Here is a 144,179-nt window from a genome sequence, read left to right on the forward strand (position 1 = left end):
TGCTTGCATTCACTGAACTGAATTTTGGAGGTACTTTCTTTATACATTCTTCCTCTGTTGCCCCATTTTGGTGTGCTCATAATGTTAACTTTGAGTTAGCATCTCAAGAATGAGAGCCCTGAGAAGGAAAAGGATGTATACAGACCCAATATTTATAGCAGCTCTCTTTGTGGTGGCTGAGAGTTGGAAATTGAGGGGATGTCCATCAGTTGGTGCTGAAAAACTGTTGTGCTATAAGAAGTGATAGGGGGAGGGTTCAGGAAAAAAACATGAAAGACATATATGAACCGCTGCGACATGAAACTAGAAGAACTAGAAGATCATTGTGCACTGTAGCGGCAACATTGTGGACAGCCAACTGTGAAAGCCTTGACTGCTCTGATCAACACAATAATCCAAGACAATTCCGAAGGACTCATGATGAAGAAATTCTCTCTACCTCCAGGGAGACCTAACTGCTGATCTGAGTGCAAATTGAAATATAATTTTCTTGCTTTCTTTATTTTGTTTTTTGCTTTTTTTGCATTATGGTTAATACGGAAATATGTTTCGCATGATTTTGCATGTATAATAAATATCGTTTTGCTGGCCTTCTCAGTGAGTGGGGGAGGGATGAGAGGAAAAGAGAGAACGTTAAAAAGTAAAAAATCTTTTTAAAGAGTGAGGGTCCCAGGGCAGCTAGATGGTGCAGTGGACAGAGCACCAGTCCTAGATTCAGGAAGACTTGAGTTCAAATCTGGCCTCAAACACTTGACATTTACTAGCTATGTGACCCTGGGCAAATCTCTTCACCCCACTGCCTAGCAAAAAACAAAAAACAAAAACAAAGAGTGAGGACCCTGAAAGGTAGTGTCAAGTACGACACCATGATGTGCACCAGCAGAGGGGCCATGACACTGAGGACTCCTGGCTCCTGGGAGGGCTTTTTTTAGAAACCAGTCAGTATTGACTCTATGTCTTAGGCCCCTTTATGTGCCTGAGGAGATCCTCTGCTTTCTGGAATAATTTATTTTAAAGGGACATTAGTACCCTGCTCTATAAAGCGAAGACTTGACCTAGATTCAGAACCAAGGCTAAGTTCATGATCACATGAAACCCTGCAGAGTGGGGTTTTACTGAACCCATCACGCCCATAAGGGCCACTTTGCTGAGTGGCCTTTTTCCCAAGAGCTTGCCCACAAAGCTGCTGTCCTACAGGAGCTCAAAGGGTGAGCAGAAGCTATCAGAGAGGGATGAGGATTCAGTGATGTGGGAAATCACACAAAACTAGAGGGCAGAGTAGTTATCCCATGCTGCACTGAACCTCATTGTGTTCTGTTAATGGGTTAGAAGTAATTGGATCCCAGAACCAGGTCAAAAAGTTCTCAGTGCTGGGTCCAGTGAAAACTTGGCTGACCACAGCAAAGAGACATGCCACACATCTTAATCCAGTCTCCCCATCCAGGAGTCATGCCATGAAGGCCATTCCATGCTCCTCTGGGAGCACATCCTCAGCCCTGAACTCTGAAGACAGAATGTCAGGGCTTGAAAGGATCTCAGAAGTCATTTAGGCAATCAACCAGTTCACAAACACTTATTAAACACTCCTTCCTATGTCATTGGTATTTGTTATTATTCAGTTGTGTCCAACTCTCCGTGACCCCATTTAGGGTTTTCTTGGCAAAGGTGCCGGAGTGATTGCCATTTCCTTCTCCTGCTCATTTTACAGATGAGGAAACTGAGGCAAACAGGGTTAAGTGACTTACCCAGGGTCACAGAGCTAGTAAATGTCTGAGGCTGGAATTGACTTCAGGTCTTCCTGACTCTAGGCTCCGTGCTCTATCCACTGTGCCACCTGGCTACCCAATAGGTCCTAGGAATGCAAAATCAAAACCAAAACTGTTCTTGCCTTCAAGGAACTATAATCCAAGCCACAGTTCAACAAACACCCCCTCTACGAAATAATTGACAATTGTTGATCTAACCTTTGATCAAGACCTCCAATGACAGGGAATCCACTACCTCCAGAGCAGCCCATTCCATTTCTGCCTGGCTCTGTTAGAAAGTTTCTGCATCTAGCAAGGTTGAGTTTGCCCTCATCACCTTCCTCCCATTGCTTCTAGTTCTTACTTTTCCATCTCTATGTCTTCTCAGTCTACCATAGAATCTGGCACATAGTAAGTCTTTATAAGTATGTGTTGAATTAGGATGAATCTATAAAAATAAGGAGTTAGAGGACACAGATCTCCAGGTTCCTCACAATTCTAATGTCAATTAACTTATGAATGGAATGGAATGGAATCTGGTGGGTCCTAAGGTCCCTCCCAACTTGAAATCTCAGATTCTATGAATGGTACAGTGGGTTGGAGTGGAGGAGAGTAGCACAGAACCAGGCAAAAATCCAAATGTTAGAGATAGAAGAAGCCTCACAGATGAGTGAGTCTAATTCTTTCATTTTGCAGATAAGGAAACTGAGGGAGTCTCAGAGATGGGACATAATGTGCCACAAAAATCACATAGTTATTGACAGAACCAGGCCTCAAATCCAATGTCATCTGTACTCTTTGATAGGCTTGAACTTGTATGACCTGTTGGTAAATATGGACTTTCACCTGTGTACACATTATTTATCAAACATCACAGTGTCGACCTTTTGTCTATCTGGAAAATTGGACCTCACATCAAGAGATTGAGGATTTGCTGTATTCTTGAGGCATTACCAATTCTTGTGTGAGTTTACAGGAAACCTAGTGGGTTTCTTTATTTGCATTGTTTAACATACATAAACCATTTCTCTTTCTCTCTTAAAATATCATTATCCAAATTATTGCCCAGTTTCAATAATGTGTATTCAAGTCAATTTGGGAAGAGGTCTGTAGTGGAGTGCCCAAGGAATCTGTGCTGTATTCCATACTATTTAGCAGTGTTTTCAATTAGTTTGATTGATTGATTAGTTCAATTAATTGGAGATGAGATGCTTATCAAATTTTCAGATGACATAAAACTGAAAAAGATAACTAATATATTGGACAATGAAGTCATGATCCAAAAAGATCTTTACAATGAGGCAAACTGAGATTAAATTTAATATGGATAAATTTAATATGGATAAAATGCATAAATTTAATATTGATACATATGGATTAAAAAAATCAAATTCACAACTACTTTCTCCAATGTTACCAATGAACTCCTAATTGCCAAATCTAACGTGTTCTTCTCAAACTTCAGCTTTATTGATGTCTCAGAACCCTTTAACACTGTCAATCATGCAAAATGGAGGATTTTGATTACATTAAATTAAAAATCTTTTGCACAAGGCCAATGAAACCAAGATTAGAAGGGAAGCAGAAAGTTGGGAAACAATTTTTACAGCCAGTGTCTCTGACAAAGGCCTCGTTTCTAAAATATAGAGAGAACTGAGTTGAATTTATAAGAATATAAGTCATTCCCCAATTGATAAATGGTCAAAGGATATGAATAGGCAGTTTTCAGAGGAAGAAATTAAAGCTATCTATAATAATAAGAAAAAATACTCAAAATCACTATTGATTAGAGAAATGCAAATCAAAATGACTCTGAGGTACCGTGTCACACCTATCAGATTGGCTAATATGACAAAACAGAAAAATAATAAATGTTGGAGAAAGTGTGGGAAAATTGGAACACTAATGCATTGTTGGTGGAGTTGTGAGCTGATCCAGCCATTCTGGAGAGCAATTTAGAATTATGCCTAAAGGGCTATAAAATTTTGCATACTCTTTGACCCAGCAATACCACTTGTAAGTCTGTATCCCAAAGAGATCATAAAAACAGGAAAAGGACCCACATGTACAAAAATATTTATAGCAGCTTTTTTGTGGTGGCAAAGAATTGGAAATTGAGGGGATGCCCATCAATTGGGGAACTGCTGAACAAGTTGTGGCATATTAATGGAATGGAATGCTATTGTGCTATAAGAAATGATGTAGAAGGAGTCTTGTCTAGGTATAGGATGGCTCATTTCTAATGTTTTATGATTCCACATCAGCACAGTTAGCCATCTTTACAAAACATTCAGAAATGACTTTTACATTTTTCTAGCCATTTTATTAGCATATACGCCTGTCACAAATTGACTAATGCCCAATATTTCCATTTTCCCAATATTTTCCATCCTTTTGGATCCCCATTTCTGCCCCAGGAAGTGCTTTCCCTCCCACTCTTATTCATCTTCATGACCCAAGTCTTGGTAGAGTTGAAAGACAAACCAGGCCTGGAAGCATGGGGCTCCTCTATAGAGTTGTGCCAAGGCAACAAAAGCAGTACCTAGGACTGAAGAATAACATTGTTTGTCAGACAGTCACCGGTTATTTAAGATTTTCTTGATTTTGATGCTAAAGAGCCCTGAATGAAGCAGCAGAAGGCATGTTTGATCTCTTTACCTCTTCCAAGTATACAGACACACATCACTCCTCTCTTTTCTTCCCCTGTCTCTCGATGATTGCTTTGCTAGCATCCAACTATGATGTTGCTCTCATTACAATCATGTGTCATTAACGTATGACTAAAAAGAAGTAATGATTCCCAACATGCACATGGGAAGGAGAGATGATGGAAAAATGAGAGGGGTGGTTTTAGGGTAGTAGAGGAGGTCAGGAAAATACTAAGGATCAGAGAATTTGGCGAGACTTTCAAATGATTATAGGACAACTATCTTTTTCATAGCTTAATGTAGATTTCAAAGCATGAGAGATTTGGAGTCAAAAGAGACCCAATAGACTATTTAATCCATTCTATTTATTTTACAGATGAGTAAACTGAGGCCTAGAAAGGTGAAAGATAGCCACACTGCTAGTAAATAGAGAGTTGAGCCTAGAATCACTGCCTCCAAATCTGTTACATTTCCCATGCTGCCTATGTCTTAAGCCATACATTTTTTCCAGTTTTTCTAGATAGAGTCATAAGTGGGAACAAATCAAGTTTAGTCTCTTGGGATGTAAATTCCACTTTAAGCTTGCAATTGGTTGACAGGCTTCCAAAGTGAACAATGATTCAAAAGAAATCTTCTTCCCATTTAGAATAATTGGATTTCTTAGCAGGCCTGAAACCTATTTTCATTAGCCTTCTTTTGTTTGGGAAATTGATACTAACATTAGATTGACAATTCAGTTTTGGATTCAACAAGAATGAGCTTGGGTGCCACCTCAAACATGAGACCTTTCAGGATCTCTCCAATCATTAGTGTCTTCTCCTTTTTGAAAAATCCTTGTACATACTCTAAACTTAACTGGGTACATCTTGCATATCCTCAGAAGAATATAAGCTACTTGAAGGCAGGGACTATTTTAGGTTGCGTCTTTGTATTTCCAGGGTCTAACACAGTGCCTGGCACATAGAACACTTAATAAATGCTTCTTGGAATAGACTGAAGATTTACCAACCATTCAGAAAAGAGTTATGGTGTTCTGTGTCTTCTGTAGCCTTCCAACCCAGAGAAGAATCAAGAGAAATGGATGTCTGTGGGGCCGTAGCACGGTGTAGCTGATGTAGGACAGAGTTGTAGGGCTGGAAACTTGTGTTTGAACCCTGGCTTAGCCACTAACTGTCTCTAGGCTCCTGGGCCTAGATGTCATATTAAAAGTGAGAAGCATGAAAAGACAGCATGAACTGATGCAAGATGAGGTAAGCAGAGCCAGGAACACAATAAATGCAATAACATTTTACACAAAATGAGCAATCACAACACAGTCAAAAAGAGCTATCACAACACAAAACACAAAATTGTAAAGAAAAAGTTTGGCCCCAGAGAAGAGATAAGTGAGTAACATGGGGGACTGGGGTAAGAAATGTGGTGAGGAGATCCACAGGTGGGGAATGTTGCTTATAACATCAGGACTTTTTTCCTTGCCCTTGTTATATCACTAGCCCATTTTTTTTCCATTCCTACATCTTTTTGACATGATGAATGTAAGCACCAGTACAGTAAAATCCTTGAGAACAGATGCTATTTCACAGTTCTCTTCACTACTGTATCACCAGCTTGTGGCACATACCTTGGTACATAGGAAGTGCTTAATAAACACTTGTTGAATGGATGAATGATGTCTTTCACACCACTTCTCCTATACAATTCTTCACATATAATGTGTTGTATACTAGACACACCCTGTATGGACCTCTCCATTATATGGCGGCAAGGTTGCTCAGTGGATAGTGCACTGGACCTAAAGTCAGGAAGGTAAGTTCAAATTCAGCCTCACATACTTACTAGCTGTGTGATCTTGGGCAAGGCACTTAAATTTGGTTTGTCTCAGTTTCCTCAACTGTAAAATGTGGACAATAACAGCACCTGCCTCCCAGGTTTGTTGTAAGGATCAAAGGAGATAATATTTGTAAGCTCCAAGCCCAGTTGTTTGGCATTTAGTAATAAATGCTTATTCCCTTCCTATTGACCTTTGGGTAACTCTCAACTTGAGCTTTCTGTAGGCTGAAATATAGAAGTGAGAAAATAATTTCTTTTAAAAAAGCAACTGTGGCAGTGTAGGAAAAACACAGGACTTGGCTTCATAAAACCTGGGTTTGAATCTTAGTCAGAACAGACAGAAAAATCAACTGAGAATATACTAAAATTAGAAGGGAAGATGAGTAATATGGAGTCTAAAAGATCACAAATATCTCTAAATAAAGGTAGTAAGAAAAAGGAAATTATGTCAACACCTGATGAAACACACAATCTTGTGGATTCTCAAGACAACATGAAACTATAGCAGGATGTTCCAGAATAGTTAAAGAAACAAATGAATCTTGAGAGAAGAATTTACATGTGAACATGTGGCAAAATGTATGGCCTGCACAAATGAGATAATTAGCAAAAAATAAATTGTGGCAAGTCTTTCAAAAGAAGCAAAAGGGAGAGCTTTAGCTATGGAATATAAATATACTGAACAAAAAACAATCTAGAAGGAAAGAAGTTAAAAAAAGTAATAATATTAAAAAAACATCATCTCTATATATGCAAAACATACTACTCTTAAAGGTAGTATATGAAGAGACAACTTAAGAATCATAGGCCTCCTACTAGAACACAATTCAAAAAGCCCAAGCCCTCTAATTCGATAAATCATGCAGGAAAGCTGCCCAGAACTTCTGAGAAAAGAAAACAAAGCACAGATCAAAAGAATCTACGCATAAGCTCCAGAAAAAAAAATCCTACGTAACAAATTCCAAGATGCAGTCATTAAATTTAACAATTCCAAAGACCAACAACAAATTCTGCAGGTAATCAGCAAAAAAAAAGGAAAAGCAAGTCTAATGATACAATAGTACTCTGAACCCAACTGAAACTGTAAAAAAAGGAATGTAATAACATGAACTGAAAATCAAAGAAACTCACTATGCAAACCAAAATTATATATCTTACCAATGTGAACCTAATCATCCATGAAGATAGATGAACGTTCAATAAAAAAGAGGCATTTAAAGAATTCTTATAAAATGATACCAAGATATGAGCTCTGAGTCTGGAGTGCATCATATTTTCAGATGACAGGAAGCTGGGCAGGATAGGTAACACAGTGGATGACCAACGGAGTCAAGATCTCAAGGGTCTGCATATTGGATTGAATCTAATGAGATGAAATTCACTAGCAATAAGTATGAAGTCTGGCCTTTGGCAAGCAAGAAGTCAGCTTTATGGATAGAACGGGGAGGAGGTATGGATAGATAGCAGTTATTCTGAAAAAGAGCTGTGGGTTTTAGTGGACTCAATATGAACCCTCAGTATGATGCAGTAACCAAAACTCTAATGCAATCTTGTGCTGCGTTAACAGGGCATAACTTCTAGAAGCAGACAAGTGATTATCTCCCTTTATCCTGACTTTGTCAGATCTCTTCTAAAGTAAAGTATTCAATTCTTGGCACCACAGCTAAAAAATGGCATTGATTAAACTGGAGAATGTCTAGAAGGCAACCAGAATAATGCAGTGCCTTAGGTCCGTGATAATATGAGGTTGAAGAAATTGTGCATATGAACACAGAGAAGAAAAGATTCAAGGGCCATATAGTAGATATCTTTACCGTAGTGGATGAAAGATGAAATGACTGAGGGAATAAAGGTCTGAGCTTCTGAGAATTTTGATTTATTAAGCAATGCATGCCAATTGCCAAACAAATCAGGACCAGGCTTTCCTCAGCTAATCCTGGACCCTGAATACAGGGGGAGACAGACTTTTGTACATTAAAAACAATTAAGCAAATAAGACCAATTAATTAAAAGGAAACAATACATCAGATAATCTGATTTCTAACTGGGTGAAAGATTAGGGACTTTCCAAGTTGGGAGGGGTAGAGTGAACAGGTGCAATTCCCTGAAATCAGAAAGAGAGGTGTCCCACTCCCCCCAAGTGTCTGTGAACAATCAAAGGAACACGGAAACAATCTCTGATTGATCAACATGAGGCCAGTTTTCTGATAAGACACACGGATGGTATGAGATTTATAATTGTGAGAAAATTAACATCAATCTTTGCATCTGACTGAATTTCTGGTCAACATAACCTATGAAGTAGAGGTGGTTCTGCTCCCCAGCCACCCAGGGATAAGTTCAAACAATGCAATAGTTTTCTCACAATTCCCATAATTGAATAAAGTTATGGGTCTAGTCCAATTTCTGACTTGTGAGAAAACTTTATTCAACAGGTGAGAATAGGGTGGATCAGGTGGACCCCAGATGTGGATAAGCAGCCCTGAAAAGGGCTCAGCAAGCCCTCACACCCAAGGTGCTCATCCTCTCTGAACACCCCACATTCACCTTTGGTGTCTACCTGCTACCCAACTCTCACTTGGGACTCCAAGAAGCTGTAGCATTCGCAGTGGTCACAACCCATTAAAAACCATCTCAGCAAATGGGCTAGACCAGGTTGAGGGTAACCAATAGGCCCCAAACCTGTCAGTGAGTTAGGGGGCATCTACCCCAAGCATGTGAAGACTTCCCACAGTGGGCTGGGCCAATGAGAACAATGTGTTCCAATGGCCATGGAAGCGGCTGAAGCAGGTGCTGTGGAAAGCTTAGAGCTTGGGCAGATATCAAAGATGCCAAGGTCATCCACTGCATCCTGAACCACCAGCAGTTGTCTTGACTTTCGTCTTGTCGCTGGACTTCAATGGAACTCTCTGGAAAAGAGAGTGAAGCTGATGACTTTGTGCAGCTCTGCTCCACTTAAATCCATTTCGTCCACGATGTCAGTCCTCTTCAAAAAATGAAGGATGAACAACAACAAAAGAAGAGAATCTTTCCAGGCTGCAACCGTTTAAGTCTTTCTGGATACCGAGGAATGGTCTGGATAATCAGAGGACCTGGGTTCCAATCTTGGCTTTGCAACTCACCAGCTGCCTGACTTTGAATAAATTTACCTAACTCTTCTGGCTTTCAATTTCTTCATTTGTAAACTGAAGCAGCGTGGTACAGGCAGCAAGTTACAATGGAGTCAGGGCATCTGAGTTGCAATCCTGCCTCTGACGCTTACTATTTGTTTGACTTTTGGCAAGTCACTTAACTTCCATGGGCCTCAGTTTCTTCATTTGGAGAATGAAGAAATTGGGTTAAATGACCTTTGACATCCCTTTCAGCTCTAGATCTATGATCCTATGACTGTGACCTCTGAGGCCCCTCCCAGCTCTAGGTCCTGTCTTTTTTAAAGGGTCAATTTGGTCCTTCCACCTCTACGTATCTCTATGTGTCATTTCACGATCTCCCAAATTTCTTTGCAGCCCGTGGCAATAGTTCTCATTCTTCTTTAAGGCTACCACTCAACTCTGCCCACTTCTCCCTCTGGCATAGCCCATCCCCAGAAGCTTCTAATTGCCAATGGTTTGATTCATGGGAACGATATTCCTTTAACACAGTCACTGTGAAGGCATTCTTTCCTGTCCCCCCCCCCCCCGCCACCACTAGCTAATGTAGATGGTTGTAAAATGCAGAAATGAGTCTGAAGAAAGACTGTAAAAATGTAAAAAAATCAGGTCAAGAAAAAAAAGATAAGATGAGGTTTGAACGCAAGGAAAGAAGTGGATGACTTTTCAAGGTTTCTTCCAGCCATGGCTACCAGTGTGTGGTTTTCAAAGGGTCAAACAAGGTTACCACTAGAACCAAACCAGAACTTTTGTCTGGATATTTTGGTGGGTGTGCTTTTGTAAATCAGCCTAACACTAGATGGCTCCAGTTACAAAACCAACACATTTTTAAAGCTCAGCAAGCCCTTTCTAGTTTTGCATGTAAGCTTAGACCTGAGCCCACAGGGTCTAGTCTACGGAGTGCAAGTCTGCTGCCAGGCTGCCAGCAAGTGGTCTCTGATGGGTATGTTATTACACATAGTGCCGCCACATAATATCATCGACTTGATAAACAGTACAGGCTGAGCAAGCACATGGTAGACCCCGCAACACATCATTACAGGTAGTAAAAAATTTGCACCAACTGAATACCTCACGAAACATAAGCATGTAGCTAAAATTGTACATAAGAAGCTCATTACCTTTTATGGACTGACAGATAACAAAATCTACATACTACAAATATTTATCTCAAACATCCCAGAGTACTCAACCAATAAATCATATTGGAAGCAGGTCATTATCACAGACCTAGCTACTGCCCACAACCACCCAGATACAACATTGATTTTTTAAAACTTAAGAACATTTCTAATAAATGTTACCATAAAACTTTTTCATCTCCAACCCATATTTTCTTCCTTCCTTCTTCCCTTCTTTCTTTCTCCCTCTCCTTTTTCCTTTTTCTCCTTCTTTCTTTCCTACATGGAATGAATGGCTTTCCAAATATTGAGACCCAGTAGAAAAGCTCAGACATACATAGGAACAGGATGAGCTGCATATCTTTCCTTGTCCGCTACTGTGGTTGGACCGAGGATGCTTTCGTGAACCTTCAGAGGAAGAGCCGACATCCAAATAGTTTGATGACAAAATGTAGTCACTTTATCTGCCTGTGCAATGGTCTTAAATAGAAAAGAATAATAGTGGGATCGAGACTTGTCCTTGAACTGTTGCTGGAATGAGATGAAAAGAGATGATCACTCTGGATCACAGAGTTGGACAGTTGGAAGGGATCTCAGTGGCCATCCTCTTATATGGAGGATAAGTGCTAAATTTGAAGTCAGAGGACCTGGGTCCAAGTCCTTGCTCTTCCACTTGGTAGTAATGTGACCTTAGCTCATTCTTTCACCTCCCCAGCTGTCCTACCCAGGTCTCAGATTCTTTGTTTGTAGACTGAGAGTTTGTCGACTTAGACCAGAATGATCTCTAAGGTCCTCCACAGGTTATAGTTCTCATAATAATAGATGACATTGCCATAAGTTTTATAAAGTTCTTTACATGCATCAAATGCACATTTACCAGCTACACTGAGGCAAGACTGTGTCATTTAACTTTATTTCCACAAGTATTTATTAAGAGCTCATTAATAATAGTAGTAGCTCATATTTCATATATAATGCTTTAAGGTTTACAGAGCACTTTACATCCCATCATGATCTCCTTTGACTTTCATGTACCCCTGTGAGGAAGGGACTAGAGGTATTATATTGTCCCCATTTTAAAAAGAAAGAAAGAGCCCAGAATGGTAGTGACTTGCCCAAGGTCACACAGCTAGTGTCAGAGGCAGGATCCAAGCTCAGGTCTTTCTGACTCCAAATACAGCGCTCAATCTACCACACCAGCCTGCCTCCAGCTTGCAGGCTTCTCTCTCCTGGCTCTGCTTCTGACTCTCTGGACTTTACCATCATGCTTCAGCTGCGTCTTACCCTGAAAGATCCCTATGCCCTTGCAGTCCCCTCCTCCCATTCATGAGTTTCTCCTGGGACACCCATTTTGTAGAATGATCTCAGCCAGCAATCCTTCATTAATCTCCAGGTTCTTCTGACTCTCCATACTTTCCCACTACACCCCTGCAGAGGTGCCTTTTCCTCACCCTACCCCTGTCTATGGGTTGTCTTCTCCTGGTAGAGTGTAAGCTCCTTGAGGGGAGAGATTGTTGTTCTTTTTAAACGTATTTGTATTCCCAGCATATGGCACAGTGTCTGGTATGTAGCAAGTGCTTAATAAATGCTTTACATGTTTACCAGAAGCCTCACCAACCTCTCTTAATTCTAGTGCGTTCCCTCTGCTAATTATCTCCTATTTATCTTGTATAAAGCTTGCTTTGTAAATAATTCTTTGCATGTTGTCTCCTCCATTAGAATGTAAGCTCCTTGAGGGCAGGGACTGTCTGTCTCTTTTATCTCCCCAGCATTTAGTACAGAGCCTGGCACCCAGTAGGTGCTCAATAAATGTTTATTGATTGGTTTACTTGACTTAACTAAGGTCTCTCATCCAACTTTCATATTCTGTGCTTCTGTGAATGCTTTTGCTGGCTTAGTTGCTAAAGCCTGCCTGCTGCACAAGGACCACGTGTATGGAGGGTAGCTGAGAGACCACACTAACCACATATGTTTCCATGAGCAGTGGCTCCCATCTACATAGCACTCTTTGGCCTGGCATACATATGCCAGCCAGTGCTTTACCAAACTGCACCCTGATGGCTACCTCTGATGGGTTTTTTTAATTTATTAGGGAACTGTTTTTATCTACACACACACTGTTTCAAAAGTTATCTATCTAGGCACCACTGTGGGAGCAGAAGAAGTCACTCAGTCCTCCCTTAGCTGGAGAGCTTGTCTAGAAGTAGATAAATAAAATCAAAATGCCCATGTGCCAGGACGTCCTTGAATCTCCTTCCCATCCCTCACTCTGCCTTTCTATGAGTCCATTTGTTTCTCTGTGTACATTCAGTATTACAGCTAGCTGACTCACCCTGGGGTCTCTCTCCCCAGGGAAGAAGACTGCACTGAGGGCTGGCTTACAGAGAATGAGACTTGAAATCCTGAAATGGAAAGCCAATCAAGGCAGGACTCTAGCCCAAATGGCCAAGTCTGCAACAGAGCCCCGATTTTCAGGAGTACTGTTCAAAAAGAAATTTCCAAAGATGATAAAGGGAAAAGGAAAAGAACCTGTGTGTTCTAAAATGTTTATAGTAGCTCTCTTTGTGGTGGCTAAGAACTGGAAACTTCAGGGATGCCTATCAATTGGGGAATGACCGAACAAGTTGTGGTAGATGATTGTGATGGAATACTACTGTGCCATAAGAAACGATGAGCTCAGTGATCTTAGAAAAACATGGAAAGACCTGCACAAAATAATGAAAAGTGAAATGAGCAGAACCTAGAGAACATTGTGTACAGTTACAGCAATACTGTTCTCAGAATGACTTTGAGCAAATAAGTTATTTTACTATTATAAATACCCAAATTGACTAGAAAAGACATGAAGAAAGAAACCATCTGAATCCAGAGAATTGACAAATAAAAATATGTATAGAACAATTTTACATATATATGTACATATATATGTCTGTGTCCAGTGGTGGCCATCTCTAAGGTGGGGGAGGGGAGAGAGGAAGGGAAGAAAAAAAGAAAAAAAAGAAATTTCCACAATAGTTTTGTTGTATATTTGAAAGCAATAGCAGGTTGTGCATAGTAGATTTGCAGTTTCGTGTAAAATCACCTTTTTAATTGTACTGTGTCATGGAAATTCTTGTTTTGTTCCCTAAGTTAATAAAAAAGACATGGGCATTGTTTCCCAATGAGGCAAACTGAAGATGGGGGCTGGGGCCCAGGTATCAAGGAGTTCAGAATCCCCAGCTTCCCTCCTTGACAGGAGAATTGTTTTGTTTTGTTCTGTTTTTCACAAGAGAGCAAACTGCTCCAGCCAAAGTGGCTTGTTGGCCATACCCCTGGCTATGACATCTGATCTCCCATTTCCCACTTCTCTGCCTCGGCACAAGAAGAATGGAAGCTCTTTGAGAACAGGCTGGTTTAATCTTCTCTATGAATCTCTAATGCCCAGCTTGACGTTTAATAGATGTATTTTTGTATTGAAATGAATTGAAAGTGGGAAGTAAGATGCTCGGGTACGATGGAGGAGAGGATTGGATTTCGAGTCAGAAGACATGGGTTCAAATCCCCCTTCTATCACTAATTCATGTGAGTTACTTCTGGGCATCAGTTACATCCCCTACAAAATTAGAGGATTGGGCTAGATGGCCTGGTCCTTCCCAGCTCTAAAGCCTGTGGCCAAATGGCCCCCTCTGACTGGAGCACTCTCCTCAGCCCCAGCTCAGAGAATTTCCACCCTTCCACATGATGCATTTCCTGACTCCCTCCCCACCAATTATCAGCCCTCCTTTCTATTGACATTATTTGTATTAGTTGGTATACCCTTTATGTGATACTGTATCTCCCATGATAGAAAAGAAATTTCTTGAAGGCAGAAGCTGTTTAATTTTGTCTTTCTGCCCCCAGCGTTCAGTAGAAGGCTGTAAGGCAGTAGGCACAGATTAGGTTCTTAATAAATATTTACTGATCATAGAATCATAAAGTTAGAAGGAATCTTAGAGGTCATTTAATACAGCCCCTAATTTTACATATAAGGAAACTGAGGCAAAGAGCAATGAAATGACTTGTCTAATGTCAAGTTAAATTTTGAAGTCAACGGTTACCACAGAGGTTTTGAGCGGTGTTGAACTAGGGTCTCTGGTCTTGAATACTGACCTTTCTAGTAGGGAACCATCTACTCTGTTCACTCAGAGACTTCTCCAAAGACCTCCAATAGTCCTCTTTGTAAGAAGCCAGGGAAAAGAAACCCTTTTGCATGTTTTGATCTGGTCTAGAAGACTGTGGGGCTCACTATCATCTCTACATTTGCTATGCTGGGACTCCTGCATTCACCTACATGTCTTCCCCCATCATCTACTATGTTTAGCATACTTTATTTGGAATAGGTCTAAAAAATGGGCAGTCTGGACAAGCCAAGGGTCCTTCTCATGGTAAAATGTGTAAGAGGCCAGTGCTTGGAAGCAAGAAGGCCTGAGTTAAAATCCTATCTCTGACTCATGATGGTTGTGTGACTTTAGATAATGCTGAACTTCTAGCCTCAGTTTCCCCCTCTGTAAAATAAGGGGTTGGACTAGATGGCATTGAAAATCTCTTTCAGCTCTAAATCTTTGGTCCTATATTATTTTGTAGTAAGAAGGCTTTTTTAAAGTATTCATCCCTCAAAGTAATGATTGATTGATTCCCAATAAGAAATTAAGGGTTCCCTGTGTTGGGACAGGTGGGCTTCAAAATGATATCATTTGGGATGACTTGTTTTTCCAGCAAAATTCAGCAGCTTCTGTAAACAATTGTGGCTTCATAGCTTCTGTCTGTCTCTAGTGACCTGGTGAGCCGGTCAAAGGGCTGCTGGGCCAGGGGAGATAGGCTGAGTTAACGTTTAACTTCCTCTGATTCTAAACCAAACTCAGAGGCACTGAACCTTTGGAGTTTGATATGATGAACAGAGGATAAGCAGAGCGACACGTTGCTGCCAATTCTCCATAACCAAGGAACAAGTTTCCGGGTGGGGATCACTGGAAGGGCTCAGGTATGGTACCTGGGCTTTGCTTCTTGCCATTTGAATTCTTAGAATCTGTGCAGGGGTGAGCAGTGGGTGCTGGGTGAGGGCATCTCTGAGCCTCATTTGAACTAAAAAGGGCTGTGGACCAGCTGATCATTGAGTCTTGCTTCTCCCTGAAGGAAAGGAATCGCTGGACACATCGTGTCACTGGGTAATAGGATAGCCACCCTTCAGCTGAAAACGAAGCGCAATTCTGAGAAGGGAAAAAAGTGTTGACTTGACACTCGAGGGGTTCTGGCCCATTCATAGCAGTGGACAGCAGGCTGGGCTGCAGACCTGCTCACTTAGAAATATCAAATAGCTGAGGATCTAAGGAACTTGTCATTGTAATCCTCCCTTAGGTCCCCAGCTCCCAAACTCTGCCTCCAATTTCCAATTAATTATTGGCTCCTCAATGTTTCCCTCCTCACTCTGGGGCCATTCTTATTGATTTCACTGCCACCTCAGAGCCTAGCACATAAGGCGCTTAATTAGTGCTTGGTGGTTAACAGAGATAGTACTGGACTTGTAGCCAAAAAAATCTGGGTTCCAATCCTGCCTCTGACCCTCCTTAACTGTGCAGCCCCTGGCAAATAATTTCATCATATCTCTGAGCCCCAACTTCTCCACCTGACAAAAGGGCAGATTAAAAACTATAGCACTTACCTTATAAGGTTATTGTCAGGCATGGGCTAACGTATGTAGAGGCTTTAGAAACCCTGTGTAAGCTGCTATATGTAAGTCATCATTATTATTGTTGTGGTTGTTGTACGCCTGACAAATTACCCCTGGAGGTAAGGAGACAACAATTTTGTTAGACAATTATTATTACTCCATTTTATAGATGAGAACACTGATACATAGGTAGGTTCAGTGACTTGCCTAGAGTCACACAACTAATATGTGACCAGAATGAGGCCAGCTCTCTGGATGCCAAGTCAATTGCACCGTGCTTAGTAATTATTATTAGCAATAATTATCATTATTATCATGATTACAAAGATGTTGCTAAAATCTCCCCCTGCACAAGGGGATGGATGCCCTTAAGTGGAGCAGTTTCTACTCATGCCAAATAAATGAATGAATAAATGAAGAACTAGATAGTGGGGTATGGTGGGAGAAAGTTTGCTTTGGACTTGTTAAAGTTTCGATGAGTCAGACTAATCATTAGATGGTCCTCTTCCAGATTGACCTGGCTAGTGGTGCCATCCCAGAGAGTTTGCTTACAATATTCTCCCTTCCCAACTTTGCTCACTTGAAAAAGAAAGGCTTCATTTTATCAACCGCCTTGATGAAAGTCAGGTTACACTTTTAAAAATTGGCATTATTAGCATGAAGAATCTGAGCTGTCTACCTGAGAATATTCTTTCGGGAAGTCTCGAAGCTCCCAATTTGACAGTCACTCATTTGGACTGGTTTGGAAGCCTCGCGATTCTTAAACAGTTGATTTGACTCTGGTCTAACAGGAAATGAGTTTTGTAGTGTGGCTTCATCAAACCCAAGGGGATCTGCTAAGCATGTGGAAGGCCTTTCACTTTGAGGCTGACTGATATTTTTATGGGTGTAACTAAAGTGCTCTGGTCACCTAAGTTTTGAATACATACACTCCTTGAGACTATGAATTGTTTCATTGTTTGCATGTGTATCCCTGGAGACTTCCTCATAGTAGAAATTTAATAAATCTTCAATTGATTGATTGATTGATAACAATAATATGATGTGCTTCTCCAAGCACCCAGGCCTTCTCTTTGTAAAAAGTGTGAGACAAGCATGTAAGCTGTTGTTCTTTTATTTCAGTCATGTCCAAATCTATGTGATCCCATTTGGGGTTTTCTTGGCAAAGACACTGGAGTGGTTTGTCATTTCCTTCTCTAGTTCATACAGATGAGGAAACTGAGGCAAACAGGGTTAAGTGACTTGCCCAGGGTTACACAGCTAGTAAGTGTCTAAGGCCAGATTTGAACTCAGGTCTTCCTACTGCAGGCCCACTACTGCTCTATCCACTGTGCCACCTAGCTGCAAACCTCAGGTCTATTTTATGGGACTGTAATTTCTGGAGAGATATTGATAATGCCTGGATATTACTAATGACTTCCTCTCCCTGCTGATTATACAACAAGATGCGGAAGAAGGAAGAAGGGATGTGGCAAAGAGATAAAACAAATGGGAGCATTCGTTCTTTACAAGGCTGACTCTTCATGAGGCAGAGTGGTCTAATGGACAGAGGGCTGCTCTGGGAGTCAGGAAGAACTGAGTTCGAGTCGTGCTTCTAACAAAAACTATCTGGTTTGGTTTTGTATCTCCAAGGCCAAACACCTGGCACGTAGTGGGTCCTTAGTAAATGCTTGATTGATTGACTGATTAACTGTGTCGATAAATCAGTTTCTCAGTGACTGAATCAACTCTCTAAGGCTATGAGTTAGAAAAAGTTTCTGATCTGTATCAGTGGAAGGAGATTACAGCCCAGTTAATCTCCCAAATTCCCAGTGTGAATGAAATCACAGATCTAGATCGATCCCACTTCATCCTGGCCTCCTCAAAGGATCTTCATTTGTTTTTGTAGAAATGCTTTTGTCCTTCTTTTATTTCGTTTTGTCTTCATTTGAATACATTATGTACATTCTTACATATGGTCACATATATAGATATATGGATGGGTGTATTATTATCTCCCCCATTATAATGTAAGGCTCTTGAAGGTAGGGACTGTGTCACTTTGATCTTTGCATCCATGGCACTTAGTAGAGGGCCTGACGCATACAAAGATCTTAATAAATGTTTGTTGATTAATTGACAGATCAAATGAAATAATATATATATAATGCTTTCTAAACGTGATGAATTATACAAATGAAAGCTAGCATTATTGACACGGTGACTTTACTTCTATAAACTATCTGGATAGAAGAAAAAGTTATTTTCAAAGTGACTCAAATGTACGTATATAACATTTAAAACAAAAGGACTTTCTTACCCAGGTCTCATGCTGTAACTCAGCGTGGTGCAGTTTACTGGGTATCCAGAGAGCTGGGTTCACTCAGTTTTGGGTTTTTCACATACTAGCTGTGTGACTCTGGACAAGCCACTGAATATCCCTAAACCTCAATGTTCCCATGAAAATGGGGTAATAATATTTGCATCAAAATTTTCTTAACCTTGCCTCAAGGGGTTATTGAAAGGAAAGCATTTTGCAAACCAAACGGTACTGTAGGAATATCATCTGTTGTCCTAGTCAGCGCTTCTGAAGCAGTTTTGTCAATGTTTGTACTCCTTTCACTAAGACAGCTAGCAGCCCATTCAGAGTTGAGTAGGGTGTCTTCATAAATTGCTTCAGCTCAAAGAATTCACATTATACTTCAAAACTTCAAGAGGTTTCTTCTTTCCTTGGGACACATTGTAAACTATCTATATCTTCTCAATATATCTCTATCTTCTGATATAATTCTTAGCCATGTTCTCCCTTTGATATTCCAAAGAAGACTTCTCCAAAATGCTAGAGGTCTTCCTTTAGAACTTCTCACAGGCCATGGGGACCAGCACACTACTCAGGCTGTTCTTTCAGCATCATTCTCTCTTGCTCCATGACTGGACCACTTCCTTTTCTGGTCCATTATTTCTTCTCACAGAGTTGGTCAGCTAGTCTATTGTTAGCTCCTTATTAACAGAAATTTTTTCATTTTTTGTCATCATACCCTAAGCACTCAAGAAAGTATCAAGTGCATAGTAGATGCTTAATGAGTGCTTATTTAAGGAACTAATGAGTTAGACCATAATCATGTAGATGTGGGACAGATGGACAATAAGTTGGACCGCAATTAAATAGGAGGTAAAAAGTGCATTGGATTGAATTTGGGAACCTGACCAGTGCTTTCAATGATCCCAACCTGTTCCCTGGCACAAGGACCCATCTCTTTAACACAAATATTTTCCTGATAATGCAGCACAGCTGCAAACCTTGCAACACTATAATCACCAAAGAATCAAAGTCAAGGTGACTCAGAGAGCAATGGAGATCTCATATCATTGGCACAGGACATTTTCTATGTCTTTATGTGGTTCAGTTCACTCCTTACCTCACCCAGTATCTAATGTTTCACAAATATTCACATAAAATAATATAATTTGAAGAGAACTATTGCAAAGTATTCCATAATTATTACCAAATTTGCAACCATGGTATTTTTATGAGACTATAAGCAGAGTCCCAGATTTGGACAGATTTTGAGGAAACTCTTCACAGCCAAAATATCCTTTGCCCTGTGATCCAAAAGAACCCCTATTGATGTGGGATAGGTTAATCCCACATCTGGATGATCAAAGATGATCTCTCAAAACCTATCTAAATAAATTCAGACAGACAGCATAATGGCCTATAACAACATCATAGCACCAATAGGGAAGCATAGCCTCCCAACTTTAAACAAAAATGGTGGACTCTAGATATGGAATAACACATATACTATCAAGACACGGCCAATATGTTGACTTTTTTGTTAGCTTAACTCAGCTTCTTTGTTCCAAACATCCATTTAATATATTGTCCTCTGATGTGGGATGTGTCAGACATCATAAGCCATCTTGATACAATGGATAAGTAGCTAGTCTTAAAACCCAGAAAGACCAGGTTTCAGTACCACCTCTGACCATACTGGCTGTATGCTACTTAACATTTGTGTTCTAGGCTACTCTCTAAGACCATAAGTTGCAGGGAAAGTACTGACCTGCACTGGTGGAGGAAATTGAGTCACCTGGGAGTTCCCTATACTACTAAAATGATAGTTCCAATCTCTCTACTTTTTTGTTACAAGGAAGGTTTCTGCTAAGGCAAGAAGTTGTGAGGAAGTGACAATTACATGTGCTTTTTAAAACGTGAATAAAGCGGGTTTTTTTTTTCAAAAAAGATGAAATCAAAAAGTTTTTGAAGTCTTAAAGAAAGGGAAGAAGGTGCTGCTGTCCTCCCTGGGGATTAGCACTGTTGCCCAATTGTTCGCCTTACCTTTTATGCTTCTGAATAATGCCAACAGCTCAAACAAGGCAGTATTGATCGGAAAAGGATAAACACCATTTGTTATCTTCTTCACGGAAATAGTTACCAGGTTCCTCTAAAGAGTAGCTCCAACAGTCACAACTCTTCCCAGGGAAAGCAAGCAGAAAAGAGCATCTCACTTTCCCTTTTCTATCGTAAATCAAACTCTCATCTTCTTAAGAGATGCTATAACTCCACTACCAACTCTTCTGTCATGATGCAGAGTAGAAAAGAAAATTGCTTAATCTAGGCAGGGTCCTCATCTCCACAGGATTTGTTGGTTCCTGTGGTAATCACATAAGTGAAATTCTCTTAAAGTATGCTCTTTTCGGACGTTAGGTAATTGTATTCGGTGAATGGGAGACAAATGGCTCAGGATTTTGCTGAATTCCAAAATGGGTGACTGCTATCATTATCCAAGATTTTCTTTGTAATTTGGGATGAGGTGGGAGAGAGCCTGTAAGATTTTCATTATTCTGCCCATCTATTCCCCTAATCTGATCTAATGTTCCAAAATAAACGAAGCTATTATTATCAAATTAAGATAGATTTAGAGCTCAAAGGGACCTTAGCAACTTGTAATTTATAAATGAGGAAACTGAGGTCCAGAGTTAGGAAGCATCTTGTCCAAGGTTATAATTGGGGATTCAAACCCACAGGTTTTGATTTTTAAAAAATCATTTTGGATATTTGGGGTTTTTTTAACATTTTATCAGACCCACTACAAACTAATTTGAAACACCATTTGGCATCTTTAGCTTTTGTCATACCATAAGTCAGTGTGGTACAATGGATAGAACACTGGCCCTCCCATCAGAAATCCAGGTCCAAAACTCTGTTCACTCATTCATTTGACAAGCATTTATTTAGTGTTTATTATGTGGCAGGCATTGTGCTAAATGCTAGAAAGAAGGCCAGAGGCAGTACCTGCCCCTAAGAATCTTGTGTTCTTTTGAGAGGGGAAACCTCTTTTATAATCATACATAGTATAAATAAATAAATAAGTATACTTATAATCATACATAGCATAAATATTAAGTCATTTGTGTAGAGGACCACTAGAAATTGTGCTGTCAGGGAAGGCTTCGTGTAGGATGTGGTGCTTGAATTGAGCTTATAGGAAACAGAGGATATTAAGAGCCAGAGGTGAAGAGGACCAGGCTTGAGGGTATAGTCTTTGGAATATTTGGAGAAGAGATGGAATGCTAAGGACAGGGCACAGAGAGCTATTCAGTTTGGTTGGAATGTAAGGGGAAATAGAGAATAATGGGCAATACATCTGCCAACTTTGAAGGGCTTGAAATGTCAAACACAGACTTCTGTGCCTCATCTTTGAGGCAAAAGGGAGTGACAAGAACTTTTGAGCAGGGAAGTGACATGGCCAGACCTTTCTTTACAAATACTACTTTGGAAGTTATGGGGAAGATGGATTGAAGAAAAGAGAAACTTTAGGCATCATCAAACATTAGCAACCTATTGCAATAGTCCAGGTAAGAGGTGATGAGAGCCTGAACTAGGGTGGTGGCCATGTGAGTGAGGAGAAAGAGATGGATACAAGAGAGATTGTGGAGATGGAATTGGCAAGACTTGGATGTTGATTGGCTATTGGGAAACAAGGAAGAGTGAAGGGTCTAGTTGTCTCTGAGGTTGTGAACCCGGAAGACTGGGAGGATGATGGTACTCGTATCAGAAACTCCTTGTTTCTGCAGCTAGGTGGCACAGTGGATAGAGTCCTGGCCTTGGAGTCAGGAGGATTTGAGTTCACATCCAGGTTCAGACACATAACACTTACTGTGTGACCCTGGGCAAGTCACTTAACCCCATTGCCTAGCCAAAACAAAAACAAAAACAAAACAAAACAAAAAACTCTTTATCCATCTGTCCCACACCTATACACTGAGGGGCTAATTCATTCATTTAATAAGCATTTGTTAATCCCCTACTCTGTTACAGATACTTTCCTAATACTGAGGATGCAAATCAAAAAAAAAATTATAAGAAAAGGAAGGTGGTAAGGGGGATGAGTTGAGGGGGGAAAGATGATGTGTTCTGCTTTGGCCATATTGAAATGTCTATGGGATATATAGTTAGAAAGCTCCAAAAAGCAATAAGTCATGCAGGATCAGAGCTCAAGAGAGACTGGAGCTGGATATAAAGATGTCTGAGTCATCAGCATTAAGATGATCATTGAGCCCTTGGAAAGCAGTGAAATGAGAGGGGGAGGAAGGGAAGGAGAGAAAGAAAGGGGACTGAGGGAGGGAGAGAAGGAGACAGGAGCAGAAAGGAGAGAGAGAAAGGGAGGAAGAGTAAGGGAATGAAAGAGAAAGGAGAAGGGAAGAGAGAGGGAGGGAAAAAGAAAGGGGGAGAGAAAAAGAGGAAAGGAAGGGAGAGAGAGGAGACAGAAGGAGGGAACGGGGAAGAGTGAAAGAGAGGGAAGAAGGGAAAGGGAGGAAGAAGGAAAGGAAGAGAGAGATAGAGGAAGGAGACAAAGATGGAGGAAAGGAGAGAAGTAAGGGGAGAGAGAAATAGAGGGAGGGAAAGAGAGGAGGAGAGAGACAAAGTACAGAGCTTTAGGTAAGACTCACAATTGAGAGTGGGAAATCATCCATCAAAGGAGACCGAGATGAGATGGTCAGATACATAAAAGGAAAACCAAAAGAAAGTAGTATCATGAAAACCCATGGAGGTAAGGATTTGAGAGGAGAGTGTGGGAAAAAAATTGTCAAGTAATATAGATTGGTCAAGAAGGATGAGGACTAAGATAATACTATCAGATTTGGTGATTAAGAAATCATTGGTAATTTTGGAGAGCAATTTCAGCCAAAGGATAGTGGTAGAAACCAGAAAGTCTATTTGGATTTTATTTGGATCTCAGCTTCTTCATCTGCAAAATGGGAGAAGGGATTGGCTTGAATGATCTAGTTTTAACAGTCTTGAATGTTTTTCTTTACATCTGTTAGAAATGAAACTATTTTCCTATTCTTATGATAACTTGTTCAGAAAAAAATAAATAAGACATTGATTGCAGAGTTCTTTTAATGTAGTAAACATTACTTAAGTATGGATGGTAATTCTTGTTTTGGTCATGCAAATCGATATTCCCAATTAAACAATTCCCTGCTTTGCTCCCAGTAATAGGATGATAGCATCTGCTACCACTAAGTGAGAAATAGGTATCTGGAAGGTTATTCATGGCGTTCTGCCCCGTGCAGTGATTGTAGCAAGTGTTCCATCACCAAAAGAGAACCCTGCTGGAATGTTGTCCATTCACTGGGGCTTAATCTTTCCAACTTGAAAAAACAAAAGCAAGTACATTTCCAGGGTTCCTGACAGATTTTGAAGAGTGTGGTTTGGGATAATAAAAACTAAAGAGCTAAACATTCACATTGGAAGAGACCCCAAAAGGCATCAGGATCAACCTATGACTACTCTCAGAATATCTACAGGTTCACAGAATCTCACAGTTGGAAGAGGCCATCTAGTCTAACTAGTACTTGCCTCAGCATCTTCTCTATGATATCCTCAACAAGTGGTCATAAGCCTTTGATTGAAGACCTCAATGATGAAAAATTCACTCCCTTTGAATGCAGCTAATTCCACTTTGGGGCAACTATCATTATTTGGAAGCTTTTTCTGATATCAATCCTAAATTTGCCCCTTTGAAATATCCAATGATCAATAAACATTTTTTAAGCACCTACTATGTGCCAGGCACTGTACTAAGCATTGGGAATACAATTGGGGCAGCTATGTGGCACAGTGGATAGAGCACCAGCCATGAAGTTAGGAGGACCTAAGTTCAAATCCGGCCTCAGACCAAACACTTTACACTAACTGCATGACCCTGGACAAGTCATTTAACCCCAATTGCCTGAAAAAAAAAGGAAAAGGGAATACAATTAATTTTCAAAAACCAGTTCCTGTTCTTAAGGAGCTTACAATTGAAAGGGAGAAACAACACACAAAAGTAGGCAGCGAAGTGGGAGTTGGGCCCAGGAGGGACTTGGTATCTTGCTCGAGCAGAGAAGCAAAGTGGAGAGATCTGAGAGTTCAGTTCCTGCTCTCTCTAAAGGAAGGCCTTAGGTGGAGTTTGGTAATCTGCCCTCGAGCTCTCCAATCAAAGGGAAGAGGAGGCTGAGGGGGGTAGTGTCAATCAGGGATTGAGTTAGTAGCATAGTGGTGAGCTGAGAAATGATGAGCTGAGCCTGGGAGGGCCGTCTCCTTCCTTGGAGCTGAAACAAGGCAGAGCAGCAGCCCCAGAGTGCAACTTCTCCCCAGTCCTCCTGGTTCTGCTCTCTGGGGCCAAACTGAATAAGCCCAATCCCTCCTTCACTTAACATCACTTCAGATACTTGGAGATGACTATGGTGTGTTTCTGAGTCTCCTCTTCTTTGGGTTAAGCACACCCAGCTCCCTTAACTGACCCCCCTAGGTCAGGGACAGGAGGCCTTTCACTGTGCTTTGATATTTTAAGCTGGTCCCACAACCAGAGTGAAGAAAAAGTGGAAAGTGAGTGAATTCCAATCATTGTCTTCTGAGGAATGTGAAGTGCTTTGAAGATAACCTCTAATTACTCCTCAGAAGCACCCTCCCAAGGATCTAGAAGTGAATGCTTTTAGCCAGCAGACCACAACATTCTGAATTCCTCCACGGCATGCTTATAAATGTGCTTATCTTTCATCAGAGGTCTCTCTCCCCAGAAGACAAGAGTTTATTGGCCATTCTGGCAACATAATGTCTCTCTGTGTACATGAAATGGGAGATCGAAAGCCATCTTGCTGATTCTGTAGAAGGAAACATCTGCAATGATATTATTGGCCATAAGGACGTGGAACAAGGCTTGAATGGGCCTTTAAACTTGTCTCATTGAACTTGCCAAGCCCTGAGGGAAGGAAGCTTCCCAGGGAGGGGAAATGTCTCCCTTTCCATCTCCCTTCAAGGTTATTTTCTTGAATAACCAAGGTCCTGGCCAGAATCCAAGAATCAGCATTTTATGGCTGGTAGGGGCATTCAAAGCCATCAGATCCCACCTGTACTGGAACTTGACAATACTCTTAATAAATTGGCATCGAACCTTTGTTTGACATCCTCCGATGAGCAGAGGCAGCACAGGCCACTTTGAGGTGACTCTAAGCACTAGGAATTCTTCACTTATATCAAACCCATTTTCTTCTTTGCAGTTTCCCTCTCCTTCCTTCTAGTTCTGTCCACTGGCGTCAAGTAGAAGAAGCCTAAGCCTTTTCCCATGTGAGATGGGAATCAAATGCTGAAGACAGCTCTCATGTGCCAATAAGTCTTCTCCTCTCCAGGCCAAATCTACTCTGTTCCTTCAACTGGTTCTCATATGGTAGAATGCTGATCTAGACACCATATGATCTATCAATGACTTTCCAAAAAATGTATTGCCTAGAACCAAACACAGTGCCCTAGATGTGACCTCACCAGAGCAGGGTAAACTGGAATTCTCTAATCTTGGACACCATGCCACTCTTAACACAGCCTAAGATCATTAGCTTTTTTTACTACAGTATCATACTTTTGCATAGAGAGGGCAGATACCTGACTTAGAGTCAGGAAGACCTGTGTTCAAATCCCAACTTTGAGACCTACTGACTACATAACCTTGAGAAAGTCCCTTAGCTTCTAAGGCCCTTAAGGCTGGGGTTGCAGAAGAGCTGCTGACCTGCATTGGCAAAGAGAGATTCTTCATGCAATCCATGAAATCACAAGTCCAATCTCTGTTCCTATCATGCTATTGCCTGGTATGGAATCAACCATTTATAAAGCCCCCAGAGCTTTTCTCAGACACATTTCCACTTAACCATGACTTCCCCATCTTGTCAGATGTAGCCAGAGAGTAAGCTGACTTCTACATGAAAAGAAGTGTATTGTGTGACTCCAGACAGACTCCAGGCTCCTGAGTGTATAAAATGCACGTGAAGGCAATGGCTGTATTGAGGTGAAGTTGAGCAGTAGCTTGGGTAGCAGCAGGTATCCATCAGTCAGGGGACCTAAATTCAGAGCATGGCAGTGACTCAGTATTTAAGGGAAAGGAAATTGTTATCTCTCTGCAGAAAATCTGCTTTTCCTACAGTGGAAGGGACAATCATGCAGATGAGCTGATTTCTGTGATGTAGATACATCTGCAAAGCCAGTCCTGCTTGGAGGTGTGATTTGAGGCAAATTCAAAAGTCTACCTGGGCCCCTACTAAACTGACCCAATGGCCAGAATCCCCACCATTGGAGTTACCCCATTTGGCTAAGGAATTGTATTTCCAGAAGGCTTCTACTAAAATGCAAATACTTTGGTAATCCATTACACCATTATCACCCATTAATAGTTCAGCACAACTCAATTCATCATAGGATCATAGACATGGTGCTGTCCTAGCATGTAGTGGCCATGTCCTTCTGTCCTTTGTTCTAATTTATAGTCAGAATGTCAATATTGACATACTTTGGTTACTCCAGGAATATATTGAATAAATGGCTGTTGGGAAAAGATCTTACTTTGAGAGCACCAAATGCTAAAACAATGCTTGCAGGTAGTCTAAAAACACTATGAATCTTAGCCCCCTCTGTCACTTTTTCTAGGACTTGATCACAGTCACTACAGAAGAAGCAGGCGGCTGCCCAGAACTCAGGCCCATTTTGTATTTTTCTTTGTTGTATGGGTTGTCATGGTCAAAGAATTTATTACCACCTCACCATCCTCATGACTAAGAGCCTCCATACTTGTCTAGGCTGGACAGAAGACAGCTTATTTCTGAGACTCTGTGTAAAGCCTTTTCAGCTTGATAAGACCTGCTCAGACTTGGCCTCTGCTGGCTTGGTCTTCAAGAGTGGTCCCTGCCATACCATGAGTAGGCATCAGAAGAGAGTTTGTAGAAGGTTAATTTTATCCTTTTTATTACTCTTCTGATTTGCCTGGAGCATCTTCTCTCTTGGGAAGCCTGGTTTCCTATAAGGTTCAGAGTTTTTCATCATGAAAAAAGGAGCAGAACTAAGGGTGTGAAGCTAGGGGAACATCCTTCCCACATGATGAGGAGCACACAGTCCATAAACAGCTCCCCAGCAACTAGAAAAAATGGCAGATGTGATCAATACAGAGAAACGTAAAATGATCTACACCAACTGATGCAGAATGAAGGAAGCAAAGCCAGGAAAACAATATTCACAATGACACCAATGCAAATTTAAATCAACCACCAAAAAAAGTTTTAAAATGTAATAAAAATTATAGAGGATAAGTATGGCTTAAGAGAGAGATATAAGAAGATACCCCCACCCAAGCCTTCTGCAGAGATAAGAAGTCTACAATACAGTACATAGCACACATTTTCAGACTTGTTCAATGCATTAATTAGTCTTGCTAATTTTTTTCCTCTCTCTTTTTCTTTTAAAATTATTATTCGCTACTTGGGATTGGTCTTTATAAGAGGGTGGGAAAGGAACACTGGGAAAATTATGGCAATATAAAAAAGAAAATAATCAATAAAAACTTATTCAAAACAAAAATAATAATAATACAGCTCTTCACCATGTTCCTGCTAGCCACAGCCATGAAGGTCACAATGTGAGACTTCATGTGATATGAGGTATTTCCCCTTTCATTTTCTTGTACTCTCTGAGACCTAGCTCCCTCCTGATGCTGCAGCTTTCCTGTTCACCCTTTCCAGTATTAGTCCAGCTATCTCTTATAGCCCCAACTCACTAGTGTTGGTGAGAATTAGAAAACTTCTCATTCCCCACACCCACTTACAGGTTTTCTTTCTCCCATCATCTCTGTTAACCTCTCTTCCTTTGAGGTCCATACAATACAATTAATATTCATCAGTCAATTTAGATTCTGTTGTCTGTTGTATACTGACCTCCAGGACACTAGGTGAGGTCAGTTTTTATCCTACAGTCTTCACCTCCTCCCCAAAGCCTGCCCTCATACTAGGCAACTTCAATATGCATATTGATACTCCTTCAAACATCCTAACATCCTGGTTCCTCAACTTACTCATTTCAAATGACCTACTCCTCCAACCCACCTCAACTCTACACAGAGATGATCTTGATCTTGAAATCTCCCAAGTGTTCCATGTCCATGTTCATGATATTCCTTTATCTAATCATGAACCTCCAACTGCTGCTCTCCCCCAACCCTCTCAGATGAAAGCCTTGCCTCATATTTCACTGGGAAAAAAGAGACTATTCACATAAGGCCTCATCTTTTCTCCTGTTCCTCATCTCACATCATTCAAATACCTTCTACAACTATCTCCACCTTCACCCTTTAAGTAGTGAACTTGCCACAGCAAATCTGACTACATGCACAAGTGATCCTTTGCCATTGCATTAATGGAAGCTTGACTCTATCATACCTACTCTCTCATTAATCTCCAATTACTCCATGTCTACTGACTGCTTCCCTATTGCCACCAAACATACGCAGCACTCCCCTGTCCTCAAAAAAATCCTCATTGGGTGCATCCATCCCTTCCATCTACTCTCTTATATGGCTACTACCTTTTGTAGCTAAACTCTGCAAAGCTACTAATGGTCTCTTAGTTGCCAAATTAAATGGCCTTTTCTCAATATTCATCCTTATTGGCCTTTCTGCAGCCTCTGACACTGTCAATCACCCTTTTTTCCTTAATACTTTCTTCTCCCTAAGTTATCATGTTATCTCCTAGTTCTCCTCTTACTTGTCTAACTGTTCCTTCACTGATCCTTTGCTGAATCATTGTCCAGGTTAAGCCCCCAACTATAGGTGTCCTTCAAGGCTCTGTCCTGAGCCCTCTTCTCTTCTCCCTCTAGGGATTTCATTTAGTAATCCCATTAAGCTCCAACATGTTCAATTATCATCTCTATTCATGTGACTCTCAGATTTCCTTGACCATCCCTAAGCTCTCTCTGGATCTCTAGTCTTGCATCTCCAACTGCCTACTAGACATCTTGAAGTGGATGTCCCATAGCCATCTTAAACTCAACATCTCCAAAATTAAGCTTATTATCTTTTCCCCAGAATCTTTTCTCTTCCTGACTTTTCCATTACTGTTGAGGATACCACTATACTCCCAGTTCCCCAGGCTGACAACCTAGATGTCATCTCTGACTCCTCAATCTTTTTGAACTCCCTTCATATCCAATTAGTTATCAAGTCCTCTTATTTTTACCTTTGTGGTGTCTCTTCCATGCATCCCCTTCTCTCCTCTGACACTACCTCTACCCTAATATAAGCCCTTATCATGTCCCACTTGCACAACTGCAGTAGCCGGCTGGTTGGTCTTCCTGCCTCATTTCTCCCCACTCCAATCCAGCCTACCCTCATCTGTCAAATTGATCAGTCTAAACTGTACATCTGATTAAGTCACTCCCCCATTCAACAAACTCCAGTAGCAATAGGATCAAACATAAAGCCACTGTTTGGTTCTTAAAGCCCTTTATAAGTTGGCCACTTCCTATTTTTCCAGTCTTCCTACGCCTTACTCTCTTGCCCATACTCCATGACACTGGTCTCCTCACTTTTCCTTGCACAAGACATTCCATGTTCTGACTCCAAGCATTTTCCCAGGCTGTCTTCCATACATGGAAATCTTTCCCCTTTATCTGCCTCCTGACTTCCTTATCTTTATTAGTTCAGCTAAAATCCAACCTGTGGCCATAAGCCTTTCCTACTTCTCCTAAATTTTAGGGTCTTCTTTCTAAGACTCCAATATATCTTGTATATGTCTTATTTATACATGGTCATTTGTATACAGTACCTCCCAATAGACAGTAAAGGGCTGCTAGGTGGTGCAGTGGATAGAGTGTGGGGCCTGGAGTCAAGAAGACTCATCTTCCTGAATTCAAATCTGGCCTCAGACACTTACTAGCTGTATGACTAACAAGTCACTTAACTCTGTTCATCTGTTTCTTCATCTGTAAAATGAGTTAGAGAAGGAAATGGCAAACCACTCCTGAATCTTTGCCAAGAAAACCCCAGATGGGGTCAGGAAGAGTTAGACACGACTGAAAATGACTGAACGACAATAACAATTGGCCATGAAATCCATGAGAACCACTGTCTTTCACCTTTCTCTATACTCCCTACACTTAGCATGGTGTGTGGCACATAGTAGGCACCTAAAATGCTAATTGATCAATTAACTGGCTGATCTGAGAAGAGCAGAGAATGTCATCTATCTCTCTCTCTACTTTGTTTCTGGTGGGGAGGGGGTTTGTTTGTTTTAGACCAATGCTCTGGCATTAGAGCCAGCCTACTTCTTTCTGTGATGTCTTTAGAGGTTTAAAAGGCCTTTGAAACATGAGGCAAAGAGGCTGTCAAAGGGCTTCGAGAAAAGGCCTTCAGAAAGACTTGCATGAAGGAACTGGGGATGCCTAGCCTACCAATGAGAAGACCCAGGGGATGTGAGAGCTTTTTTCATGCATCTGAAGAGTGATCCTGTGAAGGAAAGATGAGCTTTGTTCTACTCGGACTCTGAAAGGAGAGCAAGGAGCAATTGGAGAAATTGCAAAGAGGTGAATTTGGTCTTCTTGATGTAAAGGAGAACATCTTAACAATTCAAGCTAACCCAAAGTGGAGTGGGCTATGTCAAGAGGTAGCCATTTCCCCCATACAAGAAGGCATCAAGAAAATGCTAGTTGTGGGAGAGAGGATTCTCACTGGGGTGAGAGTACACAGGCAGTCCTCTCATACCTCTCATTGATCCATAAGTGATCCTGTGCTTCTCAAGTGGCCTGGGTCCCTAAGCTCAGAAGCTTACTGGGATAGCATTAAGGGAGGGATTGCCATCTACCTGACCCAGAGGAAAGACACCCAATAAGAAAGAGGGCTAGCAAGTGGGAGGGGGATCCTACCCATAGGTTGTGGGCTTCTGGGGCACAGCTCCACCTGCTCTGGCTAAGGTGAAAAAGCTTGTGCTTGATGAGAGAATTGAGAGAAATAGCCCTGAGAACACTAGATATAACACTAAATAATGCTTTGAAGATATAGATATAATTGGAAATAAGAGAAGTAAATGTGTCCATCAGGAAATGATTGAAATATAATCCTGATAACTCATGAAATGACTCTATTCTTTGTCACTAAATAATTAGTCCCAGGGCTGTAGACAACATATTGTCCATGAACAAGCTGAGACATTTGCATCGTACGTGGCAATGCCCCCTGGGGATTGCCAGCTAATACATTTAGCATATTTGGAAAGTGTATATGCTTTCCTGTGTTGTCAGTCTAGCATTTCCTAATCCATTCCAGCTCTCTTACAGAGGTCCTTGGAGGTCAGAAGGTTGGGAAGACGGAGGAAGGATGGACTATTTGTGTGCTCACTTCATTTCATCATCTGTTTTTAAGTTCCTGGGACTACTTTGCATGGCATGCATGGGGGGGGGGGGGGCGGGGAGGTAACAAAGACTATCCTTGAACCAAGTTGCTTTTAGCCTATTTTGTGTCCGTGCAGGCATTGAGGACCTTATTACTCAATCTGAGAAAACCTAGATGTGTGCTGGAACAAAGGTCTGTTTTATTTTGAAAATTTCCTGGACTAAAACTCTGACAACAAACCAGAGAGAGAAACCAACCTCCCTGGGGTCAGGCCCTCAGGACCGAATCCAGACCATGTGAGCTCAGAATCCCTGGGAGGCTCTAGTCCTTACCTTGAAACTGATTGGTACTTAATTTGTTGGGTTTTATTTGTTTGTTTGTATTGGTTTCTCTCCTTACATGTTATTTCTCTGAGTAGATGGCAATTTCCTTGGGGACAGGAACTCTATTTTGTTTTTACAAATGCCCCCCCCCATACCAAACCCTCCTGCCTACCACACAGAATGTACTTAATAAATGGTTGTGGGATTGATAGGACAGTATTGGATTGGGTTGGGTTGGCTTATGTAAAGTGGGAGGGAGGGGTCTGGACTGGATGGAATGAGATGGGTTTGGGTTGAAGGACAATTTGACACAAACGTCCTCCAATTTGGTTGCACAGCTGCTTGTCTTATCCCACAGACACTTTTTCAATTGGACTAGCCTTACACATGTTTTCTTGTGAAAATATTGTAGTCCTTCATGATAGCTGCACAGAGTAACTTCTGGTTGATTTCAGGCTATTTGTTTCAATTAAAAATATTTATTAAGTGCTTCCTATACAGAAGGTACTGTTGTAAGCACTAGGGATACAAAGACAGAAAGGAAAATAGCCCTGCCCCTACATCTTTCCTCCTTTAGGCTAAGCATCCCATTAACTTGGTTGAAGTTAGTGTTGTCCTCTATAGTAATAAGGGAAATGGGGCTGGTGGGAAAGTTTGGGGTGGAAGATAATGAGTTCTGTTTTAGACATATTGAGTTTATGAAGTCTACTGGACATCCAGTTCAAGATGTCTGAAAGGCAGGTTGGAGGTGAGCAGAAGGATTGTGGCAAGAAGGGTAGATTTTGGAATTATTGAGATGGTAATTAAATCTATGAGAGCTGATGAGATCACCAAGCAAAGTAGTATAGAAGGAGAAGAGAAGAGGGCCCAGGACAGACTGTCAAGGGACACCTACATTCAGAGGACGTAATCTGGAACGGTCAGAGAGGTAAGAAGAGAACCAGGACAGAGGCTGCTGATGATCAGACAGGAGTTAGACATTGCTCCAAAGGACTCCCCATAACCCTTGTCAGTGACACGGAATTTCAAAAAACCAGAGAGGCAGGCTTGTCAGGAAAGGGTGCACAGGTTACTTGGAAAGTCAAAGAGAAAATGGCTACTTGAAACTCTGCATCTGATCACTCTCAGTCGATGCAGAACTGCCAGTCACTCAGGTCAGATAATCCAACAAACAGTTACTGAGCCCCATGAATGCAACTGGCACTGAGTCAGGCATCAGGCACACAAGCACAAAAATAGAAATCAGACCGTGCTCTCAAGGCCCTGAGGAAATTAGTGCTTCTGAAAAAGTCATTTTAACTAGTCCTTGAAACTCTGGGTTCAGCTCTTGGATGAAAAAAACATGTTACTGAGAACTTCCCTGCCTTTTTATCAAGGCAGCCAGATATCATAGCAAGAGCCCTGGATTTGGAGCCAGAGGGCCTGGGTTCGAATTCTGGATCAGTGTGATCCTGGAAAAAGTTAGTTCAACTCTGTGTGTGCCACCTCCTCTGTAAGATGACAGGGTTGGCCTAGAGGAGCTCTCCAGTCCCTCCAAAGTCCAAGGCTGTAGTGGCCTCCACTCTCCACTCTCTGTCATAAAGTAATGATAACTAACATCTATAGAATACATTATCGCCTTTGATCCTGACAACATCCCTGAGAGGTCATTGTATTATCTACATTTTACAGATGAAGAAACTGAGGCCCAGAGAAATAAAGTGACTTGTCCACAGTCACACAGCTAGTAAAAGCCAACGGAAATATTCATAACTAGGCCTCTGCTAATGGCATGTTCATCATATTTGACTCGACACCATAGTACCATCTCTTTCCTGGCCTCCTGGCTTTTTCTTAACCTCTTCCTCTGAGAACCTATAGTTCCCATACTGACCATAGTAGGTGAGCCAGCAGCCTGAGGGATAAAGGACAAATAGATTGAAGGAGGGAGCATGAGCCCCCATCTCCCATCCCCCCAGCACATGTTCATTCTTTCAGTCCATAAGTGTATTTAAGGGCCCACTGTATGCCCAGTGCTAGAGAGAAGGCAGGGAAGATATAGAAGGAGTATTGATAATATAAGTAACACTAACCCTAATTTTTCTAATGCTTCAAAGTTTACAAAATGCTTTCCTCACACGTGTTTCATGGATGAGCAGAATGCATGCTCCTTGAAGGCAGGAATTATTTGACTTTTGTTTGTATATCCTTAGCACCTAATTTACTGACTGGCAGTGGCTTTCAACCTTGAAGAAAACTTAGAGAGTATCTAGCCCAATTTGCCCCATTTTATAAATAAGTAAACCGAGGCTCTGGGAGGGAAAATGATTTGCCTAATGTCACCCAAGCAGTAAATGGCAGTCAGAATTCAAATCTGGGGGCTCTTGCTATAGCCCTTCTATTTTCATTGCCATGGGGCTGTAAACTGTAGAGTACCTTGCACTGGTGAACTAGCTGAAAATTGGAGCGGCACTTTCTCAGTCCTCCCATACTCCAACAGTTAGTATTCTGACAGTACAACACATTTTTCATGGAATTTTTTTTCCTGCATTGATTAACTTTTATGCCTTTTATCAACAACCCTCAAATACTGTTGACTTAGCACCATCAGGTAATGAACAAAGGTCGGCCGTAAATTCCCAACAATGTAATTAAATGCAATGATGTGACTTTTTTCCCTCAAAATTTAGAAGACACTCCTCAGAGAAAATTGTATGAAATAGCAGCTACAGTTTGTCTTCTGCAGCTCCCCAGAGGAGGCAGTCATGGGAGGCAAGCAGGGCATGCCAACTCCTCCTCTTGGCCCTATCTGTACCAGAGTAGAGGAAATGAGTTGCCATATACCAAGGAGGTGCCAAGAGATATGGCATCTTCAGAAGAAAGCAAGGTCTCTGTGAGTCAAGTCAACAAGCATTTAGATTAGAGCTACAAGGGCCTCAGAGGTCCTGGCCCTCTCTGGGCCCCATCTGGTCCAACTCCCACATTTTATGGATAAGAACATTGAGGGTTAGAGAGGTCAAGAGGATCGCTCAAGGCCGTACACGTAGTAAGAGAGGCAGGATTTGAACTCAGGTCTTCTGGCACAGAACACAGCAACTCTTTCCACTGAACTTCATTGTCCCACGTGTGTACGTGTGTGTGTGTGTGTGTGTGTGTGTGTGTGTGTGCATTCTTAGGCCTTTGTCTTGTCCCTTCATCCTTGCTCATTATAATTCATTTCCCCATACAATCCCAGCATTGTAGAGGCCCTTCCCACAGGAACCTGATCCTTCCTTCTTTCCCAATTACCATAATACACTCAGAGTGGAGCTTTGCTCTCTGCTGCCTGGGACATTGTTGGCATCTCAGAGCACCAGCCTCTCCACTGGGCTGTTCCTCTGGCAAGACGCATGGTGTCTTGATCGTGACTCTCAGGTAGTCCAACAATTCTTATATCATCTCTCTTCAATCTGTTCTCCAGATCAGTTGTCTTTCTAATGAGATATTTCAGATTCTTTTCTATTTTTTCTAGCTTTATTATTTCTTGGTCTTCTAACCTCATTCAATTCCATTTGCCCAATCGTAGTTTTCAAGGAGTTACTTTCTTCCTTATGATTTTGTACCTTTTTTCCCAATTGGTTAACTTTCTTTCCAGAATTTTCTTGGATTGCTTTTATTTTTTTTCCTAATTTTTCCTTGATCACTCTTATTTGTTTTTTTTTTTTAATTCTTTTTTAAGTTCTTCCAACAGCTCTTTTTGGACTTGTGGCCATTTGACATTACTCAATTATATTTTTATTTTGTTTTCATTTTATTTTTAGCAACTTATTATTATAATCAAGTTTTATTCCCAAGTTGTGGTAATGGTAGTCATCTCTAGGGGAAAAAAAGAAAAAAAATTTACATGATAACTTTATTATATATTTTAAAGGAATAGCAAGTTGTACATAATAGACTTGCAGTTTTGTGTGCAATCATGTTTTTATTATACTATGTTATAAAAATGCTTATTTTATTCCATAAATTAAAAATAAAATAAATAAATGTGGGAAAAAAGAGAGACATGGTGTCTTAGACTTGACCATGGCAACCCAATATTTGCAAATATACTGAGAACTGCTTATTCCAACTGGCCAAATTTGGAGTCAAGGAAAGTAAGTTTAGCTTTTAAAAAGAAATGCTTCCTTGGCAGGTGTGGAGGGTATAAGGGTAGAAGGTAGGGTAGAAGAAAGAAGACTTCATTCTCACTTGGAAGCAAAATCTGGACCTGAAGTCAGTGTTCTCATAGGATCGTAGAATTAAAACTGAAGGGGACCAGACTCCTTCTCTTATAGAAAAGGAAAATGAGGTCCAAGGAAGTTGAGAGCTGCCTCAAGTCATACAGGCAGTAAATGTTGGAGGATTTGAACCCAGGGCCTCTGACTCCCAGGGCCATGTTCTTTCTATCATATTACTCTCATGTGTGATTTTAAAAAGCTGAGCTGGGAGTGACTCAGTGTCAAAGACTTTGGCTGATGTCAAAAGACCTTCATCCTCCACCCTTGCTTCTAATGATTAACTGAAAGGAGAGGCAGATTTTGCAAGTATGAACTTGTCACTTTAGCATCATCTGCTATGACCTTATCAATAGAAAGGTGTCCTTTAGCAAAAAAAAAAAAAAAAACAATCCCCCAGGGGCACATGCTGTTACTTTTGGATCCAAACAGCCCTAAGACAAACAGTGATAATGCCCAAGGCTCCCCATCCTTTCTATCTTCATCTCACTCAACCTGGGAGGTGATCTTCTGGAGAAAGAGTTGGGCCATTATCCTCATCAACAACCCCCCATTCCTGAGGACCTTGGGGAGAAATATAAGAATTAGCTTATGTGGGACAGGTTTTCTTAGCAACTATTTCTTACGTCTTTTATAGCTTTTCTTTGCTTTAACTTTCAAAGTCTTTTATTTAATTTTGTTTTTCATTATAAACTTGAGAAATAGGAACATGTCAATATACAAAGAAGAGAAAGAGATTTGTATGTGAATATTCTATCATGGAATAACTGAACTGATATTATATAGATTTCTTTTAAAAGTCTGTGTAATATGTATGATATTTACGAGTAATGTTTGCTCTAAAACTTTTGAAAATTTAGTTGACAAAATTTTGGATCAACTGAAAAAAGCATGACTTGAAATCTCTGAATGCCTTGGTTCTCAGTATTGTCATTCTTTATTGAATTTATTTCTTATTAAAATAGGTAGTTTTAAGGGGGGAAAGTCTATGTAATAGTGATCAAACTGTCTTACTTATTTGTGACTCTTTTCACTCTTCCACTTTTTCCTATTTTAAAAAATGCTTCACTGAGCCTTTTCATTTTTTGTTTGTTTATTTTGCTCATTTCAGCTGAATCTTACTTCTATTCTCCCTCATTCCTTCAACATCCAGTCTTCTTCAAAGCCTTCCTGACTCTCTGGTTTGTTGGTGAACCCTGTTCCTGAATTGCGAATTCTCTTATTTAATGGGTCCTGAGGAAGATTAGAGCTGTCTAGTTAATCATCCCCTTCCAGAAGGGAAGGTATAGTTTTCAACACAATATCATTTTGATTCTGATTGACTATTTGGTAGAGTACCCCACGGTTCATAGATGTTGTATCTGCCCTGTAGAACATATGTTTCTTGAAGGCAAGGGCTGTTGGTGGTTTTGTCTTTGTCTACCCAAGCACTAGGTACAGGGCTCTGCATAAAGTGGTCACTTGATAGTTGTTTATAGAATGGAATGGAATGGAAGGAAATGATATGGACAATAAACTCGTTAGTGTCAGAGACACTACTCCATCTGATCCCCTTTCCTCTATACTGTGCTGCCTCTAAGCAAAGGGAGGACATGATTAAAATAGTGTTTTTGCTTAATTAGTCTGAGAGTAGCTGTGCCAAATGGATTAAAGAGATGGAGGTAGGGAGACCAGTAAAAAGGCAATTGAAGTATTTAAGAAGGAAGAAATATGAGGCTAGACTAAAATATTGGAGATAGCAATGTAGAAAAAGAGGGGTTGAAAATTGAGAAGGTCTGGGGACTAGTTTGAGATAGAGGACAAATCAAGAGGAGTGAATGAAAGGTCTAGGGCACGTGGAAGAAGCTCAGAAAATCAGAGTTGTTTGGAAGGGCCCTGCATATGAGGCAGCTAGGCAATGCAGGGGAGAGAGACCTGGTCCTAGGGTCAAGAAAGACCTCCATTCAAATTCAACTTTAAACACATATTAGCTGTGTGACCCTGGGCCAGTCACTTAATTTCTGTCAGCCTCAGTTTCCTCATCTGTAAAATGGGGAATAAAAGCACTTACCTTCCAGAGTAGTTGTGAGGATCAAATGAGATAATATGTGAAAAATACTTGGCAAACCTTAAAGCTCTATGGAAATACTATTATTGACATCACGGTCATCATCATTCTTGTTTGTTTGTTATTCACCAACAAAGTCCAATCCGCTGTCATGTAGTTTCTGTGTGAAAACCTCCCAAAAGGGAAGTCCAGTTCCACTTTGGGATTTTTTTTCTCTTCTACTTTACCTGAATTTGCCTCATTGCCACTTTGTCGGTTTGCTTCCAGCTCCAACCTTTGGGGCTACAAGCCTGATCCCTCCTCCAGATGGGAGCCCTTCAAGTATCTGCAGCCAGTTCCCATGCTCTCCCTAAGTCTTTCCTTCTCCAGGCTAAAAGCCCCAGTTCTTTTGATCTCTCCTCATGCTATGGCCTTGAAGGCCTTCACTATTTTGGTCTGCCTCCAGCCCCATAATCAATGTCCTTCCTAAAATGGCTCACTCAGAGTTGGACATAATACTCCTGATACAATCTGACCAGGGCAAAGTATAGTGGGAATATTTTTGTATCTTTTTTTCCTGGATACTATACCAAAAACTTATTGACTAAATTGCTTTCCAAACAATAGTCAGTATTGATAATGTTACTGATCACCTAGTATGTTCTGGGCTTGGTGACCAGCTTCAAAGAATTTAATGGAAAGAGTGCTAGACTGGGTATCACTTGAAGCCTGGATTCCAGTCCTGCCTTTGATACTTTTTTCTGTGAGATTATATGATGTCACTTCCCATCAGTTTCTTCACCTATCAAATGGGGATAATAATGCCACCTCCCAGGGTTGCTACAAGGTTTATATGAGATCGTAAGACTATAGGTTTAGAGTTGGAAGAGATCTCAGAGGTCAGTGAATCTGTCTCCCCCCATTAGAGATGAGGGAACTAAGGCACAGAGAGACTAAATATCTAGGGTCACACAGCTAGTAAATGTCTAAGGTGGGATTTGAACCCAGCCCTTCTTCTCTGCAAGCCCGGTGCCCAATATACTCTACCATTTTGCTTCTGAGCATGACTCTCATGGAGAGATTTGTCCAAGGTCACATAGATAGTAGACATCTGAGGTGGGATAATATATGCCAGACACTCTCTGTAACCTGAAGCACTGTATAAACATCATCACTCCTTATCTTCATAACCATGACCAATAACCCTGGGACAGAACACCAAGAATTATATGTGAAAGGAACAGGAACCCAACATCTGTACAGACCACAATTTCAGAATGTAACACCCACTCTTGGAGGGCTTTGAAGAACAGAAAACACTTTCCTGATCACAGTTCTGTGACGTCAGGGAGAAAAGTTCTTATGATTGCTTGATGTGGTCACGTTAGCCACACTGCTTTGGGACCCCTGTAGGGCCCATACCAGGACAAGCCTTTGCCTAATGGAAGCCATGGAAATCGATAAGAATATTGACTTGTTTGGAGCCTTCCAAAGTGTCCACACCACAGTGTCACCCAAATGAAATTAGTCCGACTCACAAATGGGCCCTATATTATTGCCTGAGCATCTGCAGGGCTGAGCCGCCACGTCTCCACCCCCTACGCTCTATTCTAGAGGGAAAGATACATTTTTCCTCTTTTATAATCCAAAGAGAACTTCCCTCTGTACCCCTGGAAAAAACCTTTCTATAAGAAAGGGGCTGACCTGTTCCTTTCTGGTTTTATAAATGGCATTTAAAAAATTATTTACCTAATAATTATCTTTTGGCTAGGGGTTTTTTCTTCCATTTTTTAAAAAAGTTTTTACATCTAGAAGTTTTGATTTGATGCAATTACAACCCCAATCAGAAGATTCTCCTCTGGCCCCCGCCTCTCTGAAACCAACCTGATCCAATAAAGGAGACAGAGTAGTGGCTAGAACACTAGACGGGAAATTGGACAACGGGGATTGAAATAATCACTTTGTACTTCCCTTGTGATCTTGAGTCTCACAGTGCCTCAGCTTTCTCTCTGTTAAAAGAGAGAAGCTGACCAGATGATCTCTAAGGTCCCTTATAGTTTTAGGTGCTATGAATTCTTTACCCAAGGTTTGCACATTTCCAAGAGCCTATTCAATTTGTATCTTTAAACAGCACCCCAACAGGGGTCTAGAAAGTTTCAGTAGAGAAAAAACTCAATCATAATACTTTTCTGTCATTTCATGGTGGCATCTGGGTGACTTGGCATTCTTAATGGTTGTGCCATGTGGAATGTAAACTCTGGCAGGTTCTATCAGTCCAATAAAATCCAGTGAATAATTATCAAGCACCTATTATGTGTAGAAATCTATGCTGGGTGCTGTGACATGAATACTGAAAAATGCAAAATAGTCTCCAACCTCAGTAAGGTTATATACTATCCAAAGAATAAAACACATTAAAAGATAATCAGCAAAGGCTTCCTGTGGGAGCTGGTACCTAATCTGACTTTTGAAAGGAGCTAAGGAATCTAAGAAGCCAAAGTCAGGAAGGCAAGCATTCCAGGCATGGGGGACAACCTGGGCAAAGTCTTAGAGGTGGCATGGGAGATGAGATATAGGAGATAGGCCACAGCATTCAGGAAATAGAAAGTAAACCAGTTTGGTTTGAATATTACCACGTTGGAATGGTTTCAATGATGGGTTTGGCAATGTACTATTTGAATGCAAGGTCCAACCTAAGTACTAGAGGCTCATCACAAAAAAGACTGGCCATGGGGTCATGATTTTGTTGGCCATGGTGACACATGAATTGGGGGAAGGTGGCTGAAGTGAGGACAAAGAAAACAGACTGAAAGAACTCATTTTCTGAGGGAATTAGGTGTAAGCTTAATCTTATGAAGACATGAAGAGAATGCCTAAGAAAGGTCAGTTTTCTCTTTTACAAAAAAAAACATCCTTTTGTGCTCAAAAAATGTTAGAGAGGCTTGATAACTAGACATCGAGCTCAATTAATGAGTCCTTAGATACATTTGATTCACACATTTTCAAAAATCAGCTACTGGTGGGTTGACATGGATTGGGATCAGATGCCAAAGGAGACAGAAGAAAGATAATGAGAGGGTTTCTAACTGCCCTTGATGAATTCAGTTCCTCCCAACAACCCAGTGAAGTAGGTAGCTATTATTATCCCCATTCCATAGATAGGGATACTGAGGAAGACAGAAGTCATGACTTGTCCAAGGTGACACAGCTAGAAAATATCTGAGACACGATTTGAACTCAGATATTCCTGACTCCAAGTCCAGTGGTCTATCCACTTCAACACTAAGGTTCTCATGGTATTCCTATGGAAGAAATAGAGGAGTGTGGATTGGATGATAGTAAGAGTAGATGAATTCTAAAATGAGTGAATGACTAGACTCAGAGTAGTCATTCGTGTTTCCATGGCCACTCAGAAGTAGATCTCCAGTGGAGACCTCACGGATCTATGTTTGATGCAGAGCTGTTTCACATTTTAACAGTGGCTTCAATCAAAGCATAAATGGCATATTCATCAGATTTTCAGATGACACAAAGCTGCCTTGGGGTAGTTAGCCCACTGAATGACAGACTACTGAGACAAAATTATCCTGACAACCTAGATATATAAGATTCAATTTAATAGAGTTCAGGATGTACTGTGGGTCAAAAGGTTTTGTTTTGTTTTGTTTTTGTTTTTTGTTTTTTTTGTTTTTTCACAAAAATAAACACAAGGAGGGGGGATAATCAGGTGTACGTTGTGGGCAACTCAAGGCAGGCATGAGGCCATCCATCCATCCTCAGAGAAGGGTCTCTCCATTGTACCTTAGACTAATGGCCAGTGTTCCTTGTAATTTGTGTGTGAGAGATGTAGATTCTGGTCAGCTGGTTTCTGGGAAGCCCAGAAGTGCACAGGCTGTCCTGATTTATCTTACTGATGATTTCTCATATTGCATGATCTTGGTACCTAATTCATGACCTCTCTGGAGTTGCAACACCTAGTTTTTGTGTAATTTAATGAATTCCTGCAGTCCCTCCCCCTCCACACATATACACACACTTAAAATTCTTCTAATTGTACTGAGTCAGAGGGTAGCATTTAGGAGTAGTTGGGAGAATATGATGACAACCTTTGAGGCTGGAAATCCTGGATCTAAATTAGAAAAGGAGGAAGGTTTAATGGACATGAAGTCAGGAGAAGCTTGGTTTCAAATTCTACCTTGTGGACTCACTAGCTATGTGCCCTAGAACAAGTCTCTCTTAACCTCTATTTCCTTATCTGCAAACCAGAGATAATATGAGTTACCCTTTCATGGTGGGCGTATTGGAGGCTCAAGTAAGATTTGGTTGGACCTGTGATCTCCTCAGTGCTAGAAACTTCCTTGGCCAATGTAGGTCAGCAACCTTCTCTGTAGCTTAGAGATTGAGAGAGTCATCCAGAGCACTTAGACCCAATGACGTGCCCAGTGTCCCAGAGCAAGTATCTGTTACAGGCAAGACTCAAATCCAAGACATCTTAACTCCAGCGCTCTCTCTTTACCTGTGATATTATTCTCCCTCTCATTTAGGGCAGGAAAGTTTGTTAGAGAACATTATTCCAGGCCCCCTTTTTTGTAAGTAATGAAAATAAAGCGGAGAAAGGTGGCTTGATTCAATTACAGTCAATTCAACAAACAGTTGAGTGTCTTCTATGTATAAGGTAGTGTCGCCTCATGGATGAGTTAGCCTCAGAGGCAGTAATAACTGGGGCAATCCCCACTCCTGCCAACTCAGTCCTGACCCGAAAGGTACTTCTGATCATATGCCTATCTGCCGGGCGTTGTCAGGTGCTGGGTGCACAAATACAGAAAGGAAACATTCCCTCTCATCAAAGAACTTAACTGCTACTGGGAGAATGGGAGGGTGCAGAGAGAACAGTAAAGAGGGCTCAGGACAGAAGTCGGGGGTGAGGAGGGGGGAGATGCATATGTAAGTGTTGGGACTTAGACGAGCACCCAGCACAAGAGTCAAAGATGAATGGTGAGTCATGTGGAAGAAGAGGCTGGAAGATCCCAGGGCATATGTAGCCTTGATGGTTCTGCCTCCATGAGGCCCCTCTGCCTTCTATCTCCATGCCCACCCAGCTGTTTCAGGGCTGCCTTATCATGAGCCTCTATGGTTGCAGAAGCCTTCCATTTACTCCATTTGAATTTTGTTTCATATAATTCATTTTAATGCAACAAGCTTTTGTGATGGGCCAACTAGGTTCCAGATGCTGTTCAGGGGATACAAAGACAGTCTCTCTGCCCTCAAGGATTTTATATTCTATAAGGAGGAAGAAGAAATAATATGTTCACATAAAATTAAATGTAGAATATGTATAAAGTAATTTTAGGGGGCACTAGCATTTGGGGAAATCAGAAAGGTCTTCATGCCAAAGATGGGTCTAGAGGTGGGCCTTGAAGGACACCAGAGAGGAGGAGGAGGGGATGTATTACAAGCATGGAGGACCAGGCATAAAGATAAGAAATGGATCATCATCACTGAGGAACAGGATGCTGGCCAGTTTATCTGAAATGTAAAGTCAGTGAAGGAGGAATTTGCAATAAGCTTCCAAAGACTCAAAGGAGCCAGATTGTAAAAAGCTTAAAATTCTCAAAAGAGAAGTTTGTATTTGATCTTAAGACAGAAGGTTTAAGCAAGGGAAGTGATGTGGCCAGACTGCACTTTAGGACTGTTTATGTAACAGCTGTGGGGAAGCTACCAATTGTGTGATTCTGGGCAAGTTTATTTAGTTTCTGTGGGTCTCAGTTTTCTCATTCTTAGAATGGGAAGAGGGGACAGTGATAATACTCAAACTCCATTTTTCAAAATGATTTAAAGTCTACGAATCCAGTTTGCAACCTAGGAAATGTTTTACAAATGTAACAGTGTAATGTTTAAAGGACTTTGTGTGTTAATTAAACCAAGAATGACTGATTTATTTAAAATGGTTGATTAAAAATACCCTCCACAAAAAGATTTGTCACCTTGGCAATAATAATTTTCTTAATTTATCTTAAATTTGATTTCAGTGAGCACCCCTAATTAACCTGATTTTTTGCTGATAATCACTCTCAATGGAATCAAATCAAAAATCCGGGGATGGATTGAGCGGCAGTCAGAAGGAAGCAGCACTCCGCGCACTCATTCAGCGCACAGGATATAGCTTGGTCCAGGTAGGAATTCTCAGTGATGTGCTCCAGAGCTCTTGTCTATGCAGCCTTGCATGTGTCTGGTCTTGGTGGGGTGATGGTCTCACCAGGTCAATGTTTGCTCCTCTGATTCCACAGATGGGTGATCTCCTTCAAGGTAAGAAGTCCCCAAAGGGAAAGTTACTAAGACAAGCTTTTTTTCCTTCAGTTGGAGAGGTGATTTTGCTTTCTTTGGATGGAATTAGGTCACAGATTTTGAGATGCAAAGGAACCTGGAGGTCATCCTTTATTTTATAGATGTGGAAATGGAGAATCCAACATGAGGAGAGTAAATAGCATAGCCAGGATTTGAACTCAGGTCCTCTGACTCCAAGGCTAGTTCTTTTTCTCCTATTCTACCCATGGTGCCACTTCCACCCTGAGGTATCAGCCTAGCTAGCATAATTATGATTTCAATTCAACTCAATTCAGCAAGCATTTATTAAACAACTATTAAATACAAGTCACTGTGTCAAAAGCTTGAAAGACAAAACCGGAAGCAAATACAATTACTGCCCTCATGGAGTTCACATTCTAATGGGACCATTTTTTTTTTTTTTTTTTGGTATAGACCCATGATTTCATCCATGTAGAGAGCTCTCTGGTGAGAAAACTAGAGGGCTAACCTCAGAGAGAGAGTGATAGGTCTCACCTGTCACATTTCTCTACGTGACTCCGGGGGTGGGGGGGGGGGGTCGTATCACTTACATTTCTGCTGACAACTCTCAAAGACTGTAAGTTGGAAAGGGGTCAGCATTGGTAGACTTGAGGGAACAACTTAGGAACTTTTGCTGAATCGAATGGAACACATAAACAGAAATGTAGATGCACTAGAGTTTGGATTCTATTGAATAAAGGCCCTTCCAACATGACACTTGTTAGAGTTTTTAAGAAATATGAGGGCTGGGTTTTGTTGAAGGCAATTTTCTGCACCTATTGTTGCAGTCATGTATATGGAAATGAGAGGACAGGAGTTCCCTGTCACAGCAATGATTGGTGGGTTGGGAAGTGGGGAGAAAACTTAAAATTAAAGAAGGGATGGAGAAAGGAGGGAGTATGGAGCAGTGGCATGAACATAGGCTCTGGAGTTAGAGGAGCTGGGATTTGAATCTCCATTCTGCCTGCTCTTTTTCTGGGTCCCTTTAGATAAGTCACTTAATCTCTCTGGGTCTATTTCCCCATATGTAAAATGAGCAGGGGTGGGGTTGGACAAAGTTCATTCCAGCTCCAGGTCTATGATATGATAAGGTTAGAATATGAAATAAGATCACAAAAGACAAAGTAGATTATTTCAATTTCATAAAATTAGAAATTATTTTCATAAAAAATACTACCAGAATAAGAAAATAGCAGTTGAATGGTGGGGGGGATTTTGCATCAAATACTTCTGATTAAAAGCCTTCAGAGATATCTAGGGGGAAAGAGTATCTCTTGGGTCATTGAGGCTGTGACAGCTTCAGAATGCCCAGGAGGAGTACTAGTGATGTCCATCTGAACCTCATGAAATGGCAGTAGGACTAGATTAGATTTCAGGGCATTGGGCTCTGGCTCTAGCTCTTCCACTAACTTGTGGGGGAAACTTCAGAAAATCTCATCTCTCAAAATTTTATATGATCTAAATTATCAGGCTATATGATCTTGAAAGTCCCTTCCAACTTTATGAGTATCTGATTTTGATTCATGGCTACATACCTGGCCCCTCAGTCTTCTGCAGGAAAGAACACTGGATGCTCAATCAGGGAATCTCAGCATCAGGAAAGACCTTGGGGGCTGTCTAGGCCACTGTGTAACCAGTCTCCAACATCCTTGTGGTTCTCATATCTTTGCCTGGAGACTTCCAGTTATGTAGAACCCACTACCTTTCAAAGCAACCTGTAATACTGTGGGGTCATCCTAATTCTTAGGGACTATGCTTTCAGTGAGCAGAAATGTGCCTCTCAGCAGCTTCCACCATTACTCTTGATTAACACCAGTAATAATGAAAACTATCTTTTTAATGGGGCTTTCAGGATTGCAAAGTGCTCTCATTTGATTTTCATAAGAACTCCATGAGGCAGGTGCTATTATTATCCCATTTTACACATGAGGAAACTGAGATTAGAGAGGTTAAGTGACCTATCCAAAGTCACACAGCTAATAAGTGTTTGAGGAGGTATTCAAATCCACTTCTTTCTGACTCCAAGGCCACCACACTCTCCACTACACCATGTTGTCTCTGGCCCTTAATAGCCAAGGTGAATCAGTCCAATTCTTCAAGTGCAAACTAGCTCTTCAATCCATCAGTCAATATTTGTTAAGCACCTGCTAAGTTTCAGGCACTAAATACTTGAATAAATCTGACAAGTCTAAGAGATCCAGTGTAAGACTTCTGGCTATCTGAATTGCCTTAGTCAAAACACTATAACCTCTCTGTGACTCAATTTCTTTATCTGTAAAATAAGCAAGTTGGACTGATGATGTCTGAGCTCCCTCCCAGCTCTAAATCCTATGAAATTCAGTAATATCGTGTACTCAGTCATCCTGAGACTCTAGAGATCAGAAAAAAAATATATCTGGGAATTGGCTGAGGACAGGCCTCTTCTTTGGCCTCTGCAACCACTGCTGTAGCCACAGAACATCATCTATAGCTGGGTACCCAGTGGACCACCTCTTGGGTGGACTACCTACTCCCACTTCTGCTTCTCCAGCCTATAAAATCAGGATCAAACCAACCCAGAGTATGGGGACAGCTGGTTAGCAAAATGACTGACCTTGGTGGCCCTAGTATTCACTACCTCATCATTTTTGAGGGGGCAGAACCCTTCCCACTTTAAATCTATATATTCATAAATTCTAATCACCGTCCTCATCATCACCACCAGCATCATGAAGCTGTTAATCATCTCTCTTTGGGGATGCACTGAAAACAGAAGCAGATTTAAACATAAATTAAACCAATTACTTGATGAGCCAACATTCCCACTGTTCTAACAAAACAGTACTGTTCTTCAATTCACCAAGTGTCTTATTTCTCCCGTGTGTTTTTTCAACTCCTCTGAGCCATAGTTCTAATCTTGATATAAACTAATTCACGTATAGATAACAAAACCCTCGAACATGGGTCAGTTTTCTTATCAAACATTTATTTGTTTCAGTTTCTCTTCATTGTTGACTTTCCAACCAATCTGAAAATGCCTTGGCCTCTGGGAAAAGGCCATAAAATCACAGAGTCTCAGAGTTGGAAGAGACCTCAGTGCCACTTGGTCCAATTTATACCTGGAAAAAGCCCCTCTTATAATATACGCAAATGGCAATCCAGTTTCTGCTGGAAGAGATTGAATGAAGGGGAGCCCACTACCTCCAAAGGCAACTCATTCCCCTTTGGGACACAGGTAGTTGTGAGGAAATTTTTCTGGATATCCATCCTAAATCAGCTCTTCTACAACTTTCACTCATTTTGTCTAAGCAGTCTGCCTTCTGGATTCAAGCAGCAAAAGTATAGTCTAAACCCCTCAGGTACCTGAAAACAGCTTGTCACGTCTCAATTGAGCCTTGTTCTCATAGATGTATACATATGTATGTCTGTATACATAGATATGTGTGCATATGTACACATTGTATATGTTTGTATAAAACATATATGTATGTGTACATGTTTGTGTTGACATCATCATCTTGGCACTTTGGGGAAATCACTTTGGTGGCCCTTCAGAGTATGGACTGGAGTGGGGCAAGATTTGAGACAGGAAGACCAGCTGGCTCTTGTAAGAGTCCAGGTGGGGTGTGACAAGAGGGGATGTGGTCCTGAATGAGGGCAGTGACTGTGCCAGGGCAGGGAAGGGGCTATATGTGAGAGATGAGGCTAAGGGGGAAACAAGCAGATGTGACCACTTCTTGGATATGTGAGGATATGAAAGGAGTCTAGGAGGTCACCAAGGCTGGGAGAAAAGCAGTGCCCTCAACAGAAATAGGAAATTTAGAAACAGGGTGCATTTGGAGGCAATGACCAATGGCTCTGTTTTGGACATGTTCGTTTTGAGTTGCCCATGGGAATACATGTATGTGTACATACATATATGCATCCATGTATGTGTGTATAATATTTTAATTTTAATATTCACAATATATAATCCATTCATGCTATTCATATTATATAATATTATAGATTGTATACATTATCTATACACTATAAATATACATATATACAATTCTATGTGTATACTATTTTTTATTTATAATGTTCATAATGTATAATTTATTCATAATATTAACATTATATAATAATATGTGTACATACATACATAGTCCCATAGGCAACTCAAAATGAACATATCCAAAATAGAGCAAATGATCATTCTTCCCAAATGCACCCTGTTTCTAAAATTTCCTGTTTCTGTTGAGGGATCTGCTTTTCTTCCAGCCTTGGTGACCTCCTGGACTCCTCTCTCTCTCTCTCCCTCTCTATCTTCCACCCCCCCCCTTCCCCCCTCTTCACATATCCAAGAAGTGGACCCATCTTCTTGTTTCTCCCTTAGCCTTATCTCTCACATCTGGCATCTTCTCTGCCCTGGCACAGTCACCACCCTCATTCAGGACCACATTCCCTCTTGCCATACTCTCCTAGACTCTGGCAAGTGACCTTCCTCATTGGTCTCCTGTCTCAAGTCTCACCCCACTCCAGTCCGTACTCTGAAGGGTCACCAAAATGATTTTCCTAAAGTACCCAATTGAGGTGCCAACACCTGCATTCAACAAACTCCAGGGGCTCCCTGTTACCTCTGGGATCAAATATAAATTTATCTGGCATTTAAATTCCTTCATAACTTTACTCTACTCTACCTTTCTAACCTCATTACATGTTACTTTCCTCTACAGACTTTATAATCCAGCCACACTGGCTTGCTTAGTGGCGTCATAGGTGGTACTCCATCTCTATACCATTGCTGTGATCTTTCCCTAAGCCTGGAAGACACTTCCCTCCTCACCTCCACCTCAGGAAATTCCTCATTTTCTGCAGAGCTCAGCTCAAGAACCATGTTCTGCATGAAGTCTTTCTGAGCACTCCCAACTAGTGGTACTTCCTGTCCCCTGCCCCAAATCATCTGGCATTTGCTTTGCATGTGTTTTACACACATCAATGCATATGCCTGCTGTGTACCCCTCTGGAATGTAAGGTCCTTGAGGGCAATAATAGTTTTGCTGTAGGTTAGAGATCCCCAGACCTTACCACGGTGCCTGACACATGTTAGGAAGTCTTTTTTTTTAGTTCAATTTTCAAGAGTTCATTTTGGCTAGGAGAGTTCTTGTTAGTTTTTTCAGTTTTCTTTAAGATTTTAATACAGATCTTCAAGACATTTTCAATTCAGGAGATACTGAACACAGAGCATGGTCCCCACTCAGACAAGTAATTTATCCAGGTCTCCAAGTGGCTGATGACAAAGTTCTGTAAAGCTGCCCACTGAGAAAAGAGACACTTATCTAGTTCTAGAGGGAAATTTAGTCATCAAAAATCTAGTTAGTACAGAACCAAAGATATTTAGCATAATGAAGACATTTGTATGTCTGTTGAGATGGGAATTGCTGAATAGGGGGGGAAAGCTATTTTCCCTTTTGCTATTTGTAAGACTGCTCTGAGGATTAAAAAAAAATAAGATTAAAAAAATCAGTGGCCATTTCTGTGCATTTAACTTCTTTTATTCCATTGAATGTTAAAAATGCTACAAAAGTGATAGTAAAACAACTGTTGCTATTAGAAAAGAAACACCGTAACAAATGTTAATGTTACTACATTAAATCAAATTAGTCAAGTAAATATTAATGTATGTGATATTACATATGTAACTCATCACACCATTGTTAAAAGAGTAACAATGTACCAACTGCTGGCGTTACAAGTTAGCAAATGTTAACAAAGGAAGCTGAGATTCGTAAGCGTACAGGACAGCACAGACTCCTTTCTTGTTCAATGCCACTGGAAGACAAAGACGGCAGAGCTGTGATCTTGATAGTGGCAGGTTTAACTGTTCGGATTCCAAGATATACAAAGAGAACGTTTTACTTTGGGATTTCAACTTAGTAGCTTTTTTCTGGCATAGTATTTTTCAGGACGAATTTAATTTTTTATGTATCCTTTCAATTAACTTAAGTCTCAAGCATCATAGTTGGAGTACTATCACAGCAACTGGTTTCAGAATCAAAAGGCCTGAATTGGAACTTTGGCTCTGCCCCTTGGCTTCCTGAATGACCTGAATTAAATCGCTTAACTTCCTTGGGCTTCAGCTTTACAGAACCTCCTAACCAGAAAGAACCAGAGAGACCATCCGGTCAAACCTATACCTGACTGAGAATGCCCTCTACAATACTACCACAAATCATCATGTGGCCTTGGACTGAAATCTTCCAATCAGGCTCCCAAGGCAGCCCACTGCAATTCTGGTTCAGCTATCCTTGTTCCTAAATTGACCTTTTTGCCGTTTATACTCATTGTCCCCAGTTCTCTCCTCTGGGGTTAAGCAGAACATGCTAATCCATCTTCCACATGACAGTCAGTGAGATACTTGAAGATAACTATCCTGTCCCAGCACATACCTGTGGGTGACAGATTGAATCCATGATTTAATTGATAGAAAAATTCACAGGGAGGAAAGTCAGTCTTCCAATGAAGAAGCACAATTGTTTTGGCAGCTTCTGGTATCAGAGGGCTGTCTGGGCAGTGCATTGAGAGGTAAGGTCCCCCAGACAATATGTGTCACAAGCAGTCTTGAAAGCAAGTCTGCCTGACTCCAAGGCTGGCTTTCTATTTCATTTGCCAACTGCCTCTCATCGGCATAGTCAACGCTTAATATACACCTGCTAGATTAAAATAAATCCTACCTTTTGCAAGAGACATTTCAGTTTACTTGTCTGTGAAATGAAAGGGTTAGAATGGATGATCTTAGGACCGTGGTTCAATTCCAGCCTAAAAGAGAGGTCATTTGTGGAGTGAAGTATAGCACAGTGGAAAGAATTTTGGCATGGAGTCAGAAGACATGGATTCAAATCCTGTTTTTCTTCCTGACTGTCCATGTGACCTTGGGCAAGTCACTTAAATTCCCTGGAACTCCCGAGGTTATTTAACTATGAATTGGGTTGATCTAGATGGCCTCTGAGATCCCTTTCAGCTTTAAATCTATGGCCCTAAAGGCACTGTCTTTCTGAGGTCAAGTTCAATAATTTAACACGTTGAAATTAGGGAGTTGGAGGAACTGTATTACCTGAATGTTTCTATTTCTGGGCTTCTTGTCTTATCACTTGAAAGACAAACACAGCCGTCTGTGATGGAGTATTGTAGGTTCTTGATAACAGTGACCAATCAGCTCCCCAGCCGCCAGCCAGCCCAAGTGTGCGCACGAGCCTCGAGAAACTCTGTTCTATGATGTTATTTTTACTCCGGAGGCTGATGCTAGAAAAAGCCATAGAGATCCTTGGAGGAAATGCCTGAAACAATAGCACCCCTATATTTGGTGCACGTTTCATTCCTGTGGGTTGATTGGGACCTGGCTTTTTAGCATGAGTAAAACTTTTAAGAAAGCATTGCCCCAATCACGAAGAAACAGAATCCCTTAGAGATATAACTTTCATCAGTGGAAAGATACAGCCAAGAACCACCCCAGCATTTGGTTGTACTTGTACTTAAGAAGCGATGAGGCATGGTAGATTGAGTGCTAGGCTTGGAGTCAGAATAACCTGGGTTTGAATCCTGTTTCCAACATGGATTAGCCGAGTGACTCTGGGCAAGACACTTAAGCTCTCTCAGTTTTCGTTTGCTCATCCATAAAATGAGGGTAATAATAACCACAGCACTTATTTTACAGCATGGTGGAGGGTTGTGTGAAGTAGTAGGGGGCAGAGTGCTGGGCTTGGATTCAAGAAGAACTGAGTTCAAATCCTGACTCAGATAAGTACTTAACCACCTGAGTCATTTTGGACAAGTACGTTCTTTCTGATTTTCAAGTTCCTCATCTGTAAATTAAGGGAATTTGATGATGGTCCCTTTCAGTTTTAAATCTTGTAAATTTGAGACACTTCTTTCTGGGACTGTTTCCTCATCTTTAAATTGGAGGATTAGGAGTGGCTAGACTGTATAATCTGCAAGTTATCTTGTAGTTCCAGGCCTATAGAGCATCAGGCCTAGAGTCAGGAAGGCCTGAGTTCAAATCCAGCCTCAGCTATGTCACCCTAGGCAAGTCACTTAACCCTGTTTTGCCTCAGTTTTCTCATCTGTAAAATGAGCTGGAGAGGGAAAGAGCAAACCACTCCAATATCTTTGTCAAGAAAACCCCAAATGGGATCACAAAGAGTCAGACACAACTGTAACAACTAAACGTTTCCTCTCACTGGGTCTCAGCTTCTTGCTCTGTAAAATGAGTGGGTTGGGTTAGATAGCCCCTCTGGTCCCATCTAACTTTAAATGATTTGGCCCATTTGACCAGAACAGAGCAGGAATGACTTTGTGGCCCTTAGCCTTTAGCACTGTGTTTTGCTGACTGACAGTCAACAAGCTCTTATTAAGCACTTGCTATATGTCAGGCATCATTCTAAGCCCTGGGGATACAAAGAGAGGCAAAAGAGCTCATATTCTAGAGAGAGAGACGATATGCAAACAATGATGTACACTCAAGATATATGTGGAGTGTAAATAGGAGGTAATCTCAGAGCAGTGGAGGTTAAGGTAACAGGGAAAGGCCTCTTCCATAAGATAAGATTTGAGCACAGTCTCCAAGGAAGCCAGAAAAGTGATAAGGTAGAGATGAGGAGAGCAAGCATTCCAAGAAAGGGGGCAGCCAGCACAAGCTCACAGAATTGGGAAATGGCTTATCATGTTTGAGGCCAAGCAAGGAGGCCAGCATCACTGGATCTCAGAGCACATGCAGGGGACTGGAGAGCTTGAATGGGACCAGGCTGTGAAGGGCTGTAAGAACTAACAGAGGATTTTCTAGTTGATCCTGGAGGTAATAGGGAGCTGCTGGAGCATCTTCAGTGGGAGGAGGCCATGATCAGCCCTGTGCTTTGGCAGCTGAGTGGGAAGTGTAGATGGTGACTATGGACCTGTTGAATAATGAAGGTTGAAGAGGTCAAAGGGCCAGACTGCAGAGGGCTCTGGCTGCTACACTAAGGATCCTGAATGTTGTCCTAGGGAAGATGGATATGGTGGTGGAATACATGGGAAATAATCAGGATCATGGATGACATCACAGAATTTCTGAATTTCAGAGCTGTGAAGAGACCTCAGTTACCATCTAGTTTGACCCATGTCCAAACAAGAAGCCCACAAGAAGTCTACAATGGACCTGATAAGCCTTTGCTTGAAGCCTGTCCATGAGAGAGAGCCCATTAACATCTGAGGTGGAGCCCTTTACTTTTTGGTGACTGAGTCTTAGAAAACTTTTCCTTCCATCAAGCCAAAATCTGCCTCTTCGCAATTTTGAGGTTTTCAGATGCTAGGGCCAAATGTAAAGTCCATTGTTTGGAATACAGAGCTCTTCCACGCTGGCCCCTTCCTAGCATTCCACTCTTTAACAACTCCTACCCCCCCACACACACACACACACTCACTCACCACTTCCTGCACTCTATGGCCCAGCTATTCTCGACTACTTGTTTCTCACACAGGACATTATCTCCCATCTCCATGCCTTTGCACTGGCTGTCCTTCAGGCTTGCAATCTTCCCTCTCCATGTTTTGTAGAACGCTTGATTTATTTCAGGACTCAGCTGCAGTGCCAACTTCTACAGGATATTTTTCCCAGTCCCTTCCCTCACAGGAACTCCTGCCTCCCTCTCATTTTTGCATCCATGTCATCAAGCATCTTGTATTTACTTACACATTGTATCCCCCATCAGAATGGGAGCTCCTGAAGAGCAGGGATTCATTTTGCCTTACAGATTATCTCATCCAAACCTTTCATTCAACAAATAAAGAAACTGAGAGAAGCTTAGGAAGGGGAAATGACTTTTCTAAGATAACACAGCTAGTTCATAGAAGATCCCAGGTCTCATGGAAACATAGAGGATATTGTTGAGGGTCATCTACTCCAACACCCATAGGTGAGGAGACTGAATCCCGGAGAAGTTAAATTAGTTAAAGTCACACAGCTTGAGCACTTCCTATTGCAAGATCAGCTGATTCCCAGCCTCTCTGTCTGCCAGAGAAATAAGAGAATCAGATGATTTATCCAGAGACATACTCTTTTTTAGGGAAATCCCCTGACAATGGATCACCTAACTTTGGATCCCCTTGAAAAGGAGTGGGCCATGGGATAGAGAGCTGGAAAGGAACTGAAGGGTCAGAAATTCCCTTCTAACTCTGGGATTCTGTGAGATATGAATTGACTTGCCCGTGGCAAGTAGAAACTAGAGCAGCCAAGATTTGAATTCAGTTCTTCTGACTGCAAATCCAGGGCTCTTTTTACCACACCATCTCCATCCTTACACTGCCTTCTCCCCCAAAATTCAAGCATTGATTCACTAGAATTATGACTCTTTAACAAGCAGAATTTGCAAAGTATCTGTGATGGGGTGAGTTAGTGGGGATTTCGGTTATTCATCGACTGAAAAGTCTAGCAAAACCTCAGGGTGGGGTAAGGGAACTGGAGCCAATTCCTTCGCCCTCCTTCTGAGAGGCAAGGCAGTACAGTGGAAAGAGCTTGATTTGGAGCCAGAGGTCCTGGGTTGAAATCCCAGCTCTCTTTATTATGACCAAGATGACTTTGGTCTTGTCACATAACCTCTTACCAAATATGAGTTGGAAGGGATCTCAGCAGCCAAACATGAAAGAATTGTCATTTTAACAAACTCACCAAGTGGTTTACCACTTCTGCTTGAAGACCTCCATGGAGAAGGCGCCCACCACTTGTAGGGCCAGTCCACCCCACTTGAGATTAGCTCTGATTGTTAGCAAGTTGCATTTCTGTTTTTGCTTTCCTGGCTGTGAGCCTCTGTCCCATCCACTCCTCCTTATCTCCCCTCCAGAGCCCTCTTCTACTGACAGCCCTTCTAATACTAAATGTGGTTATGATGCGCCCCCCTCTCAAGACTTCTCTTGTCTAAGGTAAACACTCCAGTTCCTTCAAGCAATGATGGCCCTTCTCTGGACACTTTCCAGCTTATCAATGGTACTTCCTGAACCTAGGTGTTCAGAACTGCCCAACATACTGAACACAGTACTCCACATGAAGTCTGATGAAAGGAGGGGACAATGGCACTTTCTAGCTCCTAGAAGCTGGGTCTCTCTAGACAAAGTCACTGATGCTTGTCTCTGGGCCTCCATTTACTCCTATATAAAATGGGAGGATTGGACTAGATGCCCTCTGGGACCTTCAAGCTCTCAATCTGTGGTACAGTTATCAGTTTCCTCACGTGGAAAAATGGGGAGAATGGATTTCACGATTTTAAAGGTGCCTTCCAAATCTAAATTGAATGTCTTTTGTACCCAGGCTATTGGCACAGCAGGGACACTCTTGGATATACATTAGTGTATTTGCTTACTCTGGCCTTATTAGGGCTTGCGGGCTCACTCTCACCTGCTCTCGGTGAGGGGCAGATCCGGAAAACACCCAGCTTCCTCTTCATAGTCTTTCGATCTTCCAGCCAGGTGTCATCAATTTTAGATCTTCATGACATTGCTTTCCGTATATGTTCTGTTACAACTAGATCTATAGAAAAATAATCCTGCATTAATCCAGTTATCAACTTCTTCTTCCATTGGGCCCATTGGATGCCTGTTAGTGGTGATTTTAAGGATTTTTTGTGGTCCATGGTTGACTAGCAAGGGTGTTGGACTTGGGGCCAAGTAAACCAGGGTTCAAATCTCACCTCTGACAATCACTAACTGTGTGACCTTGAGCAAGCCATACTCTCCCAGTGATGGTCTTTTCATCGGTGTGGGGATTAGAAGGACTATAGTGTCTGTCTCATGGGGTTGTGGGAGGCTCCAGGTAGATAATACCCATTGAGTACCTTGTAAACTTTAAAGTACTATATAAACATCAACTACTGTTATCCTTATTTTATTATTTGGGACAGAACTAGACCTGTGGTTGCATTTGGCATAAGGACTCCCTCTAGCAATGTGGGTGGACAACTCTGTAATCTAGAAAGCTGACTAAAGCACAGAGAGGTGTGTCCACTGTCACATGGCCAGGATTTTTCAAAGACAGGACTTAACTCATGTCTCCCTGACTTGAAGGTTGGCTCCCTGTCCACCATGCCGTACTGCTCTCCTTGAAGTCATTATTATGTTCATTAATATTATAATATTTTGATGGATCCATATTATATCCTCAATGTGGATGGTCCCGCCAATGAGTGAGGCCTCCAGTGAGACCTTTCTGTGCCTGCCCATCCTGTGCAACTTTTGGCCTTGTCCTTCCATTTACACTATATCTAGTTTGTGTGGGTGTGATCAATTCACATGTTGTCCCCCCATTAGACTGTGAGCTCCTTGGGGGTGGGGGGAGGGGACTATGTTTTTATCTCCACTGTTTAGCACAGTGCCTGGCAAATAGGAGGCATTTAATACATGCTTGATAGTAATGAGGAGGAGGAGGAGGATCTTCCATAAGGTCACCCCAATGGGAGCTCTATCACCACCACCAAGCCATTTTTTTCCTAGAAATTACCAAATAAATAATTCCGAAAGCCCAGAGGAGAATCATGGGCCTAGAGTTGTCTCCTCCACAGCAGAGCAAATGGAAAAATACTTTGGCATCTATACTCTTCCCCAACCACTGTGCAAAACTGCCAGTGACCAAAATAGTCATCTTCTTGGAAGATAAAATCTAAGCCTTAGCACCTTCTTCTTTGCTTGGTTATCAGTTGCTGCCCATCCCAGGACATTAGCTCATGCACACAATGTATGACCACCAATATCTTAAATAGGTAGCAAAAGTCTCAGGGGCCAGATTGGGCCAGAGGAGCACTAACACACATGTTTCCCTAAGCTCTGTGTCCCAGCCGCCCACACCCCTGGGCTATTTTCAGGCTCCCAAGAATCCCTGTATTCCCTGGCCGGACATGCCAGAGCATGGTGTGGATGTGTCTAAATGGGTGAGCAATTTAAAGTCATTAAAATAGGTAGATGGCATGTACATAGCCCGATGAAGCAAGGAGATCTAGCATACCACACAAGGGAAATGGATCTGTGAGGTTATTTTCACATTCTAGTGACATTAGGTCACTAAACCATCCCTGTCCTCCTCTAGGTGACCTTGAAGGGATTGCTCTGGAGCTTCATGAACTAGGGGTCATTGTGGCCCTCAGAAAAGGAGGAGGGAAAGGTCTTTGCTGTTTGTTCCTACTTGAAGACCCACCTGAATTTCATGGCCTATAGTATTCAGAAGCAAAGAGATGCCATTGGGGCCGGTGCTCCGCTCACAGGCAGCTTCTGGATTCTTAGAGGAAAAAAATCACAACAAATGATCCAGTAGCCTTGTTTATTATGGATAAGTCAACCCACCAAAAAGAAGCTGCATCCCACCCTTAAAACTTAATAGCGGCTTAGTGTGAATATTCAACAACATGGAACGAGAAGTCTGAGGGGACAGAGAGAAGAGTAAAGGTTAAAGTCAGGAACTGGTTAGGATCAAAAAATTTTAGAACTGGAGAAATGCTTAGAACATAGAAAATAAGAGCTGAGAAGGACCTCAGAACATAGAACACAGAATATTTGACCTAGGAGTAACCTGAGAAAATAGATTGTCAGAGACGGGCAGGACTTCAGAACACAGTATATCAGAGCTGGGAGGAATTCAAGCAGATAGAAAGTCAAATCTACAAGGAACCTAGAAACACAGAATGTCAAATCTGGGAGGGATTTTAGAACAGAAAATGTCAGAGATAGGAGGGACACGTGAACATAGAATGTAGGAATCTGAATGAACCTTAGAACATAGGATATCAGAGCTGGAAAAGATTCCAAAAATCTAGAACATGGAACTTGAGAGCTTGGAGGGCCCTCAGAACATTGAACATGGAGTATCAGAACCAGAAGAACACCAGAACATAGAACATGGATGTTAGAGCCGGGAGGAACTTAGGACAAAGAATACAATGTCAGAGCTAAGGCCAACATTAACCTCTCCGGGTCCCCCCAGCTCCTTACAAATGCTTTCCCTTCCAAGGTTACTTTGTTACCCATAGCTATCTATGGGATTACACACACACACACACACACACACACACACACACGCATATACACATGCATTATATATGTGTAAGTATGTAACATGCTTCCCCCCCCTTTAGAAGTAAGCTCAGTGAGGACAGGGACTGATTGGTTTTTGTCTTTGTACCCCCAGTGCTTAGCACACAGTAGGTATTTAATAAATGATTGATTGAGAGGAGACAGAACATAGAACACAAAAGGTCAGAGTAATAAGAGGTCATATAGATCCTGTAGTTCTTCCCATTCATTTTACAGATAAGAAATTGACTCAGAGGGGCAGTGACTTGCCCCAGTTCACTTAATCAGTTACAAAAAATCAGTGAGACAAGACATCTTATAAACATGTGAGCTTTACAATAGTCCTATGACATATAACTGCAGAGTGCTCCATTATTTATCCCCATTTCATAGATGAAGAAACTGAGACTTGGGGAGTGAAGGGGAGAGCAAGCCACTGAAGTGACTTGAGCATGGGCACAAAGTTAATAAGTGTCAGAGGCAGGATGTGAACCTAGTTCTTGTTGACCTCAAGTCCAGGGCTCTTTCCTTTATATCCCTCAGGCTTTCGGCAAAGCTTCAGACTCATTCATGCTCTGCTTTCATTGAGAAGTTCCAAAGACATAGACCTCTTTCTCAAAATGTGGAAGGGGGTCATTGGCCTATTAGCTCACTCAGGAACCAGGCTGAGTCGAGCAAGCTCTAACCAGGCCAAAACCAACATTTTTCCCCAGAGTACATCAGACTGTGACTTTCTATTGCAAAGTAAAGAAACCCTTGGAACTAAGCTGGTGTCATCCCAGTAACTGACCAACTCAGGACCAAGCTCACCAAGTACCCCCTGGAGCCCCTTACTGTTTGAGAGGCTCTCTACCAACAACAATAACAACAACAAAACCCTTCTAACTAACAATCTCTAGGACACAGCCATAAATTTCAGTTGTAGGAAGCTTTTGCCAGTTGCAAAGGTCAACGGAAAAAAATCCATTCCTGACCCCTGGAAGTCTTCAACAATAAGAGGAAATGATTACTTAGTGGAGATTTTGCAATACAGCAACAAACAACAGATCATCAAAAGTCCATCTTTACAAAGATATCAGTTCAAGAACGGAATCACCAGCACTCAAAAACAGCACAGTTCTGATGAAAGTACTGAAGAGGAAGACAAAGAAGGTGACTGCTCAGTTCTCCATCAATTCAGCCACAGATAATTAACATCAGTTGTATTCCAGAAACATTCCTGAATTTGCCATTCTCATTTTGGTCATTAGAAGAAGTAGCATCTCATATTGGTAGTGCTCAGCCTGGAGTCCTGAATACCTAGGTTCATTCCCCACCTCTGAAAGTGACTAGATGTGTGATCATGCTTCACCTCTCTGAAGGATGTCAATTGTTCCCATTTTACAGGTGAGGAAACTGAGGTTTAAAAGCAGTGGATTCCTCCGTGTCATACAAGTCACTGAGTGGCAAAGGTGGGAATTCAAGTCTAGGTTTTCTGAATGCAAATCCGATGCTCTCTTTTTGCTATTTCTGATTTCAGAGCCAGTTTGAGTTACGATGTTAGCACCTCAGGTGAAGGAAGAAGGTCTTAAACAATGAGCCTCTCTAGGTATAAAATAACCATAATCATTCATTTGCCTGGTGTTCTTCTCCACTACAGAACCATAGCATGGATTTCATGATTTTCCGCTCTGTCATTTCAAACTGGAAGGGAGCTTAGAGAGGATCTTTTGATATTCCTAAATCCCCAATCTGAACACGTCCATCGCTTCCCCCCAAATCTTCAATGACTCTGTTGCCTCTGAGACACGATATCGAATCCTCAGCCTGGCTTCGAAAGCTTTCCAAAACACAGCCCCGACTAACCTTTCCCAGCTAATGTCACGTTGCTCTTCCGAGGGCATTCTTTCCCAGTCAGCCTGACTCCTAGTTGTTTCCTGTATATGACATCTCATCTCTAGCCCCTATGCCTTTGCCCAAGTAGCTCCCATACCTAGAGTGAACGCTTTCCTTGCCTCCGCCTAAAGGTCTTCTTTGTCTCTCTCAAAGTATGGCTCCAATGCTCCCCATCCCCTCCCCCAGTTTCCAGTGCTCTTCCCCTCTTCAAAATATTTCACATTTAATGGTTTTTGTACATCTTGTTTCCCCCACAGAATATAAGCTCTTTGAGGGCAAGGACCATTTTGTGTTTGTCTATCTCCAGCACCAAGCACAGTGCCTGATGCATAGTAGGGAAATAATAAGTCTTTGTTGAATTTAGTCCAGTTCCTTCATTTCTCGTATGAGAAGACTGAGGTTCAATGAGGGGAAGGGGAATGGGGCAAGATGTCATAGAAGAAAGAGTGCCCCAGAGGTAAAGTTAGGAATACCTAGATTCAAACCCCACCTCAGATACTTTGTAGCTGTAGGCAAATAATCTCTCTGAGCCTCTGTTTCCCCAAATTTAAAAGGGGGGGGGGATAAAAGCATCTGCCTCAGAGGATTGTTGTGAAAATAAATGAACTAGAAAAGAATAATTTATGTAACACCTTACGGTTTGCAAATTACTTGATGGTTGTTACCTTATTGGATCCTCATAATAACCCAATGAAGTAGATGCCCCTTTTACAAATGAGGAGACTGAGGTTGAGGGAAGTTAAGTGACTTGCCTGGGATCACACAGCTAGTAAGTATCTTGAGGCAGGATTTGAACTCAGGTCTTCCTGATTCCAAGTCCAGTGTTCTATCCACTGCAATAGCACCTATCTTCCATGAGGTAACTATAGATATGTAAAGCACTTTAGAAATCTTCAATTGTGTTATTAACATCATGTCATATTGTTATCCTAGAGCGTTAGAGGTGGAATGAGTCCTTAGAGAGGATCTTGTCTGAAGCCTCTCATGTTACACATGAAGAAACTGAGATCTAGAAAGGGGAAGGAATTAATATAACGGGATTTTATTGATCTGGAACTGATAAGGACCTTAGGAACAGGCTAGTCCAATCCCCTCACGGCCCAGAGAGCTCAGGCATCTTGCCCAAGGTCCTTAGGTAGCAAGTGTCCAAATCCAATTTGAACCCAGATTCAATGACTCTAGATACTATACCACATTGGATCCTAGGATCATAGGTTGTCTGCCTATCCCAATCCCAGCCCCCAATCTATCAGACAAAGAAACCAAAAAGGGCCAGAAGATGAGTAGGAACTTACCCAAATTTCTAGGGCTAGTTAAGTGACAAAGCCAGGACTAGTGCCTACCTGCTTTGACTTCCGTACTCATGTGGCTTCTACATGAGATTCAGTATGAAGGCTTTATACAATGCAGACCCAGCTAAAATGTGTCAATGTTTAACGTGTATAGGGTCATAAATTCGGAGCCGGAAGGGACCTGAGAGGTCACTGAGTGCATCCCCCTCATTTTGCAGTTGAGGTAATGGAAGTCACTTAAGGCTAAGCTACTTTCACAAGGTCACATAGATAGTGTCAGAGGTGGGTGTCCAAATGCTGCCTGAAGCTCAGGCTCTTTCCATTTCACCACACTGCCTCCTGTAGATTAGAACTGACTGCATCTCTCACAGCTCTGTAACCTGGCCAAAGCTTCCCAGTAAAATCAGTCAGCATGACACCTCCAGTGCCGTGCCTTCCTTGCCAGTCTCTGACTCTGTCCATCCTCACCTCTGTTCTTCAATCCCTGAATTCCACTTTTCTTCTTAGGCTCCATTTCCACTCGCTCTCCTTTTGGGAGTGTCATGGACGCCATTCACGCTGCATGCTCAAGTCTGGCACTGAGCTATCTGTGCCCTCACCAGGATGGAGGATTCCTCCAGTGAGCTGATTATACCCCACCCCAGGGACTCTCATCCTCACCCAAGGGGTCCACCCAACTTTCTGGGGGCCTTCCTCACTTCCTCTTGACATTGGGTGGAGGCCAGGGGAGCACAAGCACAATCCTGCTGGTTATCTCATGCCAGCACCAGTGACCAGCCCATCTTTTTATCCATTGTGCATCTCTTTCCCCAATAAAGATCATTACCATCCCAAAGGATTTATGCACCATGCAATTTGTGCTTTGTAGAACATCACAGTCTTCAGATAAGACAATTGTAAAGGTCCCAGATGGTAACAGAAAGGCACAAGGTGGCTGATGTCTACAGTGGGTTGTCAAAAATGACTTACATGACAGAAATAGTATAAAAATATTATTGCAGTCACAGAGGGGAAGAAAAGGAAATGGGGAAGACCTTCATCAAGAGGCAGGAACAACAGGTGGACGGACCCAGAGCTATGCTGGTTTCCTCAGAACATAAACAGAGTAAGAGAGAGACTTCCTATGTGTTGACAGAACACTCTGTGGAGGAAATTTTTAAAAAAAAGATATATCCATAATTGAACCGGATCACAGAATTTCAGACCTGAAACAAACGCCAAGAGCCATGTACTTTATATGTGATCTGTATTAGTTTATCGGTGACGATTTTGTTCCTCCACCACCCTGTGGAGTAAAAGTGCCTTGAGGGGAGGCACTATTTCCTTTCTTATCTGTGTAACAGCAGTGTCTCACACACAGAATCCTGCCAATAGTAGCTGCATAGCAAATACTATTGAAGGAGGGCATGTAGTGTAGACAATACCTGAGCAAGAATCCCTTCTAAAACATCATACCCCACAAATTGGGGGATGGTCAGAAGAGTCCTTACTGGTTTGGGGATCAGAGGATCTGTATTCAAAGCCAACCTATATCACTGACTGCCAAGTGCCCTTGGGCAAATCCCTTGGCTTCCACAGACCTCAGTTTCCTCATCTTTCAAATGAAGGGGTTTGAGATGGCCGATGAGGTTGCTTCCACCTTTGAACCTATGAGCGTTTGACCCTGAATAATCACTCAGCCTTTGTTTGAAGAACTCCAGTGAAGACCACACATCCAGGACAGTCCGTTCAGATGTTGGGTAGCTCAGGATGACAAAGTGTGGATGAACTGCATGTCATCTGTTAGATTGTAAGCGCTCAGAGGACAGGGACTGCTTTATGCCCCTTTGGCATCCCCAGGCTTAGCCAGGCACATAACAGGCTCTTAATAAATGTTTATTGACTAATTGGTCTGATTGACCTGCCAAAGTAGAAGGGGTCCCAGCACCAGTAGAGTCATGGATCCGTAAAAGTATTAATAGATAAAGAAGGAAATTCCTGACACCAGGTGGATGACCTTCGGTAAGCCACAGCTGCTCACAAGGAATGAGTAGAAAGTGGACAGGCTGGGAAGTCACCCACACCTCAAACTCCCTTGATGACACATCACACTTTGGTGTTCCTGTGGCAAATCACTCTGAACCTCAGTTCCCTTATCTGCAAAATGAGAGGGTTGGATTAGATCACCCCAAAGCTCCCTGTCTCTAAATCGATGATCGTTTGACTAGTTTTCTGAAGAAAGTTGTGTCTAAGAATAAAAAGATGAGCCAAGTGGCTTCTAAAAGCTGTTATGGTCTCATGGTGAAAGTTGGGCAGCTAGGTGATATAGGGTCAGTACTGAATAAAGACTTGAGTTCAAATCCTGACTCAGATACTAACTAGCTGAGTGACCCTGGGCAAGTCACATAGTTCCCTAACCTCTCAGGGTTGTCATGGAAATCAAATAAGATAGCCTATGTAAAGTGCTTTGTGATTTCTTAAAGGGCTATATAAATTCTAGCTATTATTAATATTGTTACCAGTATTATTATAATTCTCTAACAGAAGTCATTTCCTAATATGTTTAACATTTCAACCTTATATAGAATCTAATTTTAAAGACAACAGCCACTTGAGGGGGGGAGGTGAGAAATACCGAGAGGGAACCTCAGATTTTGGATGTTTAACCCACTTGGAGTGGAAGAGTTTTCTGTTGCTTGACATTAGAGGGTTGCAAAGACTTTTTTGGACCCCTGTGAGTGCTCAATGAACATTTCTGCCTTAAAAGAAATGATATCTAGTTTTCTTTGGGCACTGCTAGGCTTCCTATTAATACAGCAATCCTGTTCTGGGGAGTGTGTCATTTGAGAAGGACTTTAGCTGGTAAAAGGTAGTTTTAAATTGGCTTTGGCTATTTACATCCCTTGATTTATAAAAATAGGGCCCAAAGACCCAAAGTTCCAGGCCTTATCTGTCGTCAATGGGCAATGGAGGGCTGTTCTCTGTCCTCATGCGACTCATTTTCCACACCTGTCTTTCGTAGGCCTTGGCAAATTCCAAACAGCAGAGAGGGCAGCACTCACATGGCACACTGCCCCCCCCCACGTGTTGAGTTAGCAGTATCTCTGGGCCTGCCAGGGGCTTTACCGACCTCAAAAGATCCCCTGGTCTTTTTTTCCTGGTGGCAAGAGAAGCCACACCAAGACTTAGTGGGGAGGAGGTATCCTGAGGCTTCCCATCCAATCATTTGTTTTCCTAAGAAGCCCAAGCCTTCTATGTCCATGTACTTGGCTGGAAGGGGCCCAGCAATGGCAAGGGACTTTCCCAGACACACATGACACCATTTTGGTGGTGCAGTTTTTAGCAGTTGGGGCAAGTCAAGAATGGCCCGGCTTGTTGATTGCCTCTCTATTTTAGACAGTCATAAGATATAAATCAAGTTAGATGACAATTCTAGAAAATCAATGTTACCTACCAGTGGATGGAATTCTGGTATCTAGACTAGAGAAAAATGGAAAGGAGAGCTGGGGTTGGGTGGTAAGGGTGTGGAGGGGAAGGAGAAAGGGGGGAAGGGAAATTTTTTGAAATTTTGAAATCTTCAAAAATCATACTCAGTTGATTCCAATGCTTCATTGAATGTCAAAATTCAACTCAATTCCTCTCCCATTTATTAAGCCCCTACTATATGCCAGGCACTATGCTAGGTTTGGGGAATATGAGGGAAAAAAAGAAACAGTCCTTGTAACAAAGAAACATATATTCCACTGGGTGGGAGATGGGGTGGGGGGATGGTAGGAGGGTTGCAGATGCAACACGGCCACAGCTAAGTCTAGTACAAAGAAAACTGAAAAGGAAGAAAATGTTGACTCTGGGGGAATCAGGAAAGATTTCATAGACAAAGCAATGCTTATGCTGAGCCTTGACAAGTGACTTATAAAACGATGTGCTCAGAATAAAATTTCATTCTCTGAATTAAGAGACATGTTTGCGGAATATATGTGTGTGCTTCAACTGTGTCATGAGCACTTGTACCCCTCAAAGTTTTGTGACTATTGCAGAATAAACCAATGTGACTTTGCTTCCTTGGGCTTCAATTTCCTTACATGTAAAATTTGGTGGGGGTAGGATTCAGACCAGATGATCTCTGAGATCTTTTCTAGGTCAAGATTTATGATCTATAGATCTTATTTCAAATTCCCTAGGAGGCTAATAGCTTTAAGAAACATGTCATGTTGCTTCATAAAATGGAGATATTTTTTGTACCATAAAATATTTTTTCTTCTTCAGGTAAATATTGGGGGTACATGTTGACTGTATCTAGAAATGGCGAAAGGACATGGTGAAAATTTTCTGAAGATGTTTGGCACTAAAAGAATAGTATAGTGGATAAGGCATTGGACTTGCAGTCAGGAAGACCTAGGTTCAAACACTGCTTCCTCAATTTCCTAGCTATGACCCTGAGCAAATGATTTCATTTTCTGAATTCTGGTTTCTTTTTCTGTAAAATGGGACAACAACATCTACAACCTGCCTCACAAGGGTGTGAGACTCAGATGAGATCACCAGCACTCTGGAAACATCATTTGTGACTAATTGTCATGTAAGTCTAGGCTTTTGAACATCCAGGAGTGTTTTGTTAGAATAAAGTAAATCACTTGTCACATTACCAAAATGGAGATTTTGTAATTAGGCCCAAATATAGAGAAAGAATGAAGGCATAAAAATCTGCAAGCAAACTTAAATATTTAACGTAGCAGAAATGAATCCAGTTTCATTGAAGTCAAAAGTTAAAATTAAAACATGAGAAACACTCCCATCTCCGCTCCCTGCTATATTTGAAATAATTACATCAGAGTGTATTTTAAAATCATAATTAGTCCTCACCATTAGCATCATTCAAACAACATTAACCCACTACTTCATAAAGCAACACTCTGAATAAGAAAGCTGTGCAAGCCAACAGGATGAGGACAAGCCCTGACATGATTTAGTAGCTAGAGGATCTTGGTTTTAAACAACTAATGCCAATTTCATACAGTCCCCATGGCATGGTGGATAGGATATTAGCCTTAAATCCAGAAAGATTCACTTTCAAAGAAGCACAGAATGTGAGGACTGGGGGGAGTGCCATGGTCATCAAGTTTAACCCATGTCAGTATAAGCTCCCTAGTCAGTGGTTATATATTCTGTGCTTGAAGACCTCCAAGGACTGGCTCAAATTCAAGTGTTGCCCTTGACATTCACTAGCCGTGTGACACTGGAGAAGTCAGTTTGTTTCTCTAAAGACTAAATGTCATTTATTGAGTCAGAGATGGATTGAGCTCTCCCTGGAGGGAGTTGTCATGCTGGGAGCTGACCCCACTGGTGAAATCACAGATTCTCCTTGTGTGCCACCAATGAAAATTTGAGAAAATTTGTAGTTCTCACTAGGAAAGTTCAGCCACTCAACATCTCTGTTTTGTTCTAAGGAGTTCCAAAGATTCTAGGGCTAGTGGGGAGGTCTTTTGTCCAACCTCCACATGTTATAAATGAGACAACTGAGGCCCTCAGCAGGCAAGTGGATTGGCCAAGATTACTCAGGCCCTAAGGAGTAGAACCTGCCTTACAACTCAGGCCTTCTCGCTAAAGCTAGTTCTATTTCCATTGGGCTACATGGTGTGAGCGCAATGGTTCAGCTTTGGGGGGCTCTGGGGCATGGAACCAAGGTTGTAGTTGGGGAAGTTGGAAACTGGGCATGGAAGGAGCTTCCCCCCATACCCTCCTATGAATGCCATGGGGTGACTGCCTTTCTAAATTCATTGGTTTCTATACTTCTGGACTGAAATGGCAGTAAGAACCCTTTAAATTATCACTCTAAATTTCTGCCTTGGAATAGTATCCAGTTACTCCATACTAGTTGTGTATCTGCTTGTTTGTTATGTAGAAAAATCAAGGCACAGGAAGGGGAGATGTTTTCCCCCATATTAGCCTATAAATCCTATGAGGGCAGGGACTATACTGTATCAAAACTTTATATCCGGTTAAACATCTAATGTAGGTATTTTAAATAGATGTTTGTTGATTAAATGAATAAATATGGCACAATAGCTCTTTCTGTGGTGGCAAAGACTGAAAAACTCAGGGAATGTCCACCTATCAATGGGGGAATGACTGAACAAATGATGGTACACATGAATGTGATGGAATACTATTTTATTATAAGAAAGGTTGAAGGGGATGGTTTCAGAGAATTCTGGGAAGACTTGTATGGACTGATGCAGAGGTTAGCAGACCCAAGAGAGCAATTTATACAATTACAACAATAAATTCTGATCAACACAATGACTGACCGCAACTCCAGAGGACTCGACACAAAGCACACTGCCTACCACTCTGAGAGCAAACTAAGATACATGGAGTGGAGCCAGGGGGAACGTGGCTAATGTAGGCATTTGTTTTGCTTGATTACATCTTTGTAATTAAGGTGTTTTATTTTTCAGTGGGCAGTGGAGATGGGGTGAGAGAAAAAGTAGAACTTCATGAAAAAGAAAATAAAGTTGAATTTTAAAAACTGCAATAACAAAAAATGGCATGATACATTGGAAAGATATATGGAGTCAGAGGACCAAGGTTCAAATCTGACCTTTGCCACTTACTCCCTGTGTGACACTGAAGAAGTCACTTAACATCTCTAGGACTTAGTTTCCACATCTGAAAAACTTAAGAGATTGGATGAAATGGTGCCCAACTCTAAATCTGTTAGTTCTAAACATCATACATGCTAAAGCCTTCATTATAATGCCTTCACATATCCATAAACCAAAGCTCAAAAAATAATAATCATTATTGTTATTATCATCATCATCACCATTTATATAGAATTCTAAGTTCTGAAATAGTATAGCAAATAGATTTATTATCCCATTTTATCATTAAAATAACCTGGGAGATAGGTTCTATTATTATCCTTGTTTTATATATAGAAAGCAATTAGATAGCAGTTAAATGAATTACTTGTCCATCGCCACACATTTAGGAACTGTTTAAGGCCAGATTTGAACTCAGGTCTTGCTAACTCCAGGCCTTGCAGTCTTATCTACTTTGCCACCTTAGCTGCATGGGTCCAGTTCTTGGATATAATATTTAATAGTTGCGTGACATTAGGTTCATTACTTCAACTCAGTTTCCTCAGATATAAAATGAGGAGAACGGACTAGATCGTATGTCAGGTGTCTTCCAGTTCTGAATCTATAATCATATGGCCAATAAAGCTAGGGTTAGAACTCAAATCATTGAGGTTGTATTGGATGCTCTGACCAACAGAGCCTCTGTCTTCTTTTTGCAATAATACCATATGTGCTATACACTGTGATATAATTCTATAAAGAGAACAGAGATGAAGTATCTCATACTAAGTTTCTTTTCCCTTCTTCCCTCCCCTTGCAGGAAAATGGACAAAGAAAATATGGCGGACCTCCCCCTGGCTGGGATGCTGCACCTCCAGAACGGGGCTGTGAAATTTTTGTTGGAAAACTCCCCCGGGACCTTTTTGAGGATGAGCTCATCCCACTTTGTGAAAAAGTGAGTTGTGGTCCTTTCTATAATCTACCCACTGTCATCTCATCTCAGGCAGTCTCTGGGCCAACTGTTTTCCTCTGAGCCTCCCTCTGCCCTGTTCTTCACTGGCTCTCCAGCCTCCACCTACTTCTCCCTAATTGTGGGTCTCCCTTGAGGCTCAGATGTCAGCCTCCTGGTCTTGGGCCCTGATACTTACTCCCAGCTCCTGTTCCCCTTTTTAATGCCTCCTCAATTTCCATCACCATCACCAGTCCTGGCTTTTCCGTTGGATTCCATTTGCCTTTGGGACATCTCTACTTAGAGATGTCACTTTTCTGGTCACTTCTTATTCAACATGTCCAAACTCATTCTAATATTTTCTTTGAAAAAAAAAGAGGTAATATAAACTAATTTCAAGGTTTTGTCGCTGTACTTGAAGAATAAAATCACATTCATAGGATGCTTTTTTTAATTAAAGCAATTGATCATTGATGAAACTTTCCTGCATGCATTGATGGGAGAGGGGAGAAGAAGCCTCTCATTTCTATAGCAATTCAAGTTTACAAAGCTCTTTCCACATAGCTTGCTGCCTCTTCCTTTAAAAACTCCTTTGTCGTAGGCACTGTTCTGTTATTCATACCCTCGGTTCCTAACATGGTGCCTGGCATTGTTGTCCCTTCTATCTCCACAGTATCTCTTACATCTTTCACTTTCTCTCCACTCACTTGTAAGATGGTATGTCCAACTCAACAGTTTAGCTTTCATCAACCTCTTGCCCAGATTATTTCTGAAACCTCATTCTTCCAGGGCCGCTTGGCTAAATCATCTGTGTTCCTTTTCCAGTGGTCGTCCCTACAGCAGGTAGAATGATATTTCTGATTTGTAGATCTGACCATGTCACTCCCCTACTCAGCAAACTCCTATGTTCCCTATTAGTTCTAGAATAAAAGCAACCTTCCTAGTTTGGTAATTCAAGTCTTCCACAGTCTGGTACTATCCTACCTACCCAGACTTAGCACAGATCATTCCCTTCACTCACTCTCTGATCTGACCGATGTAGCTTATTTACCCTTCCCCACAGACAACACTCCATCTCCCATCTCCAAGCCTTTCACCAGATTGTTCCCATGCCTGGAATGTGCTCCCTCCTCATTTCTGCCTTTTAGACTCTCTAGATTCCATCAAGGATCATTTCATGTCACCTGCACATAATATCATCCTACCATCATTTTGTATTTACTCTGCGTGTGTTTTGTAATTACTTGTATATATTTGCATTTCCTTTACATGTTTTCCCCAATGGAAAGTAATCACTCTAAGGACAGGGACCATTCCATTTTTGTCTTTTTAGCCTGAGTTTAGCACAGTACTTGGTGCATAATGTTTCAGAAATGCTTCTTGAATGTTGACTGTGCATAGTTATTTGTATAACATCTCCCCATTGGAATATAAGCTCTTTGAGGGTAGAAACTCTTTCTTTTTTTTCTCTTTTTTTTGTATTTGTGCAGGTTAGCCAACAGTGCTAGCACATAAAAAAGGTTTAATAAATAGTTTTTGTAAATTTCTTTTTTATTACACTATGTTATGGAAATTCTTATTTTATTCCATAAATTTAAAAAATAAACTTAAATTTAATAAAAGAATAAAATTAACAAAACCAGAAAAATATTGATTTTTGATTGAATGAATGTTTTGAAATGAAATGTCTATTAAACAAATATGAGAACTGACAGAGAGCAAATTATATGGGGCACAGTTAGATAAAGGCAAAGCAAAGATTTGGGAAAACATTTATAGCGATTGCGAGAAGAGCAAATTTGACATTTAAATTATGCAAAGAACCAATCCTATTCCAGGAAAACACAAAATCACTATTGGAAAAATGTTTAAAGACTATAAATAGACAATCAACAGAAGAATAAATTATAAACACTTTTAAAACTTTTCAAGCTCTCTAATGAAAAATGCAAATTGAAACCATCTCCAATATCAGCTCAAACCAATCAAATTGACCCCTTTCCCCCCCCAAAAAAATTAGCTAAACCCAGTGTAGGTAGGACTGGGGCAAAACAAATGCAGGAGAGTGGAGTGGAAAGATCACTGCATTTGCTGTCTGAGAACCAAGGCTCAAGTTCTTAGCTGTGTGAGTTTGGACAAATCATTTAACTTCTCTGAGGCTCAGTTTCTGCTGTTAGCAAATTACGGGTTTCAGTTAGATGATCTCTATGACTCTTTCCATCTCCAGCATTCAATGAATTTCTTATGCTTTGCTGGCAAAATTTCAAACTGCTGGGATTGTTCTGGAGAATAATCTGGCTAAACATTCCAAATGATTACCACAATAACCATTCCCTTTGACCCAATAATTTTATTTAGGGGAAATAAATTTTTAAAAGAATTGTCAAAATTATTCAAAAGAATATTCTGTTCTAATATATTTATATTAACATCTGTAACTGGAGGGGGGAGAGACTTGGGGTACTATTTTATTTGTTTTATTCTGAACTTAAGAAATAAAACAAGCATTAATTGTGGAATGGCTAAACAATCTGGTTTTTCAATGTAATCAAATACCATGCTACTACTACCATTAGAATATAAAGAAATGTGAAAAGATTCAAAATAATGTGAAGAAAGCAGATTTAAATCAGTATATGGATTAATTGTATCTATGTAAAAGGAAGTATGCATATATATTTATATTCATATATGTATCTATGCAAATCAGTTACAAGTGTAAATTTAATTTAGTTTGATGTTTAAAGTTACATTTGTGCGTTACTTTTTTTCAAAGGATGATAGTGGCTTGCTCCCAGCTGTTTCTCTGACAGCTGTCTTCATCAACTAGCAACTTTGCTTTATATGGAAATGAGGATAGAAATAGGTCAGACGCAGAAGTCACCACAACTGTAATTAGGAATGTTTGTGCCTGGGGCAAGGGCCACAGACTACAGCGGTTGGGGGTGGGAGAGGAGGTGGGACATAAGGGGTTTGGGGGAGGAGCAGAGACCATGAAATACCAACATAGGAAGGCTGCTATAGAGAATTGGAGTTGAGCTAGGGAGGTGCTATCGTTCTAGGACCTCAAAGGTCTGTAAGGATTGTTAACAATGTCAAAACTTGGCACTCTGTGACAAAGTGCTGGTAGCCCCACCCTAGTTCCATTTCTGGTTGGTACACTCAAAATTGGTGTCCTTTTCTCTAAATTTATGGTTAGTTGATATTTTGTATTTCTTGTTATTTGTATCTCCTTTCACAGAGAAGAAAATTATGGGATCATAAGATTTTTACCTGGAGAGGGTCTTCGAGGCGGTCTAGTCCAACCTAATTTTTCCACTGAGGAAACTGAGGCCCAAAAGAGTGATATGACTTATCAAAGTCATACAGGCCATTAGTGACATTGCAAGGAACCAAATATAGAACTGCTAACTCCAAATGCAGAGCTTTTTCCTAAATAAAAAAAGAGTCAGCATCTCCAGAGATTCAAATTCTATCTTTAGGGGGAAGGACCCAGTCAATTTCTGGAACTAGGACTTTTGCTGAGGAGTGCACTTTAATGTCCGTCCAGCATTCTGAAAATGTATCTAGGTCCCCCCCCCACTCCACCCCACCCCATTACCGCCATCTCCTGATAAAGGATGCTTCAGCCTAGGCATAGAAGGAATCGAGAACCAGCCATGAAGCTGACTTAACCAAGAACCGATCCCCCAGAACACAGATGCCAAGCTGAGAATAGAAAGGGCTTTGGGATCACATGGGATCCCAACCTGGTGTTGAAAGGTTAAGGCTTCTCTCTGTTTTGTATTTGTATAGTTTGGTAAAATCTATGAAATGAGGATGATGATGGACTTTAATGGAAATAACCGAGGCTACGCTTTCGTCACGTTCTCCAACAAGCAGGAGGCCAAAAATGCCATCAAGCAGCTGAATAATTATGAAATTAGGTAAGACTCCTCTCATTGCATATCATCATGACTGCACCATCAGGGGGTTCCATCCATCTGACTGTGAGCATGAATCAACTTGGCATAATGGTCGGTGTGCTGCCACTGGGGTCAAGAAGGACCTGGGCTCATATCCCATCTCAATTATCCACTAACAATGAAGACAGGTCAATGGCATTGTTTAATTATCTATAAAATGGAGATAAGAAGGAAGAAAACAAGCATTTATTGAACACTTACTGTGGGCAAGGCACTGGGGGAAGCAACAAACAATAAAGGGGGGAAAGGCCTTGACCTTATATTCTAAATTGGGGAAATAACACATGAAAGGGAGCTGAAGATCATGGGGATGGGATGGAGAAAGATGAAGGTATCCAGTGCAGGAGCATGGTTTGAAAGCCCTAAAATTCAGGAACAGAGTCGGGGGGACAACAAAGGTTGGCTGGCTTGAGCCTCTCCACAAAATGGAAGCCCCAGAACAAACTCACAAATGGGAGAAGTGGGCCAGCCTGGTAGAGAACTACTTCAGGGTTAGAAGGCTGCAGGTGGATTGGATGTTTCAGGGTGAGGAGGCCCCAGGTACTGAGGGAGCTTCCAGAGTGAGACTGAAGCCTGGTTTTGAAGCCTAGAAAGTCGGGAGCAAAGTCAGGAGGGAAATGAAGGCCAGAATATCTACCACACAGGGTTGCTGTATCAAAAAGAATGTAATTTTCCATAAATGGCAGCTATTAGAAAATGATAGCATTTTAAAGGGACCTCAACAGACAGCCAGTCTAATCCCTGCCCAAAAATGAATCGCCATACTGACACACATGGAAAGTGGCCCTCCAGTCTCAGTTTGAAGGCCTCTGAGAATGCCCCTGAGACTGCCCATTCTGCTCACATCATTAGGAAGTTATTAGGAATAACCTCCAGAGGAGGACGAGGAGGATGAGGAGGAGAAGGAAGTTATTTCTAATATCAAGCCTAGATTTGCCTCCATAGATTCCCTCCTCCTCTTCCATTCTGACCTCTAGGACCAAATGGGACATATTTAGTCACTCTTTCACATGAAAGATAATTCAAATAATCAAATATAATAATCACCCCCCCCCAGACTTCTTTCCTCTAGGCTGAACATCTCCAGTTCCTCCAGTCAGCCCTCATACACGAGGCACTCAAGGCTCGTCACGTCCGATTTGCCTTCTTTTGGACATTCTTTAGCCTAATGTTGGTCTTTCAAAAATGTAGCATCTAGAAATGGACGTGACTATCACTCCTCATTCCTGGAAACATATAAAATCCTCTCTTAACTCGGTCTGAAACTGCATTAGGGTTTCTTTACCTTCGTGTTACACTGTTGCTAGGTAATGAGCGAGCAGAGCTGACCTTGGAGTCAGGAAGACCTGGGTTCAAGTCCTGCCCTGACACAGACTGACTGAGTGATCCTAGCAAGTTATTTATCATCTCAGTACCTTAAGCAACTCTCTAAAGACCATACATTTCAAGGAGATACTGACCTGCACTGGTAGAGGGTGTTAGTTAGCTATTTCAATGAAATCTCAGGTTCAGTACTTAAGAGTTAGCTTTGTAACCAGAATTGCCTGAGTTTGCCTGCCTTTCATGTGGTAACAGTCATGAAATGAGCTCTCTGTGTGAGGGCCAGGAGTCATGGAGTCTAGGCCTGTGTTCACCACTCTTTGTGTGGTAAGTCACTGGGTAAATCACTGGACCTCCCCCAAAATGTGAGGGGGTTTCAGTGTCAGGGTCTCTAAGGACCCTTCCTGCTCCACCAGGATAGAGATGAGTAGGTATCTGGCAAAGAATCTAGAAAACCAAAGGCATTTAAAACTTGGTAGGACCGGGCTTCTCACCAAGCAAAACAACTGTTTTCTTGCAGGAACGGACGCCTCCTTGGGGTTTGTGCCAGTGTAGACAACTGTCGACTATTTGTTGGGGGAATCCCCAAGACCAAAAAGAGGGAAGAGATCTTGTCGGAGATGAGAAAGGTCACAGAAGGTGTGGTCGATGTTATCGTCTATCCCAGTGCCGCGGACAAAAACAAGAACCGGGGCTTCGCTTTTGTGGAGTATGAAAGTCACCGAGCTGCAGCCATGGGCAGGAGGAAACTGCTCCCAGGTTTGCAGCTCTCCCCAGCCCCTCACCAAAGGAAAGAACCCACTACCCCCTTCTCTACAGCTGTCACTGGGAATGAGAGAAAACAGGTTTTCTTCCTTTGTCATCTAAAATCAAATATTCTTCTCTTTTGATCTTCTTCTGCCTTAAATTTTAGAACGTTTTATGCAAGTTATACTTGGAAACATAAGCACATTAAGTTGACCTGGTAACAATTTGCAAATATACACACTTATGTATATGTGTGTATATATATATGTGTGTGTATATACATGTATACACATATATGTATATTTGTGTCTATACATACATGCACATATGCATATATGCAATACTATGTATACATATGCATACATACATACATATATAGGACTAAATGTTGCCCAATGAAGACATTAAGTTTCTCAATGCTTATCTTGGAAACTTCTCCTTTTTGAACTGCTACCAACAATAATCAAGACATTCATTGTTTCAGGTCATTATACTGCTGCTCATCTGAGTTTGGGATGATGATGGTGGTGGTGGTAGTAGTGGTGGTGGTGATGGCGATGGTGATGGTGATAGTCTCAGAACTTCAAAGATCTTACAAGTTAGTGACAAGGGCTTCAAACTGCTTTTTGTCAGTGGGATCAATCATAAGATATTATTTCATCCCTAGACCTACAGTAGGTGAAATAAGAACACAAATTGTGAACATACTTAAATTGAAAGAGGGAAAAGCCACAGAATCTGAAGGCATTGAAACACACAGCACAAAGTCCCCAAACTCCACCTAATAGGAAAACAGATGACAAAAAAGAATCTTGCTATCTGAAATTATTTTGAAGAGGGACATGCTTAGACTAAAATCTCAAAAAAGCCATTTTGGAGTTTGCTAACATCCATCCAACCTGGTAGAAAGAATGATAATATCAAAACAGAGTCATTGAAAATAGCTGTAATCTGCAATAACCTTCATGAGCAAACACAGCCTCCTACAGCATTTGACAAAAGTGTGAAAATAGTTTGGAAGCTACACACAAAAGTATATGCATGAGTTCTTAACAGCTGACATTTATGTAGCCTTTGAAGATTTACAAGATGCTTTACAAGCATTATCTCATTTGATCTTCACAACAACTGTGGGAGTTGGATGCTATTATTATACCCATTTTACAGATAAGGAAACTGAGGTAGATAGAAATTAAATAACTTGCTCAGTCTTGATAAACAGGCTCTTATTGACCATTATCTCATTATTCCTAAGGATGCCACCATGGTAGAGAGCTACTAAAGACATGTGAAAAGGTTTTGTAAGATTCCGTCAATACCTAACCAGTATTTACAATAAAAACGAACAAAAAGACCCTTAAATTCCATGTGGCCCAATTAAAGGGGAAAAAAAGAGAAAAGAGAGAGAGAGGAAGGAAGGAAGGAAGGAAAGAAGGAAGGAAGGAAGGAAGGATTTAGAGAACAAAAGCATATCAGAAACTCCAGATTCTCTTTATCAGCAACTAAGAGCAAAAGTCTAAAGGTTGAGGTGATACATGGAGAAAACACAAGAAGCAAAATAAACAATTTAAGACTGATCATAAACTTTATTCAAGCAACAAAGGAGCCAGGGGACCTCTGGAGATGGAGGATATGAGAAATTGTTGGCTACCTACAAGATCACAAAAACACCCAAATGGCAGGTTAACTCGAAGGAGAAATGGGAAGCCAGACCCCATTAATCTCATGAAAGACAGTGCTGTTACAGGAGATGGCTGAAATGCCACATCCTCTGCAAAACAGGAAAGGAGGAAAAAAAAATAGTACACCAAAGAGATCCATGAATGGGAGGGGATACTTCTTGCCAATTTTATAATCTTTGAACTAGTTGCCTTAAAGTGCCACAACTTTTACCCAACTGTTATTGATTATCACAACCTTTGAATCAGTTCAACACTCCTAATTTGTTTATGTACTAAAAGGATATAAAATAAATCCTACTATAGTGAAAATACTGGAGGATTTGATATCTTCATGGAAAGTATCTCCATTTAAAGCATACCACCCTTGGGAATGCCAGTGTAGATTAGGAATGGACCTTTCAGGTCATCTAGGTCAGTCTCCTCTTATTACCATTGAAGTAACTAGAACTGAAATTACCTAGTCAAGTCACACATATTATAAGAGAAAGAGTCAGAGCCTGAACTCAAATTCCATGCAAAATGTCAAGAACGATTGATATAAAACACAACATTTTGGGGGGAAATTGTTTAAGCCCGTTGGGGTTCTGCCCACCGTCCCCCTGTTATCACCTGTCTGAAACAGAGAGAGGATGTGGCTTTCATGTTAAAGAAGGAGTCCTGAAGAGCCTCACCTCAAAAAAGAAGTGAAGGACAAGCTGGATAAAAATGACAATGACAAGAGCTGTACTTTAAGGTTTACAAAACTTGTTTTTTATTTGAGCGTCACAATGACCCTTTGAAGTAGAGCCTAACAGGCATTACCCAACAAAAGCATTACCCAACAGGCATCTGTTCTCAGAGGAAGATGCTTGGACTCAGAGAATTGAAGGGTCTCCCTCATCACATAGCCAATAAATGTCAGAGAATGACATTTAAACCCAGGTCTTCCTGCCTCCAAATCCAGCCCCAAAGTATTAACTGTGTTTTAAGGATTCAGGCAAGCTGCAGTCTCAGTCAGAGCAAGTTACAAAAGAGGTCAAAGTCCACTCTATCACTGGTCACTTAAATCAGTCCCAGAAAGAAAGACAAAATGAATTATTCCTGCCAGATTTCATAGAGAACAGACTAGGTTAAGCAGAAGCAACTAACCACAAACCAGAGCTTTCCGGTATGGTATAAGTGGATAGAACACTGGACTTGGAGTCAGTGGAACCTGAATTTGAATTCTTTGTGACCCTGAGCAAGTCACAACTGCTCTGAGGCTCAGATTCATTGTGGATATCAGTGGCACCTGCCTTACAAAACTATTGTATGAAATGATGAAATCGTAGCACTTCATAAACCTTAAAACCCTATAAAATGCCAGTCATTATTATGCTATCAGAGTTTGATTTCCACTGATTCCTCCAACTAGGGTATACTCCTAACACTAAAAATTCTATTCCATGCCTGGTTGGGAAACAGCAAGAAGAAGAAAGAATAGGCTCATGCAATCCTCACCCCCAGCACAAGATCAGAGCATTATGTCTGAGTTCCCACACCACCCTTGAAATGACCAAGCAGTCTCAGACAGGTGTGACCTAGACTGCCTCAGAAAGCCTGATAGGTAGCCAATGGAGAGGGACCAAACATAGGTGCACACACATAGCAATCCAAGAGAGGCCAAGCAGACAGGGGACCTGCTACCCTGGCCACCTTCCATATGCCCCACAATATGGATGTGCATTAGCACAACACTCTTAGGTTTGAATGAGAATCGCACTAAGGTCTGTAGACACATGCCCACAGTAGGAAATCTCCTGGGAACCTGCAAAGTGCAACCACAACCTCTCCCAACCGTGGAGGTTGACCTGGGTCTGGAACACTGTCTGCAGTCACAAGGATTTTTGCCTCAAGGTTTCATAGTGGTGGCTACTGCCTGACATCAGCAGTGAAGTCCGCTCCTTTTCATAGAATCACAGCATGGTATAGAACCACGGGGTCCATCTAGTCCAACCTGAAGAAGAATTCTCTCTAGAACACACTCATTGAGCTTTGCCTGAAAATCTCCAGCTACTTCCTGAGGCATCCCATTCCACATTTAGACACTTTTCAACATCACCTCTTTTCTTCCTCTGACCTCAAGCCTAAACTCTTTCTGATTTCTACCCATTGTGCCTAGCTCTGCTGTCTGGAGCCCAACACAGACAGTCAAATCTCTTTTCCCCACTTTAATACTTGAAGACAAACATCTTTGTAAAAGTCCTTTAAATTCTCCACTATACTTCACCCTCCTCCCTTTTCCGTCAATTCCCTATAGCAAAACTAAGAGCTGTTCAGAAACTGTTTGCCAGGATGCTGACTCAGCTCACCACTCTCAGGTTTGTCACTGTCCCTGGCCAGGGTGCTGATACAGTTAGAAATGGAACTCTGTGGCTACAAAGTACAAACTTGGCACAAGATACATTTTTCTTAGCTCAAGGCTGTTTTCTCACTTGGAAGGTGGTAGGAGCAGTAGAAAAAAGCAGCTCCCTTTTGGATGACTAGGGATATATTTGGTTTTCCCTCTTCTCTTGACAAGCCATGGGTACCTTAAAGCTAACTTCTGCTAGCGCTGAACTTATACTTGTAACGATTCTGACCCCAACAGAATGAGTATAAATGTAATCCCTAAGCAGAGGTGCCCAGGAAAAGGCAGTTTATAAGAGTTATTTGGCCAAAGTAAAATCATACTGGTATATTTCATATAGGCATTGACATAATAAAAGGAAAAACTGGATCATATCTATATTGACATCCTTGCTATAAATGAAACAGAAGGCAAAAGGAATGGTTCTCCTTAGAGAAGCAATATGGCAAAGTTGATTTTTATCCTACAACCAAGGAAAGTAATGGGGCAGCTAGGTGGCACAGTAAATAGAGAACTGAGCCTGGAGTTAGGAAGACCTGAGTTCAAATCCAGCCTCAAACACTTAGCTGTGTTACCCTGGGCAAGTCACTTAACCTTGTTTGCCTCAGTTTCCTCATCTGCAAAATGAGTTGGAGAAGGAAATGACAAACCACTCTAATATCTTTGCCAAGAAAATCCCAAATGAGGCCATGAAGAGTCAGACACAACTGCACAGCAACAAGAAAAATAACAAATATCTTTTAGAGGTCCTTCTGGTCATCTCAAATTATAATACCTTTACAAAACGATCACCATGAAGATAGTTCTAGTATCTGTGTCAGAAATGAAAATGTAGAGGGCAACTAGGTGGTATAGAGGATAGAGCACTGGCCTTGGAGTCAGGAGGACCTGAGTTCAAATCTGGCCTCAGACACATAACACTCACTAGCTGTGACCCTGGGTAAGTCACTTAACCCAATTGCCTCACCAAAATAAAAAGAAAGAAATGAAAATGTAGAAATATTCTATTAAGAACTCATTAATTCCCTGCAAATTAGTTCAATATATATTTTAATATTCTGTGAATTCAATGCAACCTGGACATAAGAGGATGTCTCAAAAGAAAATATGTTGGAACATACGACTCAGGATTAAGAAACTAAAAAAGGCCCCAAAACTTGTAGATTGTGTGAACAAATCAGACCTATGTATTATGAAATCTTTAATGCAAAAAGTGTCAGATGGCACAGGATGTGTAAGCATCAAATAACCTCACAAAAACAAAATTGATTATAATTTAACAGGAAATGACTAGCAACTGATGCAGCAGTTTTCAAAACATGTCTTTGTGCAGTCAGACAACTGACTTGTCAGCTTGAAGATCAAAATCAATGCCCAACAAGGAAAAAGAGTAAAAATGAAAACAGAAAGAAATCATAGAGGAGATAACACATTTATAGACAGATTGGTATTATTGGTATCTTTTTTTTTAAAGAGGCCCAATTAAGACAAATCATCTGAGAGTATTTAAAGTTTATATTAGGAGAAAGGCAACAAACAGACAAAAATGGTAATCTGTCGAGATTTCTCTAACAGTTTCTCCTTCAGCAATAGTGGAACCTCAGCATTTTTAACTGTAATGGTCCCATTCTCAATGTGCTGCATGAAGACACAGAATTCCAACTCAAGTGCTCAGTCATAGGTCTAGGCAGTGAGAAATAAATAACTTCCTCCAGATGTGTTAGATAAATTACACATGGAAAATAGAGGATTCTCCATAGACAGCATCTGTCCATTCTTCCTTCCTTCCGTGTCCTGGAAGCTTTTACCATTTTCCAAAACAAACAAAAAATAGTTTTTGAATGGAGATCATAGTTTCCCACACATTTTAATTAAGCAACCCCAAAGCTTACAACATCTAGATCTGTTATATTTACTTTGACATGTTATTTGTTGCTTGTGAAATACATCCTGCTTTATGAACACGATAGCTGAAATGCATATAGCCTTCTTACATTGGCAAAATGGTTCACATATGCTGCCTAAATTAAACCTCACAACACTGTAGTAGGAACTATTTTTTAGAAGATTCGTTGTTTCATTGGTGTAGGGGACTTCTGGTCAGGAAACCTCCTCTACCAATTCAGGTAAGTGGAAGTACCACAACTTATTATCTAAGTAAGTTTCCTAGAACATTGAATAAATGAAGGAATTGGTGAATGGGTGAGTGAATGAATAAAAAGCATTCAACAAGTACAGATTAAGTTCCAAACACTACACTAAGCACTAAGGATGCAAATGAAAAAGTGAAGACAATAATTGTCTTTGAAAAGCTTACAATCTGAGGGGAGGGACAACGTACATAAAGGAGTGGTGGTCAGGGAGGGATGCTCTGGTTTAGAAAGTTATAGGGATCAGGGGCAGCTAGGTGGTGCAGTGGATAGAGCACTGGCCCTGAAGTCAGGAGGACCTGAGTTCAAATCTGGCCTCAGACCAAACACTTGACATGTACAAGCTGCGTGACTTTGCACAAGTCACTTAACCCCAATTGCCTCACCAAAAAAAAAAAAGTTATAGGGATCATAAGAGGAGAACCTGAAGAATATACTGATAGACTCTTTCCTAGAGCAATGGCAAAGTTAATTTGATTATGGTTCCAGAATTGGAGAGGGCATGGAGAATGTGAGGGTACATGAACAGCTAGTAAGGTAGCTGGCAAGAAGATGGACGGGAGGTAGGGAGAGGTGAGGTAGGTTAGCCAGATTCACACAGCTAATATGTGCCAAGGGCAGAACGTCAACCCAGGTCTTCCTCACTTTGAGGCCAGCTCCCAGTACCATGCTGTCCTTTTCTGTACCATGTTGTACTATGCTGTTATTGTCATCTCCATTTTACAGGTGAGGAAGCAAGAGTTGGAGAGAGGTTGAGTCTTGCCCAGGGCCACACATCTGGCCATTGCCAGAATCAGGATTAAAACCCAAATCATCTTAATTCCAACACTTAATCCATTCCCCCCACACTGACTGGGAAGAAGAAACTAATGCTTCCTCAGTCTTTTTTTTTCCCTTTTTTCCCTACCTCCCTTCTCTTCAATAGAAGTGTGCCCTATTTCCAGCCACTGAATGAGATGTGAGACTGTGTTTAGCCAAGAACATTAAGCAGTCTTGGAATTTTCCCTCACAGACATCTCCCTTCTGGCACATACTCCAATATTCCAAAGATCCTTTCTTTCATCAGTGGGAGTCATCCTACCATGAACACAGATCATGATCTAGGACTCGATAGACAACCTTGGATGGTGTCTTTTGCTGAGCACCCTGTGGCTGATTTAGTGATAAGCATCTCCAAACTCAGCAAATTGCGTCTGATGGGGTATCATATATTACTGGAGCCATACTCATCTTTTCAGCATGGTTGGATGTATTAGACTCTGTACTCTATTAGGAAGGCCTGCCAGAACTCAGAGTTACCTCCAAGCTATGATGAGACTTCAGGAGACAATGTTAGTGGAGACCATTCTACTGCATTTCCCAGGATGGTTTCATTAACTCCCATGAATTCAGTTCTCATCTCTAAGCTGATGATTCTCAGATCTACTTATCCAGCCCCAACTTCTTTGCTTACCTCTAGTCTCACATCTCCAACTGCCTCTAGAACTGGATATCCAGTGGACATCTCAAATCCAACATGTCCAAAACTGAACTCAGCTTTCCCTGCCCCCCAAACTGTCTCCCCTTCCAAAATTCTCCAGTACTATTGAATGTACCACCATCCTCCTGGTCATCTGTGCTTACAACCTCGATGTCACCCTCAAGCTTTCACTCCTACACCCGAAATCCAACATACTGCCAAAGCCTTTCCATATTGCCTTCATAACATCTCTTACATATGTCCTTTTATTTGATTCTGTTACCTCCTTAGTACAGATTCTCATCACCACAGACCTTGACTATTACAATAGCCTCCTCCCTGGTGTCCCTGAATAAGTCCACCTCACTCCAGTCCATGCTCAATTCAGTTGCCAAAGTGATTTTCCTAAGGTGTCGGTCTGACCATCACACACACACACACACATACACACCACATGCTATACAACACGCACACCACTCAATAAACTTCAATGGCTATATATTATCTCAAGTATCAAATAGAAGAATCTTCTGTTTGGCCTTCAAAATCCACCTCCCCACTTTTCCAGTCTTACATCCCACCTACCCACTGACACATTCTATGATCCAGTGACACTGGCCTCCTTGTTATTCCTCAAATAAAACACTTCATCTCCAAACCCTGGCCATTTTCACTGGCTGTTGCTTGTGCTTGGAATTCTCTCCCTCCTTATTTCTACCTCCTGGCTTCTCTAGCTTCCTTCAAGTGCCAGACAAAATCCCACTCTCTACAGAAAGGTTCTTCTGAATGTTCTTAATTCTAATGCCCTGTCTCTATCAATTATCTTTAATTTATCCCTATACCTTATTTGTACATAGCTCTCTGTACACTGTCTCCCTCATGTAAGCTCCTTGAGAGCAGAGAATGTCTTTTACCTTTCTTTGTATCCCATGTACTTAGCACAGTGCCTGGCACATGGTTGGTATTTAATAAAATGTTAATTCACTGTGTTTAACTCAATAGATAAGTTTTAGGAACTAAAAACATCCTGGAGGCTCCTTCATACCTGTTTTCAAACTCCACTTCCACTTCACTTACACAGACACATGGATCACCCCAATTTCTCTATCAGACTTCTTTTAGGTCTGATCCAGGATATATCATGAGGTCCACCTTCTATTCTAAATGTTTTCTCCTCTCTGGTCTCTAGATTCATAGATTTAAAGCTGGAAAAAACCTTGGAGGTCACCTAATCCAACTTTTTCATTTTATGAAGGGTAAAACTGAAACAAAGAAATAAAGTGACCTTCACTAGGCTAGTAATTATCAAAGGGGCAGAGACTGGGTGGAATTCCTGTGTGTAACAGCCTGGTACAATACAAAGTGTTCTGACTCTTAAGTCAGAGGAGCTGGGTTCAAATCTTGGCCCTACATTTACTGCCTATGACCTTAGACAAGTCATTTTACATTTTGGAGCCTCAGTTTCCACCTCTATAAAATGAGGGAGTTGGACTGCATGATTACTAAGTTTCCCTTGAGACCTAAATCTCTGAATCCATAATTAATGGCATGTAAGAAGTGATTCAAAGAATCAAGGCAGCCTGCTACTTCAATTACTACTTTTATTAATCATTCTTCTGGTCCTTCTTGACAGGGAGAATTCAGTTGTGGGGCCATCCCATTGCAGTAGACTGGGCAGAACCAGAAGTAGAAGTTGATGAAGATACAATGTCTTCTGTGAAAATCCTTTATGTGCGAAACCTCATGCTGTCTACGTCTGAAGAGACCATCGAAAAGGAATTCAACAATATCAGACCAGGTAGGGGTTTCCATGGGAGGTGACTCTTCCTTTTTGGGAAGGGAGGAGGGGGAGGTCCATGCATTTGGCCTTGATACAAGTCTTCACAGCTTTGATCAGGACAGGCTTCATTCAGATGGTCCTATAGTTGAATATTTAGTGAACAAATTGATATGTGAAACTCATGATGATACTCAGCCTCGAAATTAGAGCAAGAAGGTAATTCATCACAGAAAGATCTAGAGGGTAGTGGACTATAATCCCAATGAGTCAATAGTGATATGTGGTAGCCATATCTCATATCTAATTATTGGCTTCAGTACTAGGTGATAATCTCCCCAAACTCCTTCCTGGGTGGGCCAGTCTGGAGTATTATGTTCAGGTCAGGGCATCACAGTTCAAGAAGGGCATTGGCAACCAGGATAATGAAGCTGCTTGAGGGCATGCCATATGATGATTGATTGAAGGAACTGAGGACACTTAGCATAGACAAGAAAGGATTCAGGGAACTATGGGAGTGATATTTAGGTATTTGAAAGGCTGTTCTGTGAAAGGGGGGTTAGTGTTGTTCTGTGTGGCCCCAGAGCAAAGAAAGAAGAGCCATGTGTGGAAGTTACCAAGAAGCAAACTTGGGCTTGCTGTCAGAAGAACTTCCTAACATTTAAACTATTCCCAGGTGGAACGAGTTGCCTCAAAAGGTGGAGGGCTCCCCTTGCTGGTGGTCTTTAAGCAAAGACAGGAAGACCACTTGTCAGGCATCTTGCAAAGGATTTATTTTGGGATGCTAATAGGACAGAAAGGACCCGGAGGGAGTCCCAGACAGTGCTGAGTTTCTGTACTGATATTCTGAGTTAATCCAAATGTTATTTTGTCTGCAAAACTCTTAAAGCATTGTAAGCAATCTGGGTTAAGACTGGATCAGAAACACTGTAACTTGGGGCTTCTGTTCACATTTGCAAAGGCAACCCGTGAAGTCTATTGCCTCACCAAAGACTCCATGGAAACATCGTTCCCCTGCTTTTCACAGAAATAAATTCCTCATCTTCAGCTGTTGTGTACACAGAACCGAAAGGACTCGTTGCATGAACCATTTGTACCATTTGTATGAAAACATCACTAATATCCCTCTGGCTAAAATTGAAGAGCATTTGCTCTCTTTCTGCAGATGGAGAATGAGTGGGCATTGTATCATCAGCTATCTGATGGATGTCTAAACAAGGTCACAGAATCATAGAATTTCCCTTGGAAAGGACCTTAGAGGCATCTAAGCCTATTCTTGCTTGAAGAATGCCATCTACTGCAACACCCCCAGCTCATATTGATCCAGCCTTTGCTGAAAGAGCTCTAGTGAAGGGAAGCCCCTCCCCCCTTCCTAGACAGCCCATTCTGCCATTGGACAGCTCTTGTTCCTGGGCAGTTTAGTTGTACACGAGGCCCGAATTCACCTCTTTCCAACTTTCACCCATTGCTCCTAAACCAAGATGAACCAGACTAATCCCTCTTGGGCATGGTGGCCTGTCTTTGCTTGAAGGGCACTGTATTGTTCTCTCTCTTCTGGGCTTTTCTTCTCCAAGATAACCACCCCCAACTCCTCCAAGCACTCTTTACAGAGCATGTGCTCAAGGCCCTTCTTAGCTCCTTTGCAGGTTCTCCAGTTGATCAGTGCCATTTCTTAAACTGTGGTGCAGTCTGGCCACAGTAGAGTACATAAGACTATCATTTTGGTAGTCCTGGGTACTAGGACTGAGACACTTGAGAAACATTGAACTTAATTACTTAGTAACTCTAAATAACTTGAATTTAAAAAGCCATATTCATCCACAATAAAAAAAAAATCCCAAGTTAGTTTACTTTCCCGTTAGGTCCTATTTGATATTCCATTAATTACATTATTCTCATATCTTCTTGTTGTTGCTGTTTGGCCCCTTCAGTCATGACCAAACTCTTCATGACCCCATTTAGAGTTTTCTTGGCAGAGATACTGGAGTGATTTGCCATTTCCTTCTCCAGCTCACTTTACAGATAAGGAAACTGAGGCAAACAGGGTGAAGTGACTTGCCCAGGATCACACAGCTAGTAATTGTCAGGGGTCAGATTTGAACTCATGAAGAGGACTCATCCTGATTCCATGCCCAGTGCTCTATCCACTGTGCCACCTGGCTGCCTCTCATAGCCTATCCTCTTTTAATTTCATAATATTCTTTTTTTCAAGCACAAAGGCGGCTCCTTTAACGGTCCATCTCTAAATCTATCCTATAAATTAGTGTGTTAAGTATAAGAAACACTAAGTATCATAAAAAGATTAGTTTGATGTAATATTCATTCATCCCCAAGTCTTAACTTATAAGAAAACTATTCTGCTAACCACACATTTAATGAGTATTCCACCAGAAGCCCCAGGTCTTCCTCTACTATATTCAGGCCTCATGGGTCTTTTCTCACCCTGTATGTGGGTGCTTGGCTTTGTGCCCCATAGCTTGCTATTTGGTGTAAATCCATCTTCAGGACTTCATCACGATCTAGATGAATCATTTCTCTAATTTTTCAAGATCACGCTGAATTCTTTTCTCCTTTTCTAAATCATTAACAGCTCCCACCTGATAAGGTTCATCTGAAACCTCCATGTGTCTCTGGTCAATTCCTTTAATCCCATAACTAGGAATGGCTGCCTTCCATTGGAAGTCAAGGGGCCACTGACTTCCTCAGGATGCTGCAAAATCATTGGCCATCCACCTTATAGGACATCATGGTCCTATGCACAGAGCACTGGGCTCAGAGCCAGGAAAGGCCTAGCTTCAAGTCTGACCTCAGATTCTTACTTGTTCCGTGACCTTGAGCAAGTCAAATATATTTTCTGAGTCTCTGTTTCCTTGCCTGGAAATGAGGATAATGATATTTATAGTGGCACTGGCCTCCCACACTTGGTGAAGAAGACAGTTCCTATAAAACACTTTTTGTTGTTGTCTACTCATTTTCCAGTCATGTCCCATTCTTCATGACCCCTTTTGGGAGAGTTTTCTTGGCAGAGATACTAGAGTTATTTGTCATTTCCTTCTCCAGCTCGTTTTACAGATGAGGAAACTGAAGCAAACAAGGTAAAGTGACTTACCCAGGGTCATTCAGCTAGTAGGTATCTGAGGTCAGATTTGAACTCAGGTCTTCCTGACTCCAGACTCTATCCACTGCACCACAATATAACAGTTTGCCAGCTATGAAGTGCTATAAAAATATCAGTTGGTTCCTCACTTTTCCAGCTATTAGGGGTCTCCAGAATGCCCACAAGTAGTTCTATAACAGTAGTTGACAGTTTTTGTGGAGTCTTGGTTCAAAACAGAGGTAGGAGGTTAAGAATACTCAGATGATTTTCATTGATTCTCTTGTATTTATAACGCAGTTATTCCTAGGTATTGTTTCTCCTCTCTACTATTCCACTACCCTGGGCAAGTCACTTGACCTCTTTGTGCCTCAGTTGCCTAATCTATAAAATAAAGGGGTTGGACTTGGGGCCTCTAATGTCCCTTCCAGTTGTAATTCTGTGATGCTATCATCCGTTCATTCAGAATTGAACCTTCCCATGTAACAAAAAAAAAAAAAAACAAGAACAAACAACTAATATTCCAATCACATCTGGCATTGTCTGTAACATACACTATATACTAATAGTGTATAAAGTATATATAGTAATACTACACATACTATCAATAGTATATGTATATATATTATATGTATATACTATCAATATTTTAGAAGATTTTTTTTAAGTTTGGACGGAGGACAGACAGGAGCAGGGTAGGGATATACTCCCTCTGCTCCTTCCCAAAAAGGGAAGAGGACAGGAAAGAAGGCCATGTTGTATTTATCGTACACATAAAAAGAAACACAAGGTCTATATAGCAGAGATTTGCAGATTCACATACAATCCTCTCCTACTGGACTATAATGTATATGAAAATGCCATTTGCTCTGGTGTCTGTTAATATAAGAATTTTTTTTAATTTTTTGGGGGGGCTAGGCAATGGGATTAATGACTTGCCCAGGGTCACACAGCTAGTAAGTGTGTCTGAGGTCTGATTTGAACTCGGGTCATCCTGAATCCAGGGTCGGTACTCTATCCACTGCGCCACCTAGCTGCCCACAATATAAGGATTTTTAAACAAACATTTTTAAATGACGTAAAATGACGGTGTTGGACTATATGGCCTCGATATTCTTCTACTGTTCAAGTTGCCTGAGAAGCCGCCATGTGCAATCAACCTGGCGCGACCTCTGGCAAAAGCTTCCTTTTCCCTCATTCCTTGTAGGTTCCGTGGAGCGAGTGAAGAAAATCCGAGACTATGCCTTCGTGCACTTCAATAATCGTGAAGATGCAGTGAACGCCATGAAGGCTTTAAATGGGAAGGTACTGCAGGAATGTGAGCCAATTTGTGGTTTTCATACATAGGGGAAAACAAGACACCTGCACCATGTAATTACCAAAGTCCGACGAAGGAGTCTGAAGCGGACTCTTAGTCCCATAATGTCAGCATTTCATACATAGAATTAGAGTTGGGAGAAACTTTCAAAGCTATCTAGCCCAAGCACCTCTTTTGATGGGTGCAGAAGCTGAGGCTCTCAGGGGCTGAATTCCTTGCCCAACATCACCCAGGTAGTAAGCAACAGACCTAGGATTTGAGCCCAGAGCCTCTGATTTCTAAACTAGCACATTTCCCACTGTACTCCACTGCCTGTCTTTTGGCTTTCTACCCCTCTCCTCCCTGTCATCCCTACATTCGAAGTACAAACAAGAAGTAAAGAAGGTGATTTCTACATGCTGCTTCTGGAACAGTTTCATTACATTTCGGTCACATGTCAACTATCACTTGATCATGGAATTATACCTATCTTGCATTGGCAGTGGACCTGGGAGTAGAGAAACCCAACTGATTCCATACCTAGGACAGGAGCTTCTGATTCTCCATCCAAACCTGGGTTAGGGAGAGTCCAAATTTAAGGTAATTTTGCACTGCCTTCAGGGCTGATGTACATACCACTGTCAGACTGGCCCATGTTCTGTAATAGTAATGTCCATGAAAATGGGGGAATATACTAAGGAGGGGGGAAAAGAAGTCAGGCTTCCTTGGAATAGGGGTCTATATCCCACCCAGGGGAACACTTTTGTTGCCTATGATTCTGGCAAGCATCAGGATAAGAGATGTAGGAGATCCTTGAGGGGAGATGTGTAGGATCCAAATCAGGATGAGAAGTCAGTAGACTGGGTTGGTACAGCATTTCTTCAGATCTCAACCTTGTATTCAAAGGGTTGAGATGATAGGATCAGAAATATAGATGTAAATTTGGATAGGCTCAGGAAACTGATTTTAGGCATACTGAATCTGCTACAAGTAGAACCCAGAGGAGGTAAGACACAAGAAAGATCGGGGAGGGGGTTTTTTTCTTACAAAACCCATCTCCCCAAAAACCATCTCCCCTTTATGGAAGCTATGCAAATTCTTTGCCAGCCCCTCACGGTACCATACTCTTGTCTCAGTTATTACGTAAGGCGTGGGACGTAGAGTATGTTTACCCAATTAAACCTAGAAAGTGAGAGCAAACAAGAGGTGGAGTAGACATTATCTAGACGGGGTTGCCTTTGCTGTTCCTCACTTTACCTTTCCTTTTCTTATTATAAAAGGTATTGGATGGTTCTCCTATTGAAGTGACATTAGCCAAGCCAGTGGATAAAGACAGTTACGTGAGATATACTCGAGGCACAGGTGGCCGGGGCACCACCCTGCAAGGGGAATACACTTACTCACTGGGACATATTTATGACCCAGCCACAACCTATCTGGGAGCACCTGTCTTCTATGCCCCACAGGCCTATGCAGCCATTCCAAACCTCCACTTTCCAGTGGCCAAGGGACACCTCAGCAACAGAGCCGTCATCCGGCCCCCTTCTATCAGAGGTAACATCTGCCGTTTAGAAATTTCAAAGATTCATTGAAAGATCTCCAATAATTTGTTTTGCAATAACTTTAGATGGATTATATGGGGGATATTGTAGCTATAGAGAATGGAAATTGTTCGTTGAAAATCACATATTGTACTCACTGTATTAAGCAAGGAATCCTTTTTAATCACATTACAACTGGTAAATGTTTTCACATTTTCACTAGACATTTAGAAAGAGAGAAAATGTAGAGTCAATTAAATATGGCTAAATGACTTGTTCTGAGCTGAGTCACTTGGATACAGCACAATGTAAAGCCCAAATCCCAGTTTGGATCCTATTCCTAAGAGTAGTAGCAGTAATTGTTATTATTATCCAAAGCCTCAAGCATCTGTGATTTCATCGGTGTACATACACCACCCAAAGATGCAGATTATGGCGCACTCCTTTCCCCCCAACCCCCACCATCATGTTAATAAGCCATTTTTATGAGCATCTAGTTAGAGACAGGAGCTCATTGGTATGGGGCACTCTATCTGCCAATGCAGATAGGAATCATCTAAGGTTGAGACATGGCAGTGGAAGATAAATGATAGGGAAATGTGGTAAGGTGATAAGGTGGAAAAGGACAGTGCAGAGTTGAATTGATCCACTAAGGTGTCAAGATGGGAAAGCGAAGAGAGTAGAGCTGGAGCAGGAGTGATGGCCTGGGAAAGAACAGAGGTGAAAGAATTGGAGTTCACAATAAGGACCAAGAACGGGATTTGGGAGATGGGGAGGTGGAATGACAATAGGTTGTGATCAGATAAAAGAATTTCAGAGTTCATGACCATGTAAGTGGAAAGTTACGGGTATTCCACTTGAGAGTGGTGACAAGAACAAGGGTATGACCGAGACCATCTCTGTATGTAGCTGAAGGGGAAGATGGAGGAATAAACACGTGCCACAAAGCACTTTTTACCCATGGGACTCTGGATAAGTCACTTCCCTCTCTCTTGGCCCCAATTTCCTCCTCTGTAAAAATGAGGGGATGGGACTAGACTCAACCCACTCTAATTCAATAAACATTTATTAAGTGCCTGATATGTGCCGGGCACTGTGCTAAGTGCTAGAGATACAAACAAGAAGCTCCTTCTTTCCCTGCTCTTCATCCTCTGACCCAAAGAGACTGAGTGTGAACATGAAGAGCTCAGCAACCACTCACCACTAACGGAGAAACGATTTGGAATGTATATTCTATCAATAGTGGGTTAAGAGCGCCATCTTTGTCTAAAAACAGTGGATTGTTATTAATTTGATAACACCTCATATAGCGGGATGCTCTCATCTTCCCTCCACTTAGAAATAGGGATTGCATCTTCTCATGAGGATGTGAATAAGGAAATTAACTTCTTTCTGAGGGATATTAGAAAATGAGGAATTAAATTTCAGTCAGAAAAGGAAACAATCAACCTGGCTGCCAGATAATTTCTATTTCCTGTTATAAAACATCTAATGAAAGCAGGGGAAAAAAACCCATGTATGCAGATGTCCATGTCCTCGATCATTTGAGCAGAGAGGAAGGCTACTAAGGAACATTTAACTGTACTTCGAATCAAACAATGCAAAGAACCCCAATCTCAGAGTGGAAAGAGACCCCAGAGCTAAATGTTGTTCAGCCCTTCCCCTCCCACTAGTTTCCTTTACAACACATCTCATGTGGTCATCCAGCCTCTGCTTGAAGACCTCCTCTGTCTCCAGAAGCAGCCCTCTATACTTTTCTGGGAGTGAATTATGTCAATGAAGAATCAAAATTCCATACCTTTAAAATGAACCAGTTGTAATGTGTGCATGGAGGAAGAGAAAGGAGGTGGGAATGTTCTGTGCTTTAAGCAAGGGGAAAAAATCTGTGTCTTATGACTATTTTGGAACTAATGATGCTGATTGAAGGAAGAATAATTGATATAATTATTTTTCCTATCCCTTTATGCCATCAATGGCAAATGTGGCACACACACCCAAAAAAAATAGTAAAACTAAAATCAAAAGTAATCTGTACATGAACTCAATGAAAAGTTGAACCTTACATTGGCAGAACAAAGAGCAAATATGGGGAACGTAACCAAAACGGCGGTTTGCTTCCTAGCCCAGTATCCTAATGTGCCAGCAATGACTTTGACTTTGCTGCTAAAGGAGAGTCCAAAGGCCAGATGGAATATTATAAGCAGCGTGTTGATATTGCATTGGGATGCCTTAGTAAACATTCCACCATCTTACTGTCCGGCAAAATCTCTCTGAGAGCTAAGTTAATTAACAGCCAAAATTGAAAATGTCACTTCTAGCTCAGAGATCCAGCCTGCCATCGGTACTGAAGGCAAATCTCCATGGTACTGGCACCCTTCAGCAGTCACTCATTTTTCTCTTGTGAACTATACTTTGCATTGAGTTTCTTTCCATTAGAATCCCACCTCATGGCCTATCTTCAGGGGCATAATCAATGTGACGGGGGCTAACTTTTCCATTACAGTAAGAATCAGGGTGATTTTCTGGTGGTTTGATTCAGTTTAATACCTTCTTACATTCCTAGAAATTTACATGAATGTCCCTGTAGGGGCTGCGGGAGTTAGAGGCCTGGGCGGTCGTGGATATTTGGCCTACCCGGGCCGGGGGCGTGGCTATCAGGTCAAAGGAGACAAGAGGGGAGAAGACAAACTCTACGACATTTTACCTGGGATGGAGCTCACTCCCATGAATCCAGTTACCTTAAAGCCTCAAGGGATTAAACTCGCTCCTCAGGTAGGTAGTAGGAACTGGAAGATGTGCCAAGCCTTGTTTTCTTCAAATGCTTAAGCAATAAAATTAATAACTAGCTTCATAGACAACCAAACAAAAGCAGGAATAAGGATATATGGAAACTATAACCGCTGGGTCTAAACTATTGTAGTTTGTTCAAAGGAAGCCGAATGGATATAAATTTGGATAGAATCATGGAACTGGAAAACCAGAAGGGATCCCACAAATATATGAAAGGAAAACTCCTCCCCCAGTAACATATCAGAAAGCAGTTTTCCAGTTTCTGAAGAGCCTCCAGGTTGAGGGAGCCAACATGTAGTGAGGCATCCCAATCCATTGTTGGGTGGCTGTAAGTGTTTAAAAAAAAAAACTTTTCCTAATATCCAACCTAAATTGGCATCTTCGCAACTCCCACCTGTTGCTCCTGGTTCAAATAAAATAAAGCCAATCTTTGCTCTTCGTGGCAGCCCTTCAAATACTTAAAGAAAGCCATTATATCCCCTGAGTCTTCTTGCCATGTTAAACCTGTCCAATTCCTTCAGTGATTCCTCATGTGTCATGGACTCAGCATCCTTCACCATGCTGGTTGCATCTGGGACATCATAGCTTCTCCAACGCCCTCCTTAAACCACAATACTGAACACAATCCTTCGTTTGAAGTCTTATGAAGGTAGATTACAGTGGGACAGTCATTCCCCTATTTCTCAAAGCTCTTTCTCTTGAGGCAACCCAAGATAGCATTATTCTGACTCATAGTGAGCCTCAAGTCTGCTGAAACCCCAAGATCATTTTGAAACTGTCTACTCAGGCTTCCCCTATTTTGGACTCATGATGTTTATTTTTGAACCCAAATGTAAGACTTGATCCTTGTTTCATTCTGGCCCTAGCCTGATGGGATGCATTTGGACCCTGAATTCAGCATGTTGATTATTCCTCTCAGCTTTGTGCCATTGGCAAGATCTGTGAGCATGCCATGATGCCTTTATTCTAGTCTGATAAAAGTGTTTAAAAACATAACACCAAGCCCAGATCCCTGGGGTCCCCTAAGACAAACTTCCTGCCACGTTGACATTGAATTGTTATTAGCTACTTTTTGAGTCCAGATATCCCACCAGAATCCAATTATATCAGTCTAATCCCTATCTCTCCACATTCCCCACAAGAATGCTATGACACCCTTTGTCAAAAGCTTTGGCAAAAATCTAGGTAAACAGGTATCCACAGCATTCCTCTTATCAACTAGCTTGTCCAAATAATCACAATAGCTTTGAATTTGTGTGGGTCTTCTTCCAGTCACTCTTTCCCCTTTGAGTGTGCCTCAGAGTTTGTCACCTGATTTGTTTTTCTCTGTACATTACTGTTCCATTTCCTCTACTCTGCATCATATAGAAATATTTCCACATTTCTTTATCATTTCTTAGACACCATACATGTTCCTAGGGGAAGGTGGAGGCTCATGAGAGGGGAAGGAGGGCTGTGTGTTGACTGTGTATTGGCACAAGTACAACTTGCACGGAATAAAACCTATCCTGTATTCTGTATATCATCTAACCCGACCACTTGCTTGGGATCTGAGGAATCATAGATCAGAGCAGCAGAAATAGGGAGCTAGATGGAATTTTAGAAGCCATCTACTCCAAACTCCTCATTTTGCTAATAAATAAACTGAGGCCTAGAGAGGTGAAATGATTTATCCAGGGTCATACAAATGGGCCTTTAAATTCTTCCATTGTACCTTGTGGCTGTAAAACTGTTTTCAGTCACGTCCAACTCTTTGTGACCCCATTTGGGGTCTTCTTGGCAAAGATACTAGAGTATATCTACTTCCTTTTCCAGCTTATTTTACAGACGAGTTAACTGAGGCAAACAGGTTAAGTGACTTGCCCAGGGTCACACAGCTAGGAAGTGTCTGAGGTTGGATTTGAACTTAGATCTTCCTGACCCCAGGTCCAGTGCTCTATCCACCACACTACTACTGTCTCCTTCTTTACCCTTTCCATAGGGCTGTGAGCCTGAGACAAATTCTAATGCTCTCGGGGGAAATACCACTAGATGATGATCCTAAGAAGCTATGAAGGTCATACCCAATCCGCTAATACTTATAGCTACAGTTCTGGGTCCCTGCTGATGGTCCATTGATTTGATCTACATTTGGACTATCAATTGTCTACTTATAAAACAGACTCGGTCCAGTTCCAAATTAACCAGATGGAGACTTTTTCCCAGTATGGGATTGCATCAAGGGTCCCAGGGGCCCCTTCTAACTTTGAGATTCTACTATTCTATCCAGCAAAATCCAGACTGCCCTCCACTCTTATGAGACAGCTTAGTATAGTGAGGAGAATACCAAAACAGTTAGCGAGATCTGGGTTTGAATTCTGCCTCAGACTTCTACTAGCTATGTGGCTTTGGAAAGTCACTCAACCTCTGAGAGACTCAGTTCTCCATTTGTAAAATGGGGGTGATGGTAGCACCTCCACAGGGTTGTTGTGGGGATCAAATCAGACAATAGAGGTAAAGTGTAACCCCTAAGTTGTTATATGTCACTGTTTAAGAATTGCCCAATATTGGGGGAAGCTAGGTGGTGCAGTGGATAGAGCACCAGCCCTGAAGTCAGGAGGACCTGAGTTCAAATCTGGCCTCAGATCAGATACTTGACACTTACTAGCTGGGTGACCTTGAGCAAGTCACTTAACCCCAATTGCCAAAAAAAAAAAAAAGAATTGCCTAATATTATTACATGGGGTATGTTTTTCTTTTTCTTTTTCAATGGTGAGGGATGCAAGCAAAAATTTATTTTTGTGCATTGAAAAGAAATTTTATTAAATATTTTTAAAAGTAAAGACTTGCTTATTTCAGGTTGGTCAGCTTGGCCCATGTGTCTTATCTCCCCTAATAGATTAGAAGCTACCCTTGTCTATTTGAGAGTTCTCCAGATCTGTCCCCAAATATCAACCTCCCAAGTGCCTGTCTCCCTCTCTGACAATGCAACCATTTCATTCCTTTGGGCTTCCTCGAACCTCCCGTTAATGCACAAGTCACCTGGGAGTATTAAGTCTTATCACTAACACCTTAGCAGGCAGTCAGCTGAGCAAGATCCCACAGACAGCCAAGCAATGCTCTGAGGCCGGGGGTGTGGATGTCCTGAGAAGTGACAAGCAGAAGGAAGTGGCTTGCTAATGGCAGAGATGAGAGAGGAACAAAAGCAAGCTTCACTGACCTCAGAACTGTGCCCTGGGAGAATCTTAACTCATTCAGGGGCGTCTCTGATCAGCAGTGCTCCCAAGTTCAGAGGGGATGGCACAGCTCCTGTAGAAATCTCTGCCCCAAACATGGTATGTTTTCATGGTGTTCTAGGCATAATTAGTTATGCCTCTGAGTGGCAGCTGAACATGGTACCCACAAATTGGATGTAGAAAGGGAGAGGACTGAAAAGTCAAATGGGAATCCAGATGGCCTTTAGAATGGATCACATTTGGAGCACTGGAGGGCCATGGCGGGACCACACCTGGAGTATAAAGGGCAGGAGGACACTCTGCCAGGAACCCCAATGGGGCCACATCTAACACAGAATAGGACTACATCCAGAGTAGTGTAGGGGACTGTCTCGGGAGTATTCTGTTCCCTTCTGGATCACATTAAAGAAAGAACCTTGAAAAGCTTGAGAGTACCTAGAGGTAGAGCAACTGAGATAGTGAGGGATACCAAAATCATACGACATGAGAATCTGTTGAATGAACTGGGGATGCTTAGTCAGGAAAAGAGAAGACTGAGGTGGGGATATGATCATTACCTTCAAGTATCCAGAGTAGAAGGGATTGTGTTGAGGGTGGAGGGTTTCCCCTCCAAAAATTGCTGGATGACGACTCTCTGGGGATGTTATAGTGGGGACTCTTCCATTGATGTGTTGGAGTAGAAGACCATTGAAGTCCCTATGATTCTACATAAAAGAGAGTTAGTCTTGTTGTGCTAGGCCCTACAAGGCAGAACTAAGAATAATGGATAGAAAATGAGGAGTTGTAAATTTAGGCTGATGTCACAGGTTAAATCATCCTACAGTTAGAGCCATCCAAATGAATGGGCTTCCTCACTAGAGGCGATTGAGCCAAGACTGGATGACCATTAGATATGTTAGATAATAATATTAAGTATTATATCATGTTATATATTATGTATGACATTATACATAATGTTATATATAACATTGGGTGTGTTAGAGAGATAATTCCAGTTCAAATTTGAACTGGACTAGATCACCACTGAGCTCCCTTCTCCTGCTGAAATTCTGTGATTGACTCTGTGATGTAATTCCAAAAGGATTACTGGAATAACATCCCTCTATAGATGTGGTGCTTCGAAAGATTATTCCCACACACCTAGACTCTTGGTTCTTTCTTCTGCTTTGTACCTTGTGGACTCTTCTGGAAACATGTTACTGTATGGGCAATGGTCTACTGTAGTCTGCCCAAGACATTGGTCATCATCCAAATTGGCTCTAATCTGGAGAAGAGACTAAGATAGTTATTATGATTAAGTCAGTAAGTCTGGGGGCAGAATACTTAGGGAAAAAAAAGTGCAGAAAATGATTAAAGAACAGAGGATTCCACAAATGGTCAATATGATATGTCAGAGAAATGAAAGGGACCAGACAAAGCAATACAGGACTGCCCATTTGGAATTTTTCCCTTGGACAAGAAATAGCACATTTTTTAGGTTTTCTACATAAAGGTGACATTTGATGGCTCTGACCCAGTGAATTGAAAGGAGGATATATCTGCATCCTGTGTTCTATGCATAAATTTGTGATCATAGGAAAGAAAAGTCGATCCAACAGCAATCCAAATGCAAACAAAATTGAGATAAAAGCTAGAAATAACAATTTTAGGTGCTTGGGACAAAGTTAAATAACTAACAGCTATGCAGAAAACATACTAGAACAAGCGGAGGGAAAGTCATCTTTATGAATTAGTGGTTGTTCAATTTTCAATTGAGTTCAACTCAAGGTTCATGAGTCAAACCATGGGGCATTTTCTGCCTTTCTTATATTAGCATGAATGTAGAAGATGGAGGTATAAAACTCTCAGAGTCATAGAAGTAACCCAAGTGTGACATTTGTTTTAAAAAACACAGAATAAAAGGTATGATTTTTTTATTCCTCTAGGTCTTAGAGGAAATCTGCCAGAAGAACAACTGGGGACAGCCAGTGTATCAGCTTCACTCAGCCATTGGTCAAGACCAAAGACAACTTTTCCTTTATAAAATCTCCATCCCGGCTCTTGCCAACCAGAACCCAGCAATGTGGGTAGTTTTCCACTTCTTCCTCCAGGGGGTGGTTTCTCTTTGTTCAATTCAATTCAACGAGAATTTATTAAGTCCCCAAAAGAATACAAGTTTCTTGAGGACATGGGGCTGTCTACAGGCATTTAAGAAATGCTGGGTATTAGAGCTAGGAAAACAAAGTCCAAACAGTGTCTTCTCCCTCAATAAGAAATTAATGCAAACTACATACAAAGTGATTATAAAGACATTCGGGGGGGGAGGAGCATGGGGAGGTAGCCGTTACCTTCTGATGGTTTCTAAAGTTAGCATTTCCTTTCACTTTTCATTGGTCCTCAAAACTTAGAGTACAGAATTAAGATGATTTGTATGGAAAAATACCAGCCTATCTTTGAACTCAACCCTCCAAAAAAGAGCCTCTTCACCGTTACCATCGTCTTCATCATCCATTTTGAATAGTCAGTAGTTTCATATCTCTTCCAGCTCTTAATTTCAAACCCCGTGATTCCACAAACATTTCCCACTTTATTATGGCAATAATCTATGAGGAACATCTATTTAGCTGAAAAACTTGGAAAACGATCCCAGATCTAACATGACTTCTCCTTTACAGTCACCCTTTCACCCCTCCAAAACTCAGTGCCTTTGTTGATGAAGCCAAGACATACGCAGCTGAGTACACCCTTCAAACCCTGGGCATTCCTATGGAGGGAACTGAGGCTCTGCCAGCTGCTGCTGCCGCTTTTCCAGGTGGGTGAAAGCTAGCACCAAGAAAGTGCCACTTTAAATAGCCTTAGCCGTGGAAGTGAACATCCTGGTTTCAAGCTGTGTGGTCTTGGACAAGTGACTTGCCCTCTCTGACCCCCAGCTGCCTCATCCATAAAATGAAAGGTTTGGACCAGAATATCTTTGAGGTTCCTTTGAGTTGTAATTCCATTCTTTTTAGAATCATAAAAATACATTTGGACCATGCTCATGATAAGTTTGCCTTTGCAAGACACATGAACAAAAGGGTTTACCAAGGAAATTAACAATATATTCTTATGGAAAAACTCAAGACTCAAAATTTGGGGGTTTTACTCTGCAACTCACTGGTTGTGTTACTTTGGACTTGTCACTTCACCTCTAGACCTCAATTTACTCATCTGTGCAATGGAAGGGGGAAAACTGAATTGCATTGATCAATAAACAATTCAGAGCCTGATATGTGACAGGCAAACTGTGATGTGCCGGGGCTCAAAAATAGATGAAAGAGCCCCTGCTTCTCAAGGAGTCTCATTTTATGGGGGAAATCACAGGAGCCTAGCCCTAGCGGTGGAAGTGACCCCAGAGGTCATGGAGCCCAACACCTTCATTTTACGGAGGAAGAAACTGAGGCCTAGAGAAGATAAGCTGGTAAATGCCTGAGGCGGGATTCAAAGCCAAGTTTGGAAATCTATTTCTCTTATATTATCTCTTTTTATCCTCCCAACCAACTTATAAGTTAAATGCTACAGGTATCATTATCTCCTTTTCACAGATGAAGAAACTGAGACTTGGAGAGTGACTTGACCAGGGTCATACAGTCAGTAAGTGTCTTGGGCAGGATTTGAATTCAGGTCTTCCTAACTCTTAGCCCAGTCCTTAGTCATATCCACTACACCACCTTATAGCCCAAGATTACAACATACACGTGTACAGGAATATTAAAACAATGATTTCAAAGGCCCCATCTGGCTCTAAAAAAAAAAGTAGGATTCCATTTCACTTTGAATTCTAGATGAATTCCTCAAAGTTATATAGAGATACAATTTTTGTCCATTTATTTTCAAGAAACAAGCAGACATTGCACAGCCGATGAATTTGGAGTCAGCAGCCCTGATTTGCCGTCCACTTCTGTTGCTTATTGCCCGTGTGACCTTGGGCAAGTCCGCTAGGCCCCCTCTGGGCCTGAGTTTCCTCTTCTACAAAGTGCGGAGGTTGTCTGTGCCTACGTGACCTCCGGGGTTTCTTGCTGCTCTCATTTCTATAACATATTTAAGTTGGTGAAGTACTGTATATATGTTCTCATTTTATCTTCACGACAACCCTGAGACGTAGGTGCTCTTACTCTCTCCATTTTACGCATTGGGAAACTGAGACCCGGGAAGGTTTGGCGACTGGCCTGGGGTCACACAGTTAGTAAGACCCGAGTTCATCTCCTATCTCAGGCACTTACTAGCCGTGTGACCCCGGGCAAGTTACTCAACCTCCGTCTGCCTTGGTTTCATCTTCTGTAAAAGGAAGATAATAATCGCACCTACTTCAGAAGGTTGTGAAAATCCACTGCAATAACATTTGTAATATACTTTGCAAACTTTGAAGTGCTATACATAAATATTAATTTATTATTCTGTAATGTGAATAACCAGTCCCCCCTTGACTATCATTATGATGTATTTCTTAAATTTGGGTTTCCGTATATTGATCTTCTTAACTGACCAGGATGAGCGTATGAACAATCTGGAATATTTCCAAGGACTTTCACACATCTATTACTTGCTCACAACAGATGCCACCCATTTTGAACAAATTCACTGTAAAATATAGTAGGTCTTGTACTTCAGACGTTCTTAGAAGTTCATGTCGGAGACAGCAGGCAGGAAATAGAACATCACATTCATGAAACCCCAAGCATGCCAGGTGTCTGGAACACAGAAAGCATTTGGGGAAGCAATGCTGAATCGGTCAAGAATAGGCTGGAACTAGATCATGAAAGGCTTGAAAACCCAAGCAGAGGAAGCAGCAAAGAGCACCCGGCCCTTGTTAAGCAGGGAAATGACAAGACCAGAACTTTACTCTTAGAGCCTTTATGTGGCATTGGGGAGGATGGAATGGTGAAGGGAAACCCTGGGTGTGACACCCAGCTCGTAGACTCCAGAGCCTGGTCTCCATCATTGCCCAGTGCCTTACACAAAGAGGCTCCAGTGAGAGCTTGGGGGATGAATTGATGTGTTTTCATAATTAGTTAGTATACATTTTCATTTCTAGCCATTTTTTTCCCTGTGTCTTTATTTAGCTCTGAGTTAGGGATCCAACAAAGGAACAGAGTGTGAGACTTTGAGCAAGTCACCTACTCACCTTCTGCTCCAGGGTCCTGCCCTTCCAGTATCAAGATTGGAAGCAAGACTGGGAGATGGTAAAGGAAATTTAGGAAAGAAAAATGTTTACTAAGACCTTCAAGCAAAAAACCTCAAAGCCTGAGGAAAGACAACATATACCGGTCTAGGGAAAGAGCATTGGATTGAAAGTCAGAGGGCCCGAGTTCTAATCCTGATTTTGTTACGTATTACCTGTAACTCTGAGTAAGTCACTTCCTTGGACTTCAGTCTCTTCCACTACTGATAACATGAGATGGCTGAACTCAATGACCTCTAAGGTCCTTTTTAGCTCTGTTCTATCAGCTCATGAACCAGGATGACCCATCTATCATATTGTAGAAACCAAACCCCAAAAACTACTCACCTGGTTACTAGAGAAAATGATCTACCGTAAGAGTAAGAGGGACAGTGAGGCAGAGTAAACAGAGAGCTGGCCTCAAAGTCAGGAAGACCTAGAAACAAGTGCTCCCTCTAATTCACTGACTGGGAGACCCAGAGCAAGTCACTTAACTTCTAAGTATCTCAGGCAGCTCTCTAAGATTGTAACTTGCAGAGTATTTTCATTCATGGAGAGACTTTCCTTGTCAGGAGTTCCCTATACTAAGGAAATTACAGGTTTAGATTATGATGATAATGGTGGACAAAGCCGATAATGGCTAGAATTTATGTAGTCCTTTAATGTTTGCAAAGACATGTATGTGTGTATGTATAGACGTATATACGAATATATACACATAAATGCATGTGTTTTCTCATGTGTGTAGACTTAGATAGATAATTTTATCAATAGCCAGAACGGTTTGCACTCTTTTCCACGTATAAGGAAACTTTCTTTTCACCAAGAAAGTTTTTTGAATTCATTATCTTGTCCCTGATTCCATTTCCCGAAGCCAAAAGACAGAAGTATTTAGGGCATGAGAGCTGCCCCAACATCACGGGAATGACAGGAATACAGTCATATGTCTTAGCTCCCTGTGGGATCAAGCAAAGACAAGGAAATGAGCCCAAGGAAAACTTCCGTCCAAAGACTGCAAACTCGAGTCCTCAACCCAATGTGAAAAAGCAAATTCGGAAGCCCCTGAGAAGTAAACTTCCCTAGACTGTATATTTATATTGTGTCTCTTACAAGTGTCCCGGGGTATGAAAGTTGTTCTCAGTGAACTTCTCAGAGGCACAAAAGACAGACTCAGCTGAAATGTGGATTAGCGAGCATTAAAATGCAGTGAAGAATAGCTAAGGAGTGGTTTTAATTTTAGAAAAAAATGACGATGATGGGGTCCAGCCAGTTTCCTGCCACAGAGATTTGCAAAAGCCACACACACACACACACACACACATGCATAAAATCAATTTGTCTGGGGTTGGGCAGGCTTGCACAGCACATCAGCCAAATGGACTCATTGTTTGAAATTGGTCCTTGCTTTTTCTTCAATTTTAAGTACCCCTTCCCTCTCCTCCCTCCTCCCTCTCACTCTCTCTCTCTCTCTGTCCCTCCTTCTCTCTCTCTCTCTCTCACTCTCTTTCTCTCTCTCTCTCATTATTTTCTGCATCTCAGATGGTAGGAGGAAATATACCCAGAAGCAGCCTACCACATCAATGGCAAAAAAGCAATTCAGTATCAAACATTTCTGATAAGGTTTTGACATCCTAAATATATAGACACTTAATAGAAATGTATGTCCAAAAGCCATTCTCCAACAGATCAAGTGGTCAAAGCATATGAACAAATAATCTTCGAAAGAAGAATTGTAACTAACAACAGTCATTTGAAAGAATGACCCTAATTTGGTGAGGCTGTGAATGAGTCCCACCATTCTGGAAATTTAAAGGCACACAAATCAAGTGGCTAAAATGCCCACAGTCTTTGACCCAGAGATTCCACTGTGAGAGAGGGAGGCTGATAACTTTGTGCAACTCTGCTTCACTTTAATCCAATTCAAGATATCAAGCTGTGATGTCATTGGTCCTCTTTAAAAATGAAGGACAAACAACTGTTAGGTATATATATCAATGAGGTCTTTGGACAAAAACAATGACTTCATACACACAAGAATATAGCAACCATTTTCCTGAGAGCAAAGAACTAGAAAGAAATTAGATGCCCATCTATTGCGGAATTGCTAAACAAATTGTGGTACAGGAATGTAACGGACCTTGACTGTGCTGCCTGAATGGACAAACATGATAAATACAGAGAAGCACAAAAAGACTTACATGAACTGATGCAGAGCCAAGAAAACAATATACACAATGACTACAATAGTGTGAGCGGGAAGGACAACCGCAAAAGAATCAAAAGTGAACTTTTCAAAACTATAAAGACCAAGCTTGGCTCCAAACAAGAGACATGAGGCCATTCCTTCCTCTGCCTCTTTGCAAGGATGGGGGTCCACTGGAACATTGCTCATACTGTTATATTTTTTTCTTAATGTGTTGCTTAATTTTGCTGAGTTTTTTCTCTTCATCTTTTTTTAAAAAGTCTGTGTTAGGGGCAGCTAGGTGGCACAGTGGATAAAGCCCTGGTCTTAGAGTTAGGAGGACCTGAATTCAAATCCAGTCTCAGACACTTGACACTTACTAGCTGTGTGACCCTGGGCAAGTCACTTAACCCCAATTGCCTCACCAAAAAAAAAATAAAATAAAATAAAAAGTCTGTGTTATAAGGCATGGTTCTCTGGAAAGTGGGAGGCCAAGTCAGTCAACAAGCATTTATGAAGCGCACACTGCATTCCAGGGACACTGTGCTGTGCACTGGGTATACAAAGAAAGGCAAAAAAGAAAGAAAAAACAACCCAACTCGGGTTCTCAAGTGACTCACAGTCTAACAGGGGAGAAAACAGGCAAACAACTATGCACAAACCAGCTACATACAGAATAAATTGGAGATAATCCCAAAGGGAAAACACTAACAATAAGGGGGATCGTGAAAAACTTAATGTAGCAGGTTAGAATTAGATGGGATTTGAAGGAACTAGGAAGAGGAGATGAGGAATAAGAATGTTCCAGGAATGGGGAACAGCCAATGGCAATGTCTGGAGTCTGGAGATGGGGTGTCCCTGGGTCACAGAGTAGAGGGCTGGGGTATGAGAAGCCTGGAAAGGTATTGGGGGGAGGAGGGAGAACCAGGTTATAAAGTTGGTTTCTAACAAACAGAGGACTTTGTATTTTACCCTGGAGGTGATAGGAAGCTACTGGGGTTTACCAAGTAGGGAGGTGACATGGTCAGACCTGTGCTTTAGGAAGATCAATTGATGTTGAGTGGAGGATGGTCTAGAGTCCGAAGAGACCCTGGGCATCACTTCATTTCTTTGGGCCTCAGTTTCCTCTCCTGTAAAATGGGGGGGCAGTGTAATAGATGGCCTCTCGGGTCCATTCCAGACTATGCTTTTTGGGCCATAGACTTAGAGCTGGGATGAATCTTAGAGCCCCTCCCCAGCCCATATGACATTTAAGTAGCAGACCTAAAATTCGCATCCAGGTCTTCTGCACAAAGCTGAAATCAAGGCAGAGCGGCTAGAACCCGGTGCATAGGGTGCCAAGCAGTTTGTCGTTTGTTTGTTTTTTGCATGGGCTCAGCAGCTCCCAGGGAGAAAGCACTCTGGTGGCAGCGCAGGTCGGGCACGGAGGTTCAGCGTCTTGCCTGGGGTCACCCAACCAAGATGGATCAGAGAGAGTCCCTGAGCTCTGGTCTAACCACTAAGCGAGTCAGAAAGTGGTGAGACGGGCCTTTAACTCGCGTTTCCTTTGCATCCCTCTGTAGGCTATGCCATCGCCAATGCAGCGGCCACTGTGACTGCGGCCCAGCTAAAGCAAGCTGTGACCCTGGGCCAAGACTTGGCAGCTTATGCCACGTACGAAGCCTACCCTGCCTTTGCCATGGCTGCTCGCGGGGATGGATACGGGGCCTTTTGAGGACTGCTGTTTGTATGTTTGTTTTTTATTTAAAAACAAGAGACACAGAGCTCGACGGAGACAAAACCTCCCCTAACTCTCCTAATTTTTCTACATAATTCTAAAATAATCCATTTCCTAGACTTTCTTACTCATCAGCCGGTGGGGTTGTTTTAGCGTGTGTTTCCAAAATTAAATCAAATGGTTGTGAATCCATTTTCTACTGTGGGAAGGGAAGTAACTCTGGCCCCAGGAGATATCCTATATTATTGGAGACCTTCGGTGTCCCCTTGGTTTGATTACAAAAGACAGTGTAGACTGGAGTCAGATATTTTGGTCAGTAGGAGGCATGAGCTGAGCCATTTATAGAGGCGGGGGACCACAAAGGGTGACCAGCAACTCGGACCAAACACCAACCTAACCATGGGGTGCCAGCTCCCAGAGGACTAACATTCCGTGGTCCTTCTCCAGGACTCCAGCTCTACCCTGGGCTCTGTTTACAGACACGGCCTAGTCAAAGGCCAGGAGAGACTTCCCTAGCAATCAGTGCTAGATCTTTCCACTCTACCTGCCCAAGACCAATACCTTTCTAGTAAACTCAGGGCCTCTCCGGAGCCTCCATAAAGGCATTGAAAGCACCCTGGGACCCCACTGGAGATCAGCAGACACAGAATGGCTCTACCTCTGGGCTATTGCCTCCATTTTCAACTCAGTTCCAATAGACTCCTAGGTAGATTTCTTTTGGATCTGTTTCGTTTAGGCCCTATTCCTATTCAGGAAATGAGGCGAGATCCCAGTTTGTTCCTAAGTCTCTGACCTAGTCTTTCTTAGCAGATTGTAAGCTCCTCAAGAGGAGAATTTGTCATCTTTTTCTTCTTTGTATCTCCCTGCCTGTAATAGTTCCCTGTACAGATGCCAATACATCAGACTTACTGTTTAATTGGTGTGGCAAATCCTGGCATGATAAATCCCTCCACTGAGGTAAATAGCAACCCTTTTATAACTTATAGTCTAAGAAAGTTGCCTGAGACTCAGATTAAACTTCTTTCCCACTTCTAGCATCAAAGGTGGAATTTCAACCCAGATATTCCTTATTTCAAAGCCAGCGCTCTATTCATTATGTGATTAATTAGGAGATTAATTCACGCCTCCCAAACTGTATTTCTAGCTGCAGAGAACTGGGTGAATACATGCCTTTACAGCAGGAAGATAGAGGAAGGAGTTATTCCTTTTTTCTGGATCTTATGAACCATCAAGTTCTCTTAGGTTTGTCCTTGGCCCTTCTTTCAAATCCAACCATATGACAACGAACATGAGATCTCCCTGCCTTAGCTTTCTTCCTGTTCCCATAAGCATCAAACAACCTTGTTAAATCAGAGTTATTTTTTCATGCTGCCTCCCCAAGAAAGCTTTCTCCTCCATCCTCCCAACAATCACAAGCTATGTTTCCAGAGACTGGGTTCCCTACCACCATTCCAAAAAGTGGAGCATACTCCCACTTCTCCAGGTACACTGATGGGGAGCAGAGGAGCTGGGAGATAAAGACAAGGTGCCCCAATCCCCCCATTTGCAGAATGATGGTTTGTGAATCAGATCAAGCAGCCTGTGTGCTTTGGGCCCACTCAGGCACCTATTTCCTGGATGAGGCCCCCCCCCTTCTAGTTTCATTAATGGAAAATCAATAAAACATACTCAAATTCCCATTCAGAAATCCCTGGGTCCCCATAAACATTTATAAGACACAAATCAAAAGACTGGCTGAAAATGATGTCAGATCCCGAAAGGGATAATGGGATCCCAAAGCAGACCCAGGCTGACCTTGTCCCCATGAGCCCCCAGGCACTGCCTAGCCCAGCAGTAAAAACACTGTTAGAATCTACTGGCAACATGTGCCTTAAAAGCCCCAAAGTGTCCCGCCTCTCTGTCTCTCCTTTTGGCTCTATCTCACCAAGTACATTTTGCTTTTCAATCCTCTGGGAAATGGGACTCCAATTTGGATCCATTTTCCTTTCAGCACAAACCCTTTCTCTTTGAGTTCATAATTCCTTCTCTTTCCATCAAATCCAATTCAATCTGACAAATGTTTGTTAAGCACCTACTATGTGCCAAGTACTGTCTGAGGCACCCAGAACCCTGAGCAAGTCAGGACTTCTCAGTGCTCTGAACAACTCAGTAAGACTTTAAGTTGAAAAGAATGTACTGACTTGCTTTTGGGGAGGGTGTTTTCCTCACCCAGGGATACTCTCTACCAATGAAATCACGTGTCTAGACTCTGTAATATAAAGACAGTGAAAAAAAAACAAGCAAAACCAAGCCAAGGGATGAAAATAATTCACCTCTTAATAGAAAACATTGCATCCCACCTTCCTATCAGTTCTGCTGACAAGAGATTGGAATTGAGAAATATTTCTTAGGGTGAGAAAATTTATCATTGGGCCAAGACACAAAAGGTATTTTCTTAATAAAACATAAAATTGTAGATTTAGAGCTGCAAGGAATTTTGGAGGATGTCTAGTCCAATCCCTTCATTTGTAAATGAAACTCAGGCTCAGAACATCTAAATGATTTGTCCAAGGTCACACAGCAAAAAAACAAAACAAAACAAAACAAAACAAAACAAAAAAAACCATTGCCCTCTCCCCCTCCCAAGTCAGAACAGCAATGTCACAAGCATAGAATCATTAGAGAAGGTTTTGAGATTCAAATATTAAAAAAAAATACAGAATATGTGGGGAATGGGAAAGAGTCCAATGTAAATTTCATTCCATAAGTCCTTGTTCCAATTAGCTTTCCATGGTTCTGCCCGTTGGGTTACTTTGTCTTCCCCTAGTTACCACTGGAAGGAAGCCATTGACTTCCATGATCAAATTACCCTCTTGGATGGGCATCCTGGTCCTTGTTCAATGTAATCCCAAATGTCTTGATATTTAGCTGATGCTTTTGTTAGCAAGGCACCCAGAAAGCGACCAGGACCTTACCTCAGGTCAGGAAAATGTTGGCTTCAGAGTATTTCTCAGGAGAGAAAGCAAATCCTTTTTGAGCTGCATTTCAGGTATTATTTTTGCACTGAGATAGGGATAAGATTATAAGTTATTTACCAGCATTAACCACAAAGAAACATTTTTTCTTGGATGTTAATTTATTTATGTGGAAGCACTCACCCCCATGTTCTTCCCAGCCCAGAGTTCAACCTTTCACCAAAACAATATCCATCTAAATTTCAGTTTATATTGAGTGTCACTAAGCTTTTAACTAATTCCATTTTATAATACTATTTGGAGCTATGGAGTCATTATTCGATTGGGAACAGGAGTAGTCTGCACCGAATCATTGTCGGGTTAGAGATGTACTCTAGAAGGTGGAATTTCCTTTTCATTCATTTGGCATTCCGGAGCCTTTTAAGTAGTGTTACAGCTTTTTGAATGCCAATACCTACCCTTGGCCTTGGCTTCCATGCAGAGCCATTGAGCTGGCTCACCTATTACCCAGCCCCCCTCCCCTCCCCATCCCAGTCTTGGGATTAGTCTTTGCTTAAAAGCAAAAGCGAATGTAAGAGTATTTCAATCTCTTGAAGGAAAGTCACACGGTTGTTTATATGAAGTGAGATTTTTATTTTTTATAGCTTATATTCCAGTGTGCCTGGTTATGAAGTTTTCTTTGAAGATCTTTTTTAACCTAATACCTAAACTTCTTAGCCCAATATATGGACAATAACTGAGGAATGAGGAGAATACTAAAAATCAACCTAAAAAGAGACTTGGCATTTTTTAGATTTTGTAAATACATTTTTGTATATTGTAAATACATGTTGGGGAAACTGATTAGTCCTCCATTTCACACTTATTAATGAACTCTGTGATCAGACTTTAAAAAAAAATCATAACCTGGAGGGCTTGAGATACTTTGCAAAAAAAAACAAGTGAAATTCCCTCACAATGTACTCAGTATTTTGTGGAATCATCCATAACTGCAATAGCCAGCCATAGACAGTAGTATCCAGTTTTGGGTCCTGTAGAACTGATTTTTGAAGATCTGGTCTGAGATTCAGCTTTACTCTAAAAGCATTAAGAGGGTGCTCTGAATAGCCCCAGTACGTAATTATAAGAAGTCAAATGATGTCTATGTTTTGTCCTCCTTGGATGAAAAGTAGATCAGGAATATAAAATCATTACAGAAATAGGATTTTCTGATCCCAAACCCTGCTTTTATCTGATTGCAGTTAATCATGCAATATAGGAAACAAAATGTGGCAAAAAAAAAGGCAACATGAATGCAGAATAATATTGTTTTGCTCAGAAATGTGTTTGATTAAAATAGCCAACTTTTTTCTAGCAGCAATTAGAAAGAAAATAGAATGTTTGTGGTTAATGTACAGCTGGTAGCCTTCTTTGTATAATATTTAACTAGAGTATATTATTAGAGAAAGCAAACTCGTGGACATTTCAGTCTATATATGAGCATCACCATGATTCCCTGAGGTTACATAAGGAAAATAGGAAATAGCAACAGCATGATTATTAAATTCTCCACTTCAGCCTTCATTATTGCTTTGTATTTAAGTGGTCCAGGGAACCTCGGCTTTGTGCACCTAAAATAAGTGCCTCCTTTTCCTAGCCCTTGTTACAGTTCTGATGGCCACCAGGATCACAGATCTAAGGTTAGAGGGGACTTCATCTAGTATACCTCCCTCATCTGTAAGATGAGGAAACTGAGGCCAAAGAAAAGTGAACTTTCCACGCACAACCTCCCCCTCTTCCCTTCCCCCATACCTCTCTCAAACAACAGGCTGTGTCAATACACAGACACGTTCACTTTATTTCCATTGTGATCCCTCAGCTTGGGCCTTTTCCACTCTAGATTTTCCCACAAATCCCAATCCCTCCCATATTTTAAAATAAAAATATCAGAGGTGGGGGTAGGATGGAGGAGGATTCTGAGAATTACCACATAATACATACTTTCAGAAAATAATTTCTCCTCTTCCTCCGTCTCCTACCCACTATTGTAGAAGGTCATAGTTAAGTATTAGACACTGTGTCTTCTCATAGAGGCCACAGAAACACCTAATCTTCAGTGAATATTCTTTTCAAGGCAACTTCCTTTCTGCATCTTCAGTCTTTTTAAAAAACATAATTACATTAAATTTCAACCCATCAATAGCCAAGAGTTTTCAAACTTTGGGGACATATGTTTTCAACAGTTAAACGCTAGGCCTCAGATGAGAAATTTGCTCTTTTCCAAGCATTATTTTTCTGTATCCAACCTCCAGCTCATCTGGGTGGGCTACTTTAGCTTAATTCAATCCTGGATCTTCTTTTTTCTCACTTAAGTTAAAACAATCTTCCAAATATTTTGATGGGGGAAAAGATGCCAAGCAAATGACTAAGCAAAAAAGAGTCAAAGTTACAAAAAAGGGAAATCCTTTTCAAAAATAATTTTCAAGTCAAATAAAGATACCAGAATTGCCCAAGGACATTAATTAATGGAGAGTCAAGCTTTTTATCAGCCTGAATTCATTAGGTTCATTATTCTTTTAATTTTACTGGACAGGAAAATCCAGTATGCAGTTCACAAAGCAAAGCCGACCTGCGGTAGGGGCAGGGAAATGAAGGAAAATGCTCTTTTCTATTTTTAGATTTCCTCACAAATGTGAATTTTGCTCAGAAACTTGGCATTCGCTTCTCCAATTCCTGGAGAACTTTTGTTTTTACAGACTGTAGAGAAGGCTATTTAAAACAAATCATCAGGATCAGAAGGTGTCTAATTTGATTCTGGTTATATCTCTCTCTGTCAAACTCTTTCTTTTGGGAGAAGGCTATATCACTAGTGGCAATATTGCCTAAAATAACCACTTCACACCACACCTCACCTTAAAAAAAAAAGTGAAGTTGGACAAACACATTTCTTGTATGGTCTGTTATTTACATGAGGAGGTTCTTTCACTGGAGCAACAAAACCAGATGGACATAAACAGTATTAAAAGTGTGTGAGAAGCACTTATTTTTGTCCTTTTAGTACAATGTTTGTATAGAATTTTCACTGTAAACTCTCAGAATGGAGTGAGTCAAAATTACATCATCTACATGTTCGGGGAAACAATCACTGGTTTGGAATAAATAAATATAATGGGAACCTTGGAATAATTAATCAAATGAAACCAGGAACTACCAAATGTTGTAAGATGTTATATAATTCTAGGCTGATCAGATGCTGATAATTGACTTATAAGGTATTATTAAATATCTAAATTAACCTGTGAGGTCCGGATCTGTTCTTTCCTTATTAGGTTCACCATTTCAGCCAGGAGAGGAGTTACAGTTCTTTTATTGGGGGAAGCCAATTGGTCATTCAACATTAGGACATTAGGGAAAACTTCCTGATAATTACATCTGTCCCCAAGGGGAATGGGCTGCCCTGGGATTAAATACTTGTCAGGTGCCAGTCACAGTGCTAGGCTGGGGGAGGGGATGACAAACTCAAACATTAAATTGGCTGTACCCTCAAGGAGCTTGTATTTTCATGGAGAAATTAAGCTGGGGGCAGGGGAGAGAGAGAGACAGAGACAGAGAGATGCAGATGATAAAGATAGATATAAATAGGTATAGATGATAAATAGATATAAAGGTAGACAATAACTAGAGATAGATAGATAGATGGAATTTATATGATTTAATGAATAAGAAGTATTTATTAAGCATTTACTCTGCCAAATAAAAGCAAGATAGTCTCTGTAATCAAAAGGTTGACATTCTAACATAAGGCAACCTTAATGAGCCATAACCAACATAAATGGTTACTCAGAATCTGACTTTTTCAAGAAATAAGTACAGTCATCCCTTCCACATCACAGGGAGTGGAGATTTGGTGGCCCCATGACCTAAAAAATCCACATAAAATTTTTTGACCCACCCTCTGTACCAGAAAAGAAGTCTGAATTTTTTCTTTTTCTTTTTCTTGTATGGGGAGTTTACAGTATCTTACTGTAAAATTTGGGTTGATATTATGCAATATTACACATATATTTTATGCATTTCTGAGTTTCTAGACTTTTTATGCATCATTTACTGGTCTTTGAATGTCATCTGCAGCTTCAACAAAATTCCCCAAAAATGCCCATTTAATTTCTTATGCCCACTCGGAATATATCAAAACCACAATGGGAAAAGTCATATGAAAGGGATAGCTACAGAGGCTCGCAATAGTGAGGCCTTTGGTGTTCCATTCATGATGTTTATTCATTAAATTTTAAATCTGCCATCTAGTGGAGGAAAACTTTTCTAATTGACAACTTTTTTATGGATTCTACAAATCTCTACCCAGAAATCCTCTACCTGATTACTTCAGAGTTTTTTAAAAAAAATTAAGCTTTTATTTAAAAAAAATAAAGAAAGAAAGAAAGAAAGAACATTTTGTTCACTGGAGATGGATTTACTTGGTACATTGTGCTTTTTCTGATTACGATGACTTTGTGGTGAGAACTTCACAGAATCTCAGGATCTAGAAGAGGTCTAGAGGTCTCCAAAACCGACTAGTCCAGCTAAGGTCTGAAGAGGAAATCCTTCAACAAAACCCCAACAAGCAGCCTTTGCTTAAAGGTTTCCCATGAGGAGAAATCTACAAGCTCCCAGGGCAGCCCATCTCCCTTAGGGACAGATGTAATGATTAGGAAGTTCTCCCTAATGTCCAGCCTAAATTGGCCCTTTTGCATCTCCATCCCTTTTACTTGTTCTGCCCTCTCGGGTCAAGCAGAAATAGTGTAAAGCCTCCTCCATATAACAACCTTTCAGATATCTGGGGATTGCCCTAAGCCCTGGCCATTTTCCTCAACTGCAAAATGAAGGGGTTTGAGCCAGATGGACTCAATATCCTTTCTAGCTCTAGACCAATGGTCCCCTCTAAATCTTCTCCAAACACCTGTGGGAGACAGGAAATTTACAGAAGGATTTATCTTGGTCCACTCCTTCCCCTCAAAAAAAGAAGTGTGAGCCCAGGTAGCAGAATGGTGTGCCAGGTCTACTCAGCCAGGTAGCAGTGGAACCTCTGACCAGGTGAACTCCCTCATCTGCAACTGCCTAGAGGCTCAGCAGGACTTCTGAGCTTGCATACCCAGCACCCTGTTGTGTAAGGGACTACTCTAATTCCGTTCTCTCTAGATGGAGTCAGTGTTGGAGAAGATTCCCCTAAAGGCTGCTCTTTCACAGGACCTCTAATGGGGTTTTCCTGGAGACTGAAGATGTGAGCTTTCCTCTAGCCAACAAAGGTCTTTTTGCTACTGTGCTATGATTCTTGCTATCCTGGAGCTCCCTCTATTTGAACCCAGGCACCCCACTGGCTGCAGTGCCCCCAGTTGTTTCAATCTCTCTTCACATGGCATAATTTTGAGGCTCTGGAACATCCTGGTGAGTCTCCTCTGGACACTCCCCAGTCTATCAACGTAAGCATAGACTTTCTTTAAAACACAGGTAAGACACGAGTCATAAAGCAGGACAGCCCCCTCATTTTAGGTGAGGAAACCAAGGTCCTTACTGGAGGACTCCTTAAATCCCCAAGTAGCTCAGCTCATTGTTTTTATTCACCAAGTACTTAGTGGGTGCCTAGCAGGTGAGCAACATGATGCTAAGTCCTAAGAGGGAGAGGAAAAGAGCCTAGACCCTAAGACACAGCCTTTACCCTCAAGGGGTCTTATAAATATATACAATGATCCCTATCACCCTTAACTCCCCTGGTCCTCAGTTTCTTTATCTGTAAAATGAGTAAGTTGGAAATGGCTTATTACATCTCTTTCAAGTCTAGATCTAGACTCCTATGGGGGAAAAAGCGACTGCAAAAAAAGAAATCATGTTTGGAAACAGATTTTTGAGATCCAAAGAGTTGTTTGAGTTTATCAAAAATGTAGTTTTGGAAGTCAGTATGGCATATATAGGCATATCATAGATAAAGACTTAACAGAGAAGAATAATTAACAATTACATAAATGCGCTTCTGTTTACATTTGTATTTTTGAAGGCTAATAGTTTGTTTTGGCATGGTGGCTCCATGTTTAGGATATAAGCACATGAAAATATTTGCTAAATTATCTCCCTTATATGAACTCCAAATTGTGTGAAAATCTTTCCATATTTATGGAAATTAAAGTGTGCTTTCACTCACCAAAAGTCACAACCCATGTGACGCTTATATGTATGTGTGTGTGTGCATGTATATTTTTTATGGAAATGGAAGTATCAGACAGCTACAATTCACAAGGACAATACCACCATTGTTGTTCGCCCACGCTCCTGGCTAAGCTTGGGCTAACTGTAACATGTATATATGAGACCAACTGGAAATACATGAAGAACCTACCATTTTGTAAGCTAAAGAATTTTCCTCTCTATCTTCATGCTGATATCCAGAAAACACAACCCCTGGTTATAATGTGAAACAAGTTTACATGGCTGTCTACAATTGTTGTAATTGCTCAGTCATTCAGTTCTGTCCGACTCTTCACGACCCTGTGGACCATAGCGCACCAGTACTGTCCATGGGGTTTTCTTGGCAAAGATACCGAAGTGGTTTGCCATTTCCTTCTCCAGTGGAGAAGGTTTACAAAGCCACTTGTCTACCATATGTCTACAATACAAAGCTAAACTGTCTACAACGGTGATGCTTTAAGCTACAATGACTTTGCCTCAGAGAGTCTGGGTCCCTGTGGACGATTTTACTGTATTTACAGTAAAGATCGACCAGACCAATAATTCAAAACAGAAAGTGTAATCGTTTCCTGAGCCCAAATGCTCAAGGCCACAGGAAGTCTAAATGATGTCTCTACAAGACGTATTTCAAGCTATAAACATAAGTATAAAATGGTGGGAAGGTTACTGGAACTTCTGCCAAGTTTCAGGTCTGGGTAACGTCAGAAATGTTGAGTGTTTCTTTTACTTCAGAGATGTGTCCAAAAGCAAAGAAAGACTTTTTCAAGTCATCTAGACCATGGGAATGAGTCAAGGAAGCTGCTTATCAGCCAAGTCAAATCAACAAGCATTTACGACACACTTATTATGTGTCAATCACTGTGCTAAGACACACTTATTATATACCAATCACTGTATTAAGTACTAAGAAAGCAAATATGAGCAGAAAGATAAGACATGGGCCCAAGGGTTATGAATGGTCTAGCCTAAATCTAGACAGCTAGTAAATGGCCAAGCCAAGATTTGAACCCTGGTCTCCTGATTTCAAAGCCAGGGTTCTTTCCCTTATACCAGAATTATGGACTTTTGACTTACTGACCCATCCTTAAATAAATATGTCCCTCTCATTAGCATCTGACTAGGAGGAGCTTAATTAATGTTTGTGGAATTGAATTGTTGAATCTTTGGTCTTGGAAAGACTCTCTTTCAATCACAGTTTCCCATTCACACTCCACCTCCCACACACACACACACACACACACACACACACACTACATGCTAAGGGCATCCACTGCATCCCAAGTTATCACCAGTTGTCTTGACTTTTGACCTGCCACTGCATTTCTGTGACTCTGGAACAGAGAGTGAGGCTGTGCAACTCTGTCTCATTTAAATCCAATTCACCCATAAGTAAATACATTGCCTGTAACGTTGTTGGTCCTCTTCAAAAACAAAGGACAAACAACAACCAGCCAGCAATACGTGCCTTACTCAGGGTCCTAGATAATGTCTAACCATTCAATACGTTAGCTGGGTCCCGGAGTGGATAGAGCACTGGACTTGGAGTCAGCAAGATAAGAGCTCTAATCCTGCCTCAGATACTTTGTAAATTGTTTTGTCCTGAGCGAGTCACTTAAGCTGGTTTCCTTACCTGTAATGTGGGGATGACAATAGCACTTACCTTGCAGAATCGTTGTGAGGACCAAGTGAGATAGCATATGCAAAGTGGCTTCATGAACCTTAAAGAGGAATATAAATGCTGGCTGTTCATATCACTATCTCTATGGCCAATGGATCACACACCCCTACAGTGGTCAAAACTGCTGCCAGTCCTTGATCCAGAATCTAGGACATGACCCAGCAATCAGACACTGAGCAACCTCCCATGAGCTGACTTAGCATAAGACCTAATTCTCACACTCTGAGCTACATATGTTCCCCCAGACACAAGAGAGTATGCTTGACTGGACCTCACTACCTGGTGTTTGAACACAGGAGCTTTCAAGGTGAACCTTAGTAGGTCTTGACAGAATGCTAGAAAGTGTCATCTGCCTCCACATGGTATGGCAAGTTCCAGGAGCCTCTGCTATGCAGAATCAGGGACTAATCTAATCTAGAGCACTGAGTTTCCAGCACCTGTGGGGTGGAAAACTAGACTGGGCATCTCAGCTCAGTTCTGCCAGGACATCGGGCTATGGAGGGCTTTAAAAGTCAAACAGAGCATCTTCTATTTGATCCTGGAGGTGATCAAACTGAGACTCAAAGATGTGGCTTGTCTTACTCTAGGTAATAAGCTTCTTGATTTAAAGCTGGAAGAGATCTTAAAGATTGAATGGGCCACCTCCTTCATTTTACAGAGAAAGTAACAGGCTCATCGAGTCAAAGGGACTGGCCCAAGGTCTAGAGGCAGAGCTGGAATTCAAACCCTGGAGGCCTTCGAGGTCCTCCTCTCGCCTGCCTGACCTGCCCTTCTCAGTCTATTTTCTGCATCATCAGTCATCTCTTGCCCATGAAGCCCTGAAGTACTAGCAGGTCTCTACCCTCTGGGCAGGGTCCTCTTCTCTTCTCTCTAACAGCTGTGTCATCAGTTGTCATGGGTTAAATGTTGACCTCTGCACCAATCCAACCCTAATTTCTTACCTGAATCCCAGCCTCACATTACCATATCCCTGGAGGATGTGTCCTCTTGGATGTCCTATAGACATCTCAAACTCTCTCAGCCAGGCATTCTGTTAACTAGATCACACCATCAAAGTGCTATTCCGTATAATGACACCTCCTTCCCACCTACACACACACACACCCACACACACACACACACACACACACACATACATTTCTGCATGATCTACTCTTTCCCTTTCCCAAGCCTAGAGAGTTGTCTGAAGATGCTCCCAGGATCCTGCAGCTAGGGCTTTGCTCCATGGTACTGAAGTTTACAGGGACATAGACTACATTTCTGCACCTTCAGTTCTTCAGAAAGACCTGAACTTGGCACTTCTTTGGCAAGAATAACTCATTAAAATAGAAATCTACCAGACGGTGGCTTTCCCCCTGCCCAGCCCTCCCCCCGACTACACAACACCCCTGGTGGCATCTCCCCAGCAGCAGCCTTGAACAGCCTCAAAATCTCTGCGCCTTGTCCCATTTGCAAGCAAGTGACTCAGGAGACAAAGAATTGGCTTTAGAATCACGGAGACTGACTCCAAACCCTGCCTTTAACCACTTACTCTGATGCAAGTCACCCAATATCTCTCATTCTCAGTTTCCCCATCTATAAAATGGACATAATAATAGTATCTATTTTATAGGCCTGTTGTGAGGATCAAATGAGGTGTGTGTGTGTGTGTGTGTGTATGAAGTACTTTGCAAACCTTTTTGTTGTTGTTCAGTCATTTTTCAGTTATGGCCAACTCTTTGTGACCCCATTATGGGGTTTTCTTGAAAAAGATACTGGAGTAGTTTGACATTTCCTTCTCCAGCTCATTTTTCTGATGAGGAAACTGAGGTAAATAGAGTTAAGTGACTTGCCCAAGGTCACACAGCTAGGAAGTATCTGAGACTGGATTTGAACTCAGGTCTTCCTGACTACAATTCTGGCACTCTATCCACTGCACCACCTAGCTGCCTCCTTGAAAAACCTTAAAGTTTTATATTAAGGTTGTTGTTATTATTAGTATTAGTATTAGTATTATCCTATGCACCAATCGCTAGTTACAGCTCCATCTGTGTCGCTGGGTTTCTTCATCACTGTTTTGCCTTTCTTTGTCTCTGCAATGCTTAGCACATAGTAGGCACTTAATAAAAGGTACTTGTTGACTTGCCACTCACCAGCCCCAGGTGCTACTTCTAAAGTCTAGAGCTGCCTTTACCTTCTTCTATCCACAGGAGCCTCCTTCCTCCTCTCCCCTCTTTCCTCTCATCTCATCTTTTTGTGGATTCCTCTTACCCATCCCAGTGCCCATCAGGGAAGGCTGCCCTCCCGGCAGCATCATCCTTAGCAGTCACAGTGCATTTGCCCTCTGAGCTGGAAAAGAGCCCCATCAGAGAGATCCAGGGTCTTTTCCAGGGCTTTGACACTTTCTGCTTTTTTCTGACCACTGTTCGTAGCTCATGGACAGAGGGGCCCTTTCTAACCTTCAGGTTGAGTCATTCCTGACACTAGAGGGTGCCAGAGGCTGGTGTCTCAGTAACCAAGTATTTACTGATATAAACATTTGATTTTATTGCTGTAAAACTTAGTGTTGTCTTTAAAAATGTAAGCCACCATCACCATTATCATCATTACTATTATTATTGTTATTATTATTATCTTCCAATAAGCTCTTACCCCAATGCCAGTAGAGTTCAATTTCTCACAAGGACGACCACACTGCAACAGTTCCAAAGGTGACTTGGCAGCCTACTGTTCATTTCTCATTACAGGACCAGACTAGCTGAACGCAGCGAGTCCTCCTGAGGCTAACCACAAAATGATGACTTTTGAAGCCACCAAGCTTCTCAAATGCTGGCTGTTAATTACTGGAGGGAGGAAGGGTTCAGTGATGGATAGGATGGTGGACATTGAGTGAGGAAGACCTGGGCTTCCTTCCTCTGACGCATCCTTTTTATAGATGAGGAAACTGAAGTCCAGAAAGAGAATATAATTAGCTGAAGCCCACACAGGTAATAAAAGGCAGGCAGAAATGGGATTAGTACCACTGGATTCCAAATGTTGGGAGCTTTCTGCTGTATATTCACATATCTATTGTGTCCAAGCCAGGACTTGAACCAAGGACTTCTAAGTCAGAGATCAGCACTCTTTCTACTCTGCTCCACTATCACACTTTAGTGTGGGACGGGGCAGGAGAGAAGAAGGCCACCTGGTCATCTATTCAAACTCATTCATCTTCAGAACTCGCTGCCAAGCTCAGTTGTTTCTTCCTGCCCAAGTACCGTGGGTCTAGGTTGCTCTAGCTGCCCCTTGTTTGTTCCACTTCGCCAAATGCCCTCATGAATATTTAAGGGTTTTGAAAAATAAAGAGGAAACAAATTATTTGCTGGAGCTACAAAGCCTGAGATAGAAGGCACAATGGTCTCATGTGGCTTTAGCCAGAAGGTGACACAAAAGGACATTGAGGAGGATGATCTTGGCTCTCTCCCTGTGCCCTGGGAGTCCTACATCCTCAACTCTGCCAGAAGTTAAGGATCCTGCCAGTCAGTATCAGAGGGTTAGCAGCCTTTCACTTCTCTGTCCCCCAATCTTATCCTTCAGTTCATCTCAACCAATAAGCAATTATTAAGCACCTACTACATTTGAGGCTTTATGGTAGATGCTAGGATATAAATCAATCTATATGCATTTATTAAGCTCCTATTGTGTGCCAAACACCGTGCTACATGCTGGGTATATCAAAGACAAAAAAGATACAGTGCCCTGCCTTTAAGAAGCTTACATTCTATTTGGTGCTTAAGGTCAGAATAAAAAAAAATTAAGAAGAATCCTATTAGAGGAGGCCTGAGTACATACAGAACAAATGCAGAATAAACACAAGGTAGTTTGGAGGGAAGAGCACTGGCAGCCAGGGAGATCAGGAAAGGCTTCATCTAGAAGGTAGCACTCGAGCTGAGTCTTGAAGGAAGTAAGGGATTTTGAGGTGAAGGGAAGGAGGGAGTACACCCCAGGCAGGGGGCACAGCCAGTGCAAAGGCGTGAAGATGGAACAATGTGTCTGAGGAGCCACAAGAAGGCCAGTTTGGCTAGATCACATACTAGAGTTTGCAAAGGGTTAGAATTACGATAAAGCTAGAAAGTCAAAAACAACAGTTCCCAATTTCTAGCAGCTTACAGCCCATCTACTTGGAATGGGCAAAGATACAATAGAAACACAGAAAGGCAAAATCTAAGGAGCAAAGGAGAGAGCTCTGGGAAAAATCAGAGAGAAAGACCCCAGGGAATGAGCCTCCCTGGCCTGTTGTGAAACTCCCAAGAGGTGACTCACTCAAGCTTTGGACTTACTCTCCCAAGCTTCATTCGCACTTGTAGGCAGAATGCCTAGAGAACAGCTACTAGGTCTCCCCTTAAATTCTAGGGGTAGCACAAAAGAAAGGACACCTTTCTAGCACTATAGGTCATGAGCCCCCACTGGTGTGCTCTGCCCACTTCCAATCATAAGTGATATCAATTAGGCAGCTAAACTTAATTGGCTTTTAGAAACATGCATTTAGAAAGTCAACAGGCTGAAGGCTACACTGAAGGTATCTGAGGGCTCAGACTGGAGCTCGGACAAAGCACTTGGAGATCCCTGAAGATGTAGCAGCTGAGGCAGCTCCGGAACTCTGACAACATACTAAAGTTGGTGAAAGTTGGACTCATTTTCCCTACAAATGGAAACCGAGGAAGTATCCAGAAACTGGGAGTCTAGGAAAGAGGAAGTGACCAGCTCCTTCTCTTTTCAAACTGGACCGCTCTGTGGCCTCCAACCTTTACTGCTCCCTTCAGGTGGACCACCCATTCATCCTCTCCAGCGGGAAAGTCCCAGCAGAGGCCCCGCCAGGCACTTCCCAACTCAGGTGATCCATAACTCTAAGTACAAGAAGCTGGATACCCATTTGAGATTCGGAGTGTCCATCTGGAACTTTGCTTCTGTAGGGCCAGAACATGTTAATCCTGTGCTATGGCTGAGGCCCTGGGAGACAGGACCAACATCAGCAGCTGATGAAGAAATCATCTGGGCCACAGGTCACCTTCCATGCGCCTCGATAAACAAGGAGTGCCAGGAAGCATCAAAAAGACGGCTCCAGGAGGCAGTCAAGATTATTCGTGAGATCGAGGAGGCAGGAGGCCAGGTACCTTCCATAAAGGTGGTCCTAGGTTTAGCAAGCCAAAGATTGGCCTCCAGGCCACCCAGACACTCACCCAAGCCAAGCCTGTATTCCAGAAGAAGACTGGTCTTTGACTTTCAATCAGCTCCTGAAAAGTTTATTCTTGGGGCGGCTAGGTGGCAAAGTGGATAGAGCACTGGCCCTGGAGTCAAGAGGACCTGAGTTCAACTCCAGTCTCAGACATTTACTAGCTATGTCACCCTGGGCAAGTCACTTAACCCCAATTGCCTCCCCCCACAAAAAGTCTGGTCCTATATTGGCTTACTTAGGCCATTAAAGACTGTGTGACCTTGACTTTATCACTTGCCCCCCCCCTTTTTTAAAGGCCTCAGTTTCCTTTTCTCTCTAATGAGGGAATTCTAAATGATTCTTAAGGTTCTCAATTGCTCTTAATCTATAATCTTTTGTGTTCTCCCCTTTGAAATTTTTCAAATAAAGGGTCATCCCCATGGGGAAAAAAAAAAGAAACATGCATTTACTATGGTCATAGAGTTCATACAAAACATCCCCCTTCCCCCCCCAAAAAAAATAAAAAAATAGGAGAATATCCTCCCACAAATACATGCAGAGTTGAAGCGAAAGCAGGCTTGGGTCCAGAGCATATGAGGTCGTAGAAGAATAACTCACAATCCCTAGTCACTGAAAGTCCTTTTCTCTCCTTTGTGGGATACTTATTAAATTCTACTTAGGCATGCTATAGCTTATTCCACAGTGTTCCTCATACAGTCCTCAATCTCCATGCATTATCACATCTAGGCGGTTCTCAGCTCCCAGTGCATAAACTGTCAACCATAGTTGTCCTGGAGGCGATACAAGAATGCTGATGGGAAGAGCAGAACTCCTCCAGATCTTCCAGAGCCTTCAATGCTCAGAAGGCTCTCCTCCAGACAAGGATGGGGGCAGTCAAAGAGGAAAAAGAGGTGATCTCCTCCCTTCCACCAAGTTACTCATTTCAGGGGCTTGGCTGGAGATGTCCACCACAGTGTCTGTAGATACTCAAATCTTTGGATCCCAAACTGGCTCATTATTTTATAGATAATCCAAGGCTTGACTAATGAATCCAAACATACCTCCTAGGTACTGTCGTACTAGTTCATACAATGACATTCAAGGGCTAACCCTAACTTAATGTAAAGTCTTTGACTAAGATGTGCTCTTGCCTGGGTAAGAGATCAGCACCTTATCACTTACTTTTAAGGAAGGGAGGGTGTCATTGATCCATTGAATCAATATTTCTCCACCCTTACATATGTAAAACACTTTGAAAACTTGAATGTGCCCTTGGTTTGCTATTATTAGACAGAATGACACAGCAAAAGAGCATGATTCACTGATATGGGGCACATCCAAGGAGCAATGAGACACAAGGAGAAGAAAGACTGGAATTCTGTTGAAAGTCATCAGCTCTAAGTAACTCCAAACAAATGAAGATGAAATCCTTCAACGTTCTCTTCTATCAGTCATCCACCTGTCTCTGATAGTCAGAGAGCAGTCCAAACCTGAAGCCACCTCAGGAATGATGGCTTGGAAAACTTACACATGGTACAGCTTACATCTGCCCAATCGGCAGAAGGTGCCAAAGATTCCAAATACACACACATATGGGGTTTTTGTCTTTTCCTTTGACCAGCCTGTCTTTGCCCCCAAAGCACCTGGAAGGTGCTCCAGGCTGAGACTCATGATCCAGGAAATGGCGATTCCATCCCAACTGGCTCCCTTGTTGTCCTACAAACCTGACATAACGTCTTCCATCTCAATGTCTTTGCATGAGCCCTCCTTCATATCTGGAACACACTCTTTCCCTAGTTCTCTGAGGACTCGTGTTTCTTCCAATGCTCCACTCAGTGTCCACTTTCTACAGGAACCTTTTCCTGATCCCATTAGAATATAAACTCCTGGATGCCTAGAGGTTATTATTGTCTTATATGCATGCACACACACATGCACACACTCATTCTTGGGACTGTGTCTAACACATAGTAAGTACTCAAAAAAATTTGTCAATTGATTGATTTCGCTAGCTCTTAATTCTGTATCCCTCCTCAGATTATCTTCATAAGATCATAGAATTAGAGTGAGAAGGGACGTGGAGCTTGATTTGATCAATCCCCTCATCTGAAATATGAGGAAACAGTCCCAGAGAAATGTAGTGATCAGCCAAGGTCACCCAGGTTATAAGAAGCAGAACTGAGGTCCTTTGACCCCAAATCCAAGGCTCACTGATACCAACCAGGTTTGCATGTGCTTCTCTGTGAATATGTTGCACCCTCCAAGTAGAATGTAAAATCCTAGAGGGCAGAAAGTGTTTTATTTTCCCTTTGTATTCCCAGAACCTTGCTCAGTAATTGACATACAGTAGGAAATTAGGGAAAAGTTTATTGAATTGGAGCGAGTTGTTAAGTTAGATGAGAGAAAAGGATATAGGAGGAGTTGGAGGGGGGAAGATTTAAACAGAAAAGCAGCACCATGTGAGCATAAGAGCATGTGGGGAGCCTTCCGAGGGCTCTCATTAACAAAGCCCTGGGTGCCATTCCAGATCACCCCCTAGAGCTGTCTTATCTCGATGAATTCTCAGCTCTCAAATACCAGATATTTGAATGTCTCCTATAAGGACAGTTGCCTTGGTAACTATAGATTTTAATAAGATTGACTGCTTTATAAAAGGCCTTGCCACAAAACAAATACGTGGTTTACTTACTGATGGCTAAATGCCTTTATTTGGAAGAGAAACTCAGAAACATTAGGAGCCCAGCTTCCACCAAGTCTTATCTCTGACCACAAGAGTTTTTACAGCTAATTCCCATTGGCTGGGAAGAGTTTGAATCAGGCCCAAAGTGAGTCCTGTGGGGAAGCTGCCTTCCACACCTCAAAAGAACCATGATTTCATCCCCATTGCATTGCTTACCCCAATCTGACCAGAGATTTAACCTGGAAGGGGCCTTAGGGCTCATCTAGTCCAGCCTCCTCATTTTACATCCAAGGAAACAGAGGCCAGAGAGGGGAGGTAGCTGGCCCCAGATAATACAGGAAGAGCAGGGCTTGAACTAGGGTACTCTGACTTTGAAAACAATACTCTTTCCCCTTCGCCACATGGTGTCGGGGTGATCCATTCACTGGCACGCATGGCCATCCTTCCACAGTACGGTGGCTAGTCTTCATGAGTTACTGAGACAAACAAATAATCACCTGGTCCTCCAGCTTCTAACCATCAGCCCCTCTGAACCATCTTGGCTGGTTCTAGGACAGGTAATCTCTAATTCAACAGTTCAATTCAAGAAATACTGTTGAAGATCTATTTGAACAAGACCCTAGGTTAGGCTCTCAAGATCTTTTTTCAGTCCAGACTTGTGAGTTTTTCAGGGCAAGGAAATTCCAGTGTAGAAATTCCCTCCGCTGAAATAAATCATTAGGTTCTGTGATGTAGAGGTTAAAAGATTTGTCCTAGCACCAGTTGGTAAAGTGCCCATAGTCTCATAGCTGGAATATGCCTGAGATCTCCCTGCTTCCAAGGCTGGTCCTTAGAACAGTACAACCTTCTAGGAGTAAAGAGACAGATGTAAAAATGTTTCTTTTCCTCAGAGGGATAACGTTCATCTAGTAGAGACACCATGTACATAGATCATGAGAACATAGATTTAGGGCCAGAAATGACCTCAGAGGCCATTGACTCCAACCCCTTCATTCTGCAGATGACGGAACTGAGGCCCTGTGATGTGAAACAAATCGGTCAAGGCTTTGCAGGCAATAAATTTCAGAGTCAGGGTTCAAAGTCAGGTTCTTTGACCTCCAAGTCAGTGACTGGTCCATTGGAGCACACTGTCTCTTGGAAAGAAATAGAAAGCAAATGCAAAGTGTCTCTAAGATAGAAACTGCAGTGACCACTGTGGGGATGATGAAAGGCCTCACGTGGAAGGTGGGCTTCTGAACTGGGCCCTAAAGTCTCTTCTAGACCCATTTTTGTTCACCAAAAGCCACATCCCATAGAGCAGAGTGCCTTCATTTATGCTGCCAGAAATCACTCTTCACAAGCTCATCTAGAACCACGCACACATGCGCACACACACACTCACTCACACATACACACTTACACAAACACACTTACACTCACTCGCATACATACACACTCACTCATATGCACACACACACATATGCATGCACACACACTCACTCATACATACACACACAAACACACACTCACTTGCATACATACACACACACTCATACGCACACACGCACATATGCATACACACATACTCACTCACACATACACACTTACACAAACACACACTCGCTTGCATACATACACACACTCATATGCACACATGCACATATGCATACACACACTTACTCACACATACACACTTACACAAACACACTTACACTTACTCGCATACATACACACACACACACATGCATATACACACACACACGCACACACACACACACACCACTGTGTAGGAGGCCAGAATACAACACTCAGTGTCTAGAAAATGAGACCTGATTTACTCTTATCTTTACAGTTGCTTCCAAGCCCTCCGGCTGCACAGACAACATCAGAATAATCACTTCCAGCCATCACTATAAGGATACAACCAAGGAAACTTGAACAGAAGAGACAATGATCCTTCCCCCAAGGTAGTTAGGCAGCAAGCAGAGTGCCCTCAGCCAGAGGAGTGTTATTAGGCAGGATTAGCCTGAATTCTCCACGCAGCATTTAAGGCTGCTTAGATACTCAGCACTGATGGGCACGGGATTGTGCGTTGTCTTCCTGCAGAGATTAGCAACCATTAAGTGATGCTGCTTGAGGTGTTCTTTTTTTCCCAGAGAAAAGCAGAAAATTTTTTATAGTCAATATGTCCCCCTGGCTTCCTGACGAGGGCTTATGAGAATCACTATCATCGTAACTCACAATAACATGGAATGATGACATTTGGAGGTGACATGTACAATCAGAATAGGACACAGGCATTCAGTGACACTGAAGGTTAATGGATGGGTAGCCTTCATGATGCATTGGCACCCACGAAGTGCTGTGAGACCTAAAAGAAGGCCTTCAGTGAGCAGGGGAGATCCTTGTTAGGAGAATGGGGAAATATGGAGGAGATTATCAACGAATGAGGAGGTGGGAATAAATGGTGATATATGCCACGAAAGGGAGTACTCGAATTGATGAGATCCTGAGTCTGTCAAACTAGTAAAGTATAAGATTTTATTAAGACAAGCCTGAGACTCTCTCAGTCATGGTCCTCCTAAAAATTACTCCAGCTGCATATTATATGTTACATCGTGTATTCACTCAAAACCACAGCTCACAAAGCCTCACTGATGTTTCTGTTAGCAGTACAATTCAGGAATGCTTTAGTTCAAAGCAAGAACATTTAATTAAACTTCATAACAAAGTAAGGGACAAGGAAAATTCTCCATCTCCACACAAACGGGTATGGACTCTCACAGAATTTCAGATTACCACCCATTCTGCACAGCAAATTGCAAACACACAAAAAGTCACTTTGAGCCAGTGTTACCACTACTGACCCTATATCAAAGAGATTGTTTTTAAAAGGGGGAAAAAACTACATATTCAAAAATGTTTATAGTAGCACACTATGCTAGATTAAAGAACTTGGGAGGAAAAAGAAGGGAGTGTCTAATTAAGAACTGGTTAAACAAATTATGCCATGTTAAAATGATTTTATTGTGAAGTAAGAAATGATGAAAAAAATGGATTCAGAGAAAATTGGAAAAACATATTAATTGACACAGAGTGAAGTGATCAGAACCAATAGAACAATGTATATGATAAGCAGAACATTGTAAAGAAAAGAGACTTAAGAACTCTGATCAACGTGCAGACCAATACTCCAGAGGACCAATGATGAAGCATGATTCCAATCCTTTGACAGAGAGGTGGGGGAATCAAAGGAACAAAATGAGATACACATTTCCAGACATGACCAGTATATGAGTTTGTTTAGCTTGGCTATGTTTGTTTGTTAACAGGGGAAAAGGATAAAGATTTTGAGAGCAGAACTATGGATAAGGATGCCAAAAATAAAGGAAAAAAAGGCCATTGTAGCATTTTTAAGTACATGGAAGAGAACAGAAGGAGATACAAACAGGACAGCTTTGCAATTCACATGTTGAGTTTATTAGATCTCCTTATTTAATGTAGGCTGTGCATAGTAGATTCAGAGTTTCAAATATCCTCTTTTCCCTTTCTTCCACATATATGGAAACGCTTGTGAGTGAGGGTATTTGCCAGGTACCGAACAATTAAAAAAAATCAAAGTATGTTTTTAAAAATAATAATCCCAAACCACTGACAGGAGAGAGAACATGCAAAGAGAACTGTCACAGCCAAGACCATTCTGGCTCCTAGAGCTAATCCCAGCTGTGACCTGTGATGCTACTCTTTGCTTCCCTGGGAAGGTGCTGGTATCATCTGCTGAGCTGATGATGCCATCAGGCTATGGATTGCCTTTTTCGCTGATGCACACCTGAGCATTAGCTCTGTTGCACCGCCATCTGCTAGTGTCTCTTCAGAGCTATCTATAGAGAGCTTCCAATGCTGCCACCTTGTGGGGTCTTTTTTCTGAGTTGCAACTTCGAGCCCTATTTCCATAGTGGGAGGGGTATTAGCTCTTTCAGTTCATAGCTTCAAGGACTATCTCTGCTCTTTTGAGATTCAGACCCACAGCCAACCAGAAAAAGTCTTCATTATTTCCATTATTTTAACCCTTTTGCTTCTGCCTCAACTGCTATTACTCTCACAGTTCAAGTGATTTGGTAAGTGGGAAAATTACTTTCAATTCTGTCCTGGTCCGTGCAGATCACTCTGAAGGGACTGGGTAGAAGTGATGACTTCTGCCTTGTTTTCCTGACAACAACAAAAATTACTGTCTTCCCTACATGGGAATATTTTATTTGGTAGGGAAGGAAGAATCACGGAAGATTTAGTCAATAAGCATTCAAGCATTTATTATACCTACTATGTACCAGGCATTGTGCTAAGCACTGGGGATACAGAGAAGGGAGGGGAAAACAGTTCCTACTTTCAAGATCACCAATTAGAAAAATTATTTTGGGAGAACCAGGAAGGGTAGATTGGTGAGGTGACAGATGAGGGGCAAGAAAATTAGATAGAAGGTTATTATAATAATCTAAGTGGGAAAAGAAGAGATCCCAAGCTATAGTGGTGACACATGAGTGGAGAAACGGTTTTGGATGTCTAACATGAAGGAACTGCTGCTGTGTCCAAGTCGCTGTACCCATTTCTTTTCCACTAAAGGGGCCTTCTACTCTGGGATCATACATACATAAGAGGGGGGGAAATTATGTGCCAGCTGCCATTTTTTCTTTCTGTTCCCCATTCAGGGTACTGGCACAGGACCACCCAGCATGGCACTCACACAGCGAAAAAGGCGCTGTTCTCTATGAGAGGAGCAGGATTGCACTAGCTCAAAAGAAACATGAGATGTACAAATTTAGAAACATCTCCACTCCAAATGTTCATATGGACTATTTGTGCCCGACTTGTGAGCTCGTATTGGTCTTATCAGCCATAGTGAGACACACCGTATGTTGACCCCAAAATAGTGATGCCAGTTTGATCCCTTTCAAGCATGAAGGACAACAACCAACATACAGTCCAGACTGGGTTCCTTCCTAGGGGGACTTGACCTCTGAAGGGTCTTAGGCTCCTTTTTCTAACACTGACTCATTATATCCCCCACCCCTACTTCCCAAGAATAATTTAGAGCTTAGATTTTAATTCATATCTAAGGTATCTCACAAAAAAAGGAAACAGAAAAGTAGTCAATGTGCAATCTGAATCAGGTATAGGACAGGTATTTATTTCCTACACATAAAAAAATAGTAAAACACAAATAACTCTCACAAACACATATCAATAAGAATTAAACAATCTGTAACTTATAATTATTCCTATATTCTACCTGTAAATCGTGACTCAAACATTAGAGAAGGATTCTGTTTGAGGAAGTGCCAAATAGGCTACATTTCATCTCACTTTTCTACTGAACAAGCAACTCTGGGGCATTCCCCTCCTGGTGATCAGCTTCTCCAGTGAAGACACTACCCTTGCCACCAGTCAACTCCACTTGATGAATCAGGGCCACACAAGCTCACAAGGTCACTTCCAAGTCTAAGTATAACTGTGTCAAGAATGATGTTGGGTCACCTATTCAAGAAAGGAAATATTAAGCAGAAAAGGTAGCTGGGGATCATGGAGCAAGCTTACCCAGACAAATCCATAATCCTTGTGGGCACGGCTCCAGGGTGGTGAGAAAGAGTGCTAACTATTCCTTCACCCCGTCACTGGAAGTCTAGTGACGCAGAAATCAATTTGCCACAAGGAACAATTGAAGGAAGAGAGCAAGCTAGAATCATCTCATCTTTTTAAGCCTGCTTCTCTGCCACCACCAAAGGCTGGGGGAGGACCAAAGGACCACCCAAGTCATATCAAAATACGGAGTCCTTCTTAGGGCCGAGTCACATACGTGATTGGCCAGAAACAAGAAGGTCAGTTTTGCCCGTGCGTGCCCTGTTCGATCCCCGTTGCAAATGCAAGAAGTGTTTTGGAAGTGGAACCATTGTAATTTGGTAACTGATTGGAGTTTGGGAGGTCCGATCAAAGTCACTTTCAGGGGTTCAAGCCCCAGGTGACCAGGTGAGTGAGGACGGCAGCAACAGAAATAAAGAAGTCAGATGGGGAGTGGGTTTGGAGGGAGGAAGGTGAGTTGAGTTGTTGAGGTTGAGAAGTTCAAAGCAAACGTTGGAAACGCCATGGGCTCATAGATGTAAAGTTAAAGGAGTCTCCGAGGTCAATACCATTAGATGAAACCACTGAGGTTCACGGACATTAAGTGACTCGCCCAAAGTCACACAATGTCACAGGTGGAATTTGAATCCAGTTCCTCTGATTCCAGAGACAAGGCACTTTCCATCTTCTTCATAAAAGCAGCAATGAATGAGCTCAACAAGGGAGAGCTTTGTAGAAAAAGAAGAAAAGGGGACTGAGGACAAAACTTTGGGATCATAGATTTAGAGCTGTAAGGAACATCAGAAGCCCAAATGCAAACTTGACTTTTACGGATGAGAAAACCAAGGCACAGATAGGTTGTGACACATCCAGGATCATACAGCTAGTGTCTGAGGTGCTGTTTCAATCCAAGAATTACTGACTTCATGTCCAGTGCCCTGTCTGCTCTACCGTGCTCTCTCTTCAAGGGGCAGGTGGTTGGGTTACATTTGAGAAAGTGTGTACATTACTATGTTTAGTGACCCCAACTTTCACTCTAAAGTGAAGGTCTGCTTTTAAACAATATTCCTCTGACTATCAATATTTAACAATATCCCTGTGGCTGTGAATGATGGGGTATCATAAGCTCCACAGAACAAAACTTTGGGTCACTCAAAGGGCCACAGAGAGGCTCACGGTAGCTGTGGGTAAACTGCAACCTATTACCGCCAAAGACCCGGCCAGGAGGAGCAGCAGACAAGTTCATATTGCAGAGATGTAAGATCAGAAACAGAAGTGAGTCAGTCACCTAGTGAGAATGGTATAACCCAATGGACAGACCATCAGTTCCATTGCTAATCAAGCACTTTTCACGAGATCTAAAAGAAGACCCCACAGAACTTGGACTGACTTCCATGGAGCATTTAGAGAAAGACACAGACAAGAGTGACAAAACATGAGAAGGCTTGAGTTGGTTTCTAGCTGCACCCCTAGCGGAGGTATCCACATCAACAAAATTACAAATCACTCTTAGAAGCCATCCAGACTAGCCCACACTCAGACAAGAATTCCCTCTAGGCTATTGCCCATTATCCGTTCCAGACAAACTGGCCTATTGAGTGTTCCCCAAGTAGAACATGGCTTTGTCTTGTCTCTCCCCAGAACCTCTTCATCTCTTGGAGCCCCAAGTCTCAGCTTGAATGCCACCTCCAACAAAGGGACTTCCCTGATTCTCCCAGCTCACAGTACCACCATACTACTTAGTATTTATTTACCTGTGCAAATCCTGGGCCCCCACCCCACCCCTACTCCTAGTAGGGCTTCACAAGAGCAGGGAGTTGCCTTTTGTCTTCGTATGTCTAGTATTTAGCTCAATGTCTGACACGTAGTGGGTGCTAAATAAAGACTCACATGAGGTAATATAAGAAAAGTTCTTTGCTCTCTGCTGTTGCTACCACTGCTGCTGCGGCTTCTGCTGTTTAATGAAACAGAATTAGATTTTGCCAGGTAGTGAACCCTGCCTGCTCCTCGGCTGGCACTTGCACCTAGAGTTAGACCAAATGTTGAGCGTTTCCCTTCCAGGCTTCGGCTCTTTCACTGCCCTTAAATTCCCAGCATCCAGAACCATAGTCAGCAGCTTGGGTACCTGGGACAAGCTTCACAAAACATTTCCTAAAATCAGCTTTTTAAGGATAAATTCAGTTGGTAGGGAGACCCCAAGATACCTCCCTACACCTAGGAGACAGAAACCCCTGAACACAGGCTGCTTTGGACAGAGAATGCTGGGAGGCTGGTGCTGGGAAATCACCATCAGGGCTGGGGGCAACAGGAGGAGGAAGCTTCAGAGAGCTGTTCCGTTCAAGCCCAGGAAATGTATGCTTGGGGTGGACAGGTGTCCCCACTGAGGGCCAGGAAGCCCACTTATCATTCTTGCCAACCAGGTGCCAAGTTCAGATGTTTCTATGCATCTGGAAGAGTCTAGGTATTGTAAGAGTTCTCTAAACTTCCGCACACTAAGGCAAAGTTCTAGTTACCTCACCTTAGTTATGACTAGTCTCATGATGGTCACTATCCCCAGCATTTCTCAAACTGGCCTTAGACACTCAGCTCAGAGGCAGACTTTTAGATAAGCATCAACATATCCTTCCTGTCCTCCCCTGGTAGCTTCCTCTTTCTCACCACCAGTCCTGCCTTCTGCTCAACACCCCTCTCCTCTGTGGGCCGCTTTCTGTGCCCCACCATCTCTGAGCCCCTCTTGCTGGGATTTCTCACAAACATAACTGTAACAGGAAGCCAGGGGCTTCAATCTTTCTCCAGCCAAAATCACTATGGGTGAGATATAGCATTGCTGGAGAGGATGGGAGCTAGGTTAGATCAAGTCTGACATCCAGTGGCCTGTTTGGTTAATGACGCTGATGTTCCAGAGGAACCTTGGGCTCTGCCCTTGTAATAAATAAACCATAGAGCTTTCCAGTCAGAAAGGAGTCTCAGCAGCCAGTCAGCCCAATCTTTTCATGTCATGACTGAGAAATGTTAAGACCAGAGAGGAAAAGCAATTTGACCAAGGTCACACAGCTACATAGTGGCAGAGTCATGCCTTGAGGAAGACCCACCTGCTCTTACATCTTCATTAAAATCAGGATAATCAATTCCAATCTAAACTGAAATACCACATTTCATTTAGTCTCCTAGATCCTTAGGATATCTCCTTATCACTGACAACAGCTAAGGACGGAAATGTCCCTTAGTTCCTTAGTCAAGGATCTATTTATTCCTTCATCAAATAGTGATTAAGCACCTATTGAGTAGCAAGCGTTGGGGTCACAAAGATCGAGTTTGCAATCTAAAGCGGGAAGAAAAATTGATGACAAACTATGACCCAAAAGACTTGTGATGGATGTGCAAAGAAGAGACCCAGGCAAAGTGCTAGGAAAAATGTGAGGAGAAAGAGCATTTTTCCACTGGGGTAGATCAGGGGAAGTTCCATGGAGGAGCCAGCTGCCAAGTTGGAGTTTGAGAAAAGGGGGCAACACTTCACCAGACAGAGCCTGGGTCAGGGAAGTTTATTCTAAACATATGGGACGGCACAAGGCAATGCACAGGGATCACAGGATCATAGATTTAGCTCTTAAGAGGACCTAAGAGGCCATCACATCCAAACCCCTTGTTTACAAATAAGGAAATTAAATGACTTGACCAGGGCTCCACAGCTAGTAAGTATATCAGTTGGGATTTGAATTCAGTTCTTCCTGACCCCAAAGCCAGTGCCCTGTCCATTACGCCAGGTTGCCTGCTTCCTCACCACCTCATGGCTTCCTTCAAAAGTAAGCTCATGGCCCACAGTCTGCAGGAGGACTTTCCCAGGCTCCCCGTCCCCTGCTACCCCCACTGCTAATGCCTTCCTTCTGAGATCACTTCTCATTTATCCTGAATATATCTTGTACATAAATAGTTGTTTGCATATTGTCTCTCACATTGGAATGTGAATTCCTGGAAGCCAGGAATAGTTTTTGCCCCAGCACCTTAGCATCGTACTTTGCATATAGTAAACACTTAATAAATGCTGACTGACTGACTCTCTAAGGAACAGGGGGTTGGGTTGTATTTGAGAAATTATGTATAATATTGCATTTCACTACACTAACCTTCACTCTGAAGCAAAAACCCATCTTTTAACAATAATATTCTTATGGTGATGGATAGCTACAGATCATAGAATGTCCTAATCTGCATGGAATAAAAGCTGTGGATCAAACAAAGGGCCATAGAGAAGTGGCTAGGCTACTTCATATGGGTAGGCTGCAGCTGATTCCCCTCAGAGATGTGGGCAGGAGAAGCAGGAAAAAAGTTGGTCTCAAAGAGATGCATGATCATAAAGCAGAAAGGGAGGTGGGTCAGTCACATAGTGAGAAGGACATATCCTCAAGAGATAGTTGGTGACTAAGTGATAACAAGAGTCTCTAGAAGACCCTGAATACAATCCCCCAAATGTGGTCTGACCAGGGCAGAGCGTAGCAGGTCTATAACTCTCTAGTCCCAGATGTCACAACTTCTTAAGGCATCCTACGGTCACATTCGATTTCTTGGCTGCCATATTACTTCTATGGAGCAGTTAGTTTGCAATCTACTAAGCCCCAAGATCTTGTTCAGATGACCTTTCATCAGGTCACATGACTCCTATCTTATACTTATGAAGATTACCTATACATATATTTATATATGCATTATATTTACATATACATATATACATATAGTTATGCTATAACATTTCCATGATCTACCAGTTGAGTGTAGGTCTGTTTTAAAAAGATACAGGGCAAATCCAATGTGCCTTATTCCTGATGAAACCACTCCAGCTTTTATAATTATCTTTTTCATTTTCCATCTCTTTAATAATACATACAGAATCTTGTCCAGAATAAAAGTCATGTTCACCACCAGCCTACAGCTTACAGAATCAATTCTCTTTCCTGTTCTGAAAATTTAGACATTTGCCCTTCTCCAGTCCTACAGCACCTTTGCCTATACTCCATGATTATCATGGACACTGACAGTAGCCAACTATTCACATACCCTATTTTCTTGGGATCCTGGGATGTGATTAGTCCAGTTCTGACTTGAATCCATCAAGGACAGCAAACCACTGTGTTACTATTTCCCGACTTGTCTTGGGGATTCAACTCCCATTAGCCACTTTGTTCTGTCCTTTTCTGTGCAGAAATCATTCTCCTTGGGAAAGGAAAAAGGGACATCAAAGGGGATGACTGCCCATCCAACAAAATGAGAGTAGTTCACAAAACAAACATTGCACCCTGGGAAACCAAAGGGCTACAGGCTTTCTGAACCCAAGTGTAAAATGGCATTTATCTTCCTTATTTCATCTTACTTGCTTCAGCCTGATGTTACAGTCTGCTAAGTTTTTTGTGGATCCTGATCCACCTGAAAATATAATGAGTAAACTGTACATTCTCTGCTTTTCTCCAAGTCACTAAGAAAAACATAAAACAACCCAGGGCCAAAGCACAGATCCCTGGACTTTCCCACTGAAGATCTCCTGCCATGTTGACATTGATCAGTTGCCTAGTGCTGGACTCCCCGAGTTCCACCAGCTACCCCAACTTGAATCAATGTCATTGCACTACCATCTTTCCCATCTCTTTCTCTCTTTTCCACAAGGATGACATGAGATCCTTAATCAAATAGAGTTAAGAATAGAGACTGGATCTGTGACTAATTTCATTGCTACAAGAGACTCCCAGATGAGGAAACTCCCTTTATGAATGCAAATTGACACCTTCTCTAGGACTTGGAGTCTTAGAGAGCTGCTCAAGGCACTGAGAATTTCAGGCACTTGCCCAGGATGACACAAGTACATGTCATAGGTGGAACTAGAACCCAGCTCTTGCTGGCTGCCAGGTTAGCCCTCTATCCACTGTACCACATTGCCTCTCACTTAATCAAATGCTTTGCTAAAATCTAGAGCATTTCTTTGATCTACCAACCTAAGAACCATGTCTCAAAAAGGAAATAAAGTTAGTCTGGAATGACTTATTCTTAATGAAAACACAATGGCTCTTTGGGATCACTACTTGCTTTTCCAGAAATTCAGTGACCAACTCTTTACTAATATGTCCTAGAATTCTGTCAGGAGTCAAAGTCAAGTTTACTGGCCTATGGTTGACAGGCTCCACATACTTCCCTTTTCTGAAGATCAGGGTCTTCACCCTTGTCCAATCCAATGGTACTTCTCCCATTCTTTTTCTTTCAAATATCACTGTAAGTGGCTGAGCAATCAAACCCTCCAGTCCTCTCACCATCCAAAGTCCATCTTTGACTGATGACTTGAATTCCTCAAGGGTAGTCAGGTGATCTCTTACTACCTATCAGCTCACATCTTTTGGATATGAACTCCCTCTTGGCCATTTCTGTTTTATCTTTTCAAGGTCAAATGACATTCTCCTTGGCAGAGAAAACAGAATTATAATTACACAGTGCCACCTTCTCTTCAACTGGTTATCATCATCCCATTCACTCCCAAGCAGAAACAAGGACTAGATATGTGATTCCACTGATACAGGGAGCTTCTGGATAAGGCAAAACCCTCTACCAATGAAGATGGGAACTTTATCTGCAACCTATGGTCTTAGGGAGATGCCTAGAGGGCAGAAAGGCTAATTGCTGTGTCACGAGGACATTATCCATCAGAAGAGGGACTTTAACCCAGAACTTCCAGATTTCTCCAACAGCTCTCTATCCACTATGCCAGAGTGACTCTCTAAAATTAAAAAAAAAATAGAGAACTTTAAAGGTCACAGAATCATAGATCTACAGCTGAATGGAAACTTAGAGGCATCTCATCTGACTCCCTCATTTTCTACTAATAACCCCTCTGGCCATTTCCTCAACTTGTGCTCAAACTCATAGGCTGGCTGTCCAGAGGTGGTTGCTATTCTTGGGTAACCCTGTAGCGGCTATTCCTACTTCTGTAGCTCAGAAGCCCCCACAGGTGTGCTTCCTATTCACAAACTGTTTGTACACTTAATTAGCTTTTAGCAAAGACATTTACTTGGAACAGTTAATACAAAACATTTCCTCCACAAGCCTGAGTAACAGTCCTACAAATTCCTATGGAATGAGTACGCTCAAACTTAGAGTACAATGGTCATGAGTTGCACACGCAGAGAATAACTCACAAGTCCTGATTGAAGTCTCTTTGTAGAGCCTTCACGAATCATCTCTTCTGGTCAAGCCACTCTGCTGGGCTCCTTGGTCTACTCCTTTCTTGAGTTCATGACCAGCACACCTGTCTGCTACAAGGGGTCGTGCTCCTTTAAGCTGACTTCTCCCTCAGGTGACTGAATTTTCACATCTGTGAATTTTGTGTTTCCCATTGTGATTTTCTTCTCCCAGCTGCATTCATAGTCTCCTGCTGGTCATGATTTAGCATTGGGGAAGAAAAAGAAATGTCCCCTCCCCCTGCATGCTGCCCTCTAGTACAAGGAGAAGAGTTCTACCTTCACAAAGTGCTCCCCAGCCTGGACCCCACAACTGCTGACCAAGTGACTGTTCCTAAATATAGACCTAAGAGACATGAGTGATTTTTCTCAGACAATCACAAGATACTTCCTACGTGATATCAGTTGTTTTTTCCAATGACAGAGACCCCGTTATCTTCCCAAGTAGACCAAGTTCTTATTCACAACTTGTTGGGAATTGCAGTAAATTTCTTCACACCAGCTCACACTCTGTGATTTCATTGCAGGTCCTCCACAAATCGTATCACCTGAAATGGGCAGGGGAAATTCTCTCTCACTCCCAGGTGTGAGGAAACTGAGCCCCAGGATGGTTAAGTGTCCAAGCTTACAAGGCAAGCGATCTTCAGGCCTGGGACCTAAACACACATCCTTCCACTCTAAATTTCATCCTCTTTCCACACAAGTCAACTGCTTCTTATGTGGCACGGTTCCAAGACCCAGCTCTGCACTCCAAGAACCCAGGCTCAGATCCCACCTCAGGCTTCCTGCTTGTGTGACATTGGGCAAACCACTCACCCTTTCTGGGCTTCAGTTTTCCCCTCTGTAAAATCAAAAAGTTGGACTCAAACATATGGCCCAAAGATCGCATTCACTCCTGAGTGTGGCCCAATGAGATGAAAATGTAGTTGGGAAATATTTCATAAAATAAATAAAAATTCAATAGATCATCAATAATGTTAATATGTGTTTTTCTAATTCACCACATGCAGGCAGGGACCCTTATGTATGGTTTAGTGGCTTCCTATTTCTATCTGAGTTTAGACTACATAGCCCACAAAGTACCTTTTAGTTCTAGACCTCTGAAGGGAGGGAAGGGAATAAGCATTTAGTGCCTACTATGTGCCAGGCATTGTGTGAAGTGCTTTACAAATACCGTGTTATCTCATTTTATTGTCTCAACAGCCCTGAGAAAGAAGTACCATTATTATCCCCATTTTACAGCTGAGGAAACTGAGGCAAACAGAGGTTCAGTGACTTGCCCAGGGTCACACAGCTAGTTAGTGCAAGTGTCAAAGGCTGTATCTGAACTGAAGTCTTCCTGACCCCAAGCCTGGTGGTCCATCCATTGCACCACCCACCTGTGATTATGTGGTCTTGTGAAATTCATTTGTGATCCCACCAAAGTGGGCATGCACACACACACACACACACGCACGTACACACACGCGCGCACACACACACACACACATTTAAAAAAACTCTTCTTGAACAAATTATTTAATCACTATTTACAAGTCTTCTGTCACTCTTGTCGAAACACCAGAGGTTTTGCTCTGAAGCAATCTGCTCTTCTGGATGGCATCAGCAGTGAGTCAGGAATGAAATCAGATGATTATGGCTTTCTCCCAGTGCATCTCACAGCTACCGAAGTCATAGCGTTGCATGGTTCCCAGACTCGTGTCCAAACACTTACACATGGGCCATGTGTGCAGACACTGACTCACCCTGTTAGCATTAAATGTCAAGTTTGAAGGGGCGGATTGCAGATGCCAATGCGGCGGCTCGTCCCCATCCTCTGCCAGTTACGGGGCACATGGAAGAGAACAGCTCTTTCAGTTGGTTGTTGGCTCATCATAGGGACCCACAACCCAGAAAGGGGCTGAGGCACCTTGGAAGGGAAGAAACACAGCTGGCTGCAGGAAATTCTGCTTCCTGTTATGCCCAAAGTAGCGGATCCTGTAGAGGCCCAGTGGGGTGGTGCCCGCAATGTGCCATTCGATCGTCACATTGCTCTGACCAGAGGATCCTTTATGCCAGTAAAATCTGATGTCAAAAAGAAAAAGAAAACCTTTTTATCTTAATGAAATGAAGTATTTTTAGAAAGTCTGAAAGAAGGAATGATGTCCAGGTGAGAATCCTCCTCCCCAGGAGGAACAAATAAGGAAGGTGTCTGTACCTCAGAGTCCTGGTAAATTGCCCAGGACAACTAGAGCTTAAATAATTTGCTTACAGTCACAAAGGGTGAAGAGGGAGAAAGAGCCTACTATGTGTCAGGCACTTTTCTATGTGCTTTACAAATATTATCTCATTTGCTCTTCATAATAGTCATGGGAGGTAGGTGTTATTATTATCTCTATTTTATTGTTGAGGAAACTGAGGCAAACAGGTTAAGTGATTTGCCCAAGGTCATAAAGTTAGTACATTGCCTGAGTGGAATTTGAACTCAGTTCTTCCACTCTATCCACTGGGCCACTGCCTAACTGCCTCGAGACAGCACGAGCTCACAACAGTGGATGAACCCCAGGCTTCCCGATTCCACCGTGCATCCTCTGTGAATTCTGCTGGGCTGCCTCTCAACATACTTAATCTGTTCTTATTCAAGTTTCACCTGAAGTTTTCAGAGAACAGGACTATGCCTTGTATGACCCTCAGGGCCTGGAGCATAGTAGGTACAAAGTCAATATCTGGTGTCAGGGAGAGGAAGAGGAGGATGAAGCATAGATCACATATCCCCGTTGTTATCTGTTATCTCATTTTCCCATTTCACAAACGAACCTCCCACCTCCAGAAGTCCCAGGGACCAGAAGATCCCTGTTCTCCTAGCGACAGAGAACAACTGAAGTTCTCTCTGCAGGAGAATTATAGGGTCACACCTGGTTCTTAGGAAGATGCTCTGGGCAGCTGTGTGGAAGCTGGATTGCAGAGGGCAGAGACTGCTCTTTAAACAAGTGAACTCACTAACTAAGCTTACACCTAGTTTTGTAGAAAGTGACAAACAAAACATCTCAATACCTCAAGGCAGCTCAATGGGTCAGAAGACCTGAGTTCAAATCCTGCCTCAGATACTTTCTACCTGTATGGTCCTGGGAAAATCCCTTAATCTCAGTTTCCCCATCTATAGAATGGAGATGATTATAGCATTTCCTCCCAAGGTTGTTGTGAGGACAAAACGAAGTCAAATTTGTTAAGTATTTTGACAACCTTAAAGTGCTACATAAATGCTAGTCGTAATAGTTATTTTTATTCCTTCTACCAACCTAGACTATAACCCTCCATTAACTAGTAAAATCATAGACTTAGCATTGGAAGGGATTGTGTAGTCCAACCCTGTGAAATGGGGAGTGGGTTGGGGGTTGTGCTCAATGATCCCTAAGCTCTCTTATAGATCTAAATCTCAGATCCTATGAACCCCCTCATCTTACATATGAGGAAACTGAGGACTTATCCAAGGTCACACAGATAGTGGGTAGCAAAGCCAGGCTTTGAATCTGGATCCCTTGGGTCTTTAAGAATTGTATACAATGATGTCAATGAAAAGAATAAAAACATCAAAATTGACCTTGAAAGCTGAGAAATTATAACCACCAAGTTTGGTCCCAAAGAAGAGATGGAAAAATGCACCTTCTTCCCTACTTTGTAGAAGCAGGGGCTGTGGGTGTAGAACACAGCATATGATGGCAACAATGTTTTGCTGGGGTTTTTCCTCATTTTTATTCTTTATTAAAGAGGATAGCTCCCAGGGGGAAAGGAGGAGGAGGGGAGAGGAATCCATTGGAAATATAGAAACAAAAGACATCAATAAAAATTATTTTAAATAGTTGCTATATAAAATGTTGTAAATAGAAAAAGCAACAGCAAAAAACTCTGATTGCTATGTAATTACAACGACCAAGCTTGACCCCAAAGAAGAGAGAGCAGAATTCCCTCCCTCCTACCCTTCTTTGCAGAGATGGGACAATATGGACAATTAGAATCCCATAGAGGATGTGGTTCACGAGTTGCTTAGTTTTGCTGAATTGTTAGAGATTTCTTTTCTTCTCTTTTTTTATTCTTTGCTATAAGGGATTGGAGGCATGGGAAAGTATATAAAATGAAAATGATGTAAAAACTAAAGATGTCAATAAAAATTCTGCAGATCATTTGTTTTGGCCCCAAAATTTACCACCACCATGCCCCGTCCCTAGCAGCCATCCTGGCATGATCCCCTCTGAATTTAGGCAATGTGGCAGGCACAGGGTCCATCATCAGAGTCAGGTGAAGCCTGTCAGAGCATGTGCCCTCTGCCGGAATGACCTCCAAGAAACCAGGGTCACCCCTGGACCAAGGTGAGACAAAGTAGAAAAAACCAATGTATCCATAGGACAATTGGCAAACCCAATGCTATCCATTCAGCACCACATAGCCAATGGGTCTTGCCCATTTCTCTCCCATATCCAGGCTTCAGGAACCAACCCTTTTCAAGGTTGAGGAGACAGGACAGAGTGGCTCACCTGGTATCCCATGAGGCATCATTATGCACTATCTGCCACATCGCTGAAGTGTTCTCATACTTCTCAACTGTCAGGAAAGTATGATCTGTCTAGAATATAAATAAGTTATCCAGTTGGACACTGAAAATACCCAGAGTGCCACTGACCCTAACCTGGGAAGAGGGGGTTATGGATAGGAAATACAGAAGCCGATAGAAGGAGACCACAGAAACAGGCAAGAGGGGGGGTGGGGAAGAGGACACCATGAGTGGGGTAGGGTAGTCCCTTGGCTGCTGGAAGTACTGAGTCACAACTGTGAGGTTGATGCCAGCCCAAACTATATCTGGGGCAAATCAGTCACAGAGGATCCAGTTTGGGTAGACAGAGGGCCCAGTGGCTTTCTTTCCCCTTCTCACTTCCCTTTTCTCCAAAGAAGGTCCAACATTTGTTAGGCCATTTACTCACATTCACCTCCTCCCTTCCCTCTGGGCTTGGGTTGTTTTTCAGGTTACTTGGTGTTTCTTAAGCCATTGAACAGGACAACGCTTTTGATTAGCAGAAGTATTAAACTGTGTGTTATATTCCATTTAATGGTTACAAATTGAGAGGGAAAAGAGAGGATTCCTTTTTCCAGAAACAAAATATTTGATTTAGACTGAACCTGGGGGCAGGACAGCTCATTTAAAACAGCTGGACAGCACAGGACACTAATGTTGAACTGTGACAAACCTGGTAATGAACTTGGGATTCCTGTGCCCTTAGAGGTTTTCCAAAGCAAGGCAGACCCCAAAGGGGGGGGGGTGACTTGGAAAGGAAAAGCCCCTGAAGAGTAGTGAGCTGACCGCAGGATGGAAGGGAAGTAAGGTCCACTAGCTCAGTGGATAATTAGCAGGGCAACCTGCCCAGCTCTTCAGTACTATCTGCTGTTCAGATTTGCTATATTTTGGACTTTCTTGTGCACACGTCTCCTCAAATAGAATACAAGTTCCTTAAAGGGAATCTGTTATGCATCTGTATCCCCAGTGCCTCATTCAATGCCTAGTACATAGTAAGTACTTAATAAATGCTTATGCAATTGAATTGAATCAAGTTGAACGTGCCTGGGACTTGAATAGGTTTGGGAGGAATCCAAGAGCTCTGCTTTTTGCTGACTTGGCTGAGGACCAGGGCATAGGGCAACCAGGTGGCTCAGTGGGTAGCTCACTGGACTTAAAGTCAGAAAGATCTGAGTTTGAAACCTGCCTCAAACACTTCCCAGCTGTGCAACCCTGGGAAGGACCTCTCTGTGCTTCAGTTTCCTCAAATGCAAAATGGAGATCATAATAGCACCTAACCTCACAGGGTTGTTGCGGGGACCAATGATTTAGCATATACAACCTGCTTTGTAAAACTTAAAGTACTATATAAATGCGTAATTGTCACTATAATTATTATTATTATTATTATTAGTGAGGCAGAGGCTTAATTAGCTGAGAACCCTGTGTTAGGACACTAGGTTCAGGAACCCAAGAGGCCTCTCTTCACCCCTGTCCACTTTTCCAGAAGCATAATTAGTTCCATAAATGCAAATGACCATGCAAATCATTTACCTGGAGGCGTCAGAGGCTCCTGAAGGAAAAGAAAAATGTTTTCATGGCTAGCCTTTCAACTTCAGGCACTGCCGTTTCTCCGTGGCAATGACAGAGAACATATTTCCCTGGCTGCCTGGTTCCCATGGATATCAAATAGGCTGATTAATCATATCCTTTCCAAAGAGCCCTTTGATATCCTCCAGAAAATAGTTATATAAAAATGCAAATTGTATCAAGCATCATTAGGCATGGCTCTTACTTGCTTTTTTAAAAAACGAATTTCTAAGAAGTCCAAAATCCCCCACAGGGCCAAATCTAGACCAGCAAATGCTATACAAGAATGACATTGTTGTGACTGGTCAGAGACAGGAGTGGGGGCTCAACATGGGGTGGGGGGCACGTTGTAAAGCAAGAATGTCCACCAGCAAAAAAGGCAGACTGACAAATGACATGGAGCCTGTCCAGCAGAAAGAAGACTTCTTCAGGGCAGTGAGACCTAGGGGTCCCAGATTAAACCAAGGTCACATAGAGCCCAGGATAGTAATGATGCTACAAATAGCATCGCTTTTGAATAAAGTTTAGAGGCGTCTAGACTGGTGATGAGATGGGTGTAGGGAGCTTCTTGTGTGGATGCTC

At 41.9% G+C, this 144,179-nt stretch overlaps 2 protein-coding genes across 4 annotated transcripts in view; one reads left to right on the forward strand and one right to left on the reverse strand.

The window, feature by feature from the left end:
* Window positions 1–15,410: 15,410 nt before the first annotated feature.
* A1CF (APOBEC1 complementation factor) lies at window positions 15,411–108,464 on the forward strand. 2 transcript variants are annotated; one of them, XM_027840668.1, is made up of 12 exons: window positions 15,411–15,492; window positions 44,458–44,601; window positions 69,367–69,501; window positions 73,291–73,421; window positions 75,301–75,539; window positions 84,820–84,984; window positions 89,265–89,362; window positions 90,635–90,908; window positions 93,459–93,667; window positions 98,826–98,962; window positions 99,555–99,691; window positions 105,821–108,464. In XM_027840668.1, the coding sequence occupies exons 2-12, from the start codon at window positions 44,503–44,505 to the stop codon at window positions 105,970–105,972; spliced, it is 1,776 nt and encodes a 591-aa protein (XP_027696469.1). In that variant the 5' UTR covers window positions 15,411–15,492; window positions 44,458–44,502; the 3' UTR covers window positions 105,973–108,464. The 2 variants fall into 2 exon arrangements, with proteins under 2 accessions (XP_027696469.1, XP_027696470.1); XM_027840669.1 differs by having other exon boundaries at window positions 93,483–93,667.
* A 30,551-nt stretch (window positions 108,465–139,015) lies between these two features.
* ASAH2 (N-acylsphingosine amidohydrolase 2) overlaps window positions 139,016–144,179 on the reverse strand; it is a 63,829-nt gene continuing 58,665 nt past the window's right edge. For both annotated transcript variants that reach the window (XM_027840682.1, XM_027840683.1), the window contains 2 exons: window positions 141,994–142,082; window positions 139,016–139,546 (listed from right to left, as the gene is read on the reverse strand). In XM_027840682.1, the coding sequence (XP_027696483.1) occupies window positions 139,336–139,546; window positions 141,994–142,082 (300 nt within the window). In that variant the 3' untranslated portion in view covers window positions 139,016–139,335. The remainder of the gene's footprint in view (window positions 139,547–141,993; window positions 142,083–144,179) is intronic.

The sequence above is a fragment of the Vombatus ursinus genome, unplaced genomic scaffold (genome assembly GCF_900497805.2).
Source record: "Vombatus ursinus unplaced genomic scaffold, bare-nosed wombat genome assembly UNPS02014847.1, whole genome shotgun sequence".
NCBI classification, from domain to species: Eukaryota; Metazoa; Chordata; class Mammalia; order Diprotodontia; family Vombatidae; genus Vombatus; species Vombatus ursinus.

Coding starts and splice junctions, on each gene's coding strand:
- A1CF (XM_027840668.1), top strand. CDS start 44,503: ATGGAATCAAATCAAAAATCCGGGGATGGATTGAGCGGCAGTCAGAAG. Junction 73,422..75,300: donor CTGAATAATTATGAAATTAG/GTAAGACTCCTC, acceptor GTTTTCTTGCAG/GAACGGACGCCTCCTTGGGG. Junction 90,909..93,458: donor CCGGCCCCCTTCTATCAGAG/GTAACATCTGCC, acceptor TTACATTCCTAG/AAATTTACATGAATGTCCCT.